The following is a 144,179-nucleotide window of genomic DNA, read 5'->3' on the forward strand; positions in this document are numbered from 1 at the left end:
CTGGGTGGGTCTGTACTGGACGATTATTGTACTTCATAAATGTACATTCTTTACAACACCTCATTATAAAGGAACTAAAGTGGTAACACTTAACAGGTCTTCCATCTGCCAGAGAGAGCTGGAACTAAACTAATACTGTTCAGATGCCAAGTAAAATCAAGATGGAATTTACATTCCAAAAGGTTACAAAATACAAACACTTTAATTTCATCCTGGAGACACAGAGAGACGGCAGATGCTGGAATGGATCAACACACAGAAATCGCTGGAGGAACTTAGCAGGTCAGGCAATATCTAAGGAGGGAAGATGACAGTCGATGCTTTGGGCTGAGACCTTCATCAGTACTGGAAAGGAAGAGGGCGGAAGCCAGATTAAAGGGGTGGAGGCAGTGAGAAGAGGTGAATCTAGGTGGAAGGGAATTCCATTTTGGTCAGTTCCTTGCCTCTTCCACTTGTCACCCACCAGCTTCTTGCATCATTTTCACTTCTTACTCCCCTCCCCATCTTACTATTTTCCCCCCTACCCAGAATGGTCTGAGCAGGTGAGAGAATCAAAGAGCAAAAGAGGTCACTTAATGGATATTATTATTGGAAGTGAAAGACAGCAAATGTAGGCTCCTCCTAACCTGGGCGACCTTATTTTTATGATATGCTCCCAAACACCCTTCAAATTATCTTCTGAATGTCCCTCTTCATGTGCGAGGCAGTTGGTGATCTAGCTCTGCCCATAGTTCATCCATCCTCCAAAACATTTACCGCTGTCCTACCTGTCCTGCCGATATCTCGCCTTACGTCTCAGAGTGAGTTATTGATGGTGCATCCCTTTTATTGACTGGAAGAAGGAACAAGCAGTGAGTGACCACCATACTACATCCTGGAGACTGAGGGCAGGGCCCAGGCCTCAATCGCCTTTATACTGGGGTCTGTGGGAGGAGCCACAGGAGCAGTCAGCAGGGGGCGTGTCCAGACAGGTATATGTAGTTCACCACAATTAGGCACCTCAATAAAGTGGCCACTGAGTGCATGCTCATGGTGTTCTGCTGTTGTAGCCCATCAACTTCAAGGTTTGACCTTTGTGCAGTCAGAGATGCTCTCCTGTATGCCACAGTTTGAATTTGGGTTATTGTCGTCTTCCTGTTAGCTTGAATCAGTCTGGCCACTCTCCTCTGACCTCTGTCATTAACAAGGCATTTTCACCCACAGAAGTGCTGCTCAGTGGATGTCTTTGTCTTTCACACCATTCTCTGTAAACTCTGGAGATTGTTGTGCATGCAAACCCAGGAAATCAGCAGATTTTGAAATACTCAAATTACCCTATCTGGCACCAACAACCATTCCAGGGTCAAAGTCACTTAAAAAACATTTCTCCCCATTCACATGTTTGGTCTGGAACAATAACTTAAGCTCTTGACTATGTTCTCATCCTATTATGCATTGATTTGCTGCCACATGATTGGCTGATTAAATATTTGCGTTAAAGAGCTGGTGTACAAGCATGCCTAATAAACTGGCCACTGAATGTATGTTAATACAGCCCAAGCTGTCAGGTAAATAGCAGCTCATTTTTCTCCAAAGGCAACGTATTCAAACAGACAGTGTTTTTCTGCTGGGTTTGATTTCACAAAATAATATTTAAATCTAGAAGGTAGTGATTGGTGCAATGCAGCAGAATGCTTTTGTTTGTGATTTTTCCCTCTCTCTCCTCATAAGTTACAAATTTTCTGCAGGTTCTGTGTCTGAGGTAAATTTTGTAATCAGTGCATAACTTGTCACTGTGAAGTTGATATAACACCTGGAAATTAAATAATTGACAAACTTGAGAATTTATTATCTAGGAATTTTAAAATTCTACTTAGGGTTTTTGCATGGCTAATCTTTATTTGTCACATGTACATCGAAACATTGAGTCATCGAATGAAATGTGTCATTTGTGTCAAATCGAATCACCAAGTATTGTACTGGACCTGCAAATGTTGCCGAGCTCTCCAGACCAACATAGCATGCATGCAGCTTACTAACCCTAACCTTTGGATTGTGGGAGGAAACCAGAGCACTTGGGGGAAACCCACACCGTCATGGGGAGAACGTACAAACTCCTTATGGGTGGGAATTGAGCCCAGATTGGTGATCGCTGGTGCTGTAAAATGATGTGATAGCCACTACACTAGCATGCTGCCCTAAACCATCAGATTTAGTCTTTAAAAAAGCAGACTGATTTGTGATCCCCCAGAGCTGTTTCTGTGCAGTAGGCTGGGATGCATAAATAGTGACCCCTAGACCATTCCTCAAAAAATATGGCAAAGTTCTGAGTGGGATGCTTTGGGGAATGACTGTTGCCATCCATCTTATCCCTGTCTCTAATAATATTAAGCATTTTTGTAAGGTCACCCATCTTTCTCCAAGGAATAAAGCTCTAGCCTGGATAACCTTTCTTAGAACGCAGGCCCTCTGGCCCTGGCAATACCTTTTCTGCACTCTTTTCAATTTAACTACATCGTTCCTATAGCATATCAACCAAATCTGTACACAGTACTTCAGATTTGTCCTTCCCGCTGACTGACAACCATGTCATAATGAATGCCTTGACTAGTAAAGGCCAGCACAGTAAACACTGTTTTCACCACCATGCATCTGATGTGGCTTTCAATGAGCTACATACTTGTACTCCTACGTTCCTCTGTTCCGGTATTGTCCTTTGTTTCCTACCTTTCATAGTATATGTCCCACACTGGTTTGACTTTTCAAGATGCATCACCTCTCACATACCTGTACTAAAATCCATTTTCCACTCCTTGGGTCACTTCCCAAACTGATCAAAATCCCCCTGTAATCTACGCTAACCTTCCTCACTGTCAAAAATACCTCCCAATTTTCTACAACGTGATCAAGCCTTCTATATCTGCATCCAAATCGTTTCTAAAAATAATGAATAACAAGGATCCCAGCACTTCTTTCCCTTCTGTTTTGAGCAACTGTGATTTTCTCTTCAGTGATCAGAATGGTCATAGTGTTGCTAAACTTTTGTGATTAGGATTGTGCTGGTTAGTTCAAGAACTGAATGGTTGAAAGGAATTAGCTGATCTTCAACCCAGTGCTGTTGGACCTTGGGTTTCTGTTTGGTTCACACCTGGTGCGACGCAAGCTGTAATGCATCATTGCGCTGCACGGGTGCTTCATTGTCACTCTGTTACATTGTTACATTGTACTGTGTTTCTCATTGCGTTACAGACAGAGCAGCTTTCCTGCCAGGAAAGTGAAGAATTTGCTTTCATAATGGAGAATGTTACCTGGTAAATTCTGGCAGGGCAGTGTAATACAGAAAAGTTCCATGCTGACTATGGTAAAGTATTTGTACTATGGAAATCTTTCTGACAGTGCTGGCTGGCTCGTACAGTGTACTAGTTGCAATTTCTCTGGAAGCTAGCTCGAGAGAAAACTCAAGACACTTCTTTCTCAGATCTGGCCCCATTCGGGTGCCAACGTAAATTACTGTTTCCTTGAGGAAGATTGTTTAACTTCCTTGGTAACTGCTGCACTGGCACCACCCAGTGGAGACCAACAGAAAGAGTGTGAGTGTGTGTGAACATAGGACAGTACAGCACTGGAACAGACCCTTCAGCCCACAATGTCTGTATTAATCAGGATTCCAGCCTGATTAATCCCTTCTGCCTGTATATCCCTCGGTCATCTGACTGTTCAAGTGTCCGTCTAAATGCTTCTTAAAAGTTGGTCCTATATTTGATAGCACCAGCTCACAGGGCAGGCATGCTTCAGGCTTGGGAATAAAAAGGCCTCGCACCTCTCCATTAAATGTCTCCCTTCTCACCTTTAAACCTACGCCCTCTAGTATATGACATTTCCAGTTTAGTTAAAAATTCTGACTCCTAATATCTATCCTCTCTGTGTCTCTCATAATTTCATAAACTTCTGTCAGTTCTGCTCTCAGCCTTTGATGCTCCGCAGGAAGCAACCGTTAAAGCCAGGGAATGTCCTGGTGAACTTCTTCTTTCTAAAGTCTCTACAATCTTTGTGTAGGAAAAGATGTGGAGGCCTTGTCTTGAGAGAAAAAAATGGCTAATGTATGTATGTGCACGTGTGTAGGTACTGTATGGGTGGCAAGGGCACAAGGAATTTCTTCCTCAATGGGAGACCACAGTCTGTGCGGATCAGAAATGAATTTCAGGGTACTGCATACGCACTTTGATAATAAGTGTACTTTGAATCTTTGAAAATAACATGTCCTCCTTGCTGTCAATCATCACTGGTGCTCTTCAAGGTCACATGCTTAGCCCACTACTCTACTCTCTCTAGATAAAGTGTGGGTAGGCACAGCTCAAACACCATCTAAAAATTTCCCCAGGCTTTTTCCCAGGGCTGAAATGGTTGCCACAAGAGGATGCAGGTTTAAGGTGCTTGGCAGTAGGTACAGAGGAGATGTCAGGGGTAAGTTTTTTACGCAGAGAGTGGTGAGTGCATGGAATGGGCTGCCGGCAACGGTGGTGGAGGCGGATACGACAGGGTCTTTTAAGAGACCCCTGGATAGGTGCACGGAGCTTCGTAAAATAGAGGGCTATGGGTAAGCCCAGTAATTTCTAAGGTAGGGACGTGTTCGGCACAACTTTGTGGGCCAAAGGGCCTGTATTGTGCTGTAGGTTTTCTATATTTCTATAATACAACTCAAGAAGGATTTCAAGAAGGGAACACACAGCAGTCCTCAACAAGAGATCAGAAGGAGAAAGGGTGAGCAGTTCCAAGTTCTTGGATCTCAGCTTCCCTGAGGATCAGTCCTGGGCCCAACATATTGATGCAGTTACAAAGAAAGTACAATAACAGCTATATTTCACGAGGAGTTTGAGGAGAATTGGCATGTCACCAAAGACAATCACAAATTTCTATAGATGTATCATGGAGAGCATTCTAACTGGTGGCATCAGTGTCTGGTATTAGCCGGCCGTTGGCGCAATGGCATCAGCGCTGGACATCGGAAGTGAAGGCTCCTGAGTTTGAACCCACTCGGCACCCACCCAGTCACGCTTTCCATCCGTGCCGGATTGAGCGGCGAGCTAGCCACTCGGCCTCGTAAAAATCAAGGGTCGAGTCAGGAACATTCATATCGTGACCCGATTCATCCGAAAGGAGACCAATCCTGACACCACATGCCAGACAAGAATGGCTGACTGTCCGGTGTGACAAACTACGAAGACTGTCTGGTATGGAGAGGCCAATGCACACGACCAGAAAAAGCTGCAGAAAGTTGTAACTTCTGCCAGCTTCATCATGGGCACAAGCCTCCCCAGCATCCAGAACACCTTCAGAAGGCAATACCTCAAGAAAGTGGCATCCAACATTAAGGACCACCATCACCCAGGACATGCCCTCTGCTCATTGCTACCAACAAGGTGGAGGTATAGGGGTCAGAAGACATGCATTCAACACTTCACGTAAAGTTTCTTCCCCTCCACCAATAGATTTCTGAAAGAAGCCATGGACACTATCTCAGTATTTTTCCCTCTCTTTTTGCTCTACTTTTTAAATTTATATTTTGCTATCTTCTTCCTATTGTGATTTATAGTATTTATTATTATGCATTGCAGCAAAATAACACATCTCATGTCATCTGCCAGCAATATTAAATTGGATTCTGATTCTGTTTCTATACTTCGAGTGTTGTGAGCAGCTTGGTGTCCCTTATCCAAGAATGAATGTGCTGGCATTAGAGGTGCTCAAGAATGATCCTGGGAATGAAAGGGTTAATGTTTGAGGAGCATTTGGTGGCTCTGGTTCTGCACTCACAGGAGCTTAGAAGAACAAGGAAGGATCTTATTGAAGCTTCTTGGTCTAGGTAGAGGGGATGTGGAGATGATGTTTCCAATAGTGGGGAGTCTAGGACCAGAGGGCACAGCCTCAGAATAGAAAGACACCCCTTTAGAACAGAGATGAGAAGGAATTTCTTTAGCCCGAGGTAATGGATCTGAGGAATTCATTGACACAGACACTTGCGGAGGCCATCATTGGGCATATTTAAAGCAAAGGTTTAGAGGGCTATGATTACTCTTGATTAGTAAAGGTGTCAAAGGAAAAGGGAGAAGGCATGAAAATAGAGTGAGAGAGATATTAAATCAGCCATGATGAAATAATGGAGCAGACTCGTTTAGCTGAATGACCTAATTCTGTTCCTGTGCCTTATGACGGCAATGATTGTTTCTCAGCCATTGTCTTCCGCCAAGCATTTTCTCCAGTTCCTGGTCCTGAATTATATCTGTGAGGCTTATTCCTTGAACTTTGTTTGCATCATGATAGAGAAGTTTTAACAAACGGTGCCTTCTGGAGCACAGGTAGCTCTAATCCCTGTGCCAGAATTTATGATGAAAGCCTCTACAGCATCACTGATTGCAGAAAGCAGTACTAATATTGATTAAGAGTATTAAAAGTGATTAAGTCCATCCATGCTTAAGTTATAAAGCTATCTTTATTTTGGACTGTCGGAAGTGAGACCTGCTGTGATGTTGTCAAGATGATATAACATGAGAGAAAGTTAAGAGGAGACTTGCAAAGCTGAAGCGTTTTCTGTCCAAGCTAAGGTTGTTCAGTTTGGAACAGAAGAGGCTTGTGTGGAGATTTAATTGACACCTAAATAGCACAAGCACAAGGAAGCTATTAACCCTGGTAGGTATTGATAAGACAGATTTAGGATCATTAAATATCAAAAAGAAAATGGCAGAGACTGGAAATCTGAAATATGCATAACCAGAAAATATTGTAAACACCAGGCAGGTCAGGCAATGTGTGTGTGGAAAGAGGAATAGAGTTTCAGGTCCAGTACCCTTCATTAAAACTGAAAACTTACTGTTAGGGTGTATTCTGGAGTTAGGATCTAGAAACATAGATTAGAAAATCTACAGCTCAATACAGACCCTTTGGCCCACAAAGCTGTGCCAAATATGTCATTACCTTAGAAATTACCTAGGGTTACCCATAGCCCTCTATTTTTCTGAGCTCCATGTACCTGTCCAGGAGTTTCTTAAAAGACCCTATCGTATCCACCTCCACCACCGTCACCGGCAGTCCATTCCACACACTCACTACTCACTGCATAAAAAACTTACCCCTGACATCACCTCTGTATCTACTTCCAAACACCTTAAAACTATGTCCTCTCATGCTAGCCATTTCAGCTCTGGGAAAAAGCCTCTGACTATAGCAAATATTAACTTCAGCAACTAGTTTTCAGACCTGAATATGGATTGTGGATTGAATTCAAAATGCAGTTCGGAACTGTAAGTTGCAGACCAGGAAACACCCAGTTTCTGTAACTAATATATGTATGCATATGCATGAATGCAATCAATGTTCCATCGCATGTATACGACTGGAAGACCGCAGTAATTAACACTCATTTTGGATGTGGTTTCTGGGAAAATCCAGGCCAGAAAACTACATGCAACTCAAAAGAAGCATTATGAGGGCATTGTAACTATAGAAATTGTCCTGTTACTTTTGTTCGTTAACATATAAAAATGTGCTGCAATTTAGGGTTGAGGAGTCTCTGTCTCTACCCCTGTCTCACTCTGTCTCATTCTCTGTCTCTCTCTCTCTCTCTTTTGACTTCAAAGGCTGCAAGCTTGTGTGTGTGTGTCCTGAATAAAGACCACTAGCTGTGACTCCCTGGTGACTTTGTTCACATTACAACATACTAACCTCATTTCTGATGAAGTATTTGAGCTGAGATGTAAACTCTGTTTCTCTTTCCATAGATGCCATGTGACCTGTTGAATGTTTCCTGCACCTTTTATTTTTATTGTTGATTTTGGATAATTCACGAGAGTTGGAAATCTTATCTGAAAATTTTGACTGTTTGACTGACTTGTAAATTTCTTTTTGGTAGCTCATGATGGATGTGAAGAGTTCCTGGATGATGATTGGATCTGGAACTATCTTCCGGTAAGTATGATTGTAGCAGAAATCCTCATCACATTTAAAATGTATTTACATGTTGCAGCTGATAAGAGTACAACTGAGAGCCAGAGAGTGAAATGAGTAATAGATCTCTTTTGGCTTGTATGGACATATGTACCAAACAAGTCCTCTTGTGCAATAGGTTATTTTGATTCCAGATTGTAATGTCTTGGTTTCATCAGAGAAATTATGAGGCAAAGAAAAATATGTAGGTTGCAGGTCAAGAGGAACAAGAGGAGAATTGAGAACAATAGATATAATTATATTGTCATGTTGTGTCTTGTTCAGCCAGCCTCCATTATAACTGGGAAAAATTGTCAACAAACGCCTGATAACAGCTTTTGTGAGTCTTTTAAGTGAATATGTCCTTAAGGTGTACCACTTTAGACACTTGTCAACTGTTCAGCTGAAGTTTGAATAATTTGAATAGAAGGAAAAAATATTGAAACATTTAATGCATTAGGCTGTGAAAAGATTTAAAAGGTGCAGAGGGGAAATCTAATGTTTCACTTTCCATTATTATAATGCACTAAGAATGCATTAAAATGGATCAGTGGATAGCTAGCACATCAACTTTCGCTCTGTCAAAATAACAGTGACTGAACAGCATCTTGAGCATTGTGTACTGGTTTCTTCACTGCATAGCACAATAAAGTCACTGGTATAGAATATCACTGCAACACTTGTGGTTGACATTCAGCCAAATATGCCATAAACCCTGTGTTGCCATTATGCTTGTTGAAGAAGTTGATCAAGTTAATTAAACAGCATCTGCTCTTTTTAATATTATAATAGGATAATCAGTCTTCTCTGGGTGATTTTTTATTGTTTTCTTCTTTGAAACGGTTTTGTTTTAGAAAACTTTTTATACATAATCCCATGAAAAGGGTGTACCATCACTATTCTGACTCAAGGTGCCAACTCGTCACCAGCTGTTCAAGGACTATCAAGGGTCATTCTAGTGAAGCTTTGTTATGGAGCATAGAACGTTACAGCATAGTCCAGGCTCCATGGCCCATGATGTTGTGCCAATCTTTTAACCTACTGTAAACTCAATCTAGCCCTTCCTTCCTACATAACCCTCCATTTTCTATCATCCATACCTATCTTAGAGTTTTTTAAATGTCCCTAATGTATCTTCCTCCACCACCACCCTGGCAGAATGTTCCAAGAGTCTTTCACTCTCTGTCAGAAGAATGTACCTCTGACCCCCTATACTTTTCACCTTAAAATTATACTCTCTTTAATAACCATTTCTTCCCTGGGAAAAGGTCTCTGGCTGTTCTCTCGATGTATGCCTCTTATCATCTTGTTCATCTCTATCAAGTCACCTCACTCTGTTCTTTGCTGCAAAGAGGAAATCCCTAACTCACTCAACCTTTCCTCATAAGTCATGTATTCTAATCCAGGCAGCATCCTGGTAAATCTCCTCTGCACCTACTCTAAGGGTTCCACGTCCTTCCTATCCTCATAGGACTTGCTCACCAATCTAAGAAGCATCCTGGTAAATTTCCTTTGCACCCTCTCTAAAGCTCCCACATCCTTCCTGTAATGAGGTGACCAGAACTGAACACAGTACTATGTTCCAAGGAAAAGAGGGCAGTCAATGTATTAGATTGTGAGGACACTCAGTCCTCATTTGTTATCATTTAGTAATTCATGCATTAAGAAATGATACAATGTTCCTCTAGTATGATATCACAAAAACACAAGACAGACCAAGATTAACTTACAAAAACCACATAATTATAACATTTAGTTACAACAGTGCAAAGCAATGCCGTAATTTGATAAGGGCAGACCATGGACACGGTAAAAAGTCTCAAAGTCCTCGACAGCCCATCATCTCACGTAGACAGTAGAAGGAAGAAAAACTCTTCCTGCCATGAACCTCCAGCGCTGCAGCTTGCCGATACAACCTCTGGATGCATCCGACCACAGCCAACTATGTGTCCATCCAAAAAACTTCGAGCCTCCAACCAGCCCTCCGACACCGAGCACCATCTCTGCCGAGCGCATCGACACTGGCCCCGGCTGCCAAGCAACAGGCAAAGCCGAGGATTCGGGGCCTTCCTCTCCGGAGATTTCTCCATTACACAGTAGCAGCGGCAGCAAAACAGGCATGTCAGAAGTTTCACCAGATGTTCCTCCGTGCTTTTCACGTCCGTCCCCATCAAATCAGGATTGCGCACGGCCCCTACTTACAGATAACAGATATTCATTCCTGGAGTGGCCGCGTGCGCTGCCATCACACCGCCATTTTCTCTTATGCCCAAAATGTCGACTGTACTCTTTTCCTAGACGCTGCCTGGCCTGCTGAGGTCCTCCAGAATTTTGTGTGTGTTGTTCGGATTTCCAGCATCTGCAGATTTTCTCTTGTTTGTGACAATATTCCAAATGTGGTCTAACCAGGGTTTTATAGAGCTGCAGCAACCATAGTAGAGGTAATACAGGAATTTGTGCGTAGTGTCAAATTAGGAACATCAAAGAGGAAGAAAGGGAAACTGTAGAAGAAGTCAAAGAGAAAGGAAGGGCACTGTAGCATAATTGTTATTTACTAGTCTAAGATTTCAGCGGATTCCTTGAAAATGGCAGGAAAGATATTTATGAAACTGAAAGAGTGCAGATAAAATTTAGCAGGACTTGAGTTATCAGGGAAGGTTATATAGGTTAGGTCTTTATACCTAGAGTGTAGGAGAATGAAGGAGATTTGAGAGTAGTATACAAAATTATGAGGGGAATGCTGTAGACAGGGCAAATGCAAGCAGGTTTTTCCCACTGAGGTTGGGTGACACTAGAACTGGAAGACATAGAAAGGTGAAATGTTTAAGGGGAACATGAGCGGGATCTTTTTCATTCAGAGGCTGAAACGGGCTGCCAGTGGAAGTGGTGGATGCAGGTTTGGCTTCAGCATTTCAATGGGGACATTTAATGTCAGAGAAATGTAGACAATATATGTATACAATCCTGAAATTCTTTTTCTTTGCAACCATCCACGAAAACTGAGGAATGTCACAAAGAATGAGTGACCGTTAAATGTTAGAACCCCAAAGCCCCCCCCCAGCTCCCCCCTTCCATGCATCATCAGCAGCAAAGCAATGACCCTCCTCCCCACCAGCAAAAAAGCATTGGCACCCCCCACTGAGCACTTAAGCGTGCAGCAAAGCATCAACAAAGACACAGGCTTGCAGTACCCCAAAGACTACTCAATCACCAGGTATTCAACATAACAGAGGCTTTCTCTCTCCCTAATAAGGGAAAAAGTGTCCCCATTTTACAGCAAGAAGGGAGACATTACAAAACAACTCGCTGATCTATGGTGTTGTAAGTTCTGTTGCGTCACTTTTTCCGAGCTCTGGACCCAAAGAACTCGGGTCCCTGGGCAGCAGTCGGCTCACTGCTTTCGATCTTCCGCCTCCCGCGGCAATCAGGGTGGCAGCACTGCCCTCGAATCAGCCCGTCTCCAGAGCCACGGAAATCCAGCACCCTGAAGGTTCGCTACTCTTCCAGGCCTAGTCCTTGGCTTGTCGAAAAGCGGCCGGTCGTGAGGCCCTGACAGATGGTCCCTCTTCCACAAAAAACAAATTCAGCGTGCAACTCCAGGCCAGGCTCTTCAAAAGAACCTTGAAAGGAAAAAAAAAGAGACATTAAGGATAGAAATAAAGCTGTTTCCAATAGCATCCTCCTAAACTCCGCTGATATTTAAGAGATATTTGGGTAGGTACAAGGATAGGAGGGGTATGGAGGGCTATGGTCCAGGTGCAGGTTGATGGGACCAGGCAGAATAATAGTTTGGCATGGACCAGATGGGTGAAAGGCCTGTTTCTATGTTTTTGTACTGTATGACTCTATGATTCTAGAACTAGTTTAGATGATTAGATGATAGTGTCCTGACGAAGGGTCTTGGCCCGAAAAGTCGACAGTGCTTCTCTCTATAGATGCTGCCTGGTCTGCTGGGTTCCACCAGCATTTTGTGTGTGTTGCTTAGATGATATGTTCTATTATTTATTTTGCATCTATTATTTTTGCAAACAGTATCTAGAGCAGGAGTTCCCAACCACTTTTATGCCATTGAGACTTACCATTAACCTGGGGAGGAGGGGAAGGTTCCTGAACCACAGAAATAGAAGCAAGATAGACTGATTGGTTGATGTTGTGTACTTGGATTTTCGGATGTCCTTTGACAAAGTGCCGTACATGATGCTGTCTAACAAGCTACAAGTCTATGGTATAATAGGAAAGATTCTAGCATGGATAAAGCAGTGGCTGATTGGCAGGAAGCAAAGAGTGGGAATAAAAGGAGCCTTTTCTGGCTGGTGATTAGTGGTGTTCCTCAGGGGTCTGTGTTGGGACTGATGCTTTTTATGATATATCTCAATGATCTGAATGATGGAATTGATGGCTTTGTTGCAAATTTTGCAGAAGATATGATGACAGGTATAAGGGCAGGTCGTTTTGAAGAAGTAGAGTGGCTATAGAAGGACAGACAGATTAGGAGAATAGGCAAAGAAGTGGCAGATGGATTATGGTGTTGCGGAATATATTGTCATGCACATGTAGAAGAAATAAAAGGGTTGACTATTTTGTAAATTGAGAGAAAGTACAAAAAACTAAGGTGCAAAGTGATTTGGGAGTCCTTGTGCAGGATTCACTCAAGGTTAATTTGCAGGTTGAGTCTGTGGTGAGGAAGGCAAATACATTTTTAGCATTCATTTCAAGAGGACTAGAATATAAAAACAAGGATGTAATCTTGAGACTTTACAAAGCATTGGTGAGGTCTCACATGGAGCATTGTGATTAGTTTTGGGCCCCTTATCTTAGAAAGGATGTGCTGAAACTGGAGAGAGTTCAATGAAAGCTCACAAAAATGAGTCCAAGATTGAATGGCTTGTCATATGAAGAACATTTGATGGCTCTGGGCCTTCATTCACTAGAATTCAGAAGAAAGAGGGGTGATCTCATTGAAACCAAATGGTAGTGAAAGGCCTTGATAGAGTCGATGTGGAGAGGATGCTTCCTTTGGTGGGAGAGTCTACAACCCCAGAATAAAGGGATGTCGTTTACAATGGGGATGAGGAGGAAGAATTTCTTTAGCCAGAGAGTGGTGAAGCTGTGGAATTCTTTGTAACGGGTAGCTGTGGAGATGACATCTTTATGAATATTTAAAGCAGTGGCTGATAGATTCTTGACTGGTCAGGGCATGAAGGGATACAGGAAGAAGGCAGAAGACTGGGGCTGAGAGGAATATTGGATCAGCCATGATGAAATAGTGGAGCAGACTCGATGAGCTAAATGGCCTAATCCTGTCCTATATCTTATTGCCTTATGGTCTAAAAGGTTTACCAGGATGTTGCCAGGATTAGAGAGCATGTGCTATAATAAATGGATGGAAAAACTTGGGTTGTTTTCTCTGGACTAGTGGAGGCTGAGGGGAGATCTGATGGAGGTTTATAAGATTATCAGAGGCACAGACAGTATCTTTTTCCCAGAGCTGAAGTGTCAATTACCAGTGAGCATGCATTTAAGGTGAGAGGGGTTATTTTCAAAGGAGATGTGATGGCTAGTTGTTTACACAGATTATGGTGGTGCCTGAAATGTGGAGCCTGGCCAGATGCAGATTCATTAGAGACTTTTAAGAGATATTTAGATAGGCACATGTATATGAGAAACGTGGAAGGAAATGAACATTATGTTGGTAGAAGCAATTTGTTTAGTTAGTCTTTTGATTACTAATTTAATTGTTTCAGCACAATGTTGTGGGCCAGACAGCCTGTCCCTGTGCTGTCCTGTTCTATTTTCTATTGTACCATAGCAACAAGAGGTTTAAAATCAGTTAATTAAAATACATAGAACTTAAACTTGGAAATTGTGTTTCAGTGATAATGATAATGAAACAATACAAACACCAACAAAGGTCTAAAGAATTGTTCAGAATTTATTTTCTTCATAGGGAAGGAATGCTGTAGTCCTTACCTGATTTAACCCAGTTGCAACTTCAGGTCCAAAGCTTTTCCTTTTTGGAATTACCTATAAGCCACACCGTCCAAGAGCAATTAAACCCAAAATTAAATGTTCCCCTTGCCAGCAATGTACAACTCCACAAAATCAATTAGAAAATATGCAGATGCATGACAAATTATGTCCAACAGCGATAATTGTGTAATTGTATGTTTGGGCAAAGCAGCATACAATGGTAATATCCATGACAGTAAAATTGGCAACAGAGATGGAAAATATTGACATCAGGTCTAATGGGAGGGGTCCAGAGGGGAAAAGTCAGAAACAAAATGGCATTTCAGGTCTTATTTATGATGTGTTAGAGAAGAAAAATGTGGTAATGAATCTTCTGTTGAATCTGTTTAAGCTATTGGCTGGATATGGATTGGCAAAGTGAAGCTTTCCATATTCCCAGACAGAAGTCAAAGAAAACAAAAAGATAATTAGATTCACAGGATGGCACCCAAAATAATTATGATAAATGGCATAAAAAGTGTGCAAGCTGAAATGAAGATCTAATCGAAGTTTCGATTAAGAAAACTATACGTTAAGTAAACTATTGGCACTGATATAAATTGTCCTAACTTAAGGGAACTCAGGGGGGAAGAGTTCCTACAAAGTATGAAAAATCTGGATGTAAATGTAGCACTTCTATTAAGTGTTAATGCAGTATTTTTGCTTCCAAGTTTCCCATCCAGTCAGACAACCTTAACTCTTGCAAACATATACCAGCTTGAGTGAAGGTACAGTGTCTTGAGAATGTGGACCATCAGGGTCAAAGGCAATTTTGATCCTGAGGTTATCAGACTTCATTGTCAGCCTTGCACTTTTTTGTCTTCCTGCATTGCACTTTCTCTGTAATTGTCCCACTGTATTTCCAAAGTTGAGGAGTAGCCATGGGCAATCACAAGGACACTAGCTATGCCTGCCTTTTCATTAGCTACATAGAACAGTCCATGCTTGAAGCCTTCCCTAGTTATACTCCCCAGCTCCTCTGCCGCTACGTTGACAAATGCATTGGTGCTGTTTCATGCACCCATGCTGACTTTGTCAAATTTATCAACTTTGCCTCTATTTCCAAACTGCCCTTAAATTCATTTGGTCCTTCTCTGACACCTCCCTTCCCTTTCTCAGTCTCTCTGTCTCCATCTCTGGAGACAAACTGTCAACCAACATCTTTTATAAACCTACTGATTCTTGTGGTTATCTCGACTAAGCTCTTCTCACCCTATCTCCTGTAAATCTACTTTTCCCCTTTCTCAGTTTCTTTACCTGAACAACATGTAGGAGGTAGCTTTCCATTCCAGGACATCAGGGATGACCTCCTTTTTTAAACAGCAGGGTTTCCCTCACTCCACTACTGATTCTGCTCTCATCCACATATCCTCCATTTCTTGTCCATTCACACTCACCCCATCTTGCTGCAGCCTTAACAGTGTTAGAGTTCCCCTTGTTCTTTCCTATCACCCATCAGCTTCCACATCCAACACACTATCCTCCGCAATGTCTGCCATCTCCAAAGGGATCTTACCACAGAACTTTACTTCAGCCCTGCTCCACTTTCTGAAGGGATTGCTCCTTCGGGGATGTCCATTCGTCCCTCCCCACAAATCTCTCTCCCAGGACTCCTTCCTGCAAGTGGCCTAAGTGCTACATCTACCCATACACTCCTTCCCTCACCACCATTCGGGGCCCAGGCAGTCCTTCCAGGTGAGTCAACGCTCACCTGAGAATCTGGTGGGGTTACCTACTGTGTCCGGTGCTTGTCCTCTACACTGGAGAGCCCTGTTATAATTTAGGGGACCGCTTCATTGGGCACCTCTGCACTATGCGCTACAAGTGGAACTTCCTGGTGGCCAAGCATTTTAATTCTGATTCCCATTCCTTTCTGACACGTCGGTCCATGGCCTCCTCTTGAGCCAGGATGAGGTCACCGTCAGGGTGGATGAGCAACACCTTGTATTCCATCTGGGTAGCTCCAACCTTGATGCCATGAATACTGAGTTCTCTTTCCAGTAAACAAATTCCACCTCTTCCCACCCCATTTCCTCTATTCCTCACTCTGACCTTTTTACCTCTTCTCACCTGCCTATCTCTTCCTCCTGGGTCCCCTCCTCTTTCCCTTTGACTACTCTCCTGCTCCTATCAGATTCCTTCTTCTCAAGTCCTTAACCTTTCACGCCTGCCTGGCTTCACTTATCACCTTTCAGCTAGCCTTTTCTCCTTGATGCACCATCAATAACTCTTCGAGGGGTGAGGCGAGATATAGGTTTTTATTGGCTGGAAGAAAGAACAAGCAGCAATTGACCACCATACTCCATCCTGGAGACTGAGGGCAGGGCCCAGGCTCCAATCGCCTTTATACCGGGGTCTTTGGGAGGAGCCACTGTCAGTGGGAGGAGCCACAGGAGCAGTCACCGGGGGTAGGGGGGCGTGTCCAGACTGGTATATGTAGTTCACCACTCTCCTCCCCCTATATTTTTATTCTGGCATCTTCCCCCTTCTTCCTCAGTCCCAAAGAAGGGTATCAGCCCAATTCATTTCCATAGATGCTGCCTGACCTGAGTTCCTCTAACAATTTTTGTGTGTTGCTTTGGATTTTCAGCATCTGCAGACTTTGTCATATTCTGCTTTTTGCTTGGGTTTCCTTTGAACTACCTTGATTATTTACCTGCAGTGTGCAATGATCTGTCCAGATGAAATGCAAGCAAAAGCTTTTCGCTGTATTTTAGTATGTGTGACAGTAATAGACCACTACAAATTACCAATTTCAAATGAGTTGGAGTGAGAAAGGACAAAAATGGGAAGTAACTGTGATGATGGAGCTCAAGCCAGTAACATATAGACTAACACCATCTTAGAGGTGTGTTTGGAATTGGTGAAGGGCTGTTGGTGGCACAGTACCATAGCAGTTAGTGTAACACTTTAAACTGCCAGCGATCATGATTGGGGTTCAATTCCTGTTACTGTTCATCAACAGCTTGCATGTACACCTGGTGAAAGCATGGGTGTCCTCTTGGTGCTTTGTTTTCCTCCCACATTCCAAATATGTACCAACTCAGGCTGGTAAACTGTGGGCATTCTATGTTAGCGCCGCAAACATTGTGACGCTTGTAGGCTGCCCCCAGCACAGTCCTCGGTATGTTTTGGTCATTGATACAAATGATGCATTTCACTGTGTGCTTCGATGTTTTGATCTACATGTGACAAATAAAGCGGATCCTAATCCTGTCTTAATCAGTGATGGTGCAGCTGGCAGAACTCTTGCCTCACATTCCAGCGACTGGGTTCAATCCTGACGTCTGTGCTGTCTATGTGGAGTCTGCATGTGCTTCCAATGATTACATGAGTTTTCTCAGCATGGCGTTGTTTGCTCACACATCCCAAGGACATATGAGTTGGTGGATTAATTTTCTACAGTAAATCACTTGTGTGGTAAGGGAAAAGAATAAAATGCATTAGGGTAGAATTATTGTAAAAGGGTGTTCGATGATTTTTATTTTATTTATTTATTGAGATACAGCGCAGAACAGGGCCTTCTGCTCTTCAAGCCTCACCGCATTACAACCTCTGATTTAAACCTAGCCTATCATGAGACAATTTACAATGACCAATTAACCTACCAACCAGTACGTCTTTGGAAAGTGGGAGGAAACCGGATCAGCTGAAGGAAAACCCATGTGGTCACAGGGAGAATGTACAAATCCCTCACAGACAGTGGTGGGAATGGCACAGCTCTGGTGGATTGAAGAGCCTGTGGTGTGACTCTGACTGAAAGGTGATGTGTTTGGATGTTACAGAGGTGGCCAGCATCTAAACAGTAGAAATACCATCCTGAACTCAGTGTGATGAATGATTTAGTTAACTAAACTAGTGGTAGTTCCATGACTTTTGCCTTAGTGCAGGAGTTCCAAACCTTTTTCATGCCATGGACTCCTACCTTTAATCTAGGGGTCCATGGGCCCCCCACCCCCACCAGGTGGGAAACCTCTCTTAGTGCCACAACAGTCAATGCTGGGACTTGTGTTAACTTATGACTTCAAAGATTAATTATAAAGAAAGAAAGCAAAATTATTTGTTGCATTTGTGCATTAGATAAAGGAATGATTTAGGTTTTACATTAAATGCTTTTTACTCATGCAACTCTAAACCTTTTCAAAAGATTTCTCCCCTTCAGTGACTATCAGTAACTATCCGACAACTACATGGGGCAGGATGATAATGTAGCCGTTAGAGCATAGAAAACCTCCAGCACAATACAGGCCCTTCTGCCCACAATGCTGTGCCAAAACATGTACTTACTTTAGAAATTACCTCAGGTTACCCATAGCCCTCTAGTTTTCTAAGCTCCATGTACCTATCCAGGAGCCTCTTAAAAGACCTTATTGTATCATTGTTAGTACAATGCTTTACAGCACTGGCTGTAAGATTGGGGTTTGGTTCCTGCTGCTGCCTGTAAGAAGTTTCTACTTTCTCCCAGTAACTGCATGGGTTTCCTCTGGGTGCTCTGGTCTCCTCCTACGTTTCAAAGATGTTAGGGTCAGGGTTAGTAAGTTTTGCACATTCTCTGTTGGCACTGTAAGTGTGGCAACAATTACAGGCTGGCCCAACGCATCGCAAGCGGTGACGCAAATGATGCAATTCACTGAATGTTTCGATGTACATGTGACAAATAAATCTAATTTTACTTTATCTAAAAAGTAATTGCTTCTAAAGTACAGCATTTGGAACCATTAACTTAATTAATGCAGTGAGTAAAATGTCTTTACTGTGGTACTTGTAATTAAAAAATTGAGCTTTAAAACCTTAAAACTAGATTCACTTATGAAGGGACTCTATCTTGGGTTTACACCTATACTCTTACTGGGTATAGGTATTAGCCTGGATATGGTGGTGCATGGTCCACCTTTTAACTGTTTGCATCACAGCCTGGTGTGGAAACACCAATGCCCAGGAATGGAAAGGGCTGCAGAAAGTGATGGATACAGCCTAGTCCATCATAGACAAAGACCTCCCCATCACTGAGCACATCTACATAGAGTGCCGCCACAAGAATGCAGCATCCATCACCAAAGACCCCTACCAGGCCATGCTGTCTTTTTGCTACTACCATCAGGAAGGAGGTACAGGAACCTGAGCCCGCACATCACTAAGTTTAGGAGCCATTATTACCCTTCAACCATCAGGCTCCTGAACCATTGTGAACCATTCACTCGCCTGAACATCTAAACTGATTCAACAAACTATAGACTCACTTTCAAGAACTCTACAACTCATGTCCTAAGTATTATTTATTTTATTTGCACAATTTGTTTTTTTGCAAATTGGTTGTTTGTCAGTCTTTGTTTATGCATAGTTTTTCATAAATTCTTTTATAGTTCTTTATCTTCCTGCAAAGGCCTCCAAGAAAATGAATCTCAAGATAGTATATGATAACATACAAGGGGTGAATGATAAGTTCGTGGCCGAAGGTAGAAGGAGTCAATTTTAGAAAACCTAGCACATTTATTTTTCAACATAGTCCCCTCCTACATTTACACTTAGTCCAGTGGTCGTGGAGCATACGGATCTTGGACCTCCAGAAAGTGTCCACAGATGGGTGATCGATAAGTGTGTGGCCTAAGGCAGAAGAAGATGAGTTACTAACTTTAAACTTTCTGCGTATTCACTCAGAGTTGAACTGCATGTTCATGTAACGAGAGCTATATAACTCATCTCTTTCTACCTTAGACCACAAACTTATCAATCACCCCTTGTATATGAACTTTGATAATAAATTTAACTTTGAAGTTGACCTTTGAATTAGCCAGATCCAAAGAGGAAAGGAAAGTGGAAACTAAACATTTCTTGTTCATGTGTAACTCTCAGTCTGAACAGTATACATTGGCAATAATCAGTACAGTGATAAATACAGCAACAAGCACAAGGCAGTGGAATAGTGCATAGTATTGCAAACCGAGACAGTCCAAAATGAAATGCTAAAGTGGTGTAAGAGAAGAAGCAGACACACAAGAGATTCTGTCGATGTTGGAAATCCAGAGTAACACACACAAGATGCTGGAAGAATTGAACCAGTCAGGCAGCATCTATGAAGAGGGATAAACAGTTGCTGTTTCAGTCTGAGATCCTTAATCTGGTTTGGAAAGGAAGGGGAAGAAGACAGAAATTGGAAGAAGTGGAAATAAAGGTTTGAGGATGTGGCTGCACCCCTGGGAAGGGGGTGTAAAAGAGGTAATTGGTTCAGAAGTCTGCTAGTAGTTGGGAAGAAGCTGTTCTTCATTCTGGTTGTCCAGTCTTTTCAGCGCTGATGTCTTCTTCTAGAAGGTTGAAAAGAAAAAATGGCAAGTCCAGGGTGGCAGGCCTCCTTCAGAATCAGAACCAGGTTTAATATCACTCATATGTGTCATACAATTATCTGTTTTGTTGGAGCAGTACAGAGCAATATATAAAGAATACTATAACTTACAGTAAGAAATACACACACACACACACACACACACACATATAATATTAAATAAATGACATTATGTAACAGTTTAAAATTAAATTAAGTAAGTATTGCTAATAGAGACCATATATAGTGAAGTAGTGTTCATGGGTTGGATCATTGTCCATTCAGAAATCTGATGGTAGAGGAGGAGAAGCTGTTCCTTAATGATAATATTAGCTTTGCTGATGATATTCACCTTGAAGATGGACTGGATAGAAGGAAGTGATGAACCTCTGGTGGACTGGGCAGCGTTTATTACTGTTCTCAGGTTTCAATAGTCCAGAGCAGAGCAGTGGCCACATAAGGTTGAAATGTAACCTATCAGGTTACTTTATCTCATTATGTGATGGAAGAATCCCAGGATTAACACAGTAGGGAGGAACACTGGAGTAGCTTTGTCCAGGTTGGAGAGAGCAACCTGATTATTGGAGCTTCTTGCCCTCCTCCAGCTATCACTGCCCTCATCTGGATCCACCTATCATCCACCAGCTCTTGCTCCACCCTACTCCCCTCCCCTGGAAACCAAAGATAGTCTTTCCTGAGGCTGGAGCTCTGTGCATTTGCATAGGTTGGTGGAAAGGACAAATGGGGCTTGTTTTGCTGGAGTTGTTTTGTTGCTTGGCATGATCTGTTTTGTTGTGTTCTCTGTTGTTCTAATTGAGCATTATGGGCCTGCTCCAGTATGTTGGTGCCAGAATGTGTAGCAACACTTGCGGGCTGCCCCCAGCACAACTTTGGATGTGTTGGTTGTTAAAGCGCATGACACATTTATACTGTATATATCAATGAAGCTGTGCTAAGTAAATCTACCTCAGAAATCTGAGATCTAACCTGCTGAGTTCCTCCATCACCTGTTTGGTGCTTATTGAAGAATGTATATTTCACTGATCATGTTTACCTTCCTTTGCAAATAAACAAAAGAAATTACCCCATAAAATCTGAGATGCTAGAAATTCTCAATTGTCATATCACAGATAGGGTGAGAGAAACAGAGTTAATGTTCTTTCATCAGATCTCTGAGATGTCAATTCCCTTTCTATCTCCACAGATGCTTCCTGATGGCTCAGAATTTCCAGCACTTTCTGTTCTTATTTCAGGTTTTTAGTCTCTTTCTCCTGCTTTTTGACACCATGAGAAAAGGCTTTTCTTGTTCCAGCTCAATGCTTCTGAGCTATTGACGAATAAAATATAGGACAGGAGTAGGGAGATATTGGCAAAATAATGAATAGTGCAAAGCCCCTGAGAAAGAATAAATTGAAATCAGATTACAAATTGCTTCCTTCAAAATATACTACTTTATAGGTCTTGAAATGCAATCATTCTTCTTGGCTAAATTGGATGAGCTTTGTACAAATACTAGCTGATTTTAAACCATAGTCATAATCCACAGTATTTGCCTTCTTTGATCATTCCTGCTTTCAATTGCCCTGTCACTGATAGTAATGTACTCATCTACCAGTGTGTCAAAGTTGGGAATCCCTTCTCTGTATCTCCACAGGCTGTTTCTTTAACCAGTGTGTATTTTCCCATCTACTCCTGCATTTCTTTAAATACCCTGGTGTCAAAGTTTTCCATATATCATATGGGCTTATTGTCTGCCATTTCATTATGGCTGATCCATTTCCCTCTCAACTCCATTCTTGTACCTTCTCCCCGTAACCTTTCACATCCTGACTAATCAAGAGCCTATCAACCGTGAACTTAAATGTACCCAGTGACCTGGCCTGCACAGATTCACTACCCTCTGGCTAAAGAAACTTACTTGAGAGTTTTTTTGTGAAGTGTTCTGGAACCGGTTTACTACGTTGAAAAGGCTGTTTAAGTACAAGTTGGCTTTGTTAAAGATGCTAGCTAAATGATTATTAATTAATAAATGCATTTTGAACCATTTGAATCAATCAAATCAATCAAACAGCTTAAAACCTTCTAGATCTCAGTTGATAACAGATTATATTATTGGTGGAACACACACAAGATGGTGAAGGTACTCAACAGATCATGCAGCATCTATAGAGAGCAATAAAGAGTTGATGTTTTGGGCTGAGAATCTTCATCTTTATTCCTCTCCATAGGTGCTGCCTGACCTGCTGAGTTCCTACAGCACTTTGTCTGTGCTCCACCAATAATCTAACTTCTAATCAGCTAAGATGCAAAAGCTTTTAAACTGTTTGCTTGAATCCAGCACTGGCAGAATCTCTTGTGTTTATATTCTTCCCATCCATCTACCACCCTCATATTGTATGTAAGAGCATATTTTTCCATTTTGTGTCTTGAACCTTCTGAGACTTTTGGTGGGAACTTGGCAGTTTGTAATTCAACTTCACTTTTATCATGTTTTTCTCAATTCAAGTGGTTAGCAAAATCCATCAATCTCTGCTTCAAAATTAATTTGTCTGTCTCTGGGTGAGAATTCCAACTGTCTGTCACCGGTTTTAGACTCTCTAAATTAGGGAATATGAGGATAGGTTGAGTGAACTCGGCCTTTTCTCCTTGGAACAACGGAGGATGAGAGGTGACCTGATAAAGGTGTATGAGATGTTGAAAGTGTGGATAGTCAGAGGCTTTTTCCCAGGGCTGAAGTGGGTGCCACAAGAGGACACAGGTTTAAGGAGCTGGGGAGTAGTAACAGAGGAGATGTTGGGGGTAAGCTTTTTACTCAGAGAGTGGTGAGTACGTGGAATGGGCTGCAGGCAAAAGTGGTGGAGGCGGATATGATAGGGTCTTTTAAGAGACTTTTGGATAGGTACATGGAGCTCAACAAAATAGAGGGCTATGGATAAGCCTAGTAATTTCTAAGGTAGGGACATGTTCAGCACAACTTTGTGGGCCGAAGGGCCTGTATTGTGCTGTAGGTTTTCTATGTTAATTAGTATCTAAGAGTGTCGTGATGTGTGCTGGCAATGTCAGAACACAGGTGCATAGGAAAGACAGTCAGAGTCAGAATCAAAATCAGGTTTATTGTCACCAGCACGTGACGTGAAATTTGTTAACTTAGCAGCAGCAGTTCAATGCAGTACATAATATAGCAGAGAAATAATAAATGGAATTTTAAAATTAAATAAATAAATAAATAAATTACTTATATTGAATAGATTTAAGAAAGTGCAAAAACACAACCACTGTATGTTTCAAAAAAAGTGAGGTAGTGTCCAAAGTTTTAATGTCCATTTAGGAATCGGATGGCAGAGGGGAAGAAGCTGTTCCTGAATCACTGAGTGTGTGTCTTCAGGCTTCTGTACCTCTTACCTGATGGTAACAGTGAGAAAAGGGCATGCCCTGGGTGCTGGAGGTCCTTAATAATGGATGCTACCTTTCTGAGACACTGCTTCCTGAGGATGTCCTGGGTACTTTGTAGGCTAGTGCCCAAGATGGAGCTGACTAGATTTACAACCCTCTGCAGCCGCTTTTGGTGCTGTGCAGTAGCCCCTCCATACCAGACAGTGATGCAGCCTGTCAGACTGCTCTCCACGATACAACTACAGAAGTTTTTGAGTGTATTTGTTGACATGCCAAATCTCTTCAAACTCCTAATAAAGTATAGCCGCTGTCTTGTCTCCTTTGTAACTACATCGATATGTTGGGACCAGGTTAGATCCTCAGAGATCTTGACATCCAGGAACTTGAAGCTGCTCACTCTCTCCACTTCTGATCCCGCTATGAGGATTGGTATGTGTTCCTTCATCTTACACTTCCTGAAGTCCACAATCAGCTCTTTCATCTTACTGACGTTGAGTGCCAGGTTGTTACTGCAGCACCACTCCACTAGTTGGCATATCTCAATCCTGTATGCCCTCTCGTCACCACCTGAGATTCTACCAACAATGGTTGTATCGTCAGCAAATTTATAGATGGTACTTGAGCTATGCCTAGCCACACAGTCATGTGTATACAGACAATAGAGCAGTGGGCTAAGCTCACACCCCTGAGGTGTGCCAGTGTTGATCGTCAGCGAGAAGGATATGTTATCAACAATCCACACAGACTGTGGTCTTCCGGTTAGGAATTTGAGGATCCAATTGCAGAGGGAGGTACAGAGGCCCAGGTTCTGCAACTTCTCAATTAGGATTGTGGGAATGATGATATTAAATGATGAGCTATAGTTGATGAACAGCATCCTGACGTAGGTGTTTGTGTTGTCCAGGTGGTCTAAAGCCGTGTGAAGAGCCATTGATATTGCGTCTGCTGTTGACCTATTGTGACGATAGGCAAATTGCAATGGATCCAGGTCCTTGATGAGGCAGGAGTTCAGTTTAGTTACGACCAACCTCTCAAAGCATTTCATCACTGTCGAAGTGAGTGTTCCTTAATAGTCATTAAGGAAGCCCACGTTATTCTTCTTAGACACTGGTATAATTGTTGCCTTTTTGAAGCAAGTGAGAACTTCCACCTGTAACAGTGAGAGAATGAAAATGATGTAGAGGTCTCTGATGTAGAGACATTGACTAGAGATTATTCATAAAAATTACAACGGAACATCAGTGACTTGGCTGAGTGACACCACAAGACGTAACATTCTCAAAACTAGAACCCCACGATTAGCTCTAAGTAATACAAGTAACATAAGTAACATGGAATCCCTGGGATTATCAAAATAAATTTTACAAATTTAAACAGAAGATACCAGGTGACCATATTATAAAGTTCAAGTCACCTTGAGGAAAAACACAAGGAACTCTAAACAATTAACGACTCTCTTAACAATTAAACAATCCACTGCTCTGAAAACCTTGGAGCCCAAAGCTCTCCAACTTCCTGCACAGGCCTGAAGAGCTTGTTACAAAGCATCCATCCTGTCAGTCCATGGCTTTCTCTACTGCCACAATGAGGCCACCCTCAGTCTTTGATGCACCATCAATAATTCTCTGAGACATGAGGGGAGATATCGGCTTTTATTGGCTGGAAGAAAGAACAAGCAGCAATTGACCACCACACTGCATCCTGGAGACTGAGACCGGGGCGGAGTCCCCAATTGCCTTTATACCGGAGTCCGTGGGAGGAGCCACAGGAGCAGTCAGTGGGGGGGGGGGGGGGGGGGCGTGTCCAGACAGGTATATGTAGTTCACCACAGTCTTTAACCCTTTATCTTTTCCATCTATCACCTCCCAGCTTCTTACTACACTCCCCCCTCCCCTACCTGCCTACCTTCTCCCTCACCTGGGCTCACCTATCACCTTCTGGCTTGTACTCTGCCTGCCCCTCCCCTCCTCCAGTTTTGTATTCTGGTTTCCTTCCCCTTCCTTTGAAGTCCTGCTGAAGGGTGTGGCCCAATACTTCGACTGTTTATTCCTCTCCATCAATGTTGCCTGACCTGCTAAATTCCTCCGGCATTTTGTATGTTACTCTGGGTTTTCAGCACATACAGAATCCTTTTGGCGTAAGTTTCAGTATCTAAGATTGACCATTAGCTTTTAGTCTGAATCAGAAAGTTTTTTTAACATTAGATGACTTGGATGTTCACTACTCAGTTTATTTTTTTCCCTGAGTTTACTTCATTAAAAAATTAACAACAGCTACAGTACCTGTCTTTCAGCTGCATTTGCCATTCAAAAGTTAAAATAAGAATATAGATTTTGAAGATTTTCCTTGATTTGGGAATGGATGGCCAATTCTTAATGGGCTAAGAATATCAGGTTGATTGGCATCTCATTCATTTAATCCAAGATCCACATTTTGGGAATTTCACTGTTGTTCCTTGAATAGTCAGAGTCTTCAGTACCTCTGTTTTAGAAGGAAGTTTGTCCTACGTAACACACACAAAATGCTGGAGGAACTCAGCAGGCCAGGCAGCATCAACAGAAAAAAATACATTCAATATTTCAGGCCGTGACCCTTCACCAGGACAATGAATTTCCTGAAATGTGGAACTTTGATTAAAAATGAGGAGTCAGAGTAAGAATGTGGGGGGAGGGGAGGGAGGGACACAAGGTAATTGGTGACACTGGGAGGGGGGAGAGTGATGAAGTAAAGAGCTGGGAAGTAGATTGGTGAAAGAGATACAGGGCTGGAGAAGGGGGAATTGATAGGAAAGGACAGAAGGACACAGAAGAAAGAAAGTGGGAGGAGCACCAGAGGGAGGTGATGGGCAGGTAAGGAGATAAGATGAGAGAGGGAAATGGGAATGGGGAACGATGAAGGTGGGGCATTATTGCAAGTTCGAAAAATTGATGTTCATTCCACCAGGTTGGAAGCTACCCAAAATGAATATGAGGAGTTGCTCCTTTAATGTGATTGTGGCCTCCTCACGACAGTAGAGGAGGCCATGGACTGACATGTCGGAATGGGAACGGGAAGTGGAATTAAAATGGGTGGCCGCTGGGAGATCCCGCTTCTTCCGGCAGATGAAGTGTTGGTGCTCGGTGAAGCAGTCTCACAATCTGTCGGTCTCACCAATATACAGGGGGCCGCACCGGGAGCACTGGATACTGTAGATGACCCCAACAGACTCACAGGTGTAGTTTCACCTCACCTGGAAGGACTGTTTGGGGCCTTGAATGGTAGTGAGGGAGGAGGCATATACTTGTTCTGCTTGCAAGGATAAGTACCAGGAGGAGCTCAACAGGTCAGGCGGCATCTGTGGAAATGAATCAAGAGTCAAAGTATTGGGTCAGACCTTTCAGCAGGACCGAAAAGGAAGGGGAAAGAAACAAAAACACAAAGGTTGGGGGGAAGGGAAGAAGTGCAAGCTAGAAGATGATAGGTGAAACCACGTGAGTGGGAATGTTAGTGGGTGGGGGAAGGGAGATAAAGTAAGAAGACTGGAGGTGATAGGTGAGAAGTGAAATGAACAGTCAACGTTTCCTCAAGACTGGAAAGGAAGCAGGAAGATGCCAGGATAAGAAGGTGGGAGAAGGGGAAGGGGTACAAGCTTGGAGATGATGGATGAACAAGGTACAGGTCTGCAGAAGAAGGAATATGATAGAAGAGGAGAGTAGGCCATGGGAGAAAGTGAAGGACAAGGGGCACCAGGGGAAGTGATGGACAGGTGAGGAGAGGTGGTAACAGGAGAGCCAGACTGTGGAATTGAAGAAGAAAGAATGTCCTATAATTGTTATATCCTTTGGAAACAACCTTTTTGCATATTTTGTGCTTTTACATAATTTGTGCCAAAGCTGGTCCCATGGTGAAAGTTGTATCTCCAGCTATAACTTGGTGCGGTAGAGTAGTGCTGCAGCAGTGACCCAGGTTTGATTCCCACCACTATTGTCAGGAGTTTGTTTGTTCTTCTCATGACTGTATGGGTTTCCTCTGTATGCTCTGGTTTCTTCCTATGTCCCAAAGATGTACAGTTGAGGATGTTTAATTGGTCACATGAGTGGAATTGGATGGTGCGGGCCTATTGGGCAGGAAAAGCCTGCTACCATGCAGTATCTCTAATATAAATAAATAAAATCACAAACACCAATGCAGTTTTTAGCTTCACCAAATAAACATGCAGCATAGCCAATCCTTCAAAAAGATGAAAAAAAAAACTCAGACCTACTCCCAAGATGTAAATCTCTTAAGAGCAGAATGGCTGACGAATGTACTGTAGAGGTTACTGCCTCTTGAGAAGATGCTTTCCTCTGAGGTGGATGGAAGGCTACATATGTAAAGTTAACATTTCTTCAAAGGCAAATTGATATTTTGGCCTTTGTTGAGAAGGGGTTAACTTGTAAGAGTAGGGAAGTTTTGATACAGTTGTCCTAAGTGTTGGCAAACCTACACCTAGAGGACTGTGCACAGTTTTGGACCTTACCTAAACATTAATACACTATTATTGGACCTAATCCAAACAGGATTCACCAGGTTTATTCCTGGGATGGGAGGTCTGTCCAATTAAGAGAAGCTACATAGACAGGTTGAGTTAAGAAGAAGGAGCTGGATAGGGTAGATGTTGAGATGATTTTACTGGGAGGAGTCACAAAAAAGGGATCATTGTTACAAAGTGAAGAACTGGTCACCTAAAGCTGAAAATCATAAACACAAGAAATTCTGCAGATGCTGCAAATCCACTCACACACAATGCTGGAGGAACTCAGCAGGTCATGCAGCATCTATGGAAACGAATAAACAGTTGGCGTTTGGGATGAGACGCTTTGTCAGTGCTGGAAGGAAAGAGGAAGATGCCAGAATAAAAAGGAGAAGATAGGCAGATGAGAAGAGGTAAGAGGCTAGACTGGGGAATAGAAGAAGATAGGCGAAGGAGGTATTTTTTTTTTACCAGAAGGAGAAATTGATATTCATGCCATCACTTTGGATTCTCTCTCTGGCCTTTTACCTTTTCTCACCTTCCTATCGCCTCCCATGAGTCCCTTCCTCCTCTTTCTCCTCTGATCCACTCTCCTCTCCTATCAAATGCTTTCCTCTCCAGCTCTTTATCTTTCCTATCCATCTGGCTTCATCTATCACCTTCGAACTATTCTCCTTCCCCACCTTTTTATTCTGACATCTTCCCTTTTCCCTTCCAGTCCTGAAGAAGGGTGTCAGCCCGAAATGCTGACCGCTTATTGTTTTCCATAGACGCTGCCTGACCTGCTGAGTTTCTCCAGCAATTCCCATGTGTAACTTCATCTAAAGCTAAAGCTGGTTTTTTAGAAGCTCTGGAATCCTCAGCAGGTGCTAAAGGCTAGTTCATCAGATATGTTTCAGGTGGAGGTAGATAAATATTTGAAAGATGGAGAAACTAATGAATATGGATGACATGCATAGTAGGGGAGTTGAGGCCAGCATTGATTTATTTTCTTCTTTCCAAACTCCTTTCTGGCATAATCTCTTTGGGGAATATGAAATTGCTTGTTAAACTGCAGCAATCCAAACAGTTTGTAAGTTACCAAAGCAGTTTTCATCTTAACTGATTTGTAATATAAATCTTCTTTTCCCAATATCCAGCTGCCATTTTAGTGAAAACTCCTTGAACAGAAATCAGAAATTCCACTATCAGAAAGTGCTTGAAACAGACGTCGCTGCCTGATTAGTAATGAACATACTGATCATTCTAAAGCTGTTTTTTCCCCTTCCATCTCTTGGAGATTGTTGCATTCATTGACAGTCCATTCAAGGAGGACTGGAGATTATAAACTCTGCATTTATTAAAGTATGCTATCAACAGAGAAAAAGAAAAATGATTTTAGTTTATACAATTACACCAGCAAAGCATAAGGCTACAAATATTGTACTTTACTTCTCAAGATGGCAAGGCTACTTTCAGAAAAATGTCCATTTTTAAACCTAGGAAGGGAATTCCTGTGATGATGGCCCAGTTACAACATTGGACATTATTCTAAGAAGCCCACTCTTATAACATGGAGTTCAAGGGTACCAAACAACACAGCAATGCTGATGGCTTGACATATCTTCTGCTGTTGGCAACTGAAGAAGAAAATGCTTCATACTGTGACCTAGCTCTAGGGCTACTCATGAGCTTCATGTTTCTGAATGCTGTGGACTGTCTTTCGAAGTGACCAACGATTATACCAATGAAGTCAACCACCTCAGCAAAGACTGTCTTTGCTTTGAGGACCATCTTCACCAGAAATGGCTTGCCAGAACAAATTGTGAGTGACAATGGACCACAATACACTTCAGAAAAATTCTGATTGTTCACGAAGAAAAATGGCATTGGACATTTCAAGTCAGCCCTTCAACACCCAGTAACAAATGGGTTAGCTGAAAGGTTGATTCAAACCTTCAAGAAGTTCATTAAAGCAATGGACAAGGAGGACGTTTCTCTGCAGCACAAGGTGGACAGCTTCCTTTTTGAGTATTTGAACTCTGTTCATGCAATGACAAGTCAAACACCGGCAATGCTGTTCATGAGCAGGAATCTGAGATCTCACACAGACCTCCTGAGACCAGAACTATGTATGGAAGTACTGAATAAACAGTTCAGCTAGTTGCCAAGTGAAGCAGTAAGGAGTTTTGAGATTGGACAGGAAGTCCTAGCATGTGATTACTGAAAAGACCAGTGGATGTCATGTAGTCTTGTAAGATAGCTACAAGAACTGGACCACTGATGTACAGAGTGGATGTTGAGATTAGACGTGGAGTCATCATGTGGACCAAGTACTGGATGTTCAACCGAAGAACGCACCTGAGTTGACTGTGTCCAACAAGACGGATGCATTACAGTCCCCGGACTTACCTCAGTGATGATCATTTCACTAACAGCAACATGACACTGGAAACCAAGAATTTTGTCTTAGACAAGCCACCTACCAAACCTGACGCCACTCTACAGGTCCAGAGATGTGATGAGAACGTTATCGTTGACAAGACACCTGCCAAACCTAATGCTACTCCACAGGTACAGAGGCACTATCCTGAAAAAAAACAGAGTGCCACTCAGAAACTGAACCTTTAAAACTGTGAAGTTAGTCATGGGCTATTATCGTGAAAGCATGTTTATTTGGAATATGGGTTTATGAAAAGGAAATTGAATCTTTTGTACATATATGGTTTTATGTTACATTAATCTAAAGGGGGAGGAAGTGTAATAAATGGATGTATCTCCTTTAGAGCAATGACTTCCTCCAGCACTACATATTGATCTGTTGTCTGTGCATGTACTGTTGTCTACACATGTGCATTGTTTTCTCTCTCTCTCTGCAATGTGAATACACCAGTTAAATCCATCTTCTGTGTGCCTGCTTTTATTTAGTTGATACATAGTTGTGCATAGACACAACAATTTTCCCTTCTTACTTCACAGAGGCAGCAGAACTCTGGGGAGAATAGAAAAATCTAATTCTCATTCTTGGAGCATAAAACACCACAGCCCAGGACCAGCCAATGATGTTGTGTCAAACTAGTTCAGCTGGTAATTAAATGCCTAACTAGTCTAATCCCTCTCTTCTCACTACTGCCATCAGGAAAGAGGTAGAGGAGCCTTAGGTCCCATACCACCAGATTCAGGAACAAGTTATTATCCTTCAACTATCGGAGTCCTAAACAAGCATGGATAACTTCACTCACCTCCACACTGAACTGATTCCATAACCTATGTACTCAAGTTTGATGACTCTACAACTCATGTGTATTAATTAATTGATTAATTATTATTTGTTCTTTTGCATTTACACAGCTTATCTTTGTAAATTGGTTGTTTGTCAGTCTTTGTGTGCAGGTTTTTATTGATTCTATTGTATTTCTTTGTTCTACTGTGAATGCCCACAAGAAAATGAATCTCAGGGTTGTATGTGGTGATATATACCTACTTTGATAGTAAACCTACTTTGAGCTTTGAATTTCTAGTTCAAGTCCAAGTTTCAAATTTCAAGATTAATGTTTAGTTATTGTTAACAATACATGAATATAGCCAAAAGAAATAGTGTCCTTCCAGGGCCAAGGTGCAAAGCACATAACCAACAGCACACTGCACATAGCACATAGCACAAATAACACTTGTGCTGTTTCAAAAGAACTACAGTTACAAAGAGAAAGAAACGATAATACACTCCAAGTACTTTAGTTGACCTGTTGTAGTTTGTTCTCCCATCAAGTGAAGACTGGAGGGCAGCATTGACGGGAGTGGCCAGGCCCAATCCAGTACAAAATCCAATGGCTTCACTGTCTCCTTTGCCAGCGACCCCCAACAGGCGCCTCCGAGTCATGTGGGCTTTGTCCACGCAACAAAACCTTGCTGTTGATGTCACCAATGAACCCATGAACTGGGCTTGCACTATTCTACATTATCAAAGTCCCACAGGGTCTAGTGATCACAATGAAAATGTTCAAAACAATCTCTTGTACCTTTTTTCGACCATGCATCATCTCAGCACAATGGTACACAACAAGTCCACGACTTGCACAATGTCCATGTTCCTCTATTTACTGCACATGCCTGTGCCCATTTAAGAGCCTCGTAATTGGCTCTATCTTATTTGCCTCCACCACTGTCCTTGGCAGTTCATCTCACCTCTCTCTGTAATAAACATGTCCTGATAATTTTTGGACTGGCACCCTTTCACCTTAAATGCAAGCATCAATGAAGGATGGCTCAACCAATCAATAAACCGCACAAAACGTTTGCCAAAAGAGAATATGATTGTAACTAATTTTAAATTGCAGAGAGACTAGGTTCCAATCAAATCATGCCAAATGGATGGGAGCATGCAACTAGAATAAATAGTGAAATTCAATGACAGGCTGTCCTCTTGCAGCGATAATAAAAAAGCATTACAGCAAAGAAAAGGGCCATTCAGCCTATCTAGTCCATGGTGACCTGATATACTGCCCAGTATAAGGTTGGCATAGATTCCAATAAATTTCAACGAAGAGGTGATCAAATTCCTGAGAGTGAAGCAATCCAGTTAAAGGGTATATATTTGGGTGGCTGTAAATTTGTGATTATGTTACTTTGAGGATTTGGAGAGAATATTGTTTCCTGGCTTGGCACCAATTCTGTGCCATTTCTTTGTCTCCTCAATAAAGCTTCTGGTGGGCTATCTGGGCATTTTGTGGAATGTAAATGTTTTGGGGTGCTGCTGATGGAGGCAGATTGGGCAGAGATGAAGGTCTACTTCTTTAAACCATGATTGGGTATTTCTGTTGAGTAGGTATCAATTTTCCAATATTTTTGTGTGTTTGGTGGGGTGGCTCGGTAGTATAGTGGTTAGCGTAAATGCTTTTCAGAGCCAGTGATCAGAATTTTGTGGTTCAATCCCCACAACAGTCTGTAAGGAATTTGTACATTCTTCCTGAGATTGCATGATTTCCTCCAGGTTCTCCAGTTTCTACCCACATTCCAAAGATGCATGTTAGGGTTAGTAAGTTGTGGGCATGCTATGTAGGCATGGGAGCCTGGCAATAGTGGTGGGCTGCACTCAGCGCATATTCTTACTATGTTGATTGTTGTCACATGCATTGGCAAGAGGAGCGAATTAAATGAAACCTTCTGATGAAAATGCCAACTGTTTACTTTTTTCCATAGATACTGCCTGGCCCACTGACTTCCTCAAGCATTGTGTGTGTATTGCTTTGATTTCCAGCATTCACAGATTTTCTCTTGTTAATACATGGAACTAGTTGTTATCAGTGAGCCAGTGATGCCAATTGTGAGTGAGATTCATTCCACAAGAAGAAAGAAATGACGAGATCATTTCCAAATAAAGGGACTCCTTTCATCAGACATCAGACTGGCTAAAATGTTTATCAGCAGGCTGCACTCTTTTTATAAACTGGAACAACATATATAGTAAACATTAGAAGTTCTGCAGATTGCTAGAAATCCAGAATAACACACACAAAATACTGGAGGAACTCAGCAAGTCGATGTTTCAGGCTGAGAACCAGATCTATGGCTTGGACAAGTGTAAAATGCAGAAAAGAAAATGCCTTTAAAAGAACAAGAACAGGAAATCATAAATCACATCATTAATTGATTCTTCAGAAAAGAAAAGTATTAGAGCTAGTTTCTTTTAGCTGTGTTTGAAACATGGATGGATATGTTTTCTATGCTTATTTAATATAATTGTCTCCAGTCAATGAACTGAATCACATCTTGTAATATAATTTTAATTTTACGATGAATTATGCAAACTATAACATTTTCAGTGATTTGCAGAGGAATTGCTCTCTATAGAGCCATTGCACAAAGGTATAAACTATGTGAAACAACATTAAGTAATATTGTTAGTACTTTTCTTTCAGAGGTACACTACATTTCACTGTAAATAAGCTCTGTAGTTGCAGTTTATAACATTATGTCAATGGCTGACAAGTTGTGAGCTACTCCACATCATTGACATATACAAATCCTGTATTTTATTTGCCTCCTCAATGCAATTTGTAGCAAGGCAGCTGGTGGACTGTAAACAAAATGCTGGAGGAACTCAGCAGTTCATGCAGCATCTACAGAGAGTGTCTGCCCAAAATGTTGACTCTTCATTCCTGAGTTTCTCCTGCAGTTTGTGTGTGTTACTCTGGATTTCCACCATCTGGGGAATCCCTTGTGTTTATTATAGAACACTGGCATTATTTTGGGGTGCTGCTGATGGAGGGGGATTCCTCTGTAATGGTCTGGGAGATTGTGGCCTGGTGTTTGTCGGTGGGGCCAGGCTGTCGGGGTAGGTATGTGGAGATGCCTGAGAGATACGGTCTAGCTACTTCAAGGCAGAAGCCAGTCATCCAGATCACAACAGGACTGCCCTTGTCAGGGTTCGTGGAGAGTTATGCATTCAGTGATTCAGTGGGAGAGGGGATGGAGTGGGAGAGAGGGATTGAAAGATGCACTTGTTGCTGTAGCAAGTGTTAGAAGAGATAAGAAAAAGAGAGGGTAAGAGGGCAGAATGGTGCATCCAAGCGGAAGAGAAGAGCTAGTGATGTGGGAAAGGGTCATCATTGTGGGAGGTTTTGTGAAGATTTCTTACAAACGTATTAGGCTTAGAGGCTGAGGTGACGGAAGGACAGATGAACAGCATGATGAGGACAAAAAGCTTATTCAGTTGCAGTGCAGGGTTACAAAGCTGAGCACTGGAGAGGGGCAAGTCAGAGGTCATGGACGTCTCATTCTAGAGATGCAGAATAGAGAGAGATGAACTGAACCAAACAATAGGAAAGCCAAATACAGGAGACATTGCAGATGCTGGAATGGTTCAACCCCCACAAAATGCTGGAGGAACTCAGCAGTCCAGGCAGCATCCATGGAGAGGAATAAACAGTTGATGTTTCAGAATGAATCCCTTATGAGAATAGGTTGAGTGAACTTGGCATTTTCTCCTTGGGGTGATAGAGGATGAGAGGTGATCTGATAGAAGTGTACAAGATGATGAGAGACATTGATCACTTGGAAAGCCAAAGGCTCTTTCCCAGGGCTGAAGTGTTTAACATGGGGAGGGTGGGGGCATAGTTTCAAAGTGCTTGCAAATAGGTACAGATGGGATGTCAGAAGTAAGAGTTTCAACACAGAGTGGTGGGTGTGTGGAATGCATTGCCAGCAACAGTGGTTGAGGCAAATACAATAGGGTCTTTTAAGAGACTCTTAGATACATGGGGCTTAGAAAATTAGAGGGCTATGTTGTAGGGTAATTTTAGGCAGTTTCTAAAGTAGATTACATAGTTGGCACAACATTGTGAGCTGAAGGCCTGTAATGTGCTGCAGATTTCTATGTTCTATGTAATCATAATCATGAGGCAGACATTAATAGAGACCTGCAGTAAATTGGAATCAAAAGATATAAACTCACTGGCCACGATATTAGGTACCTCTGTACACCTGCTTATTAATGCAAACATCTAATCAGCCAATCATATGTCAGCAACCCAGAGCATAAAGGCCTGTAGGCATAGTCAAGAGGTTCAGTTGTTGTTCAGACTACAGATCAGTCAGAAGGGGGTAGAACTGTGGTCCACGGCCCAGTGGTTGGGCACCACTGATCTAAATGACTTAGACCGTGGAATAATTGCTGGTGCCACGCTGGATGATTTGAGTATCTCAGATCTGCTGATCTCCTTGGACTTACACACACAACCATCTCTAAAGTGTATTGAAAATGGTGGGATAAACATTTAATGCATGACAGTTCTGTGGGAGAACATACCTTGTTAATGAGGGAGGTCAGAGGAGAATGGCCAGACTGGTTCAGGCTGAGAAGAAGGTAACAAAAACTCAAGTAACTGGTATGCAGAAGTACATCTCTGACCGTACAACACTTTGAACCTTGTGGATAGTCTACAGCAGCTGAAGACCACAAACATACACTCAGTACTTTACTAAATACAGGAGGTACCAATTGCTACTGTACTAAAGAGACTCTTTGTTCTTTAGATTTTCTATGTGCAAGTCCAGTTGATGCATTACTGTCCTTGAGGGATGAACGAAGACGGTTGCTTCAGATGTCAGGAACAAGGTGTGAGGACAGTTGTAAGAAATCTCGACTTTTTATGGTGCAAAGGGGAAAACTGGGAAAAAGAGGATTCAGATACCAGGAACTGCAGGTGTTGCAGTCTAGATATTTTTCCTGCACTTCTTTCTTTGTTAATAGTCTCACCACAGCTTCTGTAATTAGAGTATAGCAGATGTTCCACTTTGGAGCTTGCCTGTGTGGAGTAAAAGAGAAAAAAATGTTGTTTATTATGAAACAAGTCTGATTTCCAATGCACTTATCTGAACGAATGACTAATTACATAAGCTTTGTAATGGATAATGAATCCTCTCTGCTTTGCTTTTAACTTTTGTCCGAGCACGAAAGAGAAATGTCTGTAACCATGCTGATTAGTGTCCTTTGCTCCAGGCTGTGGAGAGATGGCCCAGCTCAGGTCTAACAATTAAACTAGTTGCAGTGAGTACCCAACAAGAATGACACTTACAACAGTATGTCTGTTGATCGCTATTTAAGTGAAGTGGTAATGATGGTGTAATATGCATCACATTTTCACTCATTATGTCCTCAGCAACAGTGGTCATTAGGACATCTGTTTATATCAGGTATCTTGTTTTGAAAGACAAAGCAAAGCCCTGATTTCTGTTTAAAGAGGTACTGCCGATGAGTCCACAGATCGGCCGTTACCTCAGCACTAAATTGCACCCAAATTTAATTAGGGGACCTCTTCATCGAGCACCTCCACTCTACTGCCACAGACAGAATCTCGAGGAAACCATCCTTTCCAACTTGACTTCCCATTCCCACACTGACATGTCAATCCATAGCTTCCTCCACTCCTATGATGAGACCAAGTGCAAGCTGGAGAGAAACACCTCATATTCTGTCTGGGTCACCTCTGACTTGATGGCATGAACATTGGTTTTTCTAACTTCTTGTAACCATTCTCTTCACTTTATCTTTTTGTTGGTATTTCTCTCATTCTGGCAGGATACTTGGGAGTGTGGAGGAGCAGAGGGATCTGGGGGTACATGTCCACGATCCTTGAAAGTTGCCTCACAGGTAGATAGGGTGGTTAAGAAAGCTTATAGTGTTAGCTTTCATAAGTCGAGGGAAAGAGTTTAAGAGTTGCAGGGTAATGATGCAGCTCTATAAAACTCTGGTTAGGCCACACTTGGAGTACTGAGTCCATTTCTGTTCGCCTCACTATAGGAAGGATGTGGAAGCATTGGAAAGGGTACAAAGGAGATTTACCAGGATGCTGCCTGGTTTAGAGAGTATGCATTATGATCAGAGATTAAGGGAGCTAGGGCTTTACTCTTTGGAGGGAAGGAGGATGAGAGGAGACATGATAGAGGTATACAAGATATTAAGAGGAATAGATAGAGTGGACAGCCAGTGCCTCTTCCCCAGGGCACCACTGCTCAGTACAAGAGGACATGGCTTTAAGGTAAGGGGAGGGAAGTTCAAGGGGGATATTAGAGGAAGGATTTTCACTCAGAGAGTGTTTGGTACATGGAATGCACTGCCTGAGTCAGTGGTGGAGGCAGATACACTAGTGAAATTTAAGAGACTACTGGACAGTATATGGAGGAATTTAAGGTGGGGGGGGTTGTACGGGAGGCAGGGTTTAAGGGTCGGCACAATATTGAGGGCCGAATGGCCTGTACTGTGCTGTATTTTTCTATGTTCTATGTTCTAACGGCTCTCTCACCCCTTTTCTTCTCTTCTCCCTGCCCTCATGTCCTGCCCAACAACTCCCTCCAGTTCCCCACCTTCATCCACTGTCTTCTCCGATCATATTCCTCCTTCTTCCGCCCTTTTGCCTCTTCCACCTATCCCTCACAATGCTTCACATCAATCCCCCATCCAGACAAAACTTCCCCCTCACCTGGTCTCACCTACTACCTATCACCTATTAGACGATAAAAATCCTCAGATGCTGGAAATCCAAACAACTCACACAAGATGCTGGAGGAACTCAGCAGGCAAGGCGGCATCTACGGAAAAGAGTAAACAGTTGACATTTTGGGCTGTGATGTCTCGGTCTGAAACGTCAAGTGTTTACTTTTTTCCGTACGTGCTGCCTGGCCCGCTGAATTCCTCCAGCATTTTGATGTGTGTCACCTATTACTTGCCACCTCGTACTATTTCCCCTCCTCCCACCTCTTAATCTGCACCTATCCTTTCCAGTCATGATGAAAGGTCTCAGGCCAAGTTGTTGACTGTTCATTTCCCTCCATACCTGATTTGCTGAGCTTCTCCAGCATTTTGTGTGTGTTAAACCATTCAAACAGAAGCCTGAGGCTGCAGCCATTTTATTCTCCCAAACACATTGGGTGAGCGCCCACAGAAAGTGGGCAATGGACCTGATCCAAAATTGTCTGCCAGGGCTGTATCAGCCATGGTGGAGGTGTTTGAAATGTATTGCCTAGTAATGGCATGGTAGGGCGCACAGGTTCTTTGAAAATTGCATTAACTATGCAGGGCTGAGGTAGATCACTGGTTAGGGAATGGCTTAGCATTAGGCTTAGTCTCAATCATGCACATCTCTTCATCTCAGTAGGAAATTACAAGGCATATTTATACCGTTGTGAATTGTAAATTCTCATTATCTGAGGGCAGCATGAAAGCATAGTGGTTATTACAGCGGCAGCTCACCTAAGTTCAGTTACACTGCTGTCTGAAAGGAAGTACAGTCAGACAAAAAAAGTAGTTCATGTCCCTAAGTCCATGAATGTTGTAGCAGTCTGCAGTCAAGAAAAAATACAGCTTGTCTTCTGCTGAGCGAACACTGGAGAGCAGCAGTGACGCCTCTGGCACCGACTCTGACGCATCTCTCTTGGATGCAGCGAGCAGGCGATATCGTGGCCTAAGACTTAGTCCTCACTATGATCAAGGCCACTCAGCTCCCCAGCCATCTGCACCCGCCATTTGCCAATAAACCAATGAACCGGACTTGCAATATTCCACATTATCAGAGTCTAACGGGTTTGAGCAATCACAAGAAAAGCGACTATCTCTATCCAACTGCACACCAACTTCATGCACCAACTCCGATGTGTCTTTGTACCAGGCAACAGCACGATCTGCACCACGTCCAACTCCTTTAGCTTCTCTGCCAACCAGCAACTTGTTAAAGGGATAAAATTGCAGTATTTTAAGTTGTTCATGTCCAGCAGGGTCTTGTGATCCTAAAAAAAATGTTTAAAAAAGACAATTACACCCTTGGTTAGCTCCATCGAAGCCACTGTTTCTAAATATGTTGCCATCTTATCAGAAGCACATCACATGGATGAAATTGGGCAGAGCGGGTTCATTAGACTGGAAGTGTGGTATCTCTAAAAAAAATTTAAAAGAGAAATAGAACAGTACATAATAGAAGCAGACCCTTCAGCCCATGATGTTGTGCTGAACCAGTTAAGTTAATTACAACCATGGGAAGAAGATACCAATTGTCTATTCTATAAATTGAAGTTACTCACCATGATAACCTTATTTTTGAAGGCTCTTTGTTAACCCAGAATCCAAAAGGAATTTGCCAACTCTTCAACATATGTGACCAATTGCTTATGGCTAGAAAGTAGACATTCTGATCAATGGACTCTTCAAATGGGCACTAAACTGTTAACACCATGGATTATGTATTTGGCATTTTTGTGATGAGATTTGACCTTATAACCTTCTTGCCATGAGTGAGCTTTACATTGTAGCTGTAATTTTCTGCGTCTTCTGACCGGGCTTGTTGCCTGTGCTATTGACATGTGTAATGCGCTGGGGCTAAGATTTCTATTGCTGTGCTGTGAGGGTTTATCCTACCAGTTTTCTGTAAAAGCAGTGTGTCCTATTGGTGGAGTATTTTGATTTTGGCTAAAGGTAAGGAGCTATGCTGTTCAACTTAGGAATCTTGTGTCAGCCAATCAGGATGGTAGGATGGAGAGAACTGGGCTGAGAGAGATTTCAAATGGACAGTGCTCGGGTTTGTGATCATATGATGGGAGGTGCGGAGAGGAGAGGACCAGGGAAGATGCCTGAATGATCCTATCCAAAGGGAGACCTTGATGCAAGGAGTGCTTTGCAAAACCAAGGACTCTAAGAAGAAATGTTCTACCTATGATTGATGATGAGAATTCAGTGCCACAAATAAAGTGGTACACCTAACCAGTACAGACATGACCTCCAACTATGTGTACATTTAGACTTGTTTATTGCAATGGACCCTCTTTTTTTTCTTTTTCCTATTAACTGAATGATAAAGCTAAAATTAATAAATATATGTTCTTTATCATTTTATACTGGTGTACAATCTATTATTTCTTAGCCACCAATAATTGTGTATAGTCAGTATTTACACAGCATTAGCCCTAATCGAGGTTCCTTTAATCAAAATTCCCAGTGTTCCTGTTTGGTTGAACCCAAATCAAACTGACCCTAGACGTATATTGTCTGTGAAAAGTGGCCTTCTCACTGCTAAGTCACGTAGCTGTTGGAAGAATTATCTAATGAGTCAAGCTTGTATACGAGTCCTGGTGAGAGGGTTACACATACAAATCATATAGAACATAAGAAATAGGAGCATAAGTGGGCCATCTGGCACGTTGAGCCTGCTCTGCCATTCAATAAGACCATGGCTGATCCGGACAATCTAGCTGATCTAGCATGTTCTATAGTTAGACTCATAAAACAATACCAATGCAGAGGCAAAGTAAAATTTATTATTGAAGTACATATATGTTAACTTTCTTGTAGGCATTTAAAGGAAAATAAAGAAATTCAGCAGAATTTATGGTAAAACGACATTAACAAAGACTGACAAATAACCAATGTGCAAAAGAAGACCAATTGTGCAAATAAAAAAGAACTGAGAACGAGTTGTAGAGGGCTTGAAAGCGAGTCCACAGGTTGTGAATCAGTTCATTGTAGAGGTGAGTGAAGTAATCCTCACTGGTGCAGGAGCCTGATAGTTGTTATTGTAATAACTGTTCCTGAACCTGGTGGTGTGGGACCAAAGGCTTCTGTGCCTCCGACCTGAAGGGGCTAGTGAGAAGAGAGCATGGCCTGGATGGTGAGAGTCCTTGATGATAGACACTGCTTTCTTGTGGTACTGCTCCATTTAAATAGGCTCAATGGTGAGAAGGGGAATGGACTGGACAGTATTCATCACTTTCTAAAGACATTTCTGTTTCTGAGCATTGGAATTTCCATACCAAACTGTGGTGTCAAACTCTCCGCTGGCCATTATGCAAACTTTTTAAGAAAATAGAAACACAGTTGAGCTTTCTTTCTGATGATATAGATAGATAGATAGATAGATACTTTATTCATCCCCAAGGGGAAATTCAACATTTTTCCAGTGTCCCATACACTTATTGTAGCAAAACTAATTACATACAGTATTTCACTCAGTATAAATGTGATATGCATCTAAAATCTAAAATCATCTAAAATTTATGTGTTGGTGCCAGGACAGAAAGAATCTTCCTCAGATCTCCTTTGTCCTCTTTAGCGTAAACTTGTGCCCTCTGTTTGTGCTCTTGTGTCCTTGGTATAGGACACCCATGCCAAGGAATTTAAAGCTACAGCATGGGTACAGGCTCTTAGGCCTATAGTCTTATGCTAGTAAACAAGAAAGGAAACGCCTAACTAAACTAATTCCTTCTGCCTACACAATGTCAATATCCATTCATTCTCTGCACATTCATGTGCCTATCCAAGAGCCTCTTTAACACCTCTATCATATTTACTTGCACTACCAGTGGTGGCAGTGTGTTCCAAGCACACAGTTAGCAACAGAATTTCACTAACACTTGCTTTCATAGAGCTTTACATTATCTTAATCCAAAAAGCCATTAAAATGAACCATGAAGGAAAATACCAGTTTTTGTCCTGCATTCAGAATTATGAAGAGAACAGAGAGGTTGGGTGATGAAAAATCACTGCCCTGTAAGTGTCTTACAGCAGACGGCACAAGTTGAGGGTAAGGAGGGCAATGGGGATATGAAGAGGAAATTTTCACTCAGAGCACAACTGGAATCTGAAACACAATGAGGGGAAAGTGGAGGGGGGAGAACTTACACAACATTTACAGCATATGGGCAAGCGTTTGAAGCTACAGACCATGTGCTGGTAAATGGGATTTGTACAGATGAGGGTCCAAATGAACAAGATGGGCTGAATGGCTATTTCCTTGCAGTATGATTCAATGGATGACAATGCAAGTTTCTTCTGTATTTATAGGTCAGAAGGAATTTTCATCACTTGTGGCACACAGAACAACACATACCAGCTTTGGCACTTTTCTCCCCTGGTTGAGTAAGAACACCAACTGCCTCTCAATCCCAAGTCCTGGTAATTTCTTTCTCCCACCTCTTGCAAGAAAGAACATAACTCCAGTGTTAAACAAATATGCAGGATGAAAATGGGATAAAGAATGGGTGTTTCATGTTTCTTGTCACTTTCTCCATCTGCAGAACTCACATTGTAGAAACCATACCATCCCTGACGTATTTTCAACCACAAGAACTGGGCTGAAGATTAGTTCAGCCATGATTAGTTAGGATGGGCATGATAGTTAACACAATGCGTTATGCTGTCAGTAATGAGAGAGCAGGGTTTAATTCTCATTGCTGTCTGTAAGGAGTTTGTTTGTTCTTCCATGACCTTGCACAATCCAAGAATGTACTGTATAGCTAGGGTCAGTAAGTTATGGGCGTGATATGTTAGTGCCGAAAGTGGGGCCACACTTGCTGGCTTTCTCTTGCAAATCCTCAAACTGTGTTGCTTATTGACACAATGCATTTCACTGTATTTCGATATTTTGACAAATTTTATGGAGTTCCCATACCTTCTGTCACCTTCTGTATGCCAGTTGTCTTATGAAAGAGGAGAGGAAAGTTAAAACTTCACAAGAAAATTTTCACCATCTATGAGGCATTGAGGTAACATTGGCAGTGACCCTGTACGGTGCTCATGCACCTTCCTACTGTTTACCCAGGTAACTGGTGCCTACTGGCACCTTCTCACAGAATCCTAGGGGTGAATTTGTAACTTGTTGCTTGATTCACAATGAGGCAGTTCTGATTTTCCTCGACTTTACCAAGTGACGGCTATGCATAGGATGTTTTCCAAGGCAATAAACTATATTCAAATCATTTCTGTTGGTGAATGTTCTTTGCTTTTAGTGGTTTATATGCTTCATGACTGTTTGTTTTTACTGTGAATGCTCAGTGATTTATTTTGGAATTTGAACTTTAACCTTTTATTTTATAAGACTGCAATAAAGGTGTATTATTATTATTACAGAATTACTTAGACAAGGGCTTTAGACTCAAAGCATATGTAGTTTTTAAAGCTCTTAAGGACATTCAGTACTGGAAGGATTAAAAGGATTAATAGAACTGCTGTAAATTTTGTACATTTTTATTGCCTGGATATATTTGTGATCCATTCTTTTTTTCATGTTATGAATTGATACTGGATTATTACTCTGCCAGTTTTGATTCCAGCTTCGCTTACTGCTTAGTGCCAACTCATCCACTTGGCCAGATCTGACAGCACCACTTAATGTTTTCTTGCCGGTTTCCAGGAAGGTTGACGATGGGTTTGAAGCAGTTTTCAATCTACTGGCCCCATGCCATTGTTGAACATTTCCAGATCACAGGTGACATGGCAGCTCAGTGATTAGCACAAGTGCTTTAAAATGCCAGCAATCTCCAACTGGGGTTCAATTTCCACTGCTGTCTGAAAGGAGATTCAGATTTATTTGTCAAATGTACATCGAAGCATACTGTGGAAGGTGTCATGTGTGGTAACAACCAATGCACCTAAGCATGTGCTGGGGGCCGTCTCCAAGACCCACCACCCAATCCGGCCTCAGTCTGGCATGCCCAGCAGAGCAACAGAGAACAGGTGACACAAGCTTCCTCCGGTTTCCACCTGTGTTCCAAAGATGTAGAGGTTAAGGTTAGGGTTAATAATTTGTGGGCATGCTATGTTGGCACAGAAAGATTACTGACAACTTGCGAGCTGTCTCCAGCGCAGACCTTGCTGACTTTATCTGACACAAGTGATGCTCGTCACTGTCTGCTTCAATGTTTCGATGTACATGTGATAAATAAAGATGATCTTTAATCTTGAACCAGTGTGAGTAAGATGAACAGGGTAATATATACAAAATGTTGAAGAAACTCAGCTTATGAGGCAACATCTATGGACACAGGTCCTGATGAAGGATCTCAGTCTGAAATGCTGACTGTCTATTCCCCTCCATAGATGCTGCCTGACCTGCTGAGTTCCTCCAGCATTTTGTGTGTGTTGCTCTGGACTTCCTGCAACTGCAGAGTCTCTTGTGTTTAAAATTAACAGGATATCCCCCTTTTCAATCAACATTAGGCTTCCGATCAAAGAAGAGCAATCATATCACTCACAGTGAACTAAAAACATGTTGGATAATCAAACCTTCCCATGTCAGGAACGGATAAGAGGAAGTCCAGGATAAATTCCTTAGCTGAGCTTCCCTACTGTGTGCCCCATGTCAGTTATGACTTTGAGTATAGAAACAGAAAGTCATAACCTTATGCAACAGACCTAAAAAACAAATGCAAGTAGTGAGTTTTCTAAAGTAAAGGCTGTTCTAATGAAAAGTCATCTGGATGAACAGTTGGGTGGGTGGGGTATTGAATATGCCAGGTGGAGTTAGTTAGTCATGAATGGAGGAAATAATTGTATATCTAAAGTCAAAATCAACTCAAAGTCGAGTTTGCTGTCATATATATGTATGGGTACATGTATGATCAATTGCAATGAAAAACCTGACAGCATCACAGACATGTAGTATCAAATAAGCAACATTCACAAGAAAAACATACGGATATTAAGCATAAACCAAACTCTTTTTACAGGAAAGTATGGAGTTATAATTAAATCTATTCATTTTTAATGTAAAGTGATCAAAGTGGTGATAATGTTGGTAAACCAAAATGATTAGGGTTGTACCTGTTGATTCAAGAACTTAATACTTGAAGGGAGGAAGGTGTTCTTGAACCCAGTGATCCAGGACCTGAGGCTTCAGTACCTCCTGCCCAATAGTAGCTACAAGAAGATGGCATGGTCACATTGGAGGGGATCTTTCATGATCAATGTTCCTTTTTGAGGCTGTGCCTCCTAGAGGTACTAAAGTTAATAGGGAGAGATGTACCCATGATGTATTGGGATGAGTTTTTAAGTTTGCCATATAAAACCTGCTTCTTGTAAATCTGAGGAAAGTATTAGGCTCCTGGAAAACTGCTCTGGAGATATCAATTATAGTTAAGTCCATGATACTGTCATGAAAAACACAAGAGATGAAAGCAAGAGGTGATTGTTTGGCCATTTGTGAATTCAGTCATTGTGAATAATGTCATTGAATGACATTATGGCTGATTGTCTGCCTCAGTGATGCTCTCCAGCATCAATCCCATATCTCTTGATTCCATTAATATTCAGTCCTCTGCTTTGAACATATTCATTAAACAAGCCTTCACAACAGTCTATGGTAGAAAAATCCAAATATTCCAGGTCTGTGGTGCTGTGAGGCTGTGCCTCTACTCGATGTTCAGTTGTGCCAACCAGATCAAAGGCACATTAAGTCATAGCTCCTTGCTCTTCTATTTACCATCCTGACCATCCAGTACACACACACCCTCCACTACCCCTCTTTGTCACCAACGTAACAGCAACCCTACACCTGATTCAAGTTCAGTCATTCACTTATCGATTACATGTATATTGAAAAGTAGATTGAAATGCATCACTTGTGTTGACAACCAACACAACCTAAGGATGCACTGCGAGCAGGCCACAAGTGTCGCATCACATTACAGTGCCAACATACCATGCCCACGATGTTCAGCAGAACAACTGCAAAGCAAGCTCTTTCTTCACTCCCATCCACCTACCCACCTATACACACAAACAGAGAGTCCTCCAGCCTCAAGACAAGCCCCCCCCCCCAGTCTCCAGCCTCCATTGGACTTGCATCACCAACCTCCCCCCCGCCCCCAGTCTCTGGCCTCCATTGGACTTGCATTACCAACCCCCCCCCCCAGTCTCCAGCCTCCATTGGACTTGCATTACCAACCCCCCCCCCCAGTCTCCAGCCTCCATTGGACTTGCATTACCAACCCCCCCCCCAGTCTCCAGCCTCCATTGGACACATCACCAACCCCCCACCACCCCCCCCCAAGTCTCCGGCCTCCATTGGACACATCACTAACCCTGCCCCCCAGTTTCCAGCCTCCATTGGACACATCACCAACCCCCACCCCTCCCCCAGTCTCCAGCCTCCATGGGACTTGCATCACCAACCCCCCCTCCACCCCCCTCCCAGTCTCCGGCCTCCATTGGACACATCACAAACCCCCCCACTCCCCCCCCCACCGGAAGTCTCCGGCCTCTGACTTCCACAAAGGACTCACAGGCACAGGTCTTTGTTTGGATTCTGGTTGCAATGTCCCATTGTGTTGTACATCTCCAGCCAGCATAAGGACTGAGAGAAGGTTGAGATGGACCTGATGGATCTTTGGGATAGGAGAGGATTACAGGTTTATGATGGGGGTGCTGGTGAATGGTGAAGGCCTTTCACCAAGAAGATCTCTGTGATATCTTTCAAAACAGATTGATAATGAAGCAATTGAAGGGATATGAGGACAGTGCAGGAAAATGGAGCTAAAGTAGATCAGCTATGACTTGGATGAACATTAAAGTAGCCTCTGAAGGGCCAGTGCACGATTCCTGCTCCTAATTCTTATATTCCTATGTTATCCGGAACATACTGTTGGCCATTGAAAATGTCAATCAGTGGTCTTTCTCTCAGATGAAGGGCTTCTGTCCACTTGAAGAAAACCATAAGACCATAACATATAGGAACAGATCTAGACCATAAGACATAGAGCAGAATTAGGCCATTTGGCCCATCGAGTCTGCTCCACTATTCAGTCATGGCTGATCCTTTTCTCCCCTCCTCAGTCCCATTCCCTGGCCTTTTTGTTACGTCCAATCTAAAACCCATCAATCTCTGCCTTAAATATACCCGTCAGCCTGGCCTCCATAGCTGCTTGTGGTAACAAATTCCACAAATTCACCACCCTCTGGCTGAAGAAATTTCTCCACATCACTGTTTTAAATGGACACCCTTCCATCCTGAGGCTGGGCCCTCTTGTTCTAGACTCCCCAACCATGGGAAACATCCTTTCTACATCTACTCTGTCTAGCCTTTTAACATTCAGAAAGTTTCAAAGAAATCCCCCCTCATCCTTCTAAATTCCAGCAAGTACAGACACAGAGCCATCAAATATAGGCCATTTGACCATTTCAGTCTGATCATGGCTGATTTATTTTCCCTCAACCCCATTATCTGCCTTCTCCCCATAAATTTTGAGCTGTTACTAATCAAAAACCGAGCAACTTCTACTTCAAGTATAACACAAGTGTCGCCATGCTTCCAGTGCCAAAATAGCATACTCACAAACGTAACCATGTGTCTTTGGAGAGTGGGAAGAAACCAGAGTACCCAGAGGAAACCCACATGCTCATGGGGAGAACATACAACCTTCTTACAGACAGTGATGGGAATTGAACCCAGATCTTGCAGCCGGTGCTGTAGACCATTGTACTAATGTGTCACCCAATGACATATTCGATAGGTAAACATGGCAGTCAGTTTTAGAAAGTTCTTCGCATGATTCTCAAATTTCTTTTATGTTTAGAAAGTACAAAACTTGCTCACTAATGGAATGATCTGTTTCCCTAAAGAAGTTATTGGTGTAAGGATGAGTGTGGCCCATGGCTGCCTACAGTCATGGGAAACTAGTTACGCCAGCAAAGTTCAAAGTTCAAAGTGAATTTATTATCAAAGTACTTATATGTCACCATTTGCAACCCTGAGATTAATTTTTTGTGGGCATACTCAATAAATCCAATAGCCATAGCAGAATGAATGAAAGACCACAAGCAACAAGGTGGACAACCAGAGTGCAAAAGACAACAAAGTGTGCAAATACAAGGGAGCAATTCATTGATGGGGTAATTGAAGTTGAATGAAATTATCCCCTCTGCTTCAAGAGACTGATGTTTCCAGGGTAATAACTGTTCCTGACCCTGATAGAGTAGAGCCTGAGGCTCCTGTACCTTCTTCGTGATGGCAGCAGTGAGAACAGAGAATGACCTGGGTGGTGGGGGTCCCTGAAGGTGCATGCTGATTTCCTGTGACAATGCTCAGTTGTGGGGAGGAATTTACCCATGGTGGACTGGGTCGTATCCTCTCCTTTTGTTTTTTCTATCCAAGGGCTTTGCTGTTTCCATACCAGGCTGTACTACAGCCAGTCAATATACTCTCCACCACACAACTATAGAAGTTTATCAAAGCTTTAGATGTCATGTTGAATCCTTACAAACTTCTTAAGCAGTAGAGGTGCTGCTGTGCATCCTTCATAATTGTACTACATGCAGGACCCAGGATGGGTCCTCTAAAATGTTAATACTGAAGATTATAAAGTTGCTGACCCTCTCCATCTCTGATCCTCTGATTCCCCCAATGAGGACTGGCTCATGGATCTCTGATTTCTGCCTCCTGAAGTCAATAATCAACTCCTTGGTCTTTGCTGTTATTTCTTGTGTGTACTATCTCCTATTTTTTTCACCAAATCAAAATCACTGTAAACCAGCTTTCACAAATACAAACCAGGGGCGCGATGGACCAGTTGATCATGTAAAGACATGCCTGGCACACTTTCAAAATGTCGGCACTCTGGGGAAATTGTCATAAGCATATTATTCCATTGGGTGTGACCTACACAAATTAAAAGCCAATTTGGCTTGACTGGCAATGAAGAAAAGAAGCAGCCATTACAAAATGCACTTCAGTTGCTCTCCTCAGCGACTCTGACAGAAACTCCCAAACCCATATCTCCTCCCACCAAAAAGGGCCAGGGTGGCAGGTATAGCAGAACATCACCACCCACAGGTTCCCTTCCAAACTGCACACCTTTCTGATTTGGAAAGGTCCTTCATTGCCACTGGACATGGAATCTGGATCTGGCCATCCAATAGCATTAGGGGAGAAGCTCAAGAAGACAGCTCAATACTGTCTACTCACAGCTGTCAGTTTTATCAATAATACCCACATGCTGGCAAATGAATAATAATACCCGCATGACAGACACTAGCTATGAGTTCTGCCAATAATACCCACATGCTGGAGAATGAGTAAATTATTCCTTATTTTAAATATCTACATGACTAATTAATGAAATTTGAACACCTATTTGAAAGGACACATGGGTTTTAGTTCAATATTATGTCCAAAAGGCTTCACTTTCTAGTAAGCAATCTCCCAGAGCCACACTGAACTTTTCATCCACATTCTTGTCTTGCGGTCTCTGGACTTTTGACTCAGAAACAAGAGTGAAGGAAAGCCAACATTTATACATAAATGTCTGAACCTCGGACAGATTAAAGTTACATGCTAATATTGTTCTTTTTTTTAAACCATTAATGCCCCTCAGTCCTATCATCACTTGCAGATTTTTAGTTCATGTTATTTTTGTTCCACGCATAAATCAACTTTGTTTGATCAGATGCCAGACTATAATTAATGCTTAGAGTATCTATTAATATTTACTGTAAAAGCATATGAAGCCATTGATTAGATAACATTCTGTAACATGCTCATGGGTATCTAATTATCCACATAGAAGCTGTCTATTACTTGATTAGATTCCAGCATAATGGCAGGTGCATAACAGCTCTGTGCAGTGAAGCACGCAGGCTGGTTGCAATGTGGGAGGTCTGTGGTTGACAAAATAAGAATGAGTCCAAAGAAACATGAAACTATGCGCAGCACCATACTACCTCCTGAGAGCCAAAATGGTTGCTGATAATCATTGGCTCTGCTTACTTCTGTCACATCAAATGAACACAATGATGGAAGAAATGCTGTTGGACCAAAGGGAGAAATAAGACACGAGGCATCTAATGAAAAATGATTTCTTGCTTAGAGTACTTACTTTGATAAAGTGTTTTGGATATTGAATCCTGTGGACATAATCAAGTTACTAAATCTAAGCTTTTCTGGTTCAATGCATCATTTGACCAACACAAGAAGTTTGCTTGATCCCTGATCTGTCCGTTTTATGTGCCGTTTCCTTTCTTGTCCTTTTCTCTGCAGGGTGCCAAATGGACAGCCTACCCCCATTGTTTGAGAACACTTGACAATTTCCAAAACTGCTATTGCAAAACATACATTATCTTCCTGACAACTAATGTATAATATCTTCCAATATTTTGGCCGAAGGCGGAACTCCTGGTGGCACCAAAAGCGGAAATTCCTGATGTCCCAACATTTTAATTCTAATTCCCATTCCCATTCTGGCATGTCGGTCCACGGCCTTCTCTTGTGCCAAGATGAGGCCACTCTCAGGGTGGAGGAGCAACACCTTATATTTCATCTGGGTAGCTTCCAACCTGAGAACTTGAATATCAATTTCTCCTTCTGGTAAAAAACAAAATTCCATCCCCTCTCCCTCTTCTTCTATTTCCCACTCTGCTCTCTTACTTCTTCTCACCCACCTATCACCTCTCCCTGGTGCCCCCTTGTCTTTCCCTCTTCCCTTTGATCCACTCTCCTCACCTGTCAGATTACTTCATCTCCAGCCCTCAACTTTTCCCAGACATCACCTATCACTTGCTAGCTATCCTTGTGCAACTGGATCCTCGATTTCCTCACTTGCAGACCCTTGTCAGTTTGGATGAGCAACATCTCCTCAATCTCCATTAGCACAGTTGCCTCTCAAGGCTGTGTGCTTGGCCCCCTGCTCTACTCACTTTACACTTATGACTGTGTGGGTGAGCACAGCTCAAATGCTGTATTCAGGTTTGCTGATGACACCACTGTTGTGGGCTGAATTAAAGGTGGTGATGAATCAGCATACAGGAGGGAGATTGAAATTCTGGCTGAGGTGATGCGCAATGTCAGCAAGACCAAGGAGCTGATCTGGCTGGGTCATAGCAGCTTCTTCCCCTCTGCCATCCGATTCCTAAATGGACATTGAATCTTTGGACACTACCTCACTTTTTGTTTAATATACAGTATTTCTGTTTTTGTACAATTAAAAAAAATCTATTCAGTATACGTAATTGATTTACTTGTTTATTTATTGTTATTATTTTATTTATTATTATTGTTATTTTTCTCTCTGCTAGATTATGTATTGCATTGAAGTGCTGCTGCTAAGTTAACAAATTTCTCATCACATGCCGGTGATAATAAACCTGATTCTGATGGTTGACTTCAGGAGGGGGAAGCCAAAGGTTCACGAGCCAGTCCTCATTGGAGGATCAAAGGTGGAGGGGGTCAGCAATTTTAAATGACTCTGTGTTATTCCTTCAAAAGGACGCGTCTTGGGCACAGCATGTAAGTGCAAATACCCAAAGAAAGCACAGCTGCCTCTACTTCCTTAGGAGTTTGTGAAGATTCGGCATGACATCATGACGTGGCTCCATCATGGCTAAAGCCCTCCTCATTATTTCACACGTCTACCCAAAATGTTGTCTCAAAAAAGCAGTATCAGGGACCCTCACCACACAGGTTACGCTCTCTTCATGCTGCTGCCATTAGAAAGAAGTTAAAAGAGCTTCAGGACTCATACCACCAGATTCAAGAACAGTTATTACCTCCCAGGATCTTGAAGCAAAGGGGGTGACTACACTCAACTTCACTTGTCCAATCATTGAACTGTTCCCACAAATTATGGGCTCACTTCAAAGGATGCTTCATCTCATGTCCTTGATATTTATTGTTTGTTTATTTATTATTATTATTTCTTACTTTTGTATTTGCACAGTTTGTTGTCTTTTGCACACTGGCTTAATGCCAAATCAGTGTGGTCTTTCACTGATCTGTTATGGTTATTATTCTATTATGGATTTTTGGGTATGCCCACAAAAAATGAATCTCAGGGTTGTATATGGTGACATATATGTACTTTGAAAATATATTTACTTCAAACTTTTGAACTTTGAAACTGTAATGCGATATATTGTACTCTGTTACTGCTTCTCCTTGTACCACCTTAAATTACTTATGTTTTGAACTGATATGTTTGGATGACTTGTTAAAATATAGTTTTCTCTGTATCTCAGTTTATGCAACAAGAAGAGACAAATACCAAATTTGCCCCTAATGTGTAAGTGAGTGGTGGAATGCAGGGAGAACAAGATTCAGGAAAATTGGTGATGGAATGAAATTGTTGAGCTGGCATGGACTCAATGAGCCAAAATGTCATAAAAGCTTAGCACTAGTCCATTAATGTAACCACTATGGTAACATACTTAATGGAGAAGAAAGACTAATATCACTGTCTCATGAAAGAGTGAGATTTGTGCCGATCTTAGGGCAGATATTAAGATTTTATTCTATATCTTTGAACAGCTAATTATCATGGGCCCATGTAATGATTCCCACTGGAAACAAACTTGTTGGCAAGAAATTTTCATTTTGCATGGATTTCCAGAAAAGATTCAACTGAACGGGTAAATTTTGTGTGATTGTGAAACTAGAATGAAACCTTATTTGACAAGGTTGAGGTGTGGAGATTGAGACAGAAGCAGTGTGCCTGGTTTCCTGGTCCTTCTCCAAAGGACAAATTTTCCATACGATCATAAGGCAGAGGAGCAGAATTAGTTCATTTTGCTCATCAAGCCGCCTCTTTCATTTGAACATGTGATTTATTATCCCTCTCAAACCCATTCTCCTGCCTCTTTGCTGTAGTCTTTTATCTGTTATGCCCTTACTGGTTAATGACCTATCACTGGATAACATCTGTTAGTCTTGCAAGACCATGGATCTGCTCCTGGAAAGTCTTGCTTCAGCCTCTCCAGGGTGCAGGCCTGGGCAAGGTTGAATGGGAGACCGGCAGTTGCCCAAGCAGCAAGTCTCTCCTCTCCATGCTACTGATGTTATCCAAGGAAAGGGAGAGGGCCAATACAGCTTGGCACCAGAGTCGTTGCAGGAGTTGCCAGAACGAGGTTGAAAACAACGTCGGACTACCTTAGGGACGCCGGCTTCGGATTTGCCCTCAGGGTTTTACTCCTGAAGCCTTTCCCATAAGTGGGTCTGGCTGCAAGGCAGCGGAGGTTTGAAATCAGAGTTTTCCCTCTCTTAGATGGACTGCCTTCCCAGGCTGACGAGCTCCGTCTACATGAAGCATTGGTTTTAAGGCGCCAGGACCTGTCTTCGCCCTGTCTCCTGTCAGTAGAAACAGTTCCACCGGGCTTAGATGTTAAGCCACACGAGAAGGCCAGGAGTTGGACTTGGTTGTCGGAGGCTATTTGAGGCGCATGCTGTGAGGAGCAATTTCAGGTAGTGGGAGCTTGTCCCCACTCCCACTCCTCGGCTTGACAACCTTGGAACCAATAACCTATCAACCTCTGCTTTAAATGTACCCAATGACTTGGCCTGCACAGCTTTCCAGTCCATTGCTGAATCAAGCTTCGGGCCAGGAACATACTTCTGATTAATTTAGACCCAAATTAAAATTAAATCTTTCCTTTTATCTGCAGGTTAAAAGAACATAGCATACTACGTGGCAATTGTTGCCTTGGAAAACAGCCTATCTTGAATGATCAGAATCACCTGGAGAATGAAACTCATCTACACTGAGCTAGGTCCACTGAGTTTTCACTATTGACACCATTAAATGCTGGAGGAACTCAGCAGGTCAGATAGCATCTATGGAGAGGAATGTGCAGTTAATGTTATGAGTCAAGACCCTTCACCAGGAATGGAAAGGAAGGGAAAAGATGTCAGAATAAGAAGGAGGAGAAGGGGTACAAGATGGCAGGTGAAACCAAGTGCAGGGGTAAGTGAGGGGGATGAAATGAGAATCTGGGAAGTGATAGGCGGAGGAGGTAAAAGGCTGAAAAATAAGGAATCTGATAGGAGAGGGGAGGAAAGGAAGAAGGGGCACCAGTGGGTGGTGACAGGCGGATGAGGAGATGAGAAGGTGTAAGAAGGGAGATGGAAGGTGGAATGGAAAAAGAGAGAAGGGAGAGTGGACAGAAATGATCAGAAAATTAGAGTTATCGATGTTCATGCCATCAGATTAGAGGCCACTCAGGTAGAACATGAAGTGCTGCTCCACCAGCCTGAGAGAGGCTTCATCGTGGCACTCAAGAGGAGTCCATGGACCACCATATCAGAACGGGAATGGAAAATAGAACTAAAATGTGTGAAAACCTGCCCTTTGTGGTGTACGGAGCAAAGATGCTTGTCAAAGCAGCTTCCAACACTTTGCCTATAGCTGCTCTAGATTTCCTGCATCTGCAGAATCTCTTGTGTTCATAGGCACCAGTTCCTAATAGATAGGCATTTACTCACCATCAGAGAATGAAGAAATTGTCAAAATTACGTAAATTCAGTATTTTACCACAATATTGGTGATTAAGTGGAATTCTGTACACCTTACCACAGGTGTGATGTGGTTGCAGTGGGGAGAGCACAAAGGACATTGGAAGACTTTAGTTACGGAAGGAGATTGGATAGGTTGGGCTTGTTTTTTCTGAAATGAGGGAGGCTGAATGGTGACCTTATACATTCAGTGGCCACTTTATTCGGAGCCTCCTGTACCTAATAAAATGGCTTCTGAGTGTACATTCCTGGTCTTTGGCTGCTGTAGCATATCCACTTCAAGGTTCGGCAAGTTAGCGGTCAGAGATGCTCTTCTGCACACTACTTACCTGTGATTATTTGAGTTACTGTCGCTTTCCTGTTAGCATGAACCGGTCTGACCATTCTCCTCTGACCTCTCTCATTAACGAGGTGTTTTCAACCACAGAACTGCTGCTCACTGGATGTTTTTTTTATTTTCACCTTGTTCTCTGTAAACCCTGTAGACCGTTGTGCATGAAAATCCCAGGTAATCAGCAGTTTCGGAGATACTCAAACCACCCTGTCTGGCACCAACAATCATTCCACAGTCAAAGTCACTTAGATCACATTTCTTCCCCATTCTGATGTTTGGTCTGAACAACAACTGAACTTGTTAACCATGTCTGCATGCTTTTATGCATTGAGTTGCTGCCACATGATTGGTTGATTAGATATTTGCATTAACAGACAGGTGTACATAATAAAGTAGCCACTGAACGTAGATACATAATAGTTTGAAAGAGACATTGATAGGGATTTTTTCTATATTTATCATGGATTGCATTGTACAGCTGCCGCTACATTAACAAATTTCATGACATATGCCGGTGATATTAAACTGGATTCTGATAGGGTAGATAGTGAGAACCTTTTCTTCCATAATAGGAGTATTAAAAACAAGAGTGCGTAAGTCTAAGATGAGAGGAATGAGTTTTAAAAGGGATCTGAAGTATAAGTTTATTTTAAAGAGAATGGCTGATATCTAGAATGTGCTGCCAGAAGGAATGGGAACCAGATACAATTATCATATTTATGAGGCATCTAGACTGGTGTTTAAATCGGCATATCTTAGAAGAACTTCATTCTCAAAATGCTGGAGGAATTCAATAGGTCCAGCAAGATCATCAGGATTAAAGTTCTTGGCCTGAAATGCCAGCTGTTCACTTTGCTCCACAGATGCTGCCTGACCTGCTGAGATTCTGATCCAGATTTCCAGCATCTGCATTCTCTCTTGTGGCATAGAAGAACATGATCCTAAAGCAGTTCAGCATGGCTGTGACGGGCCAATGGGCCATTTCTGTGCTGTGTGACTGTGTGATTCGGTAACTCTCCCTAAAGTGACTGAGAAAGACCAAATTGCAGCATAGGCATTGACTTTTTCTGAACTTGGCATGGAGCTGAATAGTAATGGAGACTTAAGAAAAACTAGTCGAGTAAAGACAGTAAATTTGTCTTTCAGAAATCAAGTTCAGCTCTGGTGTTGTTGTTCCTCTCAGTTGGATATAAACCATCCCAAAGCACAATACACAAAGATTATCTGAGTTTTCAAGTGCTGATCAACAGCACTCTATTAGGCGGACATTATTGTTTTGATGCGGCTGCACTCTTGTTATTGACTAATATTGCACTTGCTTTGGCTGTTAAACATCCTGAGATCCAGGGGACTTGGAAAAATTATTGAGAGTCCTTTTCTTGAGCAACACACACAAAATGCTGGAGGGACTCAGCAGGTCAGGTAGCGTCTACGGAAAGGTACAAGCAGTCTTGCTTTGGGGTGAGATGCTTCTCCAGGAAGCAGTTCTGATGAAGCGTCTCAGCCCAAAGCATTGACTATTTGTTCCTCTTTACAGGCACTGCCTGACCTGCTGCAGTCCTCCAGCATTTTGTGTGTGCTATTCTGGATTTCCAGCGTTTGTGAATCTCTTGTGTTTCGGAGTCCTTTTCTTCTGGTTATACCTTTACTGAAGGAAATGCTCATTGCTGAATAGAAAGAAAAACAATCATCACAGTCAGGTCCAAAAATGCATCAAACTTACTGGGCAGGTGATGATAGTATGCTTAGATAAAATTTAATGGTTGGCACAGCTTCACAAAATAGTGCCTTCTGAAGAAGAAATAATGATAAGAATTTGCTTTGAAAAGTTAGTCCAAAGAGACCCAATGACTGATTTCTCATTAATATTCCTTTGTATGAATATATTATTTAATTTTTTTCATTGGTATAGCACTGCAGGCTATTTTGACAGCAGATGGTTACATGTATTAATTTCTCCTGGAACGCGATGTGAGAGATTGCGACTAAATCAATTAATTGTTTCAGAAGGTCAGTCAAGAGTATGGTGTTTGTATGTTCAAGGTAAGAATAGGTTTATACTGAGCTTTCTAGGACTGGTGACCGAAACTTATTCAACAATTATTTTAATAGTAGGAACCATCATTTTCCTGTATCACAGGGAGGGATAGTGAGCTGTGTTCTTTACCACATCAGTCCTCGTTTGGCAACAGAATGGGATGATGATCTTGCTCACAAATGTCTCCTTCGATCACAAGATCATCAACGACCCCCACCATCCTCTGTTCTTGCTGCTGCTATTGGGAAGGATGTGCAGGAGCCTTAGTTCTCATACCACCTGGTTCCGGAATTATTACCCTTCTGAACCAGTGTAGGTAACTTCACTCTTCGACACTGAAATGATAAGTGAGCACAACCGATGGACTCACTTTCAAGGGCTCTACAATTCATGTTCTCAGTACTATTTATTTATTACCTATGAGATATATAGTATATAAATAATCTTTATGTCTTTGTCCCTTCTCTCTTTCACGTTCACTCTCTCTTTCAGCTCACGCCTCTTTTCCTTTTCCTAAACGGTGCAGCTTAGGAGAGCTTGGAATTTCATCAATTAACATTTGATTTTTGCTAGTTCGAGTAAGTAATGGTGAATCATTTGATCAGGAGAAAAGCTTCAGATGGGGTTTAATCATTTTCCAAACAGCATTTTAAAATAGGATGATAAAACAGTTGAAGACAAAATAAGAAAGGAATACAGTTAAGTAAACACTTCTGAAATATGGTCATTTATAGTGGGGGATGTACTGTACCTGTACATCAGCCAGTTTAGTGTGCCGCCAGGACTCACAAACAGTAATGAGATAATAATCAGATAATACATTTTAGAGACTTTATAAAGGCATAAATATTGTCCAAGATTCTGCAGAGAGCTGTCTTGATCTTCTTTGAAATTGTGCCAAAGGAATGCTTAGATTCATAGAGGACATATGAGGTCTGGTTTTACTGTCTCATATGAAAGATGCGTGAACGAGAACTAAATTTGTTCCATGCTGGAAATGACTCTTGTGGTCAGCAGCTGTAACGATTGACCGGGCTGCTCACTCTGCTCCCAGAGGAAGTGCTTCAGTTTGAAGTCATCCTTGACCCCAATGAGGACCTTGCTCTGCATTTCCCATCTTCTAAAAACTGAGCCACTGGTGTAGTTTTCGGGACAGCTTGGTTCTATCTGAATGCACCACAGCTTGGTATGGCAACTGCTCTGCATGTGACCGCAAAAAATGACAGAGAGTTGTGCACACAGCTCAGAACAGCATGGAAACAATTTTTCCCTTTATGGACTCTGTATGTGCCTCTCGCTGCCTCAGCAATACAGGCAACATAATCAATGACCACACCCACCCTGAATATTCTCTCATCCCCTCTTCCATTGAGCAGAATATACAGAGGTCTGAAAGCATTCTGTAGTTCCATTCTGTAGATGGAAGTCTGTAGCTCCTATCTGCTGTTTTAAAACTATGGAACAGCACCCTATTACGATAAGATAGATTAGACCTCACAATCAAACTCACTATTAACAGAAGGTGACTAAAACGTTTTTAAGAAGGTAAAGAAGCACTATGAAAGTAAGCTAGACAAAAATATAAAAGAGGATATCAAAAGTGTAAAAAAGAGGCTAGCAGACCACTGGAAAATGATGCTGGACAGGTAGTAATGGGGTTCAAGGAAATGGCGGAGGAAATGAATAAGTATTTTGAATCAGTTTTCATTGTGGAAAACACTAGTATAGTTGAAGTTCCAGCTGTCAGGGGTGATGAAGTGTGTGAAGTTACCATTACCAGGGAGAAGGTTCTTGGGAAACTGAAGGTAGATAAGTCACCTGGACCAGATGGTGTATACTCCAGAGTTCTGAAAGAGGTGGCTGAAGAGAACGTGGAGGCATTAGTAATGATCTTTCAGGAATCATTACACTGCTGAAGACAGGAAAATTGCAAATCCCATTTCACTCTTCAGGAATGGAGAGGGGCAGAAGAAAGGAAATAATCAGCCAATTAGCCTGACAGTGGTTGGAAAGATGTTGGAGTCGATTATTAAGAATATGGTTTTGGTGTACTTGGAGGCAGATGACAAAATAGGCAGTAGTCAGCATGGTTCCCTCAAGGGACAATCTTGCCTGACAAATTTGTTGGAATTCTTTGAAGAAAGAAAGAACAAGCAGAATAGATAAAGGAGAATTGCTTGATGTTGTGTAGTTGGATTTTCAGAAGGCCTTTATCAAGGTGCCACATATGAGGCTGCATAACAAGCTTGAAGCCCATGATATTACAGGGAACATCCTAGCATGGATTAAACAGCGGCTGACTAGCAGGATGCAGAGAGTGGGAATAAAGGGAGTATTTTCTGGTTGGCTGCCAGTGACTTCTGGTGTTCCACAGGGATCTATGTTGTGACCGATTCTATTTACGTTATATGTTAATGATTTAGATGACAGAATAGATGACTTTGATGCGAAGTTTGCAGAAGATACGATGATAGGTGGAAGGCCAGGTAATTTTGAGGAAGTGGAGAGGCTGCAGAAGGGCTCAGATGGATTAGAAGAATGGGCAAAGATGTGGCAGATTGACTACAGTGTCGGCAAGTGTATGATCATGCACTTCAGTGGAAGTAATGAAAGGGTTGACTATGTTCTAAATGGAGAGAAAATGCAAAAGAACTGAGGTGCAAAGGGACTTGTGAGTGCTTGTGTAGGATTCCCCAAAAGTTAATTTGCAGGTTTAGTCTGTGCTGAAGAAGGCAAATGTACAGTCAGCATTCATTTTAAGAGGACTAGAATATAGAAGCAAGGATGCACTGTTGAGACTTAATAAATGATGCACCGTCAATAACTCTGAGACGTGGGTTAGTTAAGGTAGGCTTTTATTGGCTGGAAGAAAGCACAAGCAGCAAGTGACCATCACACAACATCCTGGAGACTGAGGAAGGGTCTGTGGCTCCAATCGCTTTTATACCGGGGTCCGTGGGAGGAGCCATGGTCAGTGGGAGGAGCCACAGGAGCAGTCAGTGTGGGAAGGGGGCGTGTCCAGACAGGTATATGTAGTTCACCACAATAAAGCACTGGTGAGGCCTCACTTGGAGTATTGTGAGCAGTTTTAGGCCCCATATCTTAGAAAGGATGTGCGGAAACTAGAGAGGATTCAAAAGGGGTTCAGGAAAATTATTCCAGATTTGAATGGCTTGTCTTATGAAGAACATTTAATGGTTCTGGGCCTGTATTCACTGGAATTCAGAAGAATGAGGAGTGACTTCTTTGAAACTTAGCAAGTGGTGAAAGGCGCTCATAGAGTGGATGTGGACAAGATGTTTCCTATGGTGGGAGAATCCAAGACCAGAGGACAGTGTCACGACCACGGATTCGGCAGCGCAATAGATACTGCAATTTCACTTGTGAATATGCATGTGTCAGCTAATTATTGTTTAATCGTGATAGTATTTAACTCCTTACTTGTCGTTGTAGTGCTTGTCGAGACTTGGACAGAGCACAGCAACACTTTGCTGCCTGTTTGCATTCTGCCTTCCCTGAGAAATTGGACTTTTGAGTCAACTGACTCTGAAGACTTGCGGTATTTGTTTAATGTTTAGATGTTCTTTTCAGCCGTCGTGTATGCTTCATTTTCCTTTTGAAAGTTTTGGTGAATGGCCCTGTTTGGCCGAGCTTTAACGTTTTATTTTCCCTTTAACACTGTTCGTATTAAAGTCTGTGAACTATTGACCTGCTTCAGTGTCTTTCACTCTGCACTTGGGCCATAACTGAACCTGGGAGGGGTGTCTTTTAGAATGGAGTTGAGGAGGTATTTCTTTAGCCAGAGAGTGGTGAATCTGAAGAATTCTTTGTCACAGGCAGCTGCGGAGACCAAGTCTTTATGTCTATTTAAGGCAGAGGTTGATAGATTCTTGATTGGTCAGGGCATGAAGGGATACGGGGAGAAGGCAGATGATTGGGGCTGAGAGGAAAATGATGAATTGGCTAAGCAGACACAATGGGCCAAGTGGCCTAATTCTGCTCCTATATTTTATGGTCTCATGGTCGTATTGCACCTTGTTGCTGATCAGTACCATATTTTTTCTGTAGTTGTTACACTTTATACTGCATTCCATTAGTTTTACCTTGTTGAACCTCAATACACTGTGTAATGATTTGATCTGTATAACAGTATGCAAGACAAGCCTTTTAAATTGTTCTATTTAATATCAGAGAAATGTGTACACAATATACATTCTGAAATTCTTGTTCTTTGCACTTTCTTGTTCTTTGCCTGGTATGTGTGACAATAGTAAAACAATTTCATTTCCAATTCTACTTATTTAAAAGCAGTTGCTGGTTGCTGTGGTGTGAACTTCTGATCACTTTCAGGGTCTGTGCTTTTTTGACATGCTGTTGGCCGACTTGAATGCTATTGGTTCATGTCTAATTTCAGCAGTAATGTCAATGAGGTCCCATTTGTTCTCTGTGCTACTTGGTGGTTGGCTTTCTTAGCTCAGGGAAATTGTGGCAGACAGGGGTCAATCTGAGAAGGTTTGTGCAGTGGATGACATATAGATAGGCTGAGAGCACTAAACATAAATTGCTCATAAGGAGACAATGCCAAGTGCCTCAAAGAGTTGATGTGAACTTATCCTGGGGCAGGATCCAAAAGTTGGGTGGCAGACTGCATGTTATACAGAATAGAGATCAGGGTGGCAAGATGCCCAAAAGGGAACAAGCAGTGGGTAACATGACTGGGTGGGTACAAAAGAAATGGAGAGGAGAGAAACAATATCCTTGGAATATTCACTCGCAGAGCGAGTGAAAAAAGTTGGATTCAAGAGCTGTTTGGTGGCGGACTGTTGCCATAAAAGCAACACAGTCTAAGCAAAACTGATCTGCAGGATTGAAGACAAATCTGAAAGGCAGATAATCAAACACCAGATAAAGGTGTGGAGTTCCGGGGAAGTGTAACTGAAGCTCAGCTGGCAACAGCTAGAAGAGAGCTGACAAGAAAGTTATGTTGATGTTGCAGTTTCGAAGTACCAGAGTCATGGTAGCTAAGTCTTAGAGAGCAACCCACTGAAAAATCAGTCCCAAGGGCAAAGCAATGCAAAAACATAGGAAGAAAAATTCATTCCAGCTGTCGGAAAGACTTCAGAAACTTTGAAGATGTGCTATGTGCTCCATACACGAAGTTTTAAATCTGAGGTGCCAACTTGCAGTTTAGGGTGTAATGTATCTTTAATATTCTTCACTAGTGGCTAGTCTATCCTTTGTTCTTCCTTTAACCATCAAAAGAATCTTTGAAACATTGCTGATGTATGATTAGCAAAGAAACTGAGCTGACAAATCCTTTCTGACATTTTAAAATCATGAATTTAGAGGTCCACTGATTGGAAACATGGTTTATGTTTTCCAAGACATAAATTAACATTAAAATCTTGAAGAACAAAGAGAGCTTTGAAGTTGTTTCCATATGTTTGAAACATTAGACAGGTCAAATAACATTTTTATGTAATTTTAGAATATAAATTAAAATATTCAATTTCCTGTTTCTCTGAACACCTGTTGTCCCTATGTCTATTGGGCATTTTTTTCATGTTCAGTTATTTATTTTGTATCAGTTGTTTTCCTTTAGTTTAATCTAAGGTCTAAATTTTAAAGCCAACATTTCATTATGTAAATTGTCTGAGTAATTTAAGTCTGAATTTCAATGGAAAACAGGGAACACTTGTAAACCATGATGTTGATGGATTGCATAAAATCTAAAGGTGCAGTTGGACAAAGCTACTAAGCATTACAGGCTAAAGAAAAGGTCGCACAGCATGTTAATGCACAATAAACAAATACAGGAATACAACAGAATGCATTAAAAATTAAATGTAAAATCAAAACATTTAAAATTAAAACATACAAACAACAGTTTGGACAAAAGTTTATCAGCCTACAGTATCATCTGTCTCCCTCTCTCCCTTTGTCTGTCTTTCTGTCTGTATCTCTTTCTGTGTCTCCATCTGTCTGTCTATCTGTCTGTCTCTCTCTTCCTTCTATCACTGCAGGTGCCATCAATGCTTGCAGTGGGATTTGGATTAGTTGGAGAAATGGGCTGAAATATGGTAGACATGAGGAAGTTCAACCAACACACACAAAATGCTGGTGGAACACAGCAGGCCAGTCAGCATCTATAGGGAGAAGCACTGTTGACGTTTCGGGCCAAGACCCTTCGTCAGGACTAACTGAAAGGAAAGATAGTAAGAGATTTGAAAGTAGGAGAGGGAGGGGAAAATACGAAATGATAGGAGAAGACCGGAGGGTTGAAGCTGAGAGCCAGAAAGATGATTGGCAAAAGGGATACAGAGACACGTTCCAAGGAAGGATATATGGCTGTAATTGCGGGTCTGGGTCAAAAAATGATTGAAAAGTTGAAGGGCTGAAGAAATTACAGATGGGGAGCAGCGAGAGAGGGTTTCACTAAACTCCCATCGAAAACTTCGTCAGTGTAGGCATCTCTGGCAGAGGCTTCGCTGTAGTGAAATATGGTAGATGAAGATTAACATGGCCAAGTGTGAGGTTTTGTACTTTGTGAGGACCAACCCATGTTAGGATTTACATATTGAATGGTAAAGCACTGAGGAGTGTAGTAGAAGAAAGGGATCTGGGAATGCAGATACATAATTCCTTGTAAATGGCATCGACAGATAGATAAGTAAGTTCATAAAGACAGCTTTTGGCACATTGGCTTTCATAAATGAAAGTACTGGATACTGGAATTGGGATGTTATGTTGAAATTGTATAAGAGTTTGGCAATGCTAAAATAAGAATAATGTGTGCTGTTCTGGTCACCTACCTGCAGAAAAGATAACAAGATTGAAAGAGTACAGAGAAAATTTACAAGAATGCTGTTGAGAATTAAGGACCTGAGCTATAGTGAAAGGATTAATAGATTAGGACTTTATTTCTGGGAAGGTAGGGAAATGAGGGCAGATTTGATAGAGGTAAACGAAATTACGAGGGCAATGGCAAACCACTTCTGAAGAAAAGTTTGCCAAGAACAATCATGTCTTGGAAAGACTATGATCATATGATACAGTGCATAACAAATGAAACGTGATTGTACAAAACAATGAAGATTAACCAGATTGATTTCTGAGATAGCATTATTGGATATAATGATAACTTAAATAATACTCACATGTGTTTATAAGAACAAGGAGTAATTTCATTGAAGTGTATATATTTCCTATCAGATCGACCTAGTAGGTATAAGGATGCTGTTTCCTTTACCTGAAGTTTTTAAAACTGACAGTTTAGAGAAGGCATTTTTTTCACTCCGCTATCAGTGAATCTTCAGAATTCTCTACTGAAGAAGATGTAAAGGCTCAATTGCTGACCATACTCAAGATAGCATTCTATAGTTGTGTACATGTTAAGGGATGTGGGATTAGTGCAGGTCAATGGTTCTGTAGTTTTCTACTCCCAGATCATTTATTGTGATCTTATTGATGAGTGAAGAAGACAGAAGGGGAACATGACTTTCTTCTATTCTTATATCCTGTGAACACTACCATTTTTATTGCTCCCTTCCATTACGTTGAGTTCCACTGCACAGATTTATGTCTCTACCCATTGTTCTCCTTCTCAAGGCCAATGGTACAAGAATTCCAAGCTCTGTGCTCTCAATCTTTAAGTGCACACCATCAGTTAGACTTGGCTGCTTGATGCAAAAAGGGAATATCCTCTGGAGTCCATTTTCCTTAACCACTGGCTAACTATCCTTTGCTCAAGCCCTCATCATCACCGTGGCTATCCCTCAAGGTCGAGGATGATGGTCTTCATTCCATTGATCTATTTATGGGTTCTCAAGTGGCTTATGAGTCCAATCATGGCTTTGGAAGTTCTTCCGCATTCAGCACAGGTTGATGGCAGATTGGGCTTTGGTTCTTGCTGCCTCTCTTTACATTTTCTTCTCTTTTCTTCTAATTCTGCACATCTGTTAGCTTCGAAAGTTGCTGTTCCTTCTCGGATGATGGTTTGCCAGAGTTTCCTGTCCTTGGCATTGGTTTCCCAATTGTTGATGTTAATGTTACATTTCTTCAAGTTGGCCTTTATGATGTATTTGAATCTCTTCTGTTGTCCACCTCTTTTACGTTTCCCTTCTTTAAGCCGGGAATAGAAGATTTGTTTCAGCAGACGTTCGTCTTCCATCCAAACAACAAGACCGCTCCATCTTAGTTGGTTCTTGGTGACGTAGGCTTCAATGCTCGTTGTTTTTGCTTCATTTAGCACGCTGACATTGGTTCTTCGATCTTCCCAGCTGATATTTAAGATGTTTGGAAGACAGCAAAGTTGCTCAAGCAGCTCTATGGCAATGATGTAGAAAGGCAACCCCACGACAAACACCACCGAGCAGTTGTGAAAAAATACACAGCTTAGCGGTACTGGTGTCCAATGACTTTGATTCATGAGCTTTGTATCTGCAGAACATTTTTGTGCCATACTGTCAGACTTTCTATTATTTCTAATAATATTGACCCTGTTGGGAGTTTTTCTCCAATCCTTACTCATGACTGATTCTCAAAACTGCCATTGTTGCTCCTATAATATTGTCACCATGGCAGAAAATTTAGAAAAAAAGTAGATCCAGTTTGAGATGAGGATTTAAAGTCAAAGTCCAGAGTAAATTTATTATCAAAGTGTATATATGTCACCTGGAGTGTCCCGGGAGGGGTAGCACCTCTGTTGAAGGGGTATGTCATATCCATTCTGGGCAGTTCACTCACTTTTTTGCTCCCACCAGATACTCAGCTCTTACCTTTTGCTCCAAGTAGTGTTTGCATGCAACGGCAGCCATACCCCCATACGCTGCTTCAACAGGTGGGTTAAACCAGGTGAGGGTAGCCAGCAGGCCTCATACCCTGGTGAAAAAGGGACATGCCTGCCCTAGCATGTGAAGTGAGTTCCAGCAGACAGGGCGGATGAGATCAACAGTGAGATCCAATGGCCAGGAAGGCAGTTCTGCAATGGTTTGTGGCAAGTGAAAAGCATGACAAGGCATGAGGAAATCCTGGTCATCTGCTGCAACCAAGGAAGACCCCAGTTTATGACAACTACTTGTATCACTGGACCTGGACTTCTGAGGTTGAGAAACTGGAACTACCCCAGTGCAAAGGCTTCTTTGCTTTAAAACCTCTTCTGCACAGGTCTCCTGTCATTGGTGGGTAGAACAGACAACCACCATTACCATGTTCTTGCAGGCATTCACAATAAGTACCAGCAAACACAATTAAATCAATGAAAAAATGAACACAACAGGATGGACAAACAACCAATGTGCAAAAGACAACAAACTGTTCAAATTCAAAAAGAGAAAAACAAACAAGCAAAACAATAGTAATAAATAAGCAGGCAATAAATATCAAGAACTTAGGATGAAAGTGAGTCTATAGGTTGTGGGAACAGTTCGGAAAAGGAGCAAGTGAAGTTGAGTGATCTGGTTTAAGATCCTGATCGTTGAGGAGTTATAACAATTCCTGAACCTGGTGGTGTGGGTCCTGAGGCTCCTGTACCTTCTTGCTGACAGCAGCAATGAGGAAAGAGCATGATCTGGATAACAGGAGTCGTTGATGATGGATGCTGCTTTGCTACGAAAATGCTACTTGTACATGTGCTCAGCAGTGGAGGTTTGTACCTGTGATAGAGTGGACTGTATTCACTACTTTTTTGTGGGTGTCTCATGGACTCTTTTTACAGTACGAGTTTCCTCACATTTTTTTTTGGCACTACCTTGCCTGATTTCAGCCTTCAAGCCAAAACAGATTGCATCTGCATGGTTTGGAGGTAAAGGTCACATTATTGAAGTGACCTCAGAAAGCCTGAGATGTTTTCACCCATGGGAAAGCCTTCAAAAAGAGGATATGGTTTCAAGATAATGGGCCAATCATTTAAAATTAAGTACATAGACATATCTTCTTGGAGGTCAGTAATCTCTGGAATTCCAAGAGCTGTCCAGACCAGATCACTGGAAGCATTTAAGGCGGAAGCAGATAAATTTTGGAAAGTTTTGTGATTAAGGGCTATGAGGATCAAGCACAGTGTCCTGACTAGCTGTTACCATCATCTCAGAATTGCAAAGCACCTGACCGCAAGATTTGGTGCCATAGTAGTGTAGCGGTTAGCACCATGCTATTTCTGCTTGGGCATCGGAGTTCAAAGTTCAGTTCCAATGTCAACTGTAAGGAGTTTGTATGCCCTCCCTGTGAGCATGTGGGTTCTTTTTCTGGGTGCTCCAGTTCCCTCCCACAGTCCAAAGTCGTACTGGTTTGTAGGTTAATAGGTCATTGTAAAGTGTCTTGTGATTAGGTTCGGGTTAAATCTCGGGTTGCTGGTGATGGGGCTTGAAGGCTGGAATAAAGACCCTGCAATGGATTGTGAGGACTGCAGGGAGAGTCATTGGGATGTCTCTCCTAATCCCCTGCTGCACCCTATCCAGGAAATATGGCAGAAGCACTGCTTTCGCAGAGCTCTCAACATTGTTATGGACCCATCCCATCCGTTCCACAATCTCTTTGACCTCCTACTGTCAGGCAAAAGGTACCACAGGATAGGATCAAAGACAGTTAGGCTGGGTAACACCCTGCAAGTATCCCACACTCATTATTTGTGACAGCAACAGTAGCTGAATGTTTAACAATGCACTTCATGTCAACTTGTACATCTACAATTTTCTTGATTATCTGTTAATATTATTGTGTTAATATTTTTGTATTCTGTCTGTGCTATATACTGTATTTTACACCTTGGTCCCTTTGGAATGTTGTTTTGTTTAGCTGATTACATGTACAAGGCTGAATGACAATTAACTTGCACTTGAATTTGAACTTCAGGAGGAGTTAGTCAGTCGTGATCACATTGAATGGCAGAGCAGACTTGGGTGGTCTGTCTCTGCTCCTATTTTCCTGTTTCCTTGTGTTTTTGTGTTAGCTTTCCAGAAACAGCTAGAGGCATTATTACACTTCCGACCAAATCAATTGCTTTAATAAATAAAAGAGATGAATAGAATAGTGACTTATAAAGGATGAAACACCCATATAATCTTTAAATACTTATTGTGCATTGTGGGAGTATGAAAGAAATTGACATCCTATTCTCTTAGTATTCCAGGTTAATTCAGTTCACAGTTGACTCACATTTCCCCAAAGCTTTCGGTTACCTCCTCCTGCAATATATTTCCTGATAGATTGGTTTACTTTATTTTTAACATACTAAAGTCTCCGTCAGGTCAACTGTGCAATTAGAGTAAATGGACCATTTATTGAGACTGTGATGTAAAAGACCATTCATAATTGGCATCCATTTCACAGTAGGACATGGAGTACTCTTCTGCTTATTCCATCTTCCTACTCCAAATTAATTCAGTTAAAGATAAAGACGGAATCAGTTAATTATGTATAATCAGTATGAAAGTGAATGCAAGACCTTGGTCCCAGTCAATAACTTTATTTGTGCTATTGTCATTGATCATCTGGCGGCACTCCAAAATGAACAAGAGTACAAAACTAACACTACAAGTATTCAAAGGGAATGGATTTTTATGCCTCAGGGCTTTTGTGTGTTTGCGTAGATTTTCAGACAAGGTAAAAGTGCCTTCTTTTTGGTCTAAACTTGCTCAGAACTTTGTGAGGCATTCATAGGATAAAGATTAGTCTGCTTGAAATTGAATTCTAAGCATGAGGGGAAGCTGCTTCGAAAGTAAGCTTTTACAATACAATGGCCCTTCTGACAAAATTTATATTCAGAGTTGAATGTACATTTATTACTAAAATACAGTATGTATACTGTATACCATCCTTGAGATTTGTCTTCTTGCAAGAAGCCACAAAACAAAGAAACACAATAGAACCCATTAAAATAAATCCACACAACAAAGGCTGTCGAACACCCAAAGTATGAAAAAAGAACAAATCGTGGAATCAATAAACAAACAACACACAGAATTCTATCCATAGAATTCCTAAACATGAGTTCACCTTCACATTTATAAATCAATATCGTGAGTATACAGTATACTGTATATATTGCTAGGGAGCCTTGGACTTTTGTACAGTACTGTAGTCATTTTATATTTTGCATTCTGCTGTGGTCACAAAAACAAACAGGTTTCATGACATATGTGAGTGATGATAAACCTGATTCTGATATGGGTCTCTACTGTGGACTGAGAGTGGGAATGGGGCAGTGAGAGGGGAATCATGGTTTGGAAAAGGTGAAGGGAGAGGGGAGGGTTCAGGAAGCACCAGAGAGACATTCTTTAATGATCAATGAACCAATTGTTAGTAATCAAATGATCTTGCTTGGTGTGCCTGCATTTGCAGCACTCCTGTCCCTGACACTCCTTCTCTGCCACCGCCTGTAGCAGCCACCTGATTAATTGGGACACATTGGGATCAGTACACTTTAGCCCAATTAAGGGATTGCTGCAGTGTTTAATCAATGTTTCATTGAAATAATAAAGAAGAAAAAAAAACTACTGTTTAGCTGAGTAAAAAAGTATTTAAATAAAACACAGAGCAAATCAGAATATTATCAATACTACTAAAGTACTATAAAACTGTGTATTTGTTCCTAATTGTTATTGAAAGAGGAGTTCATCCAGTGCAACTGTACACTGCCACTTTCTTTTAATCGACTGTAAATGAACAAAATCAGTGCAGGCACTTGGTGTAGATAGTGGAGTGTCTTCATAAACTGCTACAGAGGATTGCATCTTCTAAATCCTCATTTTCATTGAAACATTTAAGATAATCGTTGATACCTTCAAGTTCTCTGCAGTTCCTAAATTACTGAAGTAGTAAAATAATTTCATTTTCATTCCCAGCTGTTTCTAGCATCTCCACCCCTGTATGCTTGAAACCACAGTGACCAAAACAATTCTGAAATGTCTTACTGCTTATTTCTCACCAATTATCGGTGACAAAAATCATTGCTTCTTGAACACAAGCACATGCAACTGAAGCTGTTTAAAAACTGTTCGCTCTAAGAGTGTCAACAGCCACACAAGTGCATGCATCTGACATAATTTAGAAACTGTTTGGCAACAGTCTCCTGTCCTAAATAATCCAGGCGATTTTCTGAATTGGGTGCCCCTCTTATCTATCTATCTATCTGTCTATATATATATATATATAAAACAACTAACTGGTACGTTTTTGGATTTGTAATAGTGTTGTGCTAACCACTACACTACTGCAATATTCATATATGGACTTCCAAGAAATGATTCCTGAATAGATTCCTAAAATGCTGCATAATAGATTTGCCATCAAAGTGGTGTGCCATGGAATAAGAGGAACTACAGCAGTAGGAATGGATAGTGTTATCATCATTGAGCACTACTGCACAGAAAAATATATTATTCTGCCTAGATAATTAACTAAGTATCAGAAAACAAAGACGGTAGCAGAATGTTGTGTTTTCAAATGGAGAGGAGAGTACAAATTGGACTTGCAGAATCAGAGAACACTACAACACAGAAACAGGCCCTTTGGCACTTCTACTGCTTGCTAAAATATTAATCAGCTTAGTCCCATTGATCTGCGCCCAGATCATACCCCTCCCATCTCTGTACCTATCCAAATTTCTCTTGACTGTTGAAGTCAAACCTGCATCCACCATTTCTGCTGGTAGCTTGTTCCACACTTCCACCACCCTTTGAATGAAGAAGTTACCCCTCATGTTCCCTTTAAGCATTTCACCTTTCACCCTTAACCCATGTCCTCTAGTTCTAGCCTCACCCAACCTCAGTAGAAAAAGTCTGCTTATATTTACCTTATCTATATTCATCATAATTTTGTATCCCTCTATCAAGTCTCTCCTCATTCTCCTATTCTACAGGGAATAAAGTCCTAACATAATTTAACCCTCCTCTTTTACTTAGGTCCTCAAGTCCTGACAAAATCCTTGTAAATTGTCTCTGCACTCATTCATTCTTATGGATATCCTTCCTGAATGTGGGTCACTAGATCTGGACACATATACTCCGAATCAGGCTACACTGAAGTCTTGTGCAATGACGACATAACATCCCAAATCCTGTGCTTAATACTTAGATTTATGAAGGCCAATGATCACTTTATGATCCTATTTACCTGTGACATCACTTTGAAGGAAATATAAATCTGTATTCTTGGATCACTCTGTTCTATCACACTCTTCAGTAGTCTTCTACTTACTGTGTAAAACCTACCCTGGTTGGTCCTCCCAACGTACACATCACACTTGTCTGCATTAAATTCCATCTGCCATTTTTCCGTTCATTTTTCCTGCTTGTCCAGATCCTGCTGCAAACCTTGATGATCTTCCTCATTTTCCACCACACCCCTGATCTTGATGTCAGCCACATCATGGAGATCCTTGGGAAATAGCACTAGGATTATTGCTTGTCTTAAGCTATATTAATACTGTAGACTTGGATGTACAGGGAAAACTTGTAGAAAACCAAATCTTCAACTTTGAAGTGGATAGCATTAAACATTGAGGAGAAGTGTGTTAGCTGAAGGAAAACACACAAAATTCTGGTGGAACGCAGCAGGCCAGGCAGCATCTATAGGAAGAAGTACAGTCAATGATTTGGTCCGAGATCCTTCGTGATTTTGTTGTGTTAGCTTAAGGAAAAAGTGGTTTCAACTGCATTTGAAATTTACATTTGAATACAGGCATGGAACCTGGTGTGGTCTTCTACTACTGTAGCCCATTCACTTCAAAGTTCGATGTGTCGTATGTTCAGAGATACTCTTCAGTACACCACCGTTGTAACATATGGTTATTTGAGTTACTGTTGCCTTCCTGTCAGCTTGAATCATTCTCCTCTGACCTCTCTCATTAACAAAGTACTTTTGCCCACAGAATTGCCACTCACTGGAAATTTTTTTGCTATTTGCACCATTCTCTGTTAACTCTAGACACAGGATTTCAAACCTTTTTTATGCCATGGACCCCTATCATTAACTGAGGGATCCATGGACCCTAGGTTGGGAACCTCTGCACTAGAGGCTGCTGTGCTTGAAAATCCCAGAAGATTCTGAAATACTCAAAGTACCAGGTCTGGCACTAACATTCATTCCATGGTCAAAGTCACTTAGATCACATTTCTTCCCTTTTCTGATGTATGATCTCAACGACAGCTGAACTTCTTCACCATGCTTTTATGCATGGAGTTGTAGTCACATGATTGATTGATTAGATATTTGCATTAACGAACAGGTGCACAGCTATACCTAATAAAGTGGACACTGAGAGTATATGAAAGCTTTGGGGAAGCTACAGAAGCTATTTACCAGGATCATTCTAGGGAAGAGGGCCTTTAGTTTCTCAGAGGCATCAAGCAGAATGAGCTGCTGTTTTTAATGAAGCATTCAACGTAATTTTTGAGGATGAATTTCTAGCCTTAATCAATCTTCTGATTAGATCCACTAATTTGAATAGTGGGTAGGCTAATGGCTTCCCACTGGCCTTCAGGAGCCATCCTGAAAATATTATTATTTCTGTGACACAAAGTTCTTTCTTTAACAATTTTGTAACATGATGTAGTTCCTCAATTTACAAATTACTTTGGAGTCCTGGAATTGTAAAGTCACAGAGCACAGAAATCCACTTTTCAGCTCAGCATATCGATGATAACAATCACCTCCGATCTCAATATCAATCCCATTTGACAGTAATTGACCTATAGCCTTCTACATTTATATCCTATCTGGGTACGCTGCACCCTGCAGAACTGAATATTGGATTTTTCACATTTGGATTTAACTTTATTTCACTTTGTATGAGAATCATTACTGTCATTTTGGCTCAGTCTTCCCTTTTCTTCGTCCTTATTTTTTTCCTTGTTCTTGCATGGTCTGGCCTGTTGAATAGGTCCCTCATTCTTACCATTAACAACAAATTGAACAAATAAAAAGACTTAATTTTAACACTTGGCCTCTGCCTAACAGAAAAAAAAACCTCTTGTTCCTCTCAGACTGTCCCCTCACCTTCTCTACTACTCAATCAAATGTTTCTCTTTCCAAGTTCTGCCTTCCACCTCCTTCTGCAGATACTGCCTGAACTGCATTTTCTGTTTTACTTCACATTGTTACTGCCTGTAGTTTTGCTCTCTACACTTTGCTGATTTAAGTTCTTGTCTAGATACTTGTTAAATGTTGCAAGTTCAAGTTCAAATTCGAGTTAAAGTTTAATTGTTATTTAACCATACACGTGAATATAGCCAAATGAAACAGCGTTCCTCCTGGACCAAGATTCAAAACACAGTACCAACACTCACACACAACACACAGCACATACAAAAGTCTCCTCCTCCACCACCTTACCAGACAGTGTCTTTCCAGAATCTTTGCTTTGAGTAATGGCTTCCATTATAGTTTTCATTCTGGGATATCACGATTGTTCCAACACTCTAAAAGTGTTGGATGCAACCTGGGAGCAAAAGCTAGGTGGAAATTAAGTGAATATAGAACATAGAATAGTACAGCACAGTACAGGCCCTTTGGCCCACAATGTTGTGCTGACCCTCAAACCCTGCCTCACATATAACCCCCCACCTTAAATTCCTCCATATACGTGTCTAGTAGTCTCTTAAATTTCACTAGTGTATCTGCCTCTACCACTGACTCAGGCAGTGCATTCCACACACCAACCACTCTCTGAGTAAAAAAACCTTCCTCTAATATCCCCCTTGAACTTCCCTCCCCTTACCTTAAAGCCATGTCCTCTTGTACTGAGCAGTGGTGCCCTGGGGAAGAGGAGCTGGCTGTCCACTCTGTCTATTCCTTTTAATATCTTGTATGCCTCTATCATGTTTCCTCTCATTTTCCTTCTCTCCAAAGAGTAAAGCCCTAGCTTCCTTAATCTCTGATCATAATGCATACTCTCTAAACCAGGAAGCATCCTGGTAAATCTCCTCTGTACCCTTTCCAAGGCTTCCACATCCTTCCTATAGTGAGGTGACCAGAACTGGACACAGTACTCCCAAGTGTGGCCTAACCAAAGGTTTACAGGGCTGCATCATTACCTCGTGACTCTTAAACTCTATCTTTCGACTTATAAAAGCTAACATCTTTGGCAGACAGTGTTTATATCGTAAACTTCACATTTGGTGATGAACAAGTTAATGCCTTGTGTCTAAAATATCATGATTTTCTAGCTGAAGATACTGTAATAGTTAGACAGTTTAATGATTTCAAATTTTCTGTGCAAGAAAAAAATTAAATCCAAACTGATTTCAAACTTGTCTCAAATAGTGGCATTTGTACTTCAAAATGAACAGTTTTGCGACCTTGCACAGTTGATGGACATTGGGGGAACCTTTCTTGTGTCTAGTGCGGACTGTGAACAAGGTTTTAATCTAATGAATCAACTCAAAAACAAGCTGAGAAACCATGTAGGTGAATGTCATTTGGATATGTTAATAAGAATCAAAAGCTACCAATTGGATGGAAGTTCTATTAGTCTAGATAGAGTTTACAAAGAATGGGTAAATACCAAAGACAGGAGAGAGAAAAAAATAACTGAGTGACTTAAATATGTATGTTAGTTTGTTGTTATTCTGTGCAGTTTAATGTCAAATAGTTTGTAAACCTACATAAACTGTGCCATGTGTGCATTCAGTGCGCACATTTGTCACAGGAAGGAAATTTGCACAACGTAAGATTTTTGCACACACTGACTACTAAAAATTAGAGGGAATATTGACTTGAAATATTGTGAGCAGCCTTGCACCCCTTATCTAAGAAAAGATGTGCTGGCATTGGCGAGGATCCAAAAAAGGTTCATGAGAATAATCCCAGGAATTAAAGGTTGAATGTATGAGGTGCTTTTGATAACCCTAGACCTGTACTTGCAAGAGTTTAGAAGAAGGAGGGGTTATCTTATTGCAACCTATCAAATAGTGAACGGCCTAAATCAAGTGAATGTGGGGATGATATTTCCTACAGTAGGAGAGCATAAGACCAGAGCGCACAGCATCACAATCGAGGGACATCCATTTAGCATAGAGATAAGGAAAAATTGCTTTAACCAGAGGGTGGTTAATCTGTGGAATTCATTGCCTCAGATGGTATGCAGGCCAAGTCAATGGGTATATTTGAAGTGGAGGTTGATAGGTTCTTGATTAATTAGGGTGTCAAAAGTTATGGGGAGAAGGCAGGAAAATGGGATTGAGAGGGATAATAAATCAGCCATGATGGAATGGTGGACAAGGTAAACTAGGGAAACTGATGAAATAGGTAAACTTTACAGATACTTTCAGCTCTGCTTTTAAATGTTATCACCCAAATATGACCATTGTACTGGAGGAACTCAGCAGGTTGGCCAGCATCTATGGAGAGGAATAAAGAGTCAAAATTTTGGGCCTAGACCATGACAGGGTCTTGGTTTGAAACTTTGACTCTTTAATACATTCCATAGATGTTGCCTGACCTGCTGAGTTCTTCCAGCATTTTGTGTGTGTTACTCTGGATTTGTGGCATCTGCAGCATCACTGGTGTTTATGACTACAGTACTGATATTCCTTCAGAATTAGATACAAGTGGTATTTAATTTATCCTGGTACTCTAACCATTTTATTTTCTCTCCATGCTCTGAAACCCCTTTGCGCAGCTCTGCACAAATAACCGCAACAAAGGAAGGAAATAAAAACATTATTTGTTCTGGAAATAGGACAGCACTTGGCCTGCATCTAAGTTCAACAGACACTTAACAAGCCAGAACAAGAAATATGAGCAATATTTGTAAACGTTAAATAAAAATAGCATTGCAGCCTCAGTAAAGCTTCCACCTTCACCTCATAGAAATGTAGAATTGTGTGCATATTCATCATCTATCCAATTACCTTCCTATACTGTCAAACAGAACGTTCTGTTAATAGCATGACCTTCATGCTGTCCACACCATTAAGTACTTACTGAACTATCTCATGGGGACCACAACAGCTGGTAGTCTGCATTCCTCTGGGTCTCTTTGAGCAGTACACAACACACTTTACATTTGGGAAGGCAGCGCCAACAGTGATGAGGAATGGCTTTGCGTAGGTTGCTGCTTGAGAAACAGCAATGGCCGTGATGAGCCGGATGTTAACCATCCAACTTTCTGTCACGGGAACACAGAAAGAAACCATTCACTGGAAATGGCCCACCTGATATTTTATGTCAGAGCAAGTAATCTTTTTATTCCTTACAGCACATGCAAAATGCTGGAGGAACTCAGCAGGCCAGGCAGCATTTGGGAAAAGAGGACAGTCAATGTTTCGGGCTGTAAATCTTCAGTAGGACTGCATTCCTCCAGCATTTTGTATGTGTAGCCTGAATTTCCAGCATCTGCAGATTTTCTTGTTTTATATTTCTTACCATTGCTTGCATTATTTGTGCAAAAAAAAGGAGGAAAAGGGAAGGAAAATGAAATGATTAAACTTTACAAATCTTATCAACTTTGTGTTTAGGTGTGATTGAGACTGTGATTGGTGAATATCTCTTTTACCTCTGAAGCAGAAGGTACTGAGGTTAATTCCTTTCATGGGGATCCCATCACAAAAGTTCAGCCTAATTCCATCTATAAGCCATCTATTTACATACTAATTCAAAATTAATCAACTTTTTTGATTTACCACTGCTTAGCCAGACTATATCACTCAGTTATACATCACCATCATGTGCTATATCCTGTGACGTGGGCGATCATGGTCTTATGACCACGATTGTTCTTGGCAAATTTTTCTACAGAAGTCGTTTGCCATTACCTTCTTCTGGGCAGTGTCTTTACAAGACTGGTGACCCCAGCCATTATTAATACCCTTCAAAAATAGTCCACCTGGTGTCAATGGTCACATAACCATTACCTGTGATCTGCACCAGCTGCTCATACGACCATCGAGCACCTGCTTCCATGGCTCATATGACACTGATAGGGGACTAAGCAGGTGCTACACTTTGCCCAAGGATGACCTGCAGGCTAGTGGAGGGAAGGAGCACCTTATACCTCCTTTGGCAAAGATGCATATCCACACTGCCACCCCACTCACCTATGCACCTGAGGCAATTTACAGTGGCCCATTAACCTTTGGAATATGGGAGAAGACTGGAGAACTGGGAGGTAACTCACATAGTCAAAGGGAGACCATGTAAACTCCATACAGACAGCAGTGAAGGTTAGGATAGAACCCTAATGCTAGGGCTGAGTGGCAGCAGCCTTGTAAGCTGTGTCATTGAAAAAGAGTAGCACTAACTTTGGTGAAGCTATGCAATAGGTCATGTTAAATGAGCTGCTCTTGTCATATCCCATACCACCTTGCACTGGAGTAAGGGTTACCAAGTTTCTAAATAAAGATGTACCGATTTGTAGGTTAATTGGTCATTCTTAATTGTCCTGTGATTAGGCTAGGGTTGTAGTGTGGTGCAGATTGAAGAACCAGAGGGCCGACTCCACGCTGTACCTCAATAAGTAAGTAAAGTTATTATCAAGGTACACATACATATGTTACCATATTCTACCCTGAGATTCATCTTCTTGCAGGCATTTACAGGAAAATAAAGAAATACAATAGGATTTATGAAAAACTCTACATAAATGAAGATTGACAACTGATGCGCAAAAGAAGACAAATAGTGCAAATAATTATAATACTAGGAACATGAGTTGTAGAGTCCTTGAAAGTGTGTCTATAAATCATAGAATCAATTCAGAGCAGTGCTGACTGAAGTTATCTATACCGGTTCAGGAGCCTGATAGTTGTAGGGTAATACCATAATTGTTCCTGAGCCTGCCGCTGTGGGAACTGAGGCTTCTGTACCTCTTGCTCAGTGGTAGTTGTGAGAAGAGGTCATGGCCTGGATTTTCATTGGGGAACTGGGTGGGTGTTTGGTGATGGATGCTGCTTTCTTGTGTCAGCGCTCCATGTGAATATGCTTAGTATTCGGGAGGGCTTTGCCTGTGATGGACTGGACTGCGTCAATTACTGATATGATTAAGAGATCTAGGGGGAATTGAAGGAAGAATCATTTTATCCAAAGAGTAACTGAGATCTAAAACTCATTGCTTGAGGGGGTGTCAGAGGTAAAGTTAAGATGTACTTAGATGAGAACTTGAAATGCAATGGTGGTACATAACCTGGCAATGTGCCAGAGATAGATATTGCATGATGTGCTGGTTGTTTGTGTGCTATTGGACTCTGTGACTCTAAAGCAAGTGGAAAGGTAAATGAATCAGTGAGGAACAGAAAGCACTTAGTGCGAATAAAGCATCACAGAATGAATCCATATTGTCTTCTGCTCCTCCTTGCTTGATTCCTCCATCCTTTCCCATGGAATTGCAGGAAATACAGAACTGTCCCTAGTAAATTTCCCTCCCCATCATCCAGTGACCTCAAAACCCCTGCAATGCTTGTTATGCCTGCAGCCCCCTCCTTTGTGAGAATCGCAAGATCACTGTTGGGTTGGGTCAGGGGACCCAGGAAATGAGAGACAGACATGTGGAATGTCTCATTCCCCTGGCGATGTAAAGCTACGGGACATGGCCATTGTCTCCGGAAGGCGAAGTTGTGGATTGGAGACTGTACTACATGGAAGCCCTCAGGCAAAGTGGGCTGGTTGAGGGAGGGATTGCATCACCCCCAACCTGATTGACATCTACGACTCTGCGAGTCAGGATAAAAGACGGTCTGTGGGAACAGCCCCTCGGATGCACCAGAAGAAACGCTAGCACTCCCGTGATGGCGGGAGGCCATTTGAAGGAGGCCACGTGCGTTCAGTTCCGTTGCCTGGGACTAGTGGCTTGTAACACGGAAAACGGCTTTTAGCTAACAACTCCCCGACTCAAAGGATTGGCATCATAAAAGACCTGGGCAAGTTTAAACCGTCTCTCTCTTAAACCCAAAATGCTGCAGCTTGAACAAACTAACAGTGACTGTTATATTTCCATCAGACAATACATTATCCCCCAGACAACGATAGAGCTATTTCTTATTGATTATTATTATACCCGCGCTTTTAGATTTAGTATTGACGACGTATATTATCTGTATGTTTGCATTAATCTTAGTTTTGTGCCCCTTTTATCAATAAATACTTTTAAAAATAGTACCATCAGACTTCAACGGACCTCTCTATCTTTGCTGGTAAGTGACCCAGTTACGGGGTTACGTAACAAAGTGGGGGCTTGTCTGGGATTTTACACCAGTTTGGGAGGCCAATGAATCGGGCTTGTTAGTCCAAAACTTGGATCTGGTTATGCGGGTAGCCAGACGGGAAACCAGCAAAGATGGACGTGGGTGAATTTATAGAAAACCCAACTCTGGAGGCGCTAGAGACAGCCACCAATTCAGACTTGATAAGTTTGGCCAAGGGGTTAAACCTCGTAGAGGTGAGGTTGTCAATGAAAAAGCGGGAGGTGCGAAGGGCAATAACTCAGTATTATATTGGGAAGAATGTGTTTACACTGAGGTATTGGAAAATATTCCTGAGAAGGTACCAGCTAGTGGGACGGCTCAGTTAGAGTTGGAGAAATTAAAGTTGGAACATGCAATTCAGTTAAAGCAGCTGGAGGCAGCTGAGAAGGAGAATGAATGAGCCGAGAGAGAGACAGAGAGAGAGAGAGAGAGAGAGAGAGAGAGAGAGAGAGAGAGAGAGAGAGAGAGAGAGAGAGAGAGAGAGAGAGAGAGAGGGAGAGAGAGAGAGAGAATGATCCGAGAGAGAGAGGGAGTATGCGCTCCAGCTAAAGGAGTTAGAGGTGAAACAGGAGCAGGAAAGAGCTGAGAAACAAAGAGAGCATGAAATGCGGTTAAAACGGCTGGAAGCAGCTGAGAAAGAGAAACAGAGGAAACATGACTTGGAGATGGAGAAGTTACGGCAAGAGCCATGATTTCCGGGGTCAGACCGAGAGGAGCGGTTCAATGTTAATCGAGAGTTGAGGTTAGTACCTTCGTTCGAGGAGACGGATGTTGATAGTTATTTCTTGCTTTTTGAAAAGGTGGCAGTGAATCAGAAGTGACCCAGAGGTCAGTGGGTGGCGCTGTTAAAAAGTGTGTTAAAAGGGAAGGCGCAGCTGGCATATACGGCGTTGGCCATAGAGGAGGAAGAGGAGGAGAGTTATGACAATGTAAAGGCGGCCATTCTCCGGAGTTATGAGTTAGTACCAGAGGCGTATAGACAAATGTTTAGAAATTCAAAGAAAGGGTGGAATCAGACGTATACCAAGTTTGCCTATGAGAAGGGTGTGCTCTTGGACCATTGGTGCACTGCAGAGACAGTGGAAGAGGATTATTGGTGTAAAGGGGGTTTCTTCTTTTTTCTTTGTTACTGTGTGTGTAATCAAAAGGGCTTCTTTTGTTTTGTTAAAAGCAGGAATGTTTCTTTGTTGCGAGAGAGTGCTGGGAGAATTGTATTCCTTTGTAAACCAAATGGGGATTAATGTTCTTTCTTCTGAGTATGTAAGCTTTTGTTGATGGGCTTTTGGGGAGATGGTCACGAGGGGGTCGAGAGAGAGGACGCAGTGCTGTAAGCTGGGTGAGGATCGGACCCCAAGCGGGAGTCCGAGGCTGGGAGGTACTCCGAGGAGGGGGGCATGAAGCTAGATGTGCTTGGTTGACCACTCGGAGGGTCCTGAGCTGCAAGTCGAGGAGTTCGGAGGGTCCTGAGCTGCGAGTCGAAGAGTTCGGAGGGGATCGAATGGTGGCCAGAAGACTTCAGTAATTGAGCTCCAACGGTTGTGCACGAAGTGGTTTGGACTTTGATAAGTTTGGCGCCTTTTCTTTTTTTTTTCTCTTCATATATACTGCATCATTATTAATCACTTAGTTATAGTAACCTTTATAAATTGTACTCATTTAATCGCATATGGTGTACTGTCTGTTTTTGGGCGAGGCGGGGACATCACACAGCATCCACACCAGTTGATTACCCAGTTTGGCGGGGCCGAAGGCTGCTCCCCCTAGACGAAATGAGCTGAGCGAGCCTGAGGCGACCCAGGGGGTTACATTGTGGGGGCTCGTCCAGGATGTCCCCGCCCCACCCAAAAACAGACAGTACACCATATGCGATTAAATGAGTACAATTTATAAAGGTTACTATAACTGAGTGATTAATAACGATACAGTATATATGAAGAGAAAAAAAAAGAAAAGGCACCAAACTTATCTTTGTTAGAACTGTCGGGCGCAATTACCTCGAAGTGACCACTGCCAGTTCTGGGAAAGTGTGGGAAAATGCATGTGGTTTGACTGGAAGTCAAATGCCGCAGCTGGGGGGCTTATCATATCCGTGGCAGGAGATTGGTGGAAAGTTTTTAGGGTATCCCTTTTTGCCTAGGGGGGCAGTTAAATTGCTTGTGGTGCCAAGGGGATCTGTGAAGGGGATCAGTTGTTCCGTTGATTCGAGGGGTGTCGGGAAACTTAGAGGAGGCCCAGTGGGGGAACAGCTTGGGGTCTCTGGGGGAGCACGTTCCCAGCAATGTACCAAGGAACTCCCGAAAGGAACAGACTCTATTCCTGAAAGCTTAGAGGGGCCACGCGCACAGGTGTTGTTACGGATGGATGGAAGTCAAGTTAAAGCCATCCTCGGCACCGGGGCACCAGTTAAGTTGCTGTACAGTTTGTTTTATAACTGTTATTGGAAGCATTTACCCTTGACGACATTGAGGACACTGGAGATTCGGGGTACCAGTGCTGGTGATTATCCAGACGACGATTGTTGGTCAGTGAAAATAGAGTTCTTAGAGGCAAATGTGGAGGAGACTGAGGTTCATGAATCGTTAATGCTGATGTGTCCAGACCCTGTTGAGATGGGCAGCGTTTCTGTTCTAGAGAGAACCAATATCCTGCTTGTGCGCTTGGGAGCCTGCCCGGAGGAGGTGGGTGAGCACTGTTTGGAGGCATTGTCAATGCACCCAGAGTTTCGAGCTGCTTGTGCGGACATGTGTAGCAGCATTGGGCTGATACTGAATTCAAACCAGAGCCAGTGGTTGTATGGCCTGGGGGAAATATCTGAGGGTGAGACCCCCTTAGTGGATGCTGTGAAATATCACGAGGGAGGGGAGTTGACTGCTGAAGACACCTCAGAGAGAGAGAGGTTGCGGCGACTGGCCCCTACAGCCGTGGAAGACGTAGGCAGCGTGTGTGTGGATTATATTGCGCTGAAGAGGCGCACTGTCAGTGACCAGAATATGGCCCTGAGGTCCGAAGAGGCGCTGGCCTGTCTGAGTGGTGCGATGTGGTTTAAGGTGCTGGATCTGAGGAATGGATGTTGCCAGATCCCGATGAGTGAGGCCAACAAAGAGAAGACGTCCGTTATAAATTCCCTAGGAGTCTTCAGGTCCAAAAGATGCCATAGGGCATATCTGGAGCCCTTGCAACCTTCCTGCGGGGCAGGTGGAAGACCATAGGGGATGTGGAGGCGTTTGGAGTTTTGGTGTATGTGGATGATCTCTTGGTATTTGGATTTGCCTCAGGAGAGCATGAAGTGAGGTCGTTGCAGGAACAGCTGAGAACTACTGAGTTAAAGTGTTTTCTGGACACGTGCCAGGGCTGGCGAAGGTCGCAGCTCATGAGTGACTGTCTCTACGGAATCAAATTTGAAATGAAGATGGAGAGACTGGAGAAAGTGATTTGGAACCATTTGGAAGACTTACAAGTTGGAGAGAACGAAGAAAGTTGTCTGACTGAGGGTAATAGCAAACTGAGAACCCAGAGACGGGAGTTTGCGGAGGTGAAGAAATTACAGACAAATCTCAGAAGAGAGGAGCGGAAGCTTGAAGGGAACCTGAAGATGACCATCGATAGTTCAAATGAATTGCAAAACCTGAAAGTTGATCTGGAAGAAGTCATGAGGAAGAAAAAGTTGGAGAGAAGTGCAGTGAATACTGAACAGGAGGCTGAAGAGACTGCGGGAGCAGTGCAGGCCACGTGTTTCCGTTTGGAGAAGATCAAACAGCAGCTACTGATCACAGAAATGAGGAAGAATACAGATTCGATGGATGATGTGCTGGATGTGTGGTACATGCTGCCTTTTGCTGACTTTCCCTCGATTGAGGAAGAGACCTTTGGCCCTTCTCCCATTGAGTCAGGTGTACCGGGGAGGGTTAGCTGTGTGCAGCATAGGTCATGAGTGAGAGGTTGAGAGAGGAGTTGGTAGTGGGCCCAAGGTATCCCCAGTTGTGTCCGAGCCTGAAGGATTTAGGTGAGGGGGTACGGAGGTCTCAGAAGGGTTAGGGAACTCCCAGATAGTTGGCCTAAGTAGCGCCTGAGGAACAGGGCATGAGGTTTACTGTGTGGGGAGGAGATGTCACTCTTTGTGCTTGGGTTACGGTGTGTTGGCAGGAAAGGTGGCAAGTTATTTAGTAGTCATGAGGACATGAATTTTATTTGGTGGGGGGAGAGTGTAAAGGGGGTTTCTTCTTTTTTCTTTGTTACTGTGTATGTAATCAAAAGGGCTTCTTTTGTTTTGTTAAAAGCAGGAATGTTTCTTTGTTGCGAGAGAGTGCTGGGAGAATTGTATTCCTTTGTAAACCAAATGGGGATTAATGTTCTTTCTTCTGAGTATGTAAGCTTTTGTTGACGGGCTTTTGGGGAGATCATCGCGAGGGGGTCGAGAGAGAGGACGCAATGTTGTAAGCTGGGCGAGGATCAGACCCCAAGCGGGGGTCCGAGGCCGGGAGGTACTCCGAGGAGGGGGGCATGAAGCTAGATGTGCTTGGTTAACCACTCAGAGGGTCGAGGAGTCGAGGAGTTCGGAGGGTCCTGAGCTGTGAGTCGAGGAGTTTGGAGGGGATCGAATGGTGGCCAGAAGACTTCAGAAATTGAGCTCCAATGGTTGTGCATGAAGTGGTTTGGACTTTGATAAGTTTGGCGCCTTTTCTTTATTTTTTTCTCTTCATATATACTGTATCATTATTAATCACTTAGTTATAGTAACCTTTATAAATTGTACTCATTTAATCGCATATGGTGTACTGTCTGTTTTTGGGCGAGGCGGGGATATCACACAGCATCCACACCAGCTGATTACCCAGTTTGGCAGGGCTGAAGGCTGCTCCCCCTAGACGAAATGAGCTGAGTGAGCCTGAGGCGACTCAGGGGGTTACATTGGCATCTCAGGGAGTTAATTCTGATTGAGGAATTTAAAGGTTGTGTTTTGGAGGATATCCAGATGTATTTGAATGAGAAGCCAAATAAGTCCATCTCAGAATTTGCTAGGTTCGCAGATGAACATGCCCTAACCCACAAGATAATTTTTTCCTCAAATAAAAGTTCCCAGAGAGACTGTGGGAACGATCGAGAAAGTCCGCTGGCAGAGGCAGAGGTCCCGACGGGAAGTAGTGGTAAGTTTGAGGGGGAAAGGCCAGACAGCCAGAGATTTCCGGGCTTGACCTGTTTTAATTGTGGAAAGGGGGTGCATATTGCCTCTCGGTGCTTTGGGACAGGGAAAGGGAAAGCAGCAGTCCCTATCGGATGTGCCGTAGCAATCAGTAAATTGACAAGAGAGCCCTGGGTAGACAGAGTATGAGAAGGGTCTGAGACTTGTCTGTCACATGGAACCATGTCTGTGAGGGACGGAGACACACCAGTTCCCGTACAGATCTGGAGAGGCACGGGGGCTGAGCTGTCGTTGATCAGCAGTAAGGTACTAGAGTTTGGTCGCAAGACAAGAATGGTAGCTGTGAAGGGAATAAGTAAAGGGACAGAAATGGTTCTCTTACATAAGGTCATTATGGATTGTGAGCTGGTATCTGGACCAGTTGAAATATGGGTGCGATCAGAATTCCCGAGAACTGACGCGGACGTCCTTCTCGGTAACGATTTAGCAAGTGGTAAGATTTGGGCAGCAATGACGCTGACAAGCCGGCTGGTGAGAGTTGCGGCCCCGCCCCTAGATACCAAGATCTATCCCGCATGCGCGGTCACTCGCAGCATATCGAGAGAGGCAGCTGAGAACGAGAGCAGTTTAAATTCGACCAGTTTCGATTTGGCCGAGACATTTCTACCGACCCTGTACCACGAGGGTTTAGAGGGTGGTTAAACGAAGAGTAGTAAAGTGAAAGAGGGTAAGGGAGAGGAGGTAGATCTGCCCTTAGCGAGGAGAAAGGTTCTAGAGGCAGAAACTAAAGATGAGGAACCGATAGAGCGGTTAAGAGGTCCAGAGTTGGACAGGGATGATCTGTCTGGTTTGGCAGAACTGTTTGAAGAAGTTGAAAATTCTAAAGGTGTTCCCGATAATGAAATGAGTGCAGAACTAGATGAAAAGGGTGCCCTTGCCTTGAAGAAGTCTGCTGGGTTGGCAGATGAGGTTGTTTCAGCCCGCGGGGTTGAGCCCGGAAGGGAGTTGCCCAGAGAGTAACTGGGAGGATCAGGGGAACTTAGAATTTGCAAAGGGTACGGGTATTGAAAGCCTGGAAGAGGCCAATGTCCCGTTTGAGTGTGTCCAAGATGGGGATACACGTGGTACTGAACCTAGTAATGGAGCTCAGAAAAAGTCTGAGGTATTTGATTCAGTGGAACAAGGCGGCCATCCTTGTGGGTCAGACAGACTTGGTTCAGTGAAGAAAGGGTTAACCTTGGTAAGAGTGGGAAGTGAGAGTTCCCAGATGTTTGTGCTCGAAGGTGTGTTAAAAGTTAATGCGGAGCTCAAAAATGGGGAGATAAATATTATTATTGAAGGAAGCTGGAAATATGTAGTTCCCAAATCGAATGAAGAAATTTTAAACCCTGCGGATCGCTTACAGATTAAGCGGGGAGATGACGGGGGCCCCCCGTGCTATTGTTATTCCAGAGTGTGGTGTGAAAAGGCAGAATTTGAAATGCTGCTTGAACAAAGAGTTTGAACTGAAAACACATAGCCTGAAGGGTCCTGAAGAGAGGGCTAGCCACTTGTGTAAAATTAAAGAGTTGGGTGGAAATTCAGGAGATGGTCTAAGTTTGGGACACAGTGTTGATAAAATAATTCCTATGGAAAAAGTAGGTGAGAGTTTACCTCGCCCAGGTACCCAAGCTCCCCAACATGGGAACTAACCGGAAAAGAGGCGACGGTTAATGGGGACGCCATTTTTTAAATAGCAAAGCTGGTTGTACAGGATTTCGACAAAGCATGTGAATAATAAAGACAACCTCATGGAAGCCTGCCTGTTAAGTTTGAAAACAACCGAAAGATTAGTATTTACATAAACTTTTGTAGATGCACGTTAGCTAAGATCACAACTCCTTAGTTTTGTTGCTGAAGGGAGGAGATGAAAATAGGTGGTTATTAAATTGAAGTCTGATGCTACAAGACTTTAGTAAGGTACAAGACGTTAAGATATTAAAGGAAGTGACACTGTAATCATTAACTGTTTAGATGCTGAATTGAATGTATAACTGTATTACTCTGCAGTGAAAAGGAAAAGCTTTTGTACTGTGTTAGGTTCTACAATCCTGTAAGACTCTGTACTACTTCGTTTTAACCGCTGGTAAAAACATGTTGAAGAAAGGGAGTGTTATGCCTGCCCCCTCCTTTGTGAGAATCGCAAGATCACTATTGGGTTGAGTCAGTAGGCCCAGGAAATGAGAGAGAGACGTGCAGAATGTCTCATTCCCCTGGCGATGTAAAGCTACGGGACATGGCCATTGTCTCCGGAAGGCGAAGTTGTGGATTGGAGACGTGGAGACTACGTGGAAGCCCTCAGGCAAAGTGGGCTGGTTGGGGGAGGTATTGCATCACCCCCAACCTGATTGACATCTACGACTCTGCGAGTAAGGATAAAAGACGGTCTGTGGGAACAGCCCCTCAGACGCACCAGAAGAAACGCTAGCACTCCTGTGATAGCGGGAGGCCATTGGAAGGAGGCTACGTGCGTTCAGTTCCGTTGCCTGGGACTGGTGGCTTGTAACACGGAAAACGACTTTTAGCTAACAACGGGGAAACCAACTCCCCGACTCAACGGATTGGCATCATAAAAGACCTGGGCAAGTTTAAACCATCTCTGTCGTAAACCCAAAACGCTGCAGCTTGAACAAACTAACAGTGACTGTTATATTTCCATCAGACAATACATTATCCCCCAGGCAACGATAGAGCTATTTCTTATTGATTATTATTATACCCGCGCTTTTAGATTTAGTATTGACGGCGTATATTATCTGTATGTTTGCATTCATCTTAGTTTTGTGCCCCTTTTATCAATAAATACTTTTAAAAATAGTACCATCAGACTTCAACGGACCTCTCTATCTTTGCTGGTAAGTGACCCAGTTACGGGGTTACATAACATGCTTCACCTACTTCTTCTAATTTACTATACTGCATTTGATGCTCACAATGTCACCTCCATCTATATTATAGAAGCCACTTAGAGATTAATCACCTACTTTGTAGGACATTTCTTCTCAGCCATTTTAATTCTCTACCCATGCATACTTTGACTTCTTTTGCCTCCCTAAGTAAGTTCCAAAGAGGTCATACGTAATCATCATTTGTCAATATTCATCTCCTATTTACATTTCATCCAGACAGATCAATTGCAATTAGAAGGTTCTTACCATTTTGGCAGCATCAAGATTTGCATTATCATTTCCTCCCTATAATGGCAACGTTTCTGAATAAAATAATTCAGAAAATCCACATAAACTTGACATAAACTTGGCACCCAGATTAGATCCTTGTTAAACATCACTTATAGACATTTAAACAGACACATCAACAGGCAGGGAACTGAGGATATACATTGCATGCAGGCAGGTTATGCAGTTTTAATTGACATTAAGTCCAGAACAGACATTGTGGGCTGAAAGATCTGTTCCTGTTTCACACTATTTTAGGTTCTCTTGTATGCCTTTTTTTTTTCGTTCTCCACCCCTTCTGCTTCTCCACAATCATGTTTGATTTCTGATGCCTCTGTGTTCTAAACTTACCTTCTTGCCTGTTCTGGTGGCTATTTCCATGAGTTATAGGAGCAGAATTGGACTATTCGGCCCATTGAATCTGCTCCTCCATTCCATGTTGGCTGATTTATTATCCCTTACCATTCTCCTGACATCTCCCCATAACCACTGACACCCATATTAATCAAGAACCTATCAATGTCCACTATAAATATAACCAAAGACTTGTTCTCCGCAGTTGACTGAAATGAATTCCACAGATTCATTATCCTCTGCCTCAAGAAATTTCTCCTCATTTGTACTCTCCAGGGATGTCTCTCTATTTTGAGGCTATGCCCTCTGGTCTTAAACTCCCTCACTAGAGGAAACATCCTCTCCACATACATTCCATCTAGGCCTTTCAACACTCAATAGGCTTCAATAAGATCCCTCCTCATTCTTCTAAACTCCAGCATGGACAGCTCCAGAGCTATCAAATGCTCCTGAATTTCAAGCATTTTCTCTTTTTATATCAGATTTTCAGTATCTGCAGTCTAGTGATGGGGTGGGATGTTAAACCCAGTAACCTAATAATAGCTTCATTGCAATGTTTAAGTCCCTCTTAGGGTTGTGACCAACACAATGTTGTTAGCTGTATAAATAATTTTCCCTCCATGTGGTTAATAGGTAAATTAATAAGTAAATCTCAGACAGCTACTGATGTAAGTAACTTTATTGCAGCTTAATTGTTATGTTCCTCATAATGAGATCACCTCTATTATATAAAGAATAACATTTTCACATTTCAGTTCAGATTTATTATAACATTGTGAGCACCTAATCAGTCTCAAAGCACAAATTTAATGCAGACTGAATGGAACAATTAATCATGGACAATTAATTCACAGCAAGTTATCTCAAGTACTGTAACAGTTCCATGACTGTTTTGTTTTATGGCAGCCCATCAAATATCACACTTTTCCCAAGATTTTTTTTCTTATTTGGTTGCTATCAAAGTCAAGTAGAAAGACAATGATTCCATCTGAGTTCCCCTGTATCAGAAATTTCAGATAATTTTTGTTAGCTTCACAGATATGAGTTGTTTAACAGGGAAATGTTTCTGAGGAAAATGATTTGGGAAATCCAGATAATGCTTGAGATCTGGAAGTCAAGTCAGATCCTTGCTTGATGCAATGTGTTTCTATCTAATTTCTGTATACAAAGATAAACTAAACAAAATTGTTATTTTTTCGCAGCCTCATCATTTTCCTTTATTAATGTCTCTAGGTCCAACTTATTCCATGTAAGTTCCAATTTAATTCTACCCTCCACTGTTCAGCATCACCCGATATCAGAGAAATATTCAAACTACCTGGTGCATCTATAATAGCTGTCTTCTTCACCTCTATAGACCAAGTACTGCCTCACATGTGCTCGTTACCTCAATCTACAATAGCATAGGTTCACTCCATTTCAAAGCTGCCGTAGCTTCTAGTTCTACTCTATCCTTGTTCAATAAAATAAAACCATATTTCTCCTTTCTTTTAAAAATTGTTTTGTAAACTCCACTAGCTTTTAAATTTGAAGAATGCTCCTCAGTATCTTTCTCCATCTTCACTTACTATGTTCAAACTTTTCTATTCTTCTTCTTCCTTTGCCACAATTTTGCCATCCACCCTGATCTTCCATTCTCTGATACTGAACAAACTTGAATCTTTCTGTGTATTTGCATGTTTACATCACAAATTCTGGGTCAGGCATGTTATTGAATTATTCTTCACTTCCCATGGACCATTTATTGGCCAGGAATTCTCACTGAGACTGCAGACCCTTTATTAACCAACATATTACATGTATTTGTTGGTAAAAGTGTTTCAACCTTTGGGGAAATGCCTTCTCAAAAAGCTATTTTCCAATTAATGTGATGAGATTGGAGGTTAGGGTTGTAGAAGTGCTCTCCCCTATAAAAAAGACACACCAAGATCAGAGGACCTTTGAAGAAGAATTGTAGAGATGTATGAAGCTGGAAAAGGCTACAAAAGCATCTCTGAATGCTTGAGTGCTCATCAGTCCACAGTAAGAGAAATTGTCTACAAATGGAGGAAACTCAGTACTGTTGCTACTCTCGCTAGAAGCGGGCGTCCTCCAACGTGCAATACTCAGGGAGGTGAAAAAGAACCAAAGGGCAAAAGACCTGTAGAAGACTCTAGAACTTGCCAAAGTCTCTGTTCATGTGTTCACTATGAGAAAAACACTGAAAAAGAAAACTGTTCATAGAAGGACATCATGAAGGAAACCACTACTCTCCAAAAGAAAAACATTGCTTCACATTTTAAGTTTACAAAAGACCACCTGGATGTTCTACAATGCTTCTGGAAGAATGTTCTGTGGGCAGATGATTTGGCAGACATGCACATTGATATGTTTACACACCAGCACCAAAACCTCATCCTAACTGCACGGTGGAAGGAGCTTCATCGTTTGGGGCTGATTTGCTGTCTCAGGGCCTGAATAACTTGCAATCATTGAGAGGACAATGAATTCATAACTGTATGTGAAAGGACCTGAAGAAAGCAGTTCATGCAAGGAAGCCTACCAACATCTGAGAGTTGAAGCCGTTTTGTAAGGAAGAATGGCCTAAAATTCCTTCAAGCTGATGTGCAGGACTGATCAACAGTTACCAGAAATGTCTGGTTGAAGTTATTGCTGTACAAGGTGGTCACACCAGTTACTGAATGCATAGGTTCACATACTTATTTCCAACAAATGAGTGTAATGCTGGATCATTTTTCACAATCAATAACTAAACTGTTATTTATTTAATTGGATTCTCTTTATCTAGGTTTAGCACTTACATGAAGATCTGATCACGTTTTAGGCCATATTTATGCAGAAATAGAAAATATTTGACAGTGTTCACAAATTTTCTAGCACTACTGTAGATGAAAAGAGCAATCCTGGATTCATGTCCATAGATCCTTCAAAGTTGTTTTACAATTTGATAACATGGTTAAGAAGGCATAAGATGCAATGGCCTTTAGTAGTCAGCAGACTGAGTTCAAGTGCCACAAAGTAATGTCGCAGCTCCATAAAACTCTGGTTAGACCACACTTGGATAATTGTGTTCAGTTCTAGTTGCCGCATTATAGGAAGGATGTGAAAGCTTACAGGCTGTGTAGGAGGGAAGAGTTAGGTTGATTGTGGAGTAAGTTAAAAGGTCAGCACAGTGTTGAGGCCCATACTGTGCTGTACCCTTCTATGTTCTATATTTTATGCTCGTTTTGTCAGGAGATGGGGTCAACAGCTAACTTAATACGTACAGTAAATCTCAGGTGGCTGTTCTTGTAAATACCTTTTACTGAAGCTTAATTGTTATGTTCCTTATGATGAGTTCACCTTTATTATAAAGACTAACATTTTACATTTCAATTCAAATTAATGACACTTTTGCAAATGCCAAATCAGTCTTTAAGCACTAACTGGGAAAAAGTCTGCACACCAACCCTCTGAACATTGTCAAGAATGAATTTTAGACAGATCTACAGATTTATCAGGCGCACTGCTAGAAATTGCTTTCATCATACTACGTTTGAGAGAAGCTGGAACATTGCCCTGAGTAGCATAATCGTTAGCATAATGTTTTATAGTGCCAGCCATCAGGGTTTAATTCCAGCCACTGTGTGCAAGGAGCTTGTACATTCACTCCGCCACTGCACGGGTTTCCTACGGATGCTCTGTTTTCACCCCACGTTTCAAAGATGCACGGGTTAATAATGGTTAGTAAAATTTGGGCAGGCTATGTTGGTGCTGGAGATGGCAACACTTGTGAGCTGCCCCAGGACATCCTTGGACGCTGTCAATCATTGATGCAAAAGATGCATCTCACTGTATGCTTCGATTGACTTATGACAACTGAAGCTAACCTTCTAATCTTCTATATTCTAATCTGAATATTTCAATGGGATCCAATTATATATTATTGAATTGAAATGAATTGATGTTAACATCCTTCACATACGTGAGGAATAAAAATCTTAACGTTATGTCTCTAACTAAATGTGCAATGTGTAACTTATAATAATTTATAATAAATACTATGTACAATAGGACAGTCAATATAACTAAAAATACAATTGTATCAGCATGAATTAATCAGTTAATCCCCTCAGAAATTGATATATCATTTTAGACACTGTTGGAAAGGTTGACCTGACAGAGGAAGACCACAGCAAATGGGACTCTGGCACTCTGCCCAGTGCCATGATTAAGAGAGCAAGGAGAAATGCAGTAGTTATAGGGGATTCCATAGAGAGGGGTACAGACAAGAGATTCTGGAGCAGGAAAAGGATACCCAGATGGTGTGTTGCCTCCCTAGTGCAAGGGAACGGGGTGTCTCAGATTGGGTCCAGAGTATTCTGAACAGAGAGGGCGAGCAGCCAGAAATCTTGATACATGTTGGTACCAATGACATAGACAGTAAAAGAGGGAGTTTGTAGAATGCCTATGGGATGGCTTTTTGGAGCAGCTTGTCCATAAGCCCACCAGGGGATTGGCTGTTTTGGGTTGCGTACTGTGTAATGAACCTGAGGCAATGAAGGAGCTAGAGGTAATGGAACCCCTTGGAAGTAGTGATCATAATATGATTGAGTTCAGTTTCAAATCTGAAAAGGAGAAGCTGGTATCAGGTGTATCAATATTTCAGTGGAACAAAGGAAATTACAGTGGTATGAGAGAGGAACTGGCCCAAGCTGATTGGAAAAGAAAGCTAGATGGAGGGACGGTAGAGCAGATTTGGATGAAATTTCCTACAAGAAATAAGGAAAGTGCAGGAAAAATATATTCCAAGAGAAAAGAAAATCATGAATGGAAAAATGGCACAAATGAGGCTAATGAGAGAGGTCAAGGCTAAAGTAAAAGCAAAAGATACAGCATACAAGGAAGTAAAAATTACTGGGAAAACTGAGGACTGGACGACTTTTAAAAACTTACAGAAGGAAACTAAGAAAGTCATTAGGAAAGAAAAGATGCATTGTGAAAGGAAGTTGGCAATTAACATAAAAAAAGGATAGAACCATAGAACATTACAGCACAGAAACAGGCCTTTTGGCCCTTCTTGGCTATGCTGAACCATTTTTCTGTCTAGTCCCACTGACCTGCACCTGGCCCATATCCCTCCATACACCTCTCATCCATGCACCTGTCCAAGTTTTTCTTAAATGTTAAAAGTGAGCCCATATTTACCACTTCATCTGGCAGCTCATTCCACACTCCCACCACTCTCTGTGAAAGAAGTCCCCCCAATATTCCCTTTAAACTTTTCCCCCTTCACCCTTAACCCGTGTCCTCTGGTTTTTTTCTCCCCTAGCCTCAGTGGAAACAGCCTGCTTGCATTCACTCTATCTATCGCCAATGCCTTATACAACCTCACCATAACATTCCAACTCTTATACACAATACTTATACACAATACACAAGGCCAATGTACCAAAAGCTCTCTTTGCTACCCGATGTACCTGTGAACCCACATTTAGGCAATTTTGTATCTGTATTCCTAGATCCCTCTGTTCTACTGCATTCCTCAGTGCCCTACCATTTACCTTGTATGTTCTACCTTGGTTTTTCCTTCCAAAATGTAATACCTCACACTTGTCTGTATTAAACTCCATCTGTCATTTTTCAGCCCATTTTTCCAGCTGGTCCAGATCCCTCTGCAAGCTTTGAAAACCTTCCTCACTGTCCACTACACCTCCAAAACTAAGAGATTTTCTAAATATTTGAAGAGTAAAAGACATAGGTAGATATAGGACCGATTGAAAATGATGTCGGAGAAATTATAATGGGTAGCAAAGAGATGGCAGAAGAACAAAATGAGTATCTTGCATCAGTCTTCACAGTGGAAGACATTAACAACATACCTGATAGCCAGAGGTCTCAGGGAATAGAATTAGGTACAGTCAAGTTTACTTGAGGGAAAGCGCTTGGGAAGCTAAATGGGCTATGGATAGATAAGTCTCCCGGACCGGATGAGGTACACCCACGAGTTCTGAAGGAGGTGGCTTTGGAGATTGTGGAGGAATTGGAAATGATCTTCCAGGAATCAGTAGACTCTGGCATGGTTCCGGAGGACTGGAAGGTCGCAAATGTAGTTCCGCTGTTTAAGAAAGGAGGGAGGCAGCAAAAAGAAAATTGCAGGCCTATTAGCCTGATATTGGTAGTTAGAAAGTTATTGGAGTCGATCCTCAAGGATATGGTTATGAAATACCTTGAAGTGCATAACAAGATAGGCCCAAGCCAGTATGGTTTCATGAAAGGAAGATCCTGCCTTACCAATCTATTGGAATTTTTTGAGGTAATCTCAAATAAGATTGACAAGGGAGAGGCTGTAGATGTTGTGTATTTGGATTTTCAAAAGGCTTTTGATAAGGTACTGCATAAGAGGCTACTTAGTAAGATGAAAGCCCATGGAATTACAGGAAAGATATTGGAATGGGTGGAGCATAGGCAGAAAGCAAAGGGTGGGAATAAAGGGATCCTTTTCTGGTTGGTTGCTGGTTACTAGTGGTGCTCTGCAGGGGTCGGTGCTGGGGCTGCTTCTTTTTACACTGTATATCAATGATTTAGATTATGGATTAAATAGTTTTGTGGCTAAATTTGCAGATGACACCAAGATAGGTGGAGGAGCAGGAAGTGTTGAAGAAATGGAAAGATTGCAGAGAGACGTGGTCAGTTTAGGAGAGTGGGCAAAGAAATGGCAGATGAGATACAATGTTGAGAAACATACAGTTGTACATTTTGGAAGAAGAAATAATCGGGCAGATTATTATTTAGATGGGGAGAAAATTCAAAAATCGGAAGTGCAAAGGGACTTGGGAGTCCTCGTGTAGGATACCCTAAAGGTTAACCACTAGGTTGGATCGGCAGTAAGGAAAGCGAATGCTATGTTGGCATTCATTTCAAGAGGAATAGTGTACAAGAGTAAAGAGGTGTTGATGAGGCTCTATGGGGCATTGGTGAGACCTCATTTGGAATACTGTGTGCAGTTTTGGGCCCCTTATCCGAGAAGGGATGTATTGATGTTGGAGAGAAGATTTACAAGGATGATTCTCGGAATGCAGGGACTAACATATGAGGAGCATTTGTCGGCTCTTGGACTGTATTCATTAGAGGATAGAAGAATGAGGGGGGATCTCATAGAACCATTTCAAATGTTGAAAGGGTTGGACAGAGTAGATGTGGAAAGGCTGTTTCTGTTGGTGGGTGAGTCCAGGACAAGAGGCCACAGTCTTAGAATTAGAGGGTACCCATTTAAAACAGAGATGAGGAGAAATTTTTTAGCCAGAGGGTTGTGGATTTATGGAATTCATTGCCACATACAGTTGTGGAGGCCCGATCATTGAGGGTGTTTAAGGAGGAGATTGATAGGTATCTGATTAGTCAGGGTATCAAGGGATATGGAGAAAAAGCCAGAAATTGGAACTAGATGGGAGAATAGTTTAGCTCATGGTGGAGTGGTGGAGTAGACTCGATGGGCTGAATGGCCTACTCCTGCTGCTTTGTCTTGTGATCAATCTGATAGCTTGGTGGAAGGTGTCCCAGTGTCTGTTGGTTCTGGCTTTTATACTGCAGTATCATTTCCTAGATAGTACTAGATAGAACAGTTTGTGTGGTTGAGGTTCTCGATGATCCTACGGGCCGTTTTTACACTCTTGTCTTTGTACATGTCCTGGATAGTGGGAAGTTCACATCTACAGATGCACTGGGCTGTCCACACCACTCTCCGCAGAATCCTGAAACTCAGGGAAGTACAGTTCCCATACCAGGAATTGATGCAGCCAGTCAGGATGCCTCTCAACTGCACCCTGTAGAAAGTTCTTAGGATTTGGGGGCCTGTACCAAACTTCCTCAACCGTCTGAGGTGAAAGAGGTGCTGTTGTGCTTTTACACCACACAGCTGGTGTGTACAGACCAGGTGAGATCCTCGATGATGTTTAAGCTGAGGAACTTAAAGCTGTTCACCCTCTCATGTTGTTCTTTGGCATCCAGCAAGAGCACACAGAATATTCACTGTGCTAGGAAATTCCCAACTAGTCATTATTAGCTGGAATAGCATATAATATAAAACAAAGGGATAGATCATTAAACTCAGCAAATTTCTCATGGAAATTTGTGCTCCAGTGATATTTCCTTTCACCTTATTTTATTTCATATCATCCATACTTTTTTCCCTCACATATGTTTTCCCAAGTGCATATATATGTTACTCATCTCAGTTGTTAATCAATGGCAAGATCCACAATCCCATCAGAATATTTTCACTTTAGAGATTTTCGCCAAAGGATTACATCTCTCTGGACCAAATGGGAAAGTGCTATTCGTAGGCTGATGTCTAAGACCATGGAGAAATTATGGATGCTCACTGGGATGGTCTCAACTGGGGAGGAGATATCAATACATTCACTCATTCATGGCTTTTGAGGGGCAACATGAAGAATTAGGAGTTTGAAATAGGCTACGAGAAAATATATGGGAAAAAGATCAACTAAGTATTTGATCTGCAGCAACATATATTTGATTTGGCTGTACTAATAAACATTGAATTTTATTAAGTCTTTAAACTAAGTCAGTTAATGACTGATTTTATAGCCAATGGATTTGTCTGATAATAGGTTTTCAAATTAAGGTTTTATATCTGCAATACACAAATAGGATTCAGACTTAATGGAGAAATGTTCTTTGTCTCTGACTGCATTAGGTAAAATATTTCTGGCTCAGCTCAAATGAACATCTGGAGGAAACCCAGGCAGTCATGGGGAGAACATGCAAAATCCTTCCTGACACTGGCAGGAATTGAGCACTGAACAGTGATTGCTGGTGATGTAAAGCTATGCTACCATGCTATCTATGCCCTTTCTTGGACATGGTCGATTGGTAAGTGGTCACCTCACTATAGGAAGGATGTGGAAGCATTGGAAAGGGTACAGAGGAGATTTACTAGGATGCTGCCTGGTTTAGAGAGTATGGATTATGATCAGAGATTAAGGGAGCTAGGGTTTTACTCTTTGAAAGAAGGAGGATGAGAGGAGACATGATAGAGGAGTACAAGATATTAAGAGGAATAGATAGAGTGGACAGCCAGTGCCTCTTCCCCAGGGCACCACTGCTCAGTACAAGAGGAAATGGCTTTAAGGTAAGGGGAGGGAAGTTCAAGGGGGATATTAGAGGAAGGTTTTTCACTCAGAGAGTGGTTGGTGGGTGGAATGCACTGCCTTAGTCAGTGGTGGAGGTAGATACATTAGTGAAGTTTAAGAGACTACTAGACAGGTAGATGGAGGAACTTAAGGTGGTGGGTTATATGGGAGGCAGGGTTTGAGGGTCGGCACAACATTGTGGGCCGAAGTGCTGTTACTATTCTATGTCCTACGTTCTATGTAAGTTGATGGAGAAGATCCTGTCAGGCAGGATTTATGAACATTTGGAGAGTCATAATCTGATTAGGACTAGTCAGCCTTTGTCAAAGGCAGGTCATGCCTTACGAGCCTGATTGAATTTTCTGAGGATGTGACTAAACACGTTGATGAAGGTAGAGCCATAGATGTAGTGTGCATGGATTTCAGCAAAGCATTTGACAAGTTACCCCATACAAGACTAATTGAAAAGGTAAGGAGGCATGGGATCCAAGGGGAAATTGCTTTGTGGATCCAGAACTGGCTTGCTCACAGAAGGCAAAGAATGGTTGTAGATGGGTCATATTCTGCATGGAGGCCGGTGAGTAGTGGAGTGCCTCAGGGATCTGTTCTGGGACTCCTACTCTTTGTGATTTTTATAAATGACCTAGATGAAGAAGTGGAGGGATGGGTTAGTAAATTTTCTGATGACATGGAGGTGTTGTCGATAGTGTGGCAGACTTCTGAAGTTACAGTGAGACATTGATATGATGCAAAACTGGGCTGAGAAGTGGCAGATGCAGTTCAACCCAGATAAGTGTGAGGTGGTTCATTTTGGTAGGTCAAATATGATGACAGAATATAGTATTAATGATAAGACTCTTGGCAGTGTGGAGGATCTGATGGATCTTGGGGTCCGAATCCATAGGATGCTCAAAGTAGCTGCGCAGATTGACTCTGTGGTTAAAAAGGCATACGGTGTATTGGCCTTCATCAATCATGAGACTGAGCTTAGGAGCCAAGAGGTATCATTGCAGCTATATAGGACCCTGGTCAAACCCCACTTGGAGTGCTTTGCTCACTTCTGGTTGTCTCACTATAGTAAGGATGTGGAAACCATAGAAAGTGTGCAGAGGAGATTTACAAGGATGTTGCCTGGAATAGGGAGCATGCCTTATGAGAACAATGTTGAGTGAACTCGGTCTTTTCTCCTTGGAGTGTTGGAAGATGTGAGGTGACCTGATAGAGGTGTATAAGATGATGAGAGGCATTGATTGTGTGAACGGTCAGAGGTTTTTCCTATGACTGAAATGGCAAACACAAGAGGGCACAGTTTTAAGATGTTAGGTACAGAGGAGATATCAGGGGTATGTTTTTTTGCGCAGGGAGTGGTGAGTGTGTGGAATGGGCTGCCGGTAATGGTGGTGGAGGCGGATACGATAGGGTCTTTTAAGAGATTCCTGGACAGGTACATGGAGCTCAGACAAATAGAGGGTTATGGGTAACCCTAGGTAATTTCTCAGGTAAGGACATGTTTGGCACAGCTTTATGGGCTGAAGGGCCTGCATTGTGCTGTAGGTTTTCTAGGTTTCAATGGTCCTAATGGGGAACTATGCTCTGTAACAATATCATTGAATCACCTTCACTCCATCCACAACAAGCTGGATTTCCCAGTGACCAAACATTTTAATTCCAAAACCCATTCCCATTCCAACCTGTTGGTCCAGGGCTTTCTCTATGCAGCCATGATGAGACCATTTGTCAGGTTGGAGGAGCAACACTTGGTAGCCTCCAACCTGACATCATTAACATCGATTTCTCTAACTTCCGTTAATTTCCTCCACCTCTTCTTTCACCTTTTTCCTTTCCCCATTCCGGCCCCTCTCTTCCCTTTACTTTTCTCCTCACCTCCATCTGGGTGCTCCTTGTCCATTTCTTTCTCCCATGGTTCACCCTTCTTTTCTTTCAGATTCCTTTCTCTTTATCTTTTTATCTTCTCTCCCTATCACCACCCAGCATTTCACTTCATTGCTTTCCACAACCTCACCAACCTTCCCCCTCATCTGACTTCATCCATCACCTTCCGTCTTGTATTCCTTCTATTCACCTGGGGCAATTCAACTCCCTGCTGAATTTCTGGTCGTAATTGATCCTTACACATTAACAACCTCATGATTACATTCCTGAATGACCAATCTGTAAGAACTTTTAATCTGGTTACGAATTAGACAACATAACTAAAATTAAATCAAGGCCGTGTCAGACAGCTGCTGAAGCCAAACATTTGATGGCTTGAAGCTAGGTTTTTGGTTGGATTATTAGCCTGATTTTTTAATAAAAAGCAGAATGCTCTTAGCAAGCAGACACAAAGGTGACATGGGTTATTGAACAAGAATCACAGACTTCTGTCATGCCTCATGCAAATTTGCAATGTCTGGATTTCAGCAGAAACTGTGTTGTGTTTAATTTAACCCATTATGAACATGGGAAATGATATAACGTGATTATCGCTCCCAAATGGAAGCCAGAGGGTCAGTGATCTCTCCCAATGGAGGGCAGTGTTCAGACCAGGCATAAACTCTGAGTCACAGGACAGTTCAATGTTCTGAGATTTATGTGATTGGACTGTACTTAATATCAGTCTCTTTCAGTTTTTTGGTGTTTCCTTTCCTGTGGCTGATCGGCAGGTGGGTGATCTGTTAACATAAGAACGTAAGAAATAGGAGTAGAGTAAGACATCTGGCACGTAGAGCCTGCTCCGCCATTCAATAAGATCCTGGCTGACTGGCCATGGACTCATCTCCACCTACCTTAGTTCCCCTACTATGCAGATATCTATCCACTTTCTCTTAAATATATTTACTGAAGTAGCCTCCACTGCTTCATTGGGCAGAGAATTTCACAGATTCACCACTCTGGGAAAAGCAGCTCCTCCTCAGCTTTGCCTTAAATCTGCTCCCCCGAATCTTCAGGCTATGTCCCCTAGTTCTCCTCTCACCTACCAGTGGAAACAACTTTCCTGCCTCTATCTTGTCTAACAACAATACAAGTGTGCTGTGTTCCATCAGTATTTTGTGTGTGCTGTTGTTTGAATTTCCAGCATCTGCAGATTTCCTTGCGTTTGCTCTATCTTGTCTATCCCTTTTATATGCTTCTATAAGATCTCCTCTCATTCTTCTGAATTCCAGTGAGTACAGTCCCAGGCAACTCAATCTCTCCTCATAATCTAACCCCCTCATCTCTGGAATCAACCTGGTGAACCTTGTCTGTACCAACTCCAAAGTCGGTATATTCTTCCTCAAGTAAGGAGACCGGAACTGCACGTAGTACTCTAGGTGCGACCTCACTGATACCCTGTACAGTTGCAACATTACCTCCCAGCTCTGAAGCTCAATCCCTCTAACAATGAAGTCCAACATTCCATTTGCCTTCTTGATAGCCTACTGCACCTGCAAACCAACCTTCTGTGACTCATGCAAGACCTCTGCACTTTTTTTACCATTTAAATAATACTCTGCTCTTCTATATTTCCTTCTAAAGTTAATGATCTTGTATTTACCAACACTGTACTCTATCTGCCAGACCCTTGCCCACCTAACCTATCTTGCTCACCTAACCTATCTATATCTCTCTGCAGACTCTCCACATCTTCTGCACAGTTTGCTTTCCTGCTCAATTTAGTATCATCAGCAAACCTAGGTGCACTACACTCGGTGCCCTCTTCCAGATTGTTAATGTATATCATGAACAGTTGCGGGCCCTGCACCAACCCCTGCGGCACGCTTACCGCTGTTTGCCAACCATAGTAACAGCCATGTATCCCAACTCTCTACTTTCTATTATTTAACAAATCCTCTATCCATGCTAATACATCACTCCCAACTCTATGCATTCTTATCTTATGGATAAGTCTTTTATGCAGCAACTCATCAAATGCCTTCTGGAAATCCAAGTAAATAAAATTCATCTGTTCCCCTCTATCCACTGTGCTTGTTATATCCTCAAAGTACTCCAGTAAGTGTGCCAAACAGGACTTACTTTTTTCCAAATCCTCACAGAGGGATCTGAAGTGGAGAGAATGAGCAGTTTCAAGTTCCTGGGAGTCAGGACCTCTGAGGATCTAACCTGGTCCCAACATATCAATGTAGTTATAAAGAAGGCAAGACAGTAGCTATAATTTATTAGGAGTTGGAAGAGATTTGACATGTCAATAAATACACTCAAAAACTTCTATAGGTGTACCATGGAGAGCATTCTGACAGGCTGCATCACTGTCTAGTATAGGGGGGGGGGGGGGCTACTTCATAAGACCAAAAGAAGCTGCAGAAGGTTGTAAATCTAGTCAGCTCCATCTTGGATACTAGCCTACAAAGCACCGAGGACATCTTCAGGAAGCGGTGCCTCAGAAAGGCAGCGTCCATTATTAAGGACCTCCAACACCCAGGGCATGCCCTTTTCTCACTGTTACCATCAGGTAGAAGGTACAGAAGCCTGAAGACACACACTCAGTGATTCAGGAACAGCTTCTTCCCCTCTGCCATCCAATTCCTAAATGGACATTGAACCCTTGGACACTCTCCTCTTTTGCACATTTTTTAATCTATTCAATATTCATATACTGTATTGATTTACTTATTTATTTATTTATTAATATTATTACTTTTAGTGTTTATCACTTCTATATTATGTGTTGCATTGAACTGCTTTTGCTAAGTTAACAGATTTCACATTATATGCCAGTGATAATAAACCTGATTCTGATTCTGAATCTACGCTGAGTCTGCCTGCTGGATCCATTTCTTTCCAGATGCCTCACTATTTCTTCTTTAATGATAGTGTCAAGCATTTGAACAATGCACTGACATTCACTGTCTTCCGCTTTGCTGGGAGCTGCCCAGAGTCTAGACAATTTTGGTAAGTTATTACAAAAGCCTCTACTGCCATTTCTTTCAGTACCCTGGGATGCATTCCATCAGGACCAAGGGACTTACCTGTTTTCAGAGCTCTTCATGTGTGAGTTTGGTGTGGAGGGTGGTGTAGGGGTTTTTGATGCTACTGTTGTTCTTTTTTGCAATTGTGAGGGTGGGTGTTATTATTGTAGCTTTTTTTCTGTGGGGGAATGATGTGGGATGTGTTGCTATTGTTGCTGTGCTTTTCTGCGAGTGAAGGGGTCCGGGATTGTATCGTTGCTGGTTTTTATATGCAGCTCAGGAGTCAGGGATTGTTATTTTTACTGTCTTTTTTCTGTGGGGAAGGGGGTGGGGTCTGTGGTCTGCGAGTTTTGTTGCTTTTTTCGTGGGTATTTCATGGCTATCTGGAGAAGACAAATATCACAGTTGTATATCACATGCATATTCTGACTGTAAAATGAACCTTTGAAACGTTTGATAAAGTACTCATATCAGCTCTGACAAAGTTTCTTGGACATTAAATGTTAACTATTTCTCTCTCCATTGATATTCCCTGCCCTGCTAAGTGTTTTCAACCTTTGGATTTAGTTTGTGACTTGAGGTGTACAACGTATGATTAGTAAGGTTGCAGAAGGCAATAGAAGAGGTGGCATTGTAGATAGTGAAGAAGGTTGTCAAAATTAGGAGAAGATCTTGATCAGTTATGTAGGTGGGCCAAAGAATGGCAAATAGTGTTCAATCCAGTTAATTCTGAAATTTTGCACTTTAGGAAGTGAAACCAGGGTAGGACTTTCAAAGTGAAGAGTAGGGGCCTGACGAGTGCTGCAGAACAGAGAAAGCTAGGTACATGGTTCCTTGGAAGTCATATCACAGGTAGACAGAATGGTGAGGGTATTTGTCATGTTGCCGTTCCTCAGTTAAGACACAGAGTATAGGAGTTGGGATGTTCTTCTGCAATTGTATATGATGTTGTTGAGGTCACACCTGGATTACGGTGTGAAGTTTGGTTACCTTTGTATAAGAAAGCTGTCATTAAGCTGGAAAGGGTGAAAACAAGATTTATGAGGATGTTGCTAGTACTCAGGAGACTAAGTTATAGGGAAAGGTTTGGTGAGGTCAGAATTGGAGTACAGGAGATTGAGCAGAAACCTTACAGAGATGGACGAATTCATGACAAGAATGGATAGGATGAATACATTCAGTATTTTCCCTACAGAATGGAAATCGAAAAATACAGGCCATAGGTTTCGGATACATAGGAAGGATTTAAATGGGACCTGAGGGGAAACAATTTCTCAGAGAGGTGATGGAGATATGGAATAAATTGATCTTTTGGTCTGGGACAGAGTGCTGAGATAGCTCCGTTCCCACCCCAGAGTCAGAGGCATCCACCTCCACTATGAACTGGCGAGAGGGGTCAGGTTGGACCAGGATGGGATCGGAGGTGAAACACCTCTTCAGCTCGGAGAAGGCTGAGTCCGCTTCGGGGATCCAGTGGAAGGGGGTCACAGGAGAGATGAGCTGAGTAAGAGGTGCTGCCACCCGGCTGTAATCCCTAATGAAGCAATGGTAGAAGTTGGCGAACCCCCAAAATCGCTGGAGTTGTTTAAGTGATGTGGGTTTGTGCTGTTCTGCCACTGCCCAGATCTTTTCAGGATCCGCCCTCACCTGCCCGCTCTCAATGATGTACCCCTGGAATCTAATGGAACAAGCATGGAACTCACACTTCTCAGCCTTAACAAATAGCTTGTTCTCCAAAAGCCTCTGAGGAACCTGGCGGACATGATGGGTGTGTTCCTGGAGATTACAGGAGAAGATTTAGGATATCATCCAGATAAACGAAAACAAAATGGTTAATAAAGTCCCTCAGGACATCGTTGACCAGAGCCTGGAAAACTGCGGGAGCATTGGTCAGGCCGAAAGGCATCACCAAGTATTCAAAATGACCGAGGGTGGTGTTAAAAGCTGTCTTCCATTTATCTCCCTCCCTTATCCTGACCAGGTGATAGGCATTCCACAAGTCCAATTTAGAGAAAACTGTGGCTCTGTGAAGGGGCTCGAACGCAGAGTTGATAAGGGGCAGGAGATATTTATTCGTTATGGTAATGTTCAGGCCATGGTAATCAATGTATGGGTGTAGTGAACCGTCTTTCTTCCCCACAAAGAAGAAATCGGCGCCTACAGGGGAAGATGAGGGTCGGATAATGCCAGCCGCAAGGGAGTCATTTATGTACGTCTCCATAGCTTCTCTTTCTGGTTGGGACAGGTTATACAGCCAGCTGGTGGGTAATGAGGCTCCGGGGAGAAGGTCAATTGCGTAATCGTAAGGGCGATGTGGAGGCAGAGAAAGGGCCTGTTGCTTGCTAAACACTTCTCCCAAATCGTGATATTCTACAGGGACCGTGGACAAGTCTGGGTGCTCAGAGGCGGATGGGGTCGCAGTGACCTCCACTGGGGGAGGCTGATTGCAGGCAAGAGGAATAGCAGAACGAGCTCCAACTGACCATCTTCCCCATGGACCAGTTGATGTGGGGGTTATGACGGCTTAACCAGGGGTGGCCGAAAACTATAGGGTCTTGAGGAGAGAAAATAAAGTTGAATCGTACCTGTTTCAGATGGTTTCCGGAGAGGAGAGGCAGGGGTTCCGTGCAGTGCGTGACTCCAGCCAGGAGTCTGCCGTGCAGTGCGTGACTCCAGCCAGGAGTCTGCCGTCCAGTGCCTGGGTATCCCTGGGGATACGCAAAGGCCCACGAGGAATTCCAGCTTGGAAGGCTAAGTTTTCATCCATGAAATTTCCCCCTGCGCTGGAGTGCACTAGTGCTAGCAGAGGCAAGGACTGTTGGTTGTAACACAGAGTGGCTTGAAGCTGCATCCGGGGTCAGAGGACGAAAAGGAAATGTTGTCTGGCTCACCAAGGTCCCCCTGCTACTGGTGAAGCCTCCTTTTTTGGCCAAAGGGGGCAGGTGGCAAGGAAGCAGTTGGACTGACCGCAGTATGGACACCCGCCCGCTCTCATTCTCCAGAGTCATTCAGTGGGAGAAAGGTGGCTTCATCATAAAAAAAAGAACAAAAAAGCAAAAAGGCCCTACTTTAATTAAACAGTCAAATGTGCACAAATTGGAGCTCAAAACTTCTCCTTAGTTACCGATCCTCAATCGATTGCACCCCTGGCTTTGTCGAATCATGATCCTGCTCCGGGTTGAATCCTATAACTTTTTCTCTCCTGCGTCTTCTCTCTTCATTTAAAAGCCCTAGGCCCAACCTTAGTGCCTCTCACTAGGGAAACGTCCCTTTAATTTGACCATCCTAATCGGATGGCATACATTTCTCCTGATCTCTTATAACCCAAACCAGCTGAAAACAGACTGCTCTTACAGAACTGCTAACTACAATACATACAGCGTAACAGTAAAATACGAACCAGGGCATTACAGATGGGTTTAAGACCTTTGCACAGTACTTTTCAACATGGAGTGGAGAGTGAGTTTGTAAATCTGTTTGAGCAGAGGATGCAGAGCACTGCAGAAGAACGTGGGTCAGTTGTTAGAGAAGGAGTGCCAGGGGCAGAGGCAGGAGGGTTGTGGGACAGGTGGCAGAGAAGGAGTGCCAGGGATAGGGTCAGGGTGGTTTGGTGTAGATACACTCAGCCCTGAGACACCAGGCAAAAGTCATTTGATTCCAAACAGTTGGTTTGTTGATCATTACAGAACATCACTCTGATGCTTCCTGCTCCCTCCCCTCTCCCTTCCCCTTTTCCCAACCATGATTCCCCTCTCCCTGCCCCCTTCCAACTTACAGTCAACAATAGAGACCCGTATCAGAATCAGGTTTATCACCACTCACATATATTATGACATTTGATTCTTTTTTGTGACACCAGGATAGTGTTATTCATAAAATTTCTACACACACACTGTCATGGTCTCTTCTGGCGATTGCCTGCCTGGCTGTTTACTTCCGGAATTGGGCCTCAATCCCCTCATTTAGTTTCCAATCATTCCCAGGTTCCATTAACTACACACACCTGCTTTCCATCAGCAAATGCAGCATCAAGACCCTGTGAGTACAACAAGGAGCTGTTGGTTGACTCTGGTGTGAGTAACTTTGTTTCATGGTTCTTAGGACTACCAGTTCTAGGTCAGGCATCACTCCTGGATACTGACTCCACACTTGCTATGTTAATAACACCTCCTGACTCTGCCTCCACGCCCGTGTTCTGCACTTGGGTTTGTTCCATTGCCATGTCCTCGCAACGCACACAGACACACACACCCTCCCCCCAATATCCTTGTCTTTGATACAAACAGCACATCTCAGTGTATGTTTCGATGCTTCGATGTACCTGTGACAAATAAAGCTAATCTCTTAAAACTCTTATCTTACCTGCTCGGACACCAATAGCTGCTTCAATGTCCTCTAACTGACCCAGGTCTGTTGAATGTAGAGTCTGGATAGAATGAAATAGAAGAACACATTCCAGAAACCAACATATCATAAGTCATTGTGATGAGTCCAATATCTTATGAACATTAGTAATGCTTTTAGTTCTGCTTCAGTTGTTGTTCCTCCCAGAGCTAGCGGACTGTTCTCATTTTCTGGATGTGATACCTATTTATGAAAGGCAGTTGAATATCCCACAGGGAAGAGGTTTTATTTCCACTTGGCTTTAGTGATAACTGCAAGAAGTGTATGTATATATTTCAATTATGACTAACACTCTGGAAGACAATTATTTATACACTCTTAGCGCCTGTCATAGAAATGAATGTTTTACAACATTCTCTATGTAACTCCACTTAATTGATGATCCTGATCTGAAGCCATCATAAAACACAGAGTAATAAGGCTGTGGTCCTGCGATTATTCACAGAAAGGAATGCAGTTGGTGAGTGTCAATAGCTGTTCAGTGGAATAATTCCTCATGTCTGAGCCAGGCAGGAACTTGAGCAAAAAACCACAGATGATGGAAATCAAAAACAAAAACAGGGCTCAGCAGATCAGGCAACGTCAGAAGGGAAAGAAGCAGTGTAGATATTTCGGGTCAATTGTCCTTCATGGAGAGGTGAGCACAACAATGGGAGTCTAGAGGTGTCAGGGGAATTGAAATGGTGGGCAGCTGGAAGCTCAAGTGGAAATGTTAAATCATCAGACGCAGGAGACGAATTAGGCCATTTGCCCATTGAGTCTGCTCCACCATTCCATTATGGCTGCTTTATTTTCCCTCTCAACCCCATTCTCCTGTCTATTCCCCATAATCCTTGACACCCTTACTAATCAAGAACCTATCAACTTCTGCTTTAAACGTACATAACATAAAAGCATAAGGAATAGGAGCAGGAGTAGACCATCTGGCCCATCGAGCCTGCTCCACCATTCAATAAGATCGTGGCTGATCTGGGCATGGACTCGTCCCCACCTACCTGCCTTTTCCCCATAGCCTTTAATACCCTTACTAGGCAAAAATCTGTCCAACCTTGTCTTAAATATATATACTGAGGTAGCCTCCATTGCTTCATTAAGCAGAGAATTCCACAGATGCAACACTTTCTGGGAAAAGCAGTTCCTCCTCATCTCCATCCTGAACTTACTCCCCCGAATCTTGAGTCTATATCCCCTAGTTCTCGTCTGACCTACCAGTGGAAATAATTTTCCTGCCTCTATCTTATCTATCCTTTTCATAAGTTTATATGTTTCTATAAGATCTTATCTTATCCTTCTGAATTCCAGTGAGTACAGTCCCAGGCGACTCAATCTCTCCTCATAGTCTAACCTCCTCATCTCTGGAATCAACCTGGTAAATCTCCTCCACACTGCCTCCAAAGCCAGTATATCCTTCCTCAAGTAACGAGACCAGAACTGCACACAGTACTCCATATGTGGCCTCACCAGTACCCTATACATTTGCAGTATAACCTCCCTGCTCTTAAATTGAATCCCTCTGCAATGAAGGCCAACATTTCATTTGCCTTCTTGATAGCCTACTGCACCTGCAAACCAATCTTTTGCAATTCATGCACAAGCACTCCCAAGTCCCTCTGTACAGTGGCATGCTGTAATATTTTACCATTTAAATAATAATCTGATCTTCCATTTTTCCTTCCAAAGTGGATGACCTCGCATATACCAACATTGTACTCCATCTGCCAGGTGCTTGCCCACTCATTTAACCTATCTATATCTCTCTGCAGACTCTCCGCATCTTCTGCACAATTTGCTATTCAACTCAATTTAGTGTCATCAACACAACACTTGGTCCCCTCTTCCAGATCATTAATGGATATCATGAATGGTTGTGGGTCCAGCACTGACCCTTGTGGCACATCACTCACCACTGGTTGCAACTAGAATAACACCCATGTATCCCAACTCTCTGGTTTCTATTGGTTAACCAATCCTCAAAGCAAGCTAGTACATCACCCCAACTCTAGGCATCCTTATCTTAGGGGTAAGCCTTTTATGTGGTACCTTATTGCACACCTTTTGGAAATCCAAGTAAATAACGTCCATCTGTTTCCCTCTATCTACCGTATGCTCATTTTATCTACTCAGAGAACTCCAGTAAGTTTGTCAAACAGGACTTGCCTTTGCTGAATACATGTTGTGCCTGCCTGATGAAACCATTTCTTTCCAGATACCTTGCTATTTCTTGTTTAATGATAATTTCAAGCATTTTCCCAACCACAGTTGTTAACCTAACTAGCCTATAGTCACCTGGCTTTTGCCTACCTGCCTAAGCCCAGTGGTGAAAGGAGGAAGGATGGGAATGGAACTAGCTACCCCATCTCATATAAAATCCAGAACCACAGAAATACCAATGGAAGCTCCAAAGATCTCATCCCTCAGAGTTGAAGGATCTGCTGTTGGCAGCCAATGACCCAGTAGGGCTAAAGGTCTTAATCACTTACTGTATTTAGGACTATATTGGCAGGGTGGTCAAATATTTGTGCATTTTTATCTGGAATGACATTTGTAAATCAGATCTCAGACAGCTGAACTGAACTATACTGGGTAGCAAGTATGAAAGATTGGAAGAGAAAGACAGGCCATCAGTAAACTTGAAGAGTTTTAGTTAGATAGACAGATAGATAGATACTTAATTGATCCCAAAGGAAGTTACAGTACCACTGTAGCGTTACAAGTGCACAGATATACAAATATTAGAAGAGAAGTAAGAAAGAATAAAAAGTAAGTTACTTCAAACAGTCTAACCGGAGGGGATCATCACTTCCCCAGCTAAAGGTTGTCTCATTACAGAGCCTAATGGCCGAGGGTATGAATGACCTCATATAGCACTCTTTGGAGCAGCACAGTTGTCTTAGTCTATCAATAAAAGTACCTCTCTGTTCAGCCAAGGTGGCATGCAGAGGGTGTGAAACATTGTCCAGAATTGCCAGGATTTTCTAGAGGGTCCTTTGTTCCACCAGTCTCCAGTTTGACTCCTATAACAGAGGCAGCCTTTTTAATGAGTTACAAACATTTTAAAAAAATGTTGTCTGCGGAAAGGCTGTATACCTTTGGGAGTGAAGGTGTGGACAGCTCAGAGATGTTTCAACAGTGACTTCCTTCAGCTGGTTTGAGAATTATTGAAGCTGTCATTTTCCAAAAATATTCTAATATCCAACAGAGTAAAAAGTCTTGGCAGCACATTGTTAACAAATTACTGTAATGTGTGAATAATACTGATTGTTGGAACATTTATTGTTTGTGGGCTTAGTGTTGAATTTTTGCTTCAGATAATGACTTTGCAGTATGAGGGAGAAGCATCATGAAAGTCCAACATTCGCAAGGCAGATTTCAAGAAATATCTCCTCTGCTCATCTTCATCATCTTCATCGAGTACAGTGAATCTTGTCCAATATTGTCTAGAGAGAAAATCAAAGACATTTTTGGTGGGAGAGTCTAAGACCAGCGGACGCCAGCTCAGAGTAGAAGACCATCCTTTTTAGAACAGAGATGAGGGGGAATTTCTTCAGCCAGAAGGTGGTGAAAAAAGATAGACATTGCCACAGATGGCTATGGAGACCAAGTCATTTTTAAGGCAGCGGTTGATAGGGTCTTGATCAGTAAGGCTGTCAAAGGTTACGGTGAGAAGGCAGGAGAATGGGATTGAGGGAGATAGACAACCAGCTATAATGAAATGGCGGAGCAAAGTGCTGAATGGTATATTTTGCTTCCACTGTAGGGTTCTTGATCCTATGATCTAATTAGAACCAATCCAATTTAAAGGTCTTGAATCTGAATGTTGACTGTCTACTTCACTCCACATATGTTGCTTGGCCCCCTGCGTTCCTCTGGCAGCTTCACACTCACAACCCTTACCGGGACAACATTGGAATGCCCAAAGGTTCAAAGGTCAAATTTAATGTCAGAGAAATGTATACAATATATATCCTGGAATGCTTTTTTTTTGCAAACATCCACAAAAACACAGAAGTGCTCCAAAGAATGAATGACAGTTAAACGTGAAAACCCCAAGGTCCCCCCAGCTCCCCCCTCCTGCTCGTAACAATCCCCCCTCCCCCCATCAGCAAAAGAAAACTTGCAGTGGTACCATCACCGAGCCCATGCGTGTGCTAAGCAAAAGCAAAGACACAGACCAAAGTCTCCCCAAAGGCTCTGCGTTTCATCCGACAATCTACAAACCAAAGGTTCTCTCTCTCCCTGGCAAGGGAGAGGAAGGTGTCTCCCATTTTCACAGCGAGCGGGAGACATAACAACAACCCACTGGTTTACGATGTTAGAAGTCCGATTCATCACTTTTCTCGAGCTCTGTGTCCGAAGATCACAAAGACCTCAGTTCTCTGGACCCACAGTGAAAGTTTTTTTGGCCTCCACAACGAAACATGAGTCTTCTGCCGTGACACCGACCCTTGATCCGCCCGTCTCCAATTCCATGATCGAGACTCTCAGGCCGAACCCTTGGCATGTCGAATAATGGCCAGTTGTAAAACCCTGAGAACGCCTCCCATTCCCCAAAGAGCCGAAGCCTGCCTGTAACTCCAGGACAGAGTCTTCAAAAGAACCCTGAAAGGGAAAAATAAAGATATTAAAGATAGAAATAAAGCTGTTTCTGAAAATGCAAGCAAAGGAGTCACCATTAGGCGCCATCATCCTTCCTAAGCTCCGCCTCCGTCAACCTAATATATTGCATTTCTGTGTCTGAAATTGGGCTAAGTCCCTCCATCTCTACGGCAGAGGCAAATGAGCCACAGATCTACCAATATTGAATAAAAGAGGCCAATTTTTGAATTATTTTAACAGCTTCCATATGAGCATTATTTAAAACATTTGAAAACCCACATTAGCGCAAATAGGGAACTATATATATGCATGTAAAAACTTAGATTTCTCAATCACATTGTAGCCTCAAGATATTTTTTTGGCAAAATCTTTCCAGCATTTCAGTGTGCAGACTTTCAAAGGCAGGTAATTAAGGAACATTTTTTACTTGAATCAAAAATTTGGTATATTATGTTTGGATCAGGTGGGATTTGGGAAATGAAATGTTTCATGGAATCCAGAGTTATGCTTGGATTAGGAGTATGCATCCCTGGAGTTGACTAGAAGCTTGTGTGAACCCATAGTGTGATGTCTTGGATTTGGCAGCAACGTTTCAGACCTGGCTCATGCAGATCAGCCCAAATTAAATCCATCAGAATTTCTACAAAATATTGAAGTAACTATCCTTAAATCAATAATTTGAAAACAATCAAACTTAAACTGTGAGCTGAAGACTTAAGTCTTGCTTCAAGGCCTGTTGTTGAGAGAGACTGTCTCAAGCAAGATGCTGGGTGATTTGAGTGAAAGCACAGCCTGTGAGGGTGAGCTGGATCTAGTTATGCACAGTGAGGCTTTTTTCGCATGCAAGTGTTCACATTTCATGGCTGCTGTGCAACTGTGAGAAGTGGAGAGCTGGGAGAACAGAGGGAGACAAGGCCTGGCAAGGCAATTGTGCAAACTGAGATCTGAGGCAGTGGGAAAAATACAAACATTAGGAATGTTGAGAACTACAACAGCACATTTGGTTTTGACTGTCTACCTTAGATAACCAAGTTTCCATAACCTTTTGCTTTCCTGTCCAGCTGTAGATGGCTCTGTAACAGCAATTATGTCAAATGTTATTATTCTTTAGTACTGCAGGAAGCAGTTTTTGAAGGTTTGTTAAAGAAAGGCTTTACCATAGGGCATCATGTTAGCAGCTTGGAGCATCGAAGTTCAGAGTTCAATTCTGGTGCATTCTGTAAAGAGTCTCCTCCTTATGTCCTCCCTATGGAATGTATGGACTTTCCCTAGGTATTCTGGTTTCCTCCTGCTGTCCAAAAACATACCAGGTAGGTTAATTGGTAATTGTAAATTGTCCTGCGATTAATTTAGGTTTAATTGGGGCAGCATGGCTTGAAGGGTTGATAGGCCTACTTACCGCAGTATTGCTAAAATAAATATATGTAAAAATTAAATTCAGATCTGGTTGCCTCACTATAGGAAGGATGTGGAAACCATAGAAAGGGTGCAGAGGAGATTTACAAGGGTGTTGCCTGGATTGGGGAGCATGCCTTTTGAGAATAGGTTGAGTGAACTCGGCCTTTTCTCCTTGGAGCAATGGAGGATGAGAGGTAACCTGGTAGAGGTGTGTAAGATGATGAGAGGCATTGAACATGTGGATAGTCAGAGGCTTTTTCCTAAATTAGTTTCTAAATTAGGCATCCCTCTCGACCTAGATTGTGTGAGCTGAAACACAGGGGTGCAGTTCAATGGCACTTGCTTTACACTATTTGTATCAAATCAAATCAGCAAGGATTGTGCTGAGCAGCTTGCAAAAATTGCCCTGCTTCTGACACCAACATTGCATGCCCACAGCAAGTACCTGCCTAGCCCTCCGATCAGGGTCACATGAAGCCATGGGTGCAGGTGGTGTATGGTCGTATGAGCTGCTGGTGCATATCACAAGTCCTGGTTATGCGACCATTGACGCTAGGCAGACGATCTCTGAAGAGATTGGGAAATGGCTGGGGTCACCCGTTTGTAAAGACACGGCCCAGGGGAAAGCAATGGCAAAGCACTTCTGCAGAAAAATTTGCCAAGAACAATTGTGGTCATGAAAAAAGTCCATGATCACCTATGTTTGCTGTTGTGTGCTGGGGCAGCAGGCTGAGGGTAGCAGACATCAACAGAATCAAAAAACTCATTCGTAAGGCCAGTGATGTTGTGGGTGTGGAACTGGACTCTCTGACGGTGGTGTCTGAAAAGAGGATGCTGTCCACGTTGCATGCCATTTTGGACAATGACTCCCATCCACTCCATAATGTACTGGTTAGGCACAGGAGTACATTCAGCCAGAGACTCATTCCACCGAGATGCAACACTGAGTGTCATAGGAAGTCATTCCTACCTGTGGCCAACAAACTTTACAACTCCTCCCTCGGAGTGTCAGACACCCTGAGCCAATAGGCTGGTCCTGGACTTATTTCACTTGGCATGATTAACTTATTATTATTTAATTATTTATGGGTTTATATTGCTATATTTCTTCACTATTCTTGGTTGGTGCGGTTGTAACGAAACCCAATTTCCCTCGGGATCAATAAAGTATGTCTGTCTGTCTGTCTGTCTGTCTGTTATGTGACATGGCACATAACGAACAGACTTGTAGCTGGACTACAAAGCATTAAGTGAGACAGTAAGAAGGATTATCAGATCAGTGACCTCAGGGCTTTCAAAAACCATTAAGACTATGAGGGGGAGGGAGAAATATGCCTCCCATGAAGGATCATTGAGCTGAATTGTCAATTCTGCTTCTCTCTCCATAGATGATGCCTGACATGCTGAATATTCCCGCATTTTCCGTTTTTAATTCCAACATCTCTAGCTTGTGCTCTTTGACTTTTCTCCTATCCTGACTGCCTTGATACAGTGAGGATGAAGCAGTAGCTTTGTGATCCTGTGATTATGCAGAAAAAGGAAGAGACATAGGAACAGATTTAAGGTTTAGGCTTCATGCTGTGCATGAAGATGATGCTATTGTTGGTATTTATAAATTGAATATCTTTCAATACCCACGAATAACAACATGAGAGAAAGAGTCTGCCTGTCTCCTAACAAAAGGACACTAATCTCCTGAGCTGTATACTTATTCAGCTGTGTAATACAGTGTTTATAAAATATCTTTATTGACATTGGAAACAAGTTAAAGGCTCCCAGGGATAATTTCAATGTAATCAAGCTAAGCTGAATCATCTGAAAGGAAGAAACAGATAGTGTCTGTGAACCAATTCAGTTAATACAGAACTTGTAATGAGATTAAAGGGTCTTAAATTAAGACCAGGCAGAAAAGGGTCTGATACTGTTCCATAAAATGTATTTGTGGTTTCAATAAATGGCAGACATCTACACTGGCAACCCAAACCAACAGCATCAAATGGCATTCCAAAAACCCTTCAATTATAAAAGAACCAGAGGTGAGTCCATCACGATTAGATTTTGTGTGAGGTTTTGTTGTGAGTCACTGGGGAATTTTTCAGAACCATTTGTAGCAAATGGACCCCAATTTACTATCAACAAACTCATCAGGAATCACTGGAATGGAGGGCGAAGCTTATGGTGATGGTGATAACAATGACTCCTTTGCTTTCATCTTCGGAAACAGCACTATTTCTATATTTAATGTCTCTTTTTTTTTCCTTTCAGGGTTCTTTTGAAGACCCTGACCTGGAGTTACATGCACACTTTGGTTCTTTTTGAGAATGGCACCCGCTCTTAGGGCCTCACAAGCGGCTGCTTTTCGATATACCAAGGACGTGGCGTGAAAGACTAGTGTGCCTTCAGGATGGCGGATTTTCGTGTCTCTGGAGGCGGGTGGACTCGGGGCCGGTGCCTCCTCAGAAAACTGGGGTGTTATGAGAGTACATGGAAGAAAAGCGAAGCAAAAGACTTTTAACACCATGAATTGGAGAGTTGTTTTGTTATGTCTCCCCTCTCACTGTGAAACAGGACACCTCTTTTTCCCTTATTAGAGAGAGAGAGAGAGAGAGAGAGAGAGAGAGCCTGTGGTATTTTGAATTACTGGGTGAATGAGTAGTCTTTGGGAGTACTGCAAATCTGTGTCTTTATTGATGCTTTGCTGCACGCTTGAGTGCTCGGTGGGGATTGCTGATTTTTGCTGGTGGGGGGGATCGTTACTTTGCTGTGGGAGGGAGGAGCTTGGGGGGGACTTTGGGGACCTAACATTTAACTGTCTTTCATTCTCTGGGGCACACCGCTGTTTTCATGGATGTTTGTGAGTAAAAAGCATTTCAGGATGTATATTGTATACATTTCTCTGACATTAAATGTACCTATTGAAACTTATTGAAACCTATTGAATAACCCTCAGCTCATTTCGTACAACCTTTTTTTATGATAATATACATGTCATGGCCACTTTATTAGGTACACCTACTTGTTAATGCAAATATCTAGTCAGCCTGTCATGTCACTGCAACTCAGTAAATAAAAGCATGCAGACATGATCAAGAGGTTCAGTTGTTGTTCAGATCAGAACACCAGAATGAGGATGAAATCTGATGTAAGTGACTTTGACCATGAAATGATTGCTTGTGCTAGACAGGGTGGTTTGGATTTGTCAGAAACCACTGATCTCCTGGGACTTTCACACACAACTGTCTCTAGAGTTTATAAAGAATGGTGCAAAAAATTTAAAAACAAATGCAAAGGGTCAAAATGCCTTGTTACCGAAAAAGGTTGGAGGAGAATGGTCAGATTGGTTCAAGCTAAAGGGAACTCAATGGCCATTTTATTTAGTCTGCTTTAAGCAGAAAAAAATCGATAATTTTTTTACTAAATGATGGGTTCATATATTTTCTTGTCCATCAAGCCTTGAAAAAATAGTAGGTGTGTCTGCAGGGGCAGTGCTCTGTTCTGGATGTCAGATGTGGGATTTCCAGGAAACTTTCAGCCTCCCCGATGGCCACATCTGCTCCATAGGGAACGTGCTATGGAACTGGAGCTGCAGTTCAATGACCTTCAGCTCGCTAGGGTAAATAAGGAGGTGATAGACAGGAGTTACAGGGAGGTAGTCATCCCAAAGCTACAGGAGATAGTTTAATGGGTGACTGTCAAGAGAAGGAAGGGATAACGTCAGATAGTGGAGAGCACTGCTGTGTCTGCCCCCCTCAACAATAAATACTCCATTTTGAGTACATTTATGGGGGAGCGACCTACCTGGAGGAAGCAACCCTGGCTGTGCCTCTGGCACTGAGTCTGGCTCTGAAGGGTCGGAACTGGAGAGGATGGCAGCAGTAATAGGGGGCTCTATTATAATTAGGGGGACAGATAAGTGATTCTGTAGATGCTAAAAGGAAACACAGTTGTTAGTTTGCCTCCCAGGCACCAGGGTCTGTGATGTTTCTAAATGTGTCCACAATATCCTGAAAAGGGAAGGTGAGCAACCAGAAGTTATGGTGTGTATTGATACCAATGACACAGATAGCAAAAGTCCTTAAAAAGAATACACGGAGTAAGGAAGGAAGTTGAGAGGCAGGACCTCAAGGGTAGTAATCTCAGGATTACTGCCTGTGCCATGCGACAGTGAGAATGGGGTGGCAGATAAATATGTGGCTGAAAAACTGGAGTGAGAGGCAGGGATTCATGGGACTTCTGGATTATTGGGAACCATTCTGGGGCCAGTGTGACCTGTACAAAAGGGATGGGTTGCACTTGAATCTGAAAGGGACCAATATCCTTGCAGGCAGGATTGCTAGTGGTTTGGGAGTGGTTTAATTTAATATGACAGGGGATGGGAACCAGGATGATAGAGCTGAGGATGAGCCAGAGGGTTTACAAGTAGATGATGGGTGTAACATGAATGTAAGTGTAGCCTCCGTGCCCTAGTTGACCCACGTTCGCAGAGGGTAAACTGCCGTCGCCCCACCAGTAGTGCAACACTTCCGTGCAAATGCGGTGTAATGCTCCCCCAGTTCACGCTCACAAGACAAATACCAGACAATACCCAAAAGTGAGTTAAATAACTTTATAGTGATTTCTTAGTGATGGGTTAGTAAAAACAGATAACCTAAAGGCACCAAAGTAATAATCAGTTTGTTAGTTTGTGCACATACTTTAATACGTTGGAGCTCATGCCTCCGGTTCCCTTCCACAACGACCTTCCGAGCCTTTGGCCACCATCCAAACTGCCGACGTCCAGTATCCGTCGCTCTGAAACCGCTGCCCGCTCCACACACGTCCGTCCTCCTCGCTCTCCTCCCAAAAAAGACGGCGAGTTCACTAAGTTCACCGCATCTTGGTGAAGTCCCATTGAACTGGGGCCGCACGATATTCCTTCATGACCGTCTCTGCAGCTGACATTGAAAATTATTCCACTTCTTAAGTCTCATTTCACTCTTTTGAAACCCTTATCAGTTTAACATTCTCTCTTTACCCTGCAGCTCTTTCTGAACATTGTCCCAATCTTTCACTCTCTGTTCTGTCTAAAGTCATAACAGACTGCACTAGAAATGTTCACAAAACAAACAGCGGCTTCCTTTGCTATCTTTTTGCAACCAGTGAAATAATCTTCCAAGGATCCAACTTCAGCCTTCTCTTCCTTATCCATTAATCTTCATTGATTCCTCACTAAATGTCTCCATTTCTTACTGCTTCTTGATTGCATCTGTTCAGTCAAATTTCAGCCAACACAATAGAACCATTTGTTGCAACAGTGACGAATGTACATTAGACTTTGGCAGCACTCACCACAACATTCTCTTCCAACTCACTCTCAATGTTCTCTGGCAATGAGGAAATTACCCTGCTTGGTTTCAATCCTAGCTACCTGATTGTAGCCAGAAGAAATCCAAAAGTGGTTGTGGCTTCTGCCCCCTTGCTTTTCCATCCTGATGAAGGATCTTGGCACAAAATGTTGACTGCTTATTCTCCTCCTTATATGCTGCCTGTCTTTTTAAATTCCTCAAATATTTTGTGTGTTGTTCCGAATCTAATAATGGCTTCACTTTGCTTCTGTACTCAGAAGAACATTGTAGACATGTTATATTGGCACTGGAATATGTGCCAACACTTGCCAACTGCTCCAGTACTTACTTTGATAACACAAATGACACATTTCACTATGTTTTGATGTACATGTGTTAAATAAATCTGGATCTGGATCTGGTGGAATCACCTAAATATGCAGGTTTGGCCTTCTCTTTCTTCATCTCGGCTAACCACAGACACGAGGATACCTCCCACAGGCACACTATTGAGTCCTTCCTTAATATTTCTTGCACTTTTCACTGCTTTTTTCAGTCACTGCCTTTTCCCCGTGCTAAGGTTGTTGAAAATTAGAAGGCAATAGTTTAAGATGAGAAGGGAAAGATTTAAAGGGAAGCTGAGAGACAAACTATTTACACAGAAGTTCAATGTCGAGTTTAACTATACAGATGAAGCCAGCTGAAGAAAACATTGTTCCTCTGGGCCAAGGTGTGAAGCAGCACATATACAGTTGCACACATACATACAGTCACAAAATAATATTCTCACAAGTCCCTGTGTGGCATTGCTTGAAGATTGATAGGTTGACATAGAGTGTGGGGTGCATGTTTATGTAAGACAGTATAATTTTACAGACATTATTATAGTAAAACGAACAGGCAGTAGTATATATACGTGAATCTGCAGCAATAAAAGATGAAAAAGCATGCAGCTCAGACAGGGTGAAGGCTGATAACTAAAAACCTGTGCTGATCAACTGGCTGAGTGTTCATCAATATCTTTAACCTTTCGCTTCTGCAGACTGAGGTACCACCTACTTCAAGCAGGCTTCCATTATACTGTGACTTAGAAAAATGTGGTAAACTGCCTTAATTACTATCATCCAGTAGCACTTACATCCAGTGTGATAAAGTCCTTTGAGAGATTGGAGATGAATTCCTGTCTCATAAGAGAATTTTGGACAGGTACATGGAGCTTAGAAAAGTAGAGGGCTATGGGTAAGCCTAGTAATTTCTAAGGCAGGGCATGTTCAGCACAACTTCGTGGGCTGAGGGGCCTGTATTGTGCTGTAGGTTTTCTATGTTTCTATGAGAGGTGACTTGGATCCACTCTAATTTGCCCACTCAACAGCAGATGTCATTCACTGGCTCTTCACTCAATCCTGGAACATCTGAACATCAAAGGTGCATACATCAGGATGCTCTTTATTGATTACAGCTCAGCACTCAATGCCATCATCCCCTCAAAACTAATTAATAGGTTTTAAGACCTTGGCTTCAATACTCCTTCTGCGACTGGATCTTCGATTTCCTCACTCACAAACCCCAGTCAGTTCAGTTTGGCAACATCTCCTCAGCACAGGTGCACCTCCTAAACTGTGTGCTTAGCTCCAGCTCTTTTGTTTTATACTGATGACTGTGAGGCTAAGCACTGCGCCAATGCCATATTTAAGTTTGCTGATGACCCCAAAGGTTGGAATCAAAGGTGGTGATGAATCAGCATATAGGAAGAAGATTCAAAATCTAGCTGAGTGGTGCCATAAGAACAACTTTTCATTCAATGTCAGCAAGACCACAGGGCTGATGATTGACTTCTAGAGGAGGAAACGGAAGGTCCATGAGCCGGGTCTCACTGGGGGATCAGAGACAGAGAGGGTCAGCAACTTTAAATTTAGAATTTATTTAAATCTTACATCCATCCCACCTCTTGAGGGAGTTAAAATCTTTGCATTATGACTCAGTTGCAATATACAGACATGTGAATTTAAAAGTCTAACGCATTGTAGAATGAAGCTGTCCTGTAGCCTATTGGTCCTGGTCTTCATGCTGCGGCAGCGTTTGCCAGACGGAAGCAGCTGAAACAGTTTGTGGTTGGGGTGAACAGTGTCCCCCATGAACTTCCAGGCCATCTTACTGGACCCGCTGCTGCAAATGTCCTCAGTGGAGGGTAGTTCACACCCACAGACTGGACATCCACAGCCCATCTACAGGCTGTCCGTACCACTTTCTGCAGTGCCCAGCAATCAAGGTTGGTGCGGTTCCCGTACCAGGCAGTGATACAGCCAGTCAGTGTGCTCTCAGTGGTGCCCCTGTAGAAGGTATTGAGGATCTGGGGGCCCATGCTGAACTTCTTCAGTTTGTTGAGACGGTGTTGTGTTTTTTTTCCGCAAAGCCAGTGTGTACAGTCCAGGTGCGATCATCGGCGATGTGTATACCGAGAAACTTGAAACTACTCACCCTCTCAACTGCAGACCCTTGGCTGTTGATGAGGCCAAGCCTGTCTCAGTTCCTCCGCAATCAGCTCTTTTGTTTTTTGGACATTGAGGTTGTTATGACACAAGTTGCTATTCTGGAACCACTGTATCAGGGTGTCAACCTCTCCTCTGTAGGCGGTCTCATTACCACTAGAAATAAGACTGATTCAAAGTCGTGTCATCTGTGAATTTGATCAGCAGAGATTGGAGCTGTGGCAGTACAGTCAGGGGTGTAAAGGGAGTAGAGGAGGAGATTCAGAACACAACCCTAGGGGCACCTATGTTGAGGGTTAGAGGGTCAGAGATGAAGGAGTCCATCCTTACCACCTATCAGTGTATGCCTTGTTGTTATCAATTTCAGAGGATTTGTCCTGGGTCCAGCATGTAAGTGCTATTACACAGAAAGCACAGCATTACCTCTACTTTCTTAGAAGATTGTGAAAATATGGCATGTCATCTTTGACAATCTTCTGTAGATGTGTGGTGGAGAGTCTACTAACCAATTGCATAATGTCCTAGTATGGAAACACAAATGTCCTTAAATGACAAAGGCTACAAAAGAATTGGATAAGGCCCAGTTGATCATGGGTAAAACCCCCTCCACCACACACAGGAAAGCAGCATCCATCATCAAGGATCTTTTTCCCTTGGAGCGACGGCGGATGAGAGGTCACCTGATGGAGGTATATAATATGATGAGAGGCATTGATCATGTGGATAGCCAGAGGCTTTTTCCCAGGGCTGAAATGGCTAACACGAGAGGGGACAGTTTTAAGGTGCTTGGAAGCAGACACAGAGGAGATGTCAGGGGTAAGTTTTTTACGCAGGGAGTGGTGAGTGTGTGGAATGGGCTGCCGGCAACGGTGGTGGAGGCGGATACGATAGGGTCTTTTAAGAGACTCCTGGATAGGTACATTGAGCTTAGAAAAGTAGAGGGCTATGGGTAACACTAGGTAACTTCTAAAGTAAGTACATGTTCTGCACAGTTTTGTGGGCTGAACGGCCTGTATTGTGCTGCAGGTTTTCGACGTTTCTATGTTTTTATGTTTTCCGTGGGGTTTACTCTCTAAGCCTTCCCCACAGTGGGTACAGCTGCAAAGTAGTAGAGGTTTGACTACCCTGTTCTCTTTCTCTAAGATAAGCTGCCAACCACGGCTGACAAGCCCCATCTGCCCAAAACTCAAACACATAAATGTTATATAACTTAAATACTTAAATTAAAAACTATAACTCAGTGAATTTAGCCTCAGTATTATTGACTTTTTATAGGACATCTAAAATAGAAAAATCAGAAAATGCTGCAATTATTCAGCAGGTCAGGCCACAGATTTAATGTTTCAGGTTGAAGATCTTTCAAGGTTCAAGCTGTGAGTAAATTTTCATTTAAATTTTATGCAGCTGAGCTTTTGACCTCCCACTACAATGATTATGTCATTATGCCTTGCCAGCTCTTTGATGTTATCCATTTAACTACAAATAGATATTATCGCAGGCCAATATTTCCTTTTCAAGTGCATTTCTATCCTTTTTTGTAAGTTAACTGAGTCTCCTTCCTCTAATTTTTAAGAGTGCCCTATCAAAAGCAACCTTATCTCACCTCCACTTTGCTTTGTCAATTGTTTTCTAAAGTACTGCATAAATACAAATCCCTGCTGTTTGTTGACACTGTCTTGGTATAGGCTTGGGATGTCTCGGTACTGGTTTACTAAAACTAACAATGAGAATTATGCACACATTAATTTCTGAAACACCGCTGAGTTAATGATTATTTTTGAAATATACATTTGTTAACTGAATTGCTGCCTCAGTCGTACATGTCATGCCTGGTGATTCTTCTCATGAAATTTGTTTTTTTTAAATTTAAACAAAAATAGCCAAAGATCAACTAAGGTAACCAGAAACAGGGGAAACTAAGATGCAGCCAGATATTTTTGTCATGCAAAAAAGGTTTGGCAGGATCAGTTCTCTTTGGTTATCCATGTGAAAAGCGTAGACATGGCTGTATTATTTCTAAATGAAATGGCTGTTATGGAAAACCAATTGTACTTTTCCTAATACTTAGTATACTTTGCAGATGCATTTATTTATTTATTATTGAGATACAGTATAGAATAAGCCCTTCCAGCACTTCATACCCCTTCGCTCATCAAACCCTCAATTTAATCCTAGCCTAATCATGAGACAATTTACAATGATCAATCAACCTTCCAACCGTTACGTTGCTGGGCTGTGGAGGGAAACTGGGGTACCCAGAGGAAACCCACGTGGTCACAGGGGTACCTATGAACTCCTTACAGACAGCAGTGGGAACTGGGCCTCTGTACTGTATAGTGTTGTGCTAACCACTACACCAGCATCCGCCCTTGAAGGTAATCCATGTATTTTTTTAAATCTCAGAGCATTCAATTAAAAGGTCTTGACTTGAAAAGCTGACTGTCTATTTCCTTTCACGGAGGCTGCCTGACCTGCTGAGTTCTTCTAGCTGCTCAGTTTTTTGCTCCAGATTCCAGCATCTGCAGTCTGTTACGAATCTCAGGTGGTTGATAGCCAACTGGAGTCATTATTGCAATATGTGAGACAACTTGCCGACAGAAAGTTTCCACAAATACCAATGAATTGATGAGTAAAACATTTCTGGGTCTTAATTTGCAGATCACTATTGGATGACATGGTTGGATTGGAGCCAATGACATAAATTGTTCCTTAAGCCAGACAGGGACGTGACAAATAGAGCATCTAGGCCAATTTAGACAGGCACCAATTTAGAGAGGTGACAAGGACATTCTTTCTAAATGAAATTGATATTCTCAGTTATATTAACAGTCAGAGAGTGACTAGGGAGAGACGAGGTTTTTCTTAATGACCATCAGGGCCACCTATCCATGGAGTCAAAGGAGATAGGTAAGATTTTTAAAGTCTAATTTTCCTCAGAGAATATAATGGATGCCAAAGAAATAAAGGTCATAAGTCTAGGAATATTAGCACTTTATGAAAAAGGAGTTACTTGCAGCCTTAAAGCACATTAGGATAGGAAAAATTTGGAGTCTGGGCAAATGCACCACTGAACCATTTTGGGAAGCCAGGGAAGAAATCATGGAAGCTCATGCAGAGATGCTTCTTTCATTGCTATCCATTGGTGAAGTTCCAGAAGACTAAAAGGTGGTTAGTGTGGTTCCATTGTTCAAGAAAGGTAGCAAGGATAGGCCAGTGAACTACAGCCTAGTAAGCCTGAAGGTTACTGGAGGGATTTCTGAAAGACAAGATTTACCATCACCTGGATAGTGAAGGGCTGATCAGGAATAATTAGCATGGCCTTGTTCATGGGAGGTCACACCTGATGGATCTTTTGGAGTATCTTCAAGAGGTAACCAAAAGGATAGATGAAGCTATGGCAGCAAACATTGTCCATATGGACATTAGTAGGATGTTTGAAATGTTCCAAATGACAAGCCGATCTGGAAGGTTAGGTAACATAGGATCGGGGAGAACTAGCAAAGTGAATTCAGAATTGGCCCAGTAACAGGAAGCAGAGGGTGATGGTTGAAGGTCGATTCTCTGACTGGATGCCTGTAACTAATGGGGTGCCCTAAGGACTAGAGTGCCAGAATCTCTATTTTTTTATATGAGCGATTTGGATGTGAAAGTACATAGAACAATTGATAAGTTTGCTGATGATGTGATATTAAAGGGTTTGATAGTGAGGCAGGTTTCAATGAATTACAAAGTGACCTTGATTGGTTAGGGAGATGGGCTGAGGAATAGCAAATAGATTTCAGCATCAATGGGTGTGAGGTGTTGCATTTTAGATAGTCAGACCAAGCTAGGAACTGTACAGTGAATGGTAGTGTTGTGGAAACGTCGACTGTACTTCTTCCTATAGACACTGCCTGGCCTGCTGCATTCCACCAGCATTTTATGTGTGTTACTTGGATTTCCAGCATCTGCAGATTTCCTCGTGTTTGAGGTTTAGAAGCATGGTCAATATGTTGCGGTTATGCAATCATTAGCTCACCTGAAATATTGTGTCCAGCTTTGGCCACCCTGTTGTAGGAAAGACTTTGTCAAGCTGGAGAAGATGCAGAAGAGATTTACAAGGATGCTGACTGGACTAGAGGACCTGAGTTATGGGGAGATGTTGGTCATGCTGGATCTTTATATCCTTAAACACAGGAGAATGAGGAATGACCTCATAGATGTTTATACAATCATGAAGGGTACAGATAAATGGGTGATCACAGACTTTTTCCCAGGATTGGGGAGTCCAAAACTAGATGGTGCAGATATCAGAGGGGGAGATTTAAAAGAGGTGTGAGAGGTAACTTCCATACATATAAGGTAGTGACTACCTGGAATGAGCTGCCTGAGGAAGTGGTCAAGGCATTTTCCATGAAAAATTTAACGTGCTCTTTTATACATATGTGGAGGAGAGGGGCTTGGGGGATTATGGCCAAAGAAGGACAATCAGGACTAGCATGGAGGATGTTATGGTCAGCATGGACTAGTTGGGAAAAAGGGGCCAAGTTCTGTGCTGTATTACTCAATGATCCTGTGACTCCATATTGTTACTTGGGACTTGGAATGGCATGGCAGGCAGAGAGAGATAGGGACCCAGACAAATATAACAGTCACAGACAGGTGAGTATACTTTCTTGTCTTGCCTAAATTCATGACCCATTGTTTAATGACCCACACTCAGAAGATAGAAAACATTCTGTCATTCAGAGCAACAGTAATCCCAATGGCAGAAGTTGCACTGAAAATTAGAGGCAAGTGTAAACTATCATTCCAATACCACAGATCATTATGTCCATATTGAACTGGCCAGTGCAAAAGAGGTTTTTGGATAGTACATGGTATGTTGCTGGCTGTGTAGTTACGTATATTTATCTTTTCCCACAACCAGCCCAGGCTTGCCCATTGATTTGTTTATTTTGCCAACCCAAGGTCTATTTGTTTCCTATTTGTTCCTGCAATAATAAAGAAAGTCATTCTATTTGTCTTAGCCTTCCTTAATTACTCAGTTTTAATTTTTATTCATGACAAGCTCTATGGCAAATTAAAATATGTCAAAGTGTTCTAGAGCAATAGGAGCTTAAATTAGTGGAAAAAATGACAAGTGTATGTAAGTAAGTGATCATCAGGATAATATTTGAAATGATAATTAAATTTGAATTTTCTGATGATACAAATATTTCCCAGGTGGTTGATGAGGAGGAAGAAATCTTTAGACTGCAGGAATGTTTCGATGACTCAGTCAGCTGAGCAGAATGTCGGCAACTGGGATTTAAGTCAAAGAAGCATTTGGGGCGAGGCAACAAGGAAAGGAAAGGTTAAAAGTACATAATATTGAGAAGGCTATTAAGTAGTTCAGAGGAACAAATGGTCCTTGAAGTGTATATCCACAAATTTTTAGTAGGCCAGGTCAAAAGGTAGTAAAACTAATGATTTCTTTATTGGCTAATTAGCCACTGGCTTCATTTTTGTATTAGCTAATAAAAATATTATTTATGTGCTCAATGTCTATTATATGTTATCTACATATTGAATGTTGTACGTTTAATACAGTGTTGAATAACATTCAATAAAAATATAAGGATATTCTATTTACATTATTAGAACGTAAGAAAATAGAGGTCTGGAGGTTAAGCTGGAACTGTGCATGAATCATTTAACAATAGCTTGAAGCTGAATGCAGTTCTGGTCACTTTGTATGAGTGGTATGGTTGTACTAGAGGGGCACGGGAGAGATTCGGAGGGTATTTCAGGAGTAATAATGTAGTTATGAAGAAGAGTTGGATAGGCTAGAGTTGTTCTCTCTGATGAAGAGAAAGCTGAGGAGTGGTGTGTAGAATAATGAGGAGATAAGGCAGAGTTTAGACGGAAGCTTTTCTCCACAAGTGGTAGCAAACTTGTTCCTTATCAGAAAGCTCACGGACAAGGGTAAGTAGTAGCTGGTGGATGAAGTACAGGGTAAGTAAAGAGGCTGGTAAGGTTTCTGGAACTTACTGCTTGAACGTGCAGAAGGGTTAGAACCCCTATCACATTTATTTGGAAGTTGAGCCATGCAAGGCTACAGATCAAGTGCTGGAGAGTAGGATAAGGTTGAAATTGGTTTCTGGCTAATATGGAGACATATGCTAAATGGCCTTTTGTGCTTTGCTCTCTTGATGATACTATGACCAAATGAAACTAAATTAAAGATTTATTTTTTCATTATTTTTGTAAATGATAGATATTTATGGTTTTGCACATTATTGCTGCCACAAAAAACCATACCACAATGGCTTAGCGGTTAGCACAACTTTATTACAGCTCAGGGCATCTGAATTCAGACATCAGTTCCCAGGTCCTCTGTAAGGAATCTTTGTACGTCCTCCCCGGATTGTCTCTGGGTCTTCTGTTTCCTCCTGCATTCCAAAGAGATGCTGGGTCGGTTAATTGGTCATTGTAAAATTGTCCCATGATTAGGTTAGGGTTAAATCGGGGTTGCTGGGCAGTGTGACTCGAAAGGTTCGACGGGCCTATATTGCACTGTATCTCTAAATGTAAATACCAATAACTGTCACGTCATATGTCAGTGATTGTAAACACAAGAGATTCTGCTGATGCTGAAAATCCAGAGTAACACACACAAAATGCTGGAGGAGCTCAGCAGGTGAGGCAGCATCTATGGAAATGAATGAACAATGGATGTTGCAGGCTAAGACCCCTCACCAGGACTTGAAAGGATGAGGAAAGAAGCCAGAAGAAGGTGTGTGCGGAGGGGCAGGAGTACAAGTGAGAAGGTGACAGGTGATACTCAGTAATAATAAACATAATTCTAATTCGGAAATCAGCGTGAGAACATAGACACTTCTTCTGAAGTTCAGTGATGTACAATCAGATCGAAAATGTTAGAAGAGAAAGAAGACAAATAACTGGGAATAAATGCATAAAGGCTTGAGCCATGCGTCAAAAGAATTAAAATGTGAGAGCAAGGTCAAATTCCTTTGGGCTTAAATGATTAATGGGGATCATAACTGAGCTGTTCAGGTTGAACAAGGAGTTGAAAGAGTAAATAATAGGAATGTATTTCCTCCTCTGTGGGAGTCCAGAACACAGGAGCGCGACTGCAAATTTAGAGCCAGGTTGTTCAGGGGTGAAGTCAGGAAATGCTTCTTCACTACTGAATGTGTCAATCAATCATCTCACTGCCAAAGACTGGGAGCATCACTGAAGCATTCCAAAGCATGGAACAATGGATTTTAGTTCAGCAGCGGTAGGGATCTAAGAAAGGAGGATGAAGCTAAGAGATGTGAACTATAAGACCATAAGACAGACAAGCAGAACTAGACCATTTGGCCAATCATGTCTGCCCTGCCATTCCATCAAGGTTGATTCATTATTCTTCACAACCCCATTTTCTTGCCTTCTCCCCATAACCTTTAATGCCCTTACTAATCAAGAACATATCAATATCCATTCCAAGTATACCCAATATCTTGGCCTCCACAGCCATTCATGGCAATGGATTCCACAGATTCACCGTCCTCTGGTTGGAGAGATTTCTCTTCATCTCTGTTCTAAAGAGACGTCCTTGTATTCTGAGGCTGTGCACTCTGGTCCTGGACTCTTCCACTATAGGAAATGATCAGTCAATCTAGGATCGTATTGAACTCCAGAACAAACTTGAGGAAGCAAGTTTCTTTCCTCCATAATAAAATTGAATCTAATAAAAACAAGCATCTTCCAATCCTTGATTCCAGTTATATTCAATCATACAACATTTCGTATAATGGAATTATTTTCAAAATTCATGTAAAGTTAACTGGAATTTGTTAACAGAGGCTGCTGTCTGTTTACCTTTTGCCAGACACTGAATTTATTAACCTGCCCATAGACATTGGGACTCAAAATATTCATAAAGTGCAGCACAGAAACAGACCTTTTGGCCTATCTACTCCACGTCAAAACCATTTAAACTGTCTGCTCCCATTAACTAGCACCGAACATAGCCCTCCATATCCCTACCATCCATATACCTATCCAAGCTTCTCTTAAACATTGAAATCAAGGTTACATGCAACACTTGTGCTGGCAACTCATCTCACACTCCCATGATCCTCTGAGTGAAGAAGGTTCCTCTCATTTTCCCCTTAAATTCACTTTTCACACTTAACCCATGACCTCTGGTTGTCATCCCACCCAACCTCGGTGGGAATGCACAGAGGAGAGGAGGATGCACAGTTCTGTACTCAGTTAAAATAACATAGAGACTCTATTGATCTAAAAATATTAACAGCGCCTGGCAAAGTAATCAGGATTAGGCAGATGAGATGGTGGCATGTTGAGACAGGAATCTGAAACTGAATCTCTGCTCTGATCCTGACAGCAATATTTTCTTTTCATACCTAGAAATGCATAGTTTTACAGTATTTATTATTTTTTGTCCTCTTGCTCTGAAGATGCAATGTTCTGTCTTGGGGATGGGCCCACTCCTGCTGAATGGTAACGAAATGTTCAGATGATTATTGCAGGTGTGCTGCTCCAGTTGTTATTCACTGTTAGGCTGTCTCATCTTTACCCCTGAAGAAAAATATAGCCTGCAATTCCCGTGATCCAGAACATATTACAGGGATTGATAATTATTGACATATTGGATGTCATGTATCAATTTATCAAAGTACAAAGTAGGTTTGTTATCAAAGTTTATTACGTTACCATATAAAAACCTGAGATTCATTTTTTTGCAGGCATACCCAATAAATCCCTAGAATAATTACCATGGCAGAATCAATAAAAGACCACACCAACTTTCAACCAATGTGCAAAAGACAACAAACTGTGAAAATGCAAAAAGAAAGAAATAATAAATAAATAAATAAACAATAAATATCAAGTACATGAGATGAAGAGTCCTTGAAAGTGAGTCCATAGGTTGTGGGTACATTTCAACGATGGGGTAAGTGAAGTTGAGTGAAGTCATCGCTTTTGGTTCAAGAGGTTGAGGGGTAATAACTGTTTCTGAACCTGATCAGATAGAACTGTAGAATATAAGCACAAAAACAGGTCCTCCGGCCCAACATCCATGCCAACCAAGATGCCCATCTAAGCTAATTTCATTTGCCGAGTTTGGACAATATCCACAAAGGTACGCTGACCAAAACAGCTAGTGGATAGCACTGAAAACACAGCTTAGTTCAAGTCAAGGATTCCAACTCTTTGGTTATTTCTGGACTTATGGTAGCTGACCCATCTGGGTTGTTAATAACCAGGTTGTTAAACATTGAAAGACAATTTGACATGTATATGAATAGGAAAAGTGTAGGGGACATGGGATACATATGAGCAATTGAGATTAGCTTAGGCAGGCATCTTGGTCGGTCAGCTGTGTTGAAAGGCCTGCCTTCTACTGTATGACAATGACACCTTGACTCTACATTATGGGAAAAGGCTTCAATTTAGATACACTTTTTATATTTTTTCTGACTGGTTCAGAAGTAGTTGAGCTGAGGCTGAGCCACAAGACCAAAGGAATGTATTATTTAATCAGCAATTAATTAGAGATGATTATACTGAAGCAGTATGGCTTTTAAAAGCCTTGTCAGAGACCGTGGCTTAACCTGAACAGTAGCATTATTCTCTTTTTTGAGTCACATGGGCTCACTGCAAGCAGTTCTGGTCTCCTTACTTGGAAAAAGATCTACTACCTTTAGAGGTAGTGCAGAGGAGATTCACCAGATTGATTCCAGGGATGAGGGAATTAGCCAATGAGGAGAAATTGAGCTGCCTGGACTATACTCATTGGAATTCAGAAGAATGAGAGTGGATCTTACAGAAAGTTATAAAGTTATAAAACGGTTACACAAGATTAAGGCAAGAATGTTGTTTCCACTGGTAGATGAGACAACAGCTAAGGAACATAAGCTCAAGATTTGGAGAAGTAGATGAAGAAGAGCTGCTTTTCCCAAAGATTAGTGAATCTGTGCAATTCTGTGACCAAGGCAGCAGCAGAGGTCGCCTCATTAAATATAATGAAGATACAGTTGGAAAGATTTTTGCATAGCAGGGGAATGAAGGGTTATAGGGAAAAGACGGCAGGTGGAGTTGATCCCCCCGAAATATCCGTCATGATCTTATTGATAAGCAGATGGCCTATTTCTGCTGCTATTTCTTTTTTTCTTATGTCCTACTTAATTACCTACCTATCGTGATGTAGTATGAGGCCATTCAGCCCATTAAGTCCATGCCAGCTTCCCTCTCCTTAATTCCCTGTCATCTTCCAACTTATTATTCTGCATGCTCTCCAATTAGCTTTTGGATTTTTTTTATCACCTAGCTGCACTAAAGGATAACGTACAGGAGACATTTAAACTGACAACACATCGTTGGAATGTGGGAGGGAACCAGAGCAGAAATACATGCTGTCAAAGTGAGAATGTGATAGCACCTTTGTGGTAGCTCAGTAGTGTAGTGTTTAGCCCAATACTTTACAGTGCTAGCGACACGGGTTCAATACCCATCACTGCCTGTAAGGAGTTTGTATGTTCTCCCTGTGACCGTGTGGATTTCCTCCAGCTGGTCAGGTCTCCTTCCACAGTCCAAAGACGTATCAGTTGGAAGGTTAGTTTGTTATTCTTAATTGTCCCATGATTGAGGTGAGCACCTCTGTAGGTCAGAGTTGACCATGGATATTGTGTCCTAGCTGTCTAGATACGGAAGCCTGGTAGGTACAATATGGAGGGCAAATTGTTGCCCATGTAGCAAGCTCCCCCTCTCCATGCACCTGATGAACTGAAAGGAGTGGCAGAAATCGATACAGTTTCGTACCAGCAGTGTCACAGGAGTTGTCAGTCAGCATTGAAGTCAGTGTAGGACCACTTTAGGGACTCCAGCTCTGGAATTTTCCCTCGGGATTTACTCTCAAAGCTTTTCCCATGAGTGAGTATAGCTGCCAGGCAGTTAGAGGTTTGAGATCAGAGTTTTCCTTCTCCTAAGTGAGCTGCCGACCACAGCTAATGAGCCCAACCCCCCAAGAGTGACTGGTTTTAAAGTGCCAGTAATCCACCTTGTTCCTTCTCCTGCCAGTAGAAAGGGTTTCACGGCACTTAGTAGCTAAGCTGCACATGAAGGCCAGGAGCCGCACGTGAAGACCAGGAGCTGCACATGAAGGCCAGGACCCGCACATGGTAGCTAAGCCGCACATGAAGGCCAGGAACCGCACATGGTAGCTAAGCCGCACATGAAGGCCAGGAACTGCACATGGTAGCTAAGCCACACATGAAGGCCAGGAGCTGCACATGAAGGCCAGGAGCTGCACATGAAGACCAGGAGCCGCACATGAAGGCCAGGAGCCGCACGTGAAGACCAGGAGCTGCACATGAAGGCCAGGACCCGCACATGGTAGCTAAGCCGCACATGAAGGCCAGGAACCGCACATGGTAGCTAAGCCGCACATGAAGGCCAGGAACTGCACATGGTAGCTAAGCCACACATGAAGGCCAGGAGCTGCACATGAAGGCCAGGAGCTGCACATGAAGACCAGGAGCCGCACATGAAGGCCAGGAGCTGCACATGAAGGCCAGGACCCGCACATGGTAGCTAAGCCGCACATGAAGGCCAGGAACCGCACATGGTAGCTAAGCCGCACATGAAGGCCAGGAACTGCACATGGTAGCTAAGCCACACATGAAGGCCAGGAGCTGCACATGAAGGCCAGGAGCCGCACGTGAAGACCAGGAGCCGCACATGAAGGCCAGGAGCTGCACATGAAGGCCAGGAGCCGCACATGAAGACCAGGAGCCGCACATGAAGGCCAGGAGCTGCACATGAAGGCCAGAACCCGCACATGAAGGCCAGGAGCTGCACATGAAGGCCAGGAGCTGCACATGAAGGCCAGGAACCGCACATGGTAGCTAAGCCGCACATGAAGGCCAGGAGCTGCACATGGTAGCTAAGCCGCACATGAAGGCCAGGAGCTGCACATGAAGGCCAGGAGCTGCACTTGGTTGTTGGAGGCTATTTGAGGTGCATGCAGTTGGGAGTATTTAATAGGTAGTGGGAGCTTGTCCCTATTACCACCCTCGAATATAACCACCTTAAGGACCCTGTTCCATAATTAGTCTAGGATTAAATCTAGATTGAATCTAGGATTAGAACTATTCCACACTGTATCTCAATAGCAAAATAAATAAATATCTAAAGTGAGATGGATTGAAATTACAACAGGTGGGCTAACATCAAAACTCACAGGGAGCAGGGATATTGACCACTTCAGCTCTATTGGCTGTCCATCATTTCCAACAATGACTGGAAACTTGTGCAGGAGAGTTTTGTGATGAAAAATCTTTTGCACTGGAGCAGTTTCACTCTCTCGAGCCCTACAAATTTGGGTCCAGTGGAACGATTAATCATCACAACTGGGGTCTTCCTTGGTTGCAGTGGATGACTTCTTCTGTGTCTTATCATGCCCTTCGCTCTCCACAAAGTTGTTGCAGAATGGCATTCCTGATCATTGGATCTCTCTGTTGATCTCATCAGCCAGGTCCACTAGAGCTGACTTCATATGTTAGGACAGACATGTCTATGTGTCACTGGGATTTGAGGTCCGCCGCCTACCCTCACCTCGTTTAGACCACCTGTCAAGCTGGCGCTAACCAGCGACTCCTTTGCTTACGTCTTCAGAAACAGCTCTATTTCCATCCTTAACATCTCTATTTTTTCCTTACAGGGTTCTTTTGAAGACCCTGACCTGGAGTTACGCGCTGACTATGGTTCTAAGCAGGAATGGGACCCACTCTCGGGGCATCACGACTGGCTGTTATCCAGCACGCCAAGGGTGTGGCCTATGAGTAAGCCTCGTCTTTGGAGGCCTAGGCTCTCGGGGCTCTGGAGACTGACGGATCAAAGGTTGGTGCCCTGGACCGGTGTGTCGAGGGAGCTGGAAGATCTTTGGCTGTGTGCCCAGAGACCTGAGATCTTTGGGCACGGAGCTCAGAGAAAGCGACACAACGGACTTTTAACATCATAAACCAGCGAGTTGCTTGATATGTCTCCCCTCTTGCTGAGAAACAGAGACATCTTTTTCTCTCTTGTTAGGGAGAGAGAGAAAACTTGTGGTACATCGAATACAGGGTGAACGCATAGTATTTGGAGTGCTGCAAGCCTGTGTCTTTGCTGCTACTTCTGCTGCACGCTTGAGTGCTCGGTGGTGAGTGCCAATGCTTATTTTTGCCGGTGGGGGGAGGGGGGATTGTTGCTTGCTGACGCTTACCCACGGGAAGGAGGGTAGCTGGGGGGGGGGACCTTGGGGTTCTAACATTTAACTGTCATTCATTCTTTGGGGCACTTCTCTGTTTTCGTGGATGTTTGCAAAGAAAAAGCATTTCAGGATGTATATTGTATACATTTCTCTGACATTAAATGTACCTTTGAAACCTTTGAGTGTGGTCGGGGTCATGGTGCAAACAGCTACTTGGAGCCACAGGTGAGAGTTAAGTGTCCGGTGGGGACAAAAGGTGAGTGAGCTGCACCGGAATGGACACAACAAGCCCCTTCACCAGAAGTCCTATGGTCCTATCCCTCCCTGGAGACCCCTTACCCCGTACTTCAGCTCTGGGAGCTTGTTAATGAGACAAAATTAATTTGGCTGAGAGCATAAAATTAAAAAGGTAGTGGAAAATTACAGATGCGTGCAAGGTCAAGAGAAGAAAAAACTACAACCATGCTGATCATAATTGGCCCAATGGTTAAAATGCCACGTACTCCAAATTACTTCAATTGTCCTATTTCAGTTGGACAATTTGGTTTGGAGGCTAAACATATCTAAGCTGTACAGTAATTGTAAGCTGAGTATCAGAATGTTAGGTGGTTATCTCTCATTACTGGTAGGATATGGCAGGGTTACAACCATCATCACCACTTATGTACAGATTGTTACAGCAGTTAGTTACATTAGTGTTGGTTGGAAATGGAACATGGCTCTTTCTAATAATCCTATTAATTAGCAGTTCCATTTCAGTGGGTTGTTATTAGTTACTGGAGCAATTAAATTTTATATTGCCTCTTGTTTACTCTCTGCGGCTCAGCTACGATTTCTCATCACTGTGTTCTCATGAGTTACCTCATGCAACATCTGGCATAACAGCTAGTGGCAGAGGAGCTCGAGCAAAGACGCTGAACATCAAAAGTTCCAGCCTTGGCAGGATATGTACAATAACATATGCAAAATACTATACATTGAAGAAGATCTCATCTGATTAAATATTACTTGCTTCAAATTTCATATGAACAAGTAACCTGGATGTTAATGCTGTTAGTATTCAACTTCAGTGATATATATCTAACCCCATCCATATGGAGTTTGCATATTCTCCTCCTGACCCAGGGTTCTTTGCTTTCTTCCCACATCCTATTTGCATTTAAGAGAGTCCAGAGAAAGCTCATGGGAATGAAAGGGTTAATATATGAGGAGCATTTGGTGGCCCTGGGCTTGTACTTGGTGGTGTTTAGAAGAATGAGGGAGGATTTCATTGAAAGCTATTGAATATTGAAAGGCCTATGTTGTCACTTGAACAAAGTCACCAGAGAGATACAGTTGATAGATACAAAAAGTAGACTTTTTATTTAATACACACACTCCTAAATAAGCTGGCAGCCTTTTGGAGTTATGAGTGAAGTGGGGGGGGGGGGGGGAGGGTAAAGAGAGAGGGGGGGTAGAGAGAAAGGGGAGAGTGAGTGAGAGTGAGAGGAGAGAAAGGCAGAGACCTTTTCAGAGCAAGAGCTCTACTCAACCCAATGCTACAAAACTTTTTATGTGCTAAAGGTCAAAGGGCAATTCCATATTTATAATTCATCCACAATGCTTTCTTTGAACTTCACACAAATGTCACACCTCCTGCTTCACACTCACAGAACATATACCCAAATAATGAATTTAAATCAGCATTGTCTGGTCTTCCAATGAACTGTGGTATTGTTCAATCAATTTGGTCCCCTGCCTTAGAAACCCATTGTTCAGTGTTGCATTTTAGATTCAATCCATAGTTCATATTCAAAACTGAAAACTGGTGGCTGAAGACAGTCGCTGAAGTTATTTGCTATATGTGCTAACCCCCCCAAAAAGCACTCTAATAGCCTAGTTAGAGTGGATGTGGAGAGGATGTTTCCTACAGTCTAGGACCAGAGAGCACAGCCTCAGTATAGACAGATGTCCTTTTAGAACAAAGACAAGGAGAGATTTCTTCAGCCAGAGAGTGGTGAATCTGTGAAATTCATTGCAACACATGACTGTTGAGGCCAAGTCATTGGGTATATTTAAAGCAGAAGTTGGTAGATTCTTGATTAGTAAGGGCATCAAAGGTTATGGGGAGAATGCAGAGGAAAAGGTTTGAGAGAGATAATAAATCAACCGCGATGGTGTGGCAGAGTAGACATGCTGGGCTGAATGTCCTAATTCTGCTCCTATATTTCATGACCTCAAAGACATACTGGAAGGTGGGTTTGATTGCTGACTGTAAATTATACTCAGTGTAGGTGGATGCCAGGAGAATTGAGGAGAGCTGATGAGCTTATTGGAGAGAGGAGGTCACAGGGCCAATGAATGAGGTAATGGTATAGTTCAGGATGTCTTCATTGACTAGATGGGCCAAATGGTCCTTTTCCCCCATCATAAGAGAATATGAGAATATAATACGAGAACATCTTTTACCCAGAGCTGGAAATCTTGGAGTAGCAATGTGAAGATAGATACTGAATCGTGTTCTCCCCTCAGGGATAAAAACACAGAGCTTCTGATTGCAACAAGAAGTTAATTATTGTTTTTAGTTTATAAAGGACAAGTCTATATAAGAGAAATTTCTGCATGTCCAATCCACGTTGAAGGAAAGCTCAATTGCCCACAACTAGCATTATTTCTGCCTTGTTTATATGAGTCATTGAAAAGGAGTTACCAACTAATTACAATAGATAACTCTATTAATGACTTGTATTAAATAAAGGAAAAAAAAATCATCTTTATTTTAGAGAGAGGTGTCAGAGTTTGAAGAACAGCCCCAGGTGAGGAAATGGCCCTCTCAGGCTCACAGTGATTTAATATTGACAAATGACGCATGTGGAACATTTGTTCCTGTTTCTCCTCGTGATTCCTCAGCCCTCTGACCAGGGGAACTAGCCTGCGGTATTATTGGCATGAAATTTTTGATTCCCGTGTTCCACTGCAGCTAGATTGGTTCATCAAGTCGTGCTTTCCTAATGCTTTCTTGACAAGTATTGCATTGTTAATTGATTATAAATATAGGTGTGTTATGAGTCAGCGAATCCGAAGAGTCAAGTAAAAGATTTCGAATAATCCTTGATCGTCACTAATAGAAGCAAGGAAATCAAGTTTCCTATCACAATGAATGCTTATATAAGGATTCTTCTTTTTAAATTTCTGCATTAGTTCTTTAAATTTCAGTCAAATTGTTGCCATTGATTAAAACATTTTAGTTAGATCTTACCAGGCTATGAATGAAAATTATATTAAAAAAATATAGAAGCAAGAGTTTGAACAGCCCTTTGAGCCTTTCTGTTATTCAAGGCGTTTGCCTCAGATCCCACTTTTCAACCTGATTCCTATAAATCTTAACATCCTTGTGATCCAAAAATGAGTCCATCTTTGTATGAATATACACAAGGACTCAGGTTTAGAGCTCTGTGGAAAGAAGAATTCCAACGATTCCTAATTTTGACTGAAAGAATTCCTCCTCATCTCTCCATCAAGTTGTTGACCTCTCATTCCAAACAATCATGATAACAATTGTCATTCAGTTGTCTGAATAATGCATCATTAACTGATGTTTATGACACAAAAGTAAAATCGTTTTATTCATTGCACCTCTGTGACAGGCTTAAAGGTATGCTGATTTTTGATAAAATCCCAGGACGGTACTGGTTTCACCACCAATGTGGGATTAGAAATCCCTCTGCCATTCCAGACATTTGCTGTGCCTAAAGGCTGATTTATACTTCTGCGTAGTAGCCTACGCCGTAGCCTTCGTAAGTGGCCTGCACCGTTGTGAGCATTTATACCTGTGCATTGGTGTGTATGCGTTGCTCTGCAATTCACCACCAAAACGCTAGTTGGCGGTGGCATTTTTATGCCCCTGTGTAGAGTTTCTTTGTATATTTCCAACAATGGCAACTGAGTGCATCATGTTGGAGTTGGAGCTAATAAATGTTGAACAAGGGTTACTTTTATCGAAATTACTGCAACGCAGAAAAGAGAAGACGTCGGAGGAGATGGTGTGTACGGCCATTGAATGGATTGAGGCAGAAGGAGGGTGAATTTTCTGTTCTGTTCTCTCTGGCCACCGAGAGACATGGACGAGGAGATGCATTTCAAATATTTCGGATGTTGGCAGGTAGATTTAACAATTTGGTTTCTTGTCTCCAACAATTTATTTCGCATCAGTGTACACACAGTATGCCTATAGACAGGAGAAAATGCGATACTACCAAGCAGAGAGGTACGCGTCAGGCTACGGCATAGGGTAGGGCATAGGGTGCAGTGTAGGTTACGTGGCTATGCCATACCTATGGTGTTCATTTGATGCAGAAGTATAAATCAGCCTTAAGACCATAAAGTTCAAAGTACATTTATTAACAAAGTATGTATACATTATAAAACTTTCAGATTTGTCTCATAATAAACAGCCACAAAACAAAGAAACCCAAAATAATCCTTTAATAAAAGACGGTCAAACACTCAATGTACAGAGAGAAAAAAAGAAACAAATCATGCAAACAATAGATGCAAGCAAACAGTGCTCTGAACTGAAGGAGAGTCGGTTCACAGACCCTTCATTCAGTGCAGAGTGGAGCAGCAAGCCGAATTGGCCTGACCCTCATGCCAGACCCCAACACCCTGACCTTTACAATCTGGCCCAGTGCCTCAATCATCGTCCAAGCATTCGGTTCAGTCGCTTTGGTACATTCTGGAGCCTGGAAGCCGTCGCTTCGACTTGGCCTGTACCTGACCTTTGTGATTCGGCACAGCATTTATATATCATTCCTATAGCTAATGGATGGCACGAGGGGTTGGTAGTTCTCACTGGGAAAGGCTACTGTGCTTCCTCCAACCATTTGGTTCCCAAACTTACAGGCACAACCTTAATCACTAGAGTTTACCAAAGTTATGCCTACTGATCACTTTGCACTAAAATTTTGTTCCAATTCCATTCTCTTTTGTAGAAGATGTGTTTAATTTATATTTAATTCCTGTTTTTCTTTTGATCGCAGCTTACATGATGCTCTGTGCTTGTGATGCTGTTGCAAGTTAATTTTTCATCGCACCTCAGCATATCCGCACCATTCTGTGGTTTTGTGGTCTCTGTGTGTATTGCCAGGTCTAATGTTCGCACTGTGAGCCTTACGCGAGCAAGGAATTTCATTCCACCCTGGTTGTATTTGACAACAAACTGATCTGAATTTGAATACGCTCTCTCCCTATTACCCTCGATTCCCTCAGAGAGTAAAATATCCATCCATCTTTCTGGGGCAAGCAGTTCCACAGACTCACAACCTACGGAATGAGAGAAAAATCATCTTCATCTCAGCGTTAAATAGGCAGTAGATAATTCTGAGATTATGCTCCTTGATCCTAATTTCTCATTTTTCTACACCTTTCTGAGCACAGACCCAACCTGTCCAATATTTCACCTGAGACAATCCCTCCATACTTAGAATCATCCTAGTGAATCTTCAATGTGCTGAATTCATTAATAACACATCTTTAAAAAAAGATTACCAAAACAGACTATATATAATCCTATCCATGTATATCATATTTAAGACTTCCTAATTATATTATCTAATCTGTTAGCAATAAAATATAGTTTTCCATTCACCTTCCTGTTTAGCTACTGTACCTGCATTCCCTTTTCCTGTGTCATGCACAAGGACTCTAAATTCCAATGGACTTCTGCTTTCTCCATTTCGATAATCATCTACCATTCTCCCAACCGAAGTGCACAACATATTTTATTTCCCACATTATACATAATTTGCCAATTATTTGCCTACTCACATAACCAATCAATATCTCTACATAAATTTTACATAATTTATTTTACTTTCTCCCATACACTTGTAAAGTTCTGGGACATTCTTCTAATATATACATCTTTTTTTATTAGAATGTGCCACACTGATTAAGCAAAAGACTAACAGCTTATCTTCTATATATTTTAAAACATTCTCCATTGCACTTGTAAAGTCAAGCCATGCCTTTATAAGATATGATCATAACCATCACAAACTCTGGTATACCAGACGAAGGCTACAGTTGTTTTTTTAATATACAGTATATTTCAAAAATATCTTTATTCACAATCAACACTTACACACAATGCTGAAGGAACTCAACAGGTCATGCAGCATTCAATGTGTGTTGATCAAGATTTCCAGCATCTGCAGAATCCCTTGTGTTTCTGTAAACGTTATTCATAGTGCTGTATTTGCCACAAGTATAGCAAAATATACATTACTTGCATCAAATCAAATCAGCAAGTATTGTGCTGAGACAGCCTACATGTGACTCCATGCTTCCAGTGGCAATATAGCACTCCCATAACTCACTAATCGTAACAGTACGTCTTTAGATTGTGGGAGGAAATGAGAGCACCCAATGGAATCACACCCGGTCACGGGAAGAATGTACAAACTCCTTAACGCAGCAGTGGGAAACAAACTCTGACTGGCGATCACTGGCATTGAAAAGTGTTCGTGTTAATCACTGGGATATATAAAATACATATGCATATGGTGTATGATACACTCAGTGGCCACCTTATGTACCTCCTGATCCTAATAAAGAGGGCACTGTGTGTATGTTCGTGGTCTTCTCCTGCTTTAGCCCATCCACATGAACGTTGGATGTGTTGTGTGTTCAGAGATGCTCTTCTGCACTCCACTGTTGTGATATGTGTTTTTTTTTGAGTTACTGTCACCTCCCTGTCAGCTTGAACTAGTCTGGCCATTCTCCTCTGATTTCTTCCATGAACAAGGTGCTCACAGAACTGCAGTTCTCTGGATGGTTTTTGTTTCTCACACCATTTTCTGTAAACTCTAGAGACAGTTGTGTGTGAACGTTCTAGGCAATCAGCAGTTCTTGAGTACTCAAACCACTCTGTCTGGCACCAGCAATCATTCCATGCATGGTTAAAGTCACTTAGATCACATTTCTTCCCCATTCTGATGGTTGGTCTGACCAACAACTGAACCTCTTGACCATGTCTGCATGCTTTTATGCATCAAATTGCTGCCACATGATTGGCTGGTTAGATATATACATTTTTGAGCAGGTTCACAGGTGTACTCAATAAAGTGGCCATTGAATGTATATAATACACTATACATATGCTGTACAAAACTTTTATAACCATGTTCATTACAGTCAGTAGTGTTAAATTAGTCTTTGAAACCATAGCAGCATTGCCACTTTATGTGACCCTCTGGAGTGATTCACCCTTTCATTGCTTGAGGGGCTTCCCTATCTGACTCAGTCCCTCCAAGTCCTGTTGAAGAAGGACCCTAGACTATACTACGCCAGTGGCAATGGTACTTGTAGAGGATTCTTGGGAGCTGCCTCATGGACCCTGAGAATCAACCCACAGAGAGCTCCATCTGCATCCAACATAGCTTAGTTCGGGTTAATCCAATTGATCTCCTTAAGAAGTCAATGGTCATCATAATTCTTCTTTTCTTCCTTGTATGTAGATATTTGTACAGCAGGTGACATCTAATACTTGTGATTGTAGACCTTTCAAGCAAGGCCATGCAGACAGATTGTTTAAGACAAGAATCCATGCTACAAACCAGAACCTGATTGGTGTGGTCATAATCACAGCTGGATCTTTTTTCTAATTTTCCCCTTCATGTAGTAAGTGACTGTATCATTTCTGGCCCATTGTCAAGATGTTTAAAATGGACCATCTGTTTCAAGGCAGGGATAGTGTGAAATGATTTCTGCCAATTCTATCAGATGGATTTGAACTAATTCTTCTAAAGCAGTGCATTTGTAGCAGAAGATGCTTTCATTTTCTGACAAAGATGTTGAGTCCTTCAATGGCTGTTTCTTAATAGCTCACACTGAAAGAGATTACTCATCCATTACTGCTTCCCTGATGGAAATGGAAGAGGCATTATTGAAACCACAGTTACAAAGCACATTCGAAGCAGCACATTTCCTGGCCTTCTTGGTATAAATGAATACAAAACCCTTGACAATTTCATGTTATTTTCCCATAGGACTAGGTAGATTTCAGTTTCTCACTAGATTTCAATATGGCTGCCTTCAGTAGTTTGTGAGGTTAGCTGTACCTGGCAGTGCTTGGGTTTAATGTGGCAATAGCTGCTTCTGCAGATATGGTAAAGTTTACCCTCACTCCTTTGCCATGGTAAGTAGCAACTGTTTTATTATTGTCACATGTATGTATGAGAGTCAATGAAGAGATTTGTTTTCATGCCATCCAGATAGATCATTCTATATATACTGTAAGTACGTCAAGATAGTACACTGGGAGGTGGGAATAAAACAGAGCATGCAATATACTGCTACGTTGACAGAGTAAATGCAGTGCAGCTAGACTTGTGAAGTGCAAGGGTCAGGATGAGGTACAACGAGGGATCAAGAGTTTATCGTTATTGTAGAAGAGGTCCATTCAAGAGTCTTATAGCAGCAGGATATAAGCTAACCTTGAGTCTGTAGCAGTATGCTGTCAAGTCTTTGCACAGCCTGCCGGATGGGAGTTCACACAGTGCTGTGGTACTGGACCAGGAACTCAGAAGGCTGGACTGAAACTCCAGAGATCTGATTCAAATCCCACCGTGGCAGTTGTGGAATTTAAATTCAGTTCATAATCTGGAATAAAATAAAGTCAATTGATATTAATAGTCTATCATTGATGCTGCCCTCACCCACTCTTACCTGTTCTTCCCATCACCACAAAGGATTGATTCTCCCTTGTCTTAATTACTGTCCCACAACCCTCTGTATCCAGCACATCATTCTCTGTGATTTCAGCCATCGCCAGTGGGATCATACTACTAAACACATCTTTCCCACCCCTCCCCACTACTTCCCACTTTCTGCAGGGACCAGATTCTCCATGACTCCCTTGTCCATGTCTCCCTCCTAGCACTTACCCTTGCAAGCAGAACAAGTGCTACACCTGCCCATTCACCTCCACTCTCACCACTGTTCAGGACTCCAAATAGTCCTTCCAGGTGAGGCAACACTTCACCTGCGACTCTGTTGGAGTCATCTGCTGTATCTGGTGCTCACAGTGTGGCCTTTTCTACATCAGCGAGAGCCAAGGTAGATTGGAAGACCGCTTGCTGAGCATATTTGCTCTGTCCGCCACAAAAGACGGGATTTCTTGGTGACCACCCATTTTGACTGTTCTTCCCTTTCCCATTCTGAAAGGTGGGTTCATGGCCTCCTTTACTGTCATGATGAAACATCTCTCAGGATGGAGGAACAACACCTCATATTCTGCTTGGTTAGCTTCCAACCTGATGACATAAACATTGAATTTTCTATCTTCTGGAAATTCCTCTCTTTTCCATTCTCCATACTGGCTTACCTCTTGTCTCTTCTCTTTTCCTCACTCACATATCACCTCCATCTGGTGCCCCTCCTCCTTCCAATTCCCCCATAATCCACTCTCCTCTCCTATCAGATCTCCTCTCTTTCAGCCATTTATCTTTTCCTCCAGTCACCTCCCAGCTTCTTACTTCATCCCTCGCTTCCCCTACCCACCCACCTTCCCCCTCACCTGGTCTCACCTATCACCTCCAGCTTGCGCTCCTTCCTCTCCACCCACCTTCAGACTGGACATTCCAGTCCTGATGAAGGCTATCAGCATAAAATGTTAACTACTTTTTCATTGATGTCTATTCTGGTGGGTGTCTCCACTATTTTGTCTGTGTTACTGTGGATTTAAGCATCTACAGAATCTACTGTGTTTATTACTGTCTCCAATTTCCATCCTTCCTCTCTTAAAGTAACTGATATCATAGAATTATTTAGTATCTTCCAGTGAGATAGTGGCCCGTTTGAGTGCAGCAAACAAAGGTGTAATCATTCCTCTTTAACGTCTATTTTACAAACATTAGATCCTGTGGGATCTTAAGAACATCAAGTGCTGCAGATCTACCCCACTAGCGAGTTCTATGATACTGGACTTGTTCTGGACTTGTTGCGTACCATGTTGCCACTTGCTACAGGAAAGTGTTGAAGGCAGTGTTGCGTCCAACAAGCAGTGTGAAAGATTGTCTCAGATGCTTTTATTAAGATCGCAGAACCCTGTTGGACTTTGGATGTGTTGAATACTGCAAATCCTGTTCATTAGTTCATTGATGAGACCAATGTTGGGGGACCTGAATGCCCTTGGCTGTTGCACTAACAAAGCCCTCATGCCACAAGGTTGCCTTTTTCAGCCGTCTGGGGGTGGGGACGCCAAAGCTGGTGATGCTCATTTGGGTTGGGGACCGGCCCCTCCTGTCAGTGCTGCCCTCCAGTGTTCGCTCAGTGAAAGGCAAGATGGATTGCCTTCATCTGCAGCTGTACTAGCACATGATGATCGGATTGCTGTGTATTTGGTCTTGCAGATCCCTTGCATCATCAGTTTACAAGCCATGACACACAAGAGTTAAGGCTATGTTATTTTTATTATGGCTGCGTGTTTTAATACCACCATAATTATATGTGCTCTATGTACCTTGTGCTGTGTGTGAGTGCTGGTATGGTGTTTTGCTCCTTGGCCCTGGATGAACACTGTTTTGATTGTCTGTATTCCTGTATGGTTGAATGACAATTAAACTTGAACTTGGTGAAGGCCATTTGAGACATCAGCAGGGCCTGGAATCATTGCTCAGATAATGTTGCGATAATTGAAACGCTGGATTTGGTATTTTTCCATTTTTTTTGGTTCTGTACTTGTCTTACAGCGCTAGGAGCATC

General features: G+C 42.2%; 1 long non-coding RNA gene across 2 annotated transcripts; it reads left to right on the forward strand.

Moving 5' to 3' along the window:
- The first annotated feature begins 3,214 nt into the window (after positions 1–3,214).
- LOC132397966 (uncharacterized) lies at positions 3,215–115,119 on the forward strand. 2 transcript variants are annotated; one of them, XR_009513496.1, is made up of 3 exons: positions 3,215–3,340; positions 7,886–7,941; positions 114,643–115,119. It is a non-coding gene; the product is annotated as an uncharacterized LOC132397966 (long non-coding RNA). The 2 variants fall into 2 exon arrangements; XR_009513495.1 differs by lacking the exon at positions 114,643–115,119 and adding an exon at positions 36,186–36,641.
- Positions 115,120–144,179: the final 29,060 nt, after the last annotated feature.

The sequence above is a fragment of the Hypanus sabinus genome, chromosome 8 (genome assembly GCF_030144855.1).
Source record: "Hypanus sabinus isolate sHypSab1 chromosome 8, sHypSab1.hap1, whole genome shotgun sequence".
In the NCBI taxonomy this organism is placed as follows: domain Eukaryota; kingdom Metazoa; phylum Chordata; class Chondrichthyes; order Myliobatiformes; family Dasyatidae; genus Hypanus; species Hypanus sabinus.